At 40.9% G+C, this 144,179-nt stretch overlaps 8 protein-coding genes and 1 long non-coding RNA gene across 14 annotated transcripts in view; 3 read left to right on the top strand and 6 right to left on the bottom strand.

Moving 5' to 3' along the window:
* The window catches only part of hoxd3a (homeobox D3a), a 20,578-nt gene extending 2,722 nt beyond the window's left edge, over positions 1-17,856 (bottom strand). The window contains exons 1-3 of one of the 3 annotated variants that reach the window (XM_089002504.1): positions 17,729-17,856; positions 2,174-2,233; positions 93-710 (exon numbers count right to left, since the gene is read on the bottom strand). In XM_089002504.1, the coding sequence (XP_088858630.1) occupies positions 93-594 (502 nt within the window). In that variant the 5' untranslated portion in view covers positions 595-710; positions 2,174-2,233; positions 17,729-17,856. Of the gene's footprint in view, positions 1-92; positions 711-2,173; positions 2,234-3,462; positions 3,743-4,574; positions 5,112-17,728 lie in introns of those variants that run through there. The other 2 variants (XM_089002503.1, XM_089002505.1) reach the window with 2 other exon arrangements.
* hoxd4a (homeobox D4a) lies at positions 7,394-12,244 on the bottom strand. The gene is made up of 2 exons (XM_089002506.1): positions 9,819-12,244; positions 7,394-9,524 (listed from the first exon to the last, which is right to left on the bottom strand). Exons 1-2 carry the CDS (start codon positions 10,201-10,203, stop codon positions 9,223-9,225), a joined length of 687 nt encoding a protein of 228 aa, XP_088858632.1. The 5' UTR covers positions 10,204-12,244; the 3' UTR covers positions 7,394-9,222.
* Positions 17,857-22,304: 4,448 nt separating the features above from the next.
* hoxd9a (homeobox D9a) lies at positions 22,305-24,306 on the bottom strand. The gene is made up of 2 exons (XM_089002474.1): positions 23,238-24,306; positions 22,305-22,875 (listed from the first exon to the last, which is right to left on the bottom strand). Exons 1-2 carry the CDS (start codon positions 23,869-23,871, stop codon positions 22,631-22,633), a joined length of 879 nt encoding a protein of 292 aa, XP_088858600.1. The 5' UTR covers positions 23,872-24,306; the 3' UTR covers positions 22,305-22,630.
* Positions 24,307-25,236: 930 nt separating this feature from the next.
* On the bottom strand, positions 25,237-33,033 carry hoxd10a (homeobox D10a). Its single transcript, XM_089002961.1, is given in 3 exon segments — positions 25,237-28,090; positions 32,281-32,380; positions 32,383-33,033. Coding segments are annotated over 3 exon segments (936 nt in total). The 5' UTR covers positions 32,944-33,033; the 3' UTR covers positions 25,237-27,815.
* A 1,463-nt stretch (positions 33,034-34,496) lies between these two features.
* On the bottom strand, positions 34,497-38,631 carry hoxd11a (homeobox D11a). The gene is given in 3 exon segments (XM_089002962.1): positions 34,497-35,710; positions 35,712-35,743; positions 37,769-38,631. Coding segments are annotated over 3 exon segments (831 nt in total). The 5' UTR covers positions 38,364-38,631; the 3' UTR covers positions 34,497-35,506.
* Positions 38,632-43,177: 4,546 nt separating this feature from the next.
* On the bottom strand, positions 43,178-46,890 carry hoxd12a (homeobox D12a). The gene is made up of 2 exons (XM_089002493.1): positions 46,088-46,890; positions 43,178-44,657 (listed from the first exon to the last, which is right to left on the bottom strand). Exons 1-2 carry the CDS (start codon positions 46,725-46,727, stop codon positions 44,416-44,418), a joined length of 882 nt encoding a protein of 293 aa, XP_088858619.1. The 5' UTR covers positions 46,728-46,890; the 3' UTR covers positions 43,178-44,415.
* Positions 46,891-54,184: 7,294 nt separating this feature from the next.
* On the top strand, positions 54,185-59,562 carry evx2 (even-skipped homeobox 2). The gene is made up of 3 exons (XM_089002655.1): positions 54,185-55,219; positions 55,363-55,601; positions 56,622-59,562. The coding sequence occupies exons 1-3, from the start codon at positions 54,829-54,831 to the stop codon at positions 57,258-57,260; spliced, it is 1,269 nt and encodes a 422-aa protein (XP_088858781.1). The 5' UTR covers positions 54,185-54,828; the 3' UTR covers positions 57,261-59,562.
* A 3,599-nt stretch (positions 59,563-63,161) lies between these two features.
* Positions 63,162-73,932, top strand: lnpa (limb and neural patterns a). 2 transcript variants are annotated; one of them, XM_089003183.1, is made up of 13 exons: positions 63,162-63,291; positions 63,825-63,909; positions 64,386-64,427; positions 65,677-65,864; positions 65,956-66,014; positions 66,095-66,135; positions 67,102-67,185; positions 67,765-67,816; positions 67,916-68,125; positions 69,940-70,045; positions 70,874-70,940; positions 71,221-71,376; positions 72,414-73,932. In XM_089003183.1, exons 2-13 carry the CDS (start codon positions 63,883-63,885, stop codon positions 72,633-72,635), a joined length of 1,254 nt encoding a protein of 417 aa, XP_088859309.1. In that variant the 5' UTR covers positions 63,162-63,291; positions 63,825-63,882; the 3' UTR covers positions 72,636-73,932. The 2 variants fall into 2 exon arrangements, with proteins under 2 accessions (XP_088859309.1, XP_088859310.1); XM_089003184.1 differs by having other exon boundaries at positions 63,163-63,291; positions 70,874-70,944.
* Positions 73,933-79,769: 5,837 nt separating this feature from the next.
* Positions 79,770-140,551, top strand: LOC148894196 (uncharacterized). Of its 3 annotated transcripts, XR_016115821.1 has the most exons (5): positions 79,770-79,841; positions 79,912-79,940; positions 82,441-82,553; positions 82,836-82,861; positions 83,306-84,438. It is a non-coding gene; the product is annotated as an uncharacterized LOC148894196 (long non-coding RNA). The 3 variants fall into 3 exon arrangements; XR_016115822.1 differs by lacking the exons at positions 82,836-82,861; positions 83,306-84,438 and adding an exon at positions 140,423-140,551; XR_016115823.1 differs by lacking the exons at positions 82,836-82,861; positions 83,306-84,438 and adding an exon at positions 97,243-97,701.
* The last annotated feature ends 3,628 nt before the right edge of the window (positions 140,552-144,179 follow it).

The following is a 144,179-nucleotide window of genomic DNA, read 5'->3' as shown; positions in this document are numbered from 1 at the left end:
AATCTAGCCCCCACGCCCTGACTTGAACACCTATGGTGATGACTAGCCGAGAGTGCATCTTACATGCGCAAACATCCATCCATTGTACCTACCTGCGGCTGGGCACTGATTATTTGTCTTGTGCTTGGCGTTCTGCCGCGTCTCCTTCATCCACGGGAAGATCTGCTTGGTCAAAACCGGTGACGCGTTACTGCTTCCCGGCGGAGGCTTCTTCTTCTGGGGCGCCGTGCCGGTGGATCCCGGCGACGGCGGCAGAGGGGCTCCGGCCTGCTGCTGCTGCTGTTGTTGTTGTTGTTGTTGTTGCTCTCCGACACTCGGCGCTTGGTTGCTAGTGGGGTTATTGTCGCTCTGGCTACTACCGCCGCCGTTGCTGCTGCTGCTGCTGCTTTGCCGCATGCAGTCTCCTTGTAAATCACTCTCTTTGAGGGTCAACGGCCTGACCGCAGGGGTCTGAACGGGGCATACGGAGCTCTGGTAGTCCGCCTCGATGTTAGGCGTCGCGTAGGCTTGATGCGTGTAGTTGTACGGGTCAGCCTTGGGGTACGCGTAGCCCCCGAAGAGTCCAGAATTGTCGTAATAGGTCGCTTTCTGCATTCTTGTTGGTGGCTTTTTACACACGATCACCCAGGGAGCGTCTCTCCAATGGCATCAGTGTATTTTTTTTTTTTTTCAGGTGATGGGCCTCCCCCACTTTGGCTCCAGTCTGTCACCTGCATACCCCAAAATATGACGCATTATATTTGGAGGTTCACGTACACTGTTGTTCGAAGGTGTGTTCGATTTAGCGCCAGTTTAGCCCGTAGCCCCCCTAGACACCCCTACGCGCACAAAACGGTTAAAGTTTAACTTGAAGCTCCAAAAGAGTGACTCTCTGCATGTGGGGCTTCGTTGTGAAGCTGAATCAGCATTTGACAACCCTAACACACAAAGACCTTTTCACTTCTTAGCAGCTTTGACAAAGCGCCTTGTGCATTGTTCGTCAATGGAGGGACCCTAAAATAAGATAACTCTTCATATTGATAAATGGGAGTGAGGGGGAGCGGCAGGGGGTATACTATCTCGTTGATGTGGGCGTGGTAGGCAAAATTCGCAAATAATCTCAACACGCCAGGCATAATAATAATTATTATTATAATAATAACACGAGTTAATACTGAACAATTAAGGCACCGGGTCGTTTTATTTGAATTTTCACGTGGAGTAGTTTTTTGCACGAAAAAAATTGCTAGTGCAAACCTGGCAACGATAATAATTCTCTAATTATATATTTTTTAAAATCAGGATATTTTTTATGATTATTTTTGTTTTTACCCCATTTACGCCGATCGTATTTATACGAACACAGATCGATTCATTTTCAATGAATGTTGTTTTTTTGCCAAATGAATGATTGTTAATTATAAATCGTGATATTACTGTTAATAATATACTCCATTCGACCCTATTTGACACTCTGTTTTGATTTTTGTAAATGAATTTATCTGTGTTCATATGAACACGATGCGTCCATTTCCCTTTTTTGTATATTTTAATGACTTTACGCATATATTTCGCTTCAAAAATAAAACTAGCTGTGTGTTTACATGTATAATAGCCAAATACGATGAATAATTAATTATGCACCGCCAACTAGACTGAAATTCGCCTTGTAAATATCCGCAAAAAAACAGACTACGGTCGTGTATGTTAACGGTAGTCGTGGTAGCGCCTAGCATAACAATTGCACCTGTCACAAGTGAAAATTTATGAGCGCAAATGTGTCTTACACGCAAAACACACACACACACACTGCACTCGACTATAAGTGCAAAACAACCAAGCGTAGGTGGAAGGGAGGTGAAAAGAATTTGATATCGAGGGTGCCGAGTTGCTTTGATAAAAATGGACTCGTTCTTTGCATTGACGCGGAATTTGCAAGCGTTGTTCGGATTTGTGTCATTTTTTAAGGAAGATTTTGGTCGTTTTTTTTGTTTTGTTTGTTTGCATGCTATAATTGGACAATTTGTTGCAGTTCCTTTTTATTTTAGGGAGCTTAATAATGACATTTCCATGCATGGTGTCTGCGTGTTTAGGTCATTGAAGGTTCACTTTGTGTTGAGAGGGCTATGGGGGGGGGGGGGGAAAACAACAAAAGGCTTTGTTTGTTGTTTATGTGTGCGTGTGTGTTACTCACCAAAATCCTCGTAAATATCCTTGACGTCCTTTAAAAATCCATCCCCGTTCCAAAGTCCACCTGCAAAGAAAAACACAAATGCAATTACTCATTGCACCAATCGAGCACATATTATGCAACAATAAATCCTTCTACATTTGAGGTTTTTTTTTATTTTATTTTATTTAAATCCCCTATGGGGTCTCTAAAGCAACGTATCACGTGACGCTTGGAAGCATTCGGGGTGAAGAAATCCCCGCGTGCGCACTTTTAAAAAGACAAAAGACGATATTTAGCAAGCATAAGCTGTTTTTTGGCTTGAGCTTTTAGAATGCTAGTTTAATGAACAACGAGAGGACATTTTGGGGAGGGCAAAAGCTTTAAATAGAAGCACAAATTGCGCGTAAAGTTGCGACGTTCAGAGTGAAATTCGAGCGCGTCGTGCCTCGGATGTGGAATTATTTCTCCAAAGGGGCTCGACGTAAGGGCTTGTCGGAGTGTTTCGACCCACTCGCTGTGGGCGACTCGTAGCCGACATGAGTCGCCTATTCAAAGCTCGCTTGTTCGTCGCCTACGCGCTGCTACGGTGAGTTTGTTTCGTACAATAGACGCGACATTTATCGTCTCCGCGATGGAGTCGCGAATTATTCGCAAGGGAGGCGTATAAAGGTGAGAGAAGGGCTGGAATTGAAGAAATAATTAGTTATAAGACAGGTTGGATCACCGCCGTCGGGGCGTGTTGCGTCTTGTCGAGGAGCGATTTTGCGGCCATTTTATTTAAAAAAAAAAAAACAATCTTCATTGTGATCAAAAATCTGATTTTAATTCCTTCATGATGAAATTAAATTATAATGCCGATGTATTTTTACGTTAAAAACAATGGCAAAAAAACGGGTTGAAAATCCAAATCCTTTGTTCGTCAATCCGGAAAACATGACTTGAGCTTTTTTTAAACAAAGCCGCGAAGCTCAAACCACATAAATCACCCCCCCCCCTCACCCCACACACTCCCCGAACGCCATTGTGACGATAAGACAACAAATTAATGTGATTTACGATCCAGGAGTAAAAAAAAAAGATGAAGAAAAGTGCATTGGATTTCTCCCTATTTTTTCGAAATAACCCAAAAGCTCCAAAGATTCCGTTTTTGATCCTATTCGTCTTTTTTTTCCTCTTCTCCAAAATACCTCCGCTTCTTTTTTTATATTTCGGAAGCTCTGCATCCGTTTTTTGAAACGAGCATCCTCCATCAAATCACATGAAATGAACCTGCTTAAAAGGTCTGCTTTGCGCCGTGCAGGTTTGCTTACCTGTGCGCGTCAATTCCTCATTTACAGTGACAAAAAAATCAAATAAAAAAGAGATGGCAAGCTCGCTCCCACGCAGACTCCTTGTCGAATAAATCCTTCAGCCGCCCCCCCCCCTTTTTTTATGTGCGCCCGCTTCTTGTCCTAAAGCCAATCTTGCTCTTTTACAGACATTTCCAATCCAGCAGTTGGAGACGGTATTCCCGAAAGAGTGCCGCTACCAATAAACAGCCAACATTGGGTATCCTTATTTGTGTACAGCGAAGAAAAAAAAGGAGAGGAGAGAAGGAGATGAGGTGGGGGTGGGGTGGGGGTGGGGGGGTTGCAGGCAAATAAAAAAACCCTTACTGGCAATCAATCGGCAAGTGAAATAAGCGGGAATTCAAGTGTACATTTGAGAGCTAAACAGTAGAATATTTGCTTTACAAGAGGGTGGGGGAGGGGGGAAAGGTGGGAGCGAGTGAGTGAGGGGGAGGGGGGGGGGGTGTTATGATGACAAATAAAGGCAGTGCCCAGCAAGATGCGAGAATATTTGTCCACGTGATTTGTTTCTACATCAGCGATTTGAACACAAAGGCTTCCATCAACGTTTCATCCATTCACTCAATCTACATGATTATATCGTCAGACATTTTTTTTTATCAAAATGGGGGGGGGGGGGGCATATTATAAACCATCTGGAAAGGTAAGGCCATTGTTCTCAGTGGTGGAGGTTGGTGAGGGGGGGGGCAACAAGTCTTCCTATAGGAAAAGCATTATTTGCAATAATAATAATAATACATTTCATTTATAATGAGGAAGGTTATGCTATATAAAAAATATGTCAATGTTCATGGGTGGGGGGGGGGGTCATATAAGTGAAAGGTTTACAATTTTCGACCCCTCCCCCCCCCCCCAAAGCCCCTACTCCCCTTTCTCACACTCCTTCAGGAATGACTTGCATGAAGAATGATTTCCAAGCATGCACTCGTGTCCAAAGTTCCATTTTTTTGGTTCATATTTTGCAAATATGGATGGCAAAACGAAACGAGTTGCAACATGCACGCGCGTACGTGCGACCCCCCCCCCCCCCCCCCGCCCATAACGAAGTGATGCAGTAAATAATGAGAGCTTACCCGAGCGTCCGTCGGTTCGGATGTGTCGCTCCCCGACGTTGCTGCGATGCTTAGGGGGTATTATTGAACCACCCCCCCCCTTATTTTTGGACCCCCCCCCCTCCTTTCCTTCGGAAGATCTTTTCAGTTTTTCAAGTCAAGATAGAGTCCTCTCGATTAATGACGATGCCGCGCTTCAAGGGGGGGGGGCATTAATGATCCGGACGGTCACGTGACTCAGGTGAGTGGAGGGGGGGGGGGTTGCCAAATTTCCAACGAGATGCTGTCGGCGTGGATTTTTTTCCCCCTTGGAGAACAAAAAAGGACGACGACGACGACGCGCCGTCGTTGTCAAGAAGCGAGGAAGGCGGAGAGGGGTGAGGAGGGGGAAGGGGGAGGGGGGGAGTCAAATATGGCCGGATGGGGAGAAGCAGCAAGCGGGGGAAGAAGCAGCCTTGGCGCATGCGGCTGTCATTGCAAGTGGCAAGGCTAGCTGCAGAAGGCTCCCGAAGGCTTCCGAAGGCTCTGCCGAAGGCTGCCATTTATTGGCGCTCGCCCATCTAGGTCACCCCGACGCGTCGTAGTCCAATCACATCACATACTTTCCGAGAGATGCCAATGATATCGTGGAAGGGGGAGGGGGCGGATGGGGGCGACCCCCCCCCCCCTCCATCTACATCCATCCGATGCGTTCAAGGACATTACTTAGATTTCATTTGGAGTCAATTACAGGAGATATCGCGATGCTGTGTGTGTGTGTGTGTGTGTGTGTGTGTGTGTGTGTGTGTGTGTGTGTGTGTGTGGTGGGGGAAGGGGGGGGGGATCCACATGTCTTGTTGGAGGTCTCTCGCGTGATATTGATATGAGTGTCAACAATGTGTGTGGCCTTTCTCCGTTGGTGCCATTTGAAATCACGGTGGGGATTATTTTCATGGGATTGGTGGGGGGGGGGGGGTCATCTTGAAATCACTTTTTCGCTGCATTTTAGGATCACGTGTTTCACCCAAAAAAGTCACGTAACGTTTACACCAAAGCACAAATACATACATACACAAATACAGGGCTTGGGGTGATATTTGGTTGATGTGCGCTTGCGTGTATTTGTATTTAATTGGAGGCATGTATATACGTATGTATGTGAATATATGTGATATGTGTGTATATGAATGTGTGTATATGTATGTATGTATGTATGTATGTATGTATACGTGTGTATATATGTATATATACGTGTGTATATATGTATATATGTATATATACGTGTGTATATGTGTGTATATGTATATATGTGTATATATATATATATATATATGTGTGTGTGTGTATGTGTGTGTATGTGATGAATGTGTATAGGTATGTGTATATTTGTATATGTATGTCTACATATATGTGATGTGTGTGTGTGTATATATATATATGTATACATATGTGTGTGTGTATGTATGTATATGTATATATATATATATATATATATATATATATATATATGTATATGTATATGTATATATATGTCTACATATATGTGATGCATGTGTGTATATATATGTGTATCATGTGTGTGTATATATATACATATGTATCTATATGTATGTGTGTGTGTATATGTGATGAATGTGTATAGGTATGTGTATATATTTGTATATGTATGTCTACATATATGTGATGTATGTGTATACTGTACATATGTGATATGTATGTATGTGCTCTATGTGTATATATGCTTATATGTATGTGTGTATACGTATATGTGATATACGTATGTGTATATGTATGTGATATATATATCTGTTTTTTCTCTCTTCTTACATTTGAGATGGTATTTGTCTGTACTTTTGTGTAAGTGTCATCCAGAGTGGATGGATGCAGTCTTCAGTCTTCAGTGCTCTTTGAGCGCGTTTCAATGAAAATGGCGCTTTGCTCGGTGTATCGTCAAATCACAGCAAATCTAATTTGTCATCATTTCAACTCAACTCAAGCGGGTATACCAGCCTACATAACATTTGAAGTCGTACACTTTTACTTTTGCTCATGTGAAACTTGGATCGTTGGAGGAAATAAGCATTTATAGAACCCATTGTCCTTTGTGTGTATTTGCATAGGGGGAGATGCAAATACCTCAACATTTTTTGGAACTAAACTAGTGCTTGTTTTACGTCATTGTTGCCATTGATGTCAATAATGTATATTTTATGTACAATGTACTTATTTAAGGGGGGATTAAGTTTTTGGATGGGGGCAGTTCATATCATTTGGACCCCCCCCCCCCAAATCAGATTCATTGAAATAGGAGATTCACTTCATTTTTATCTCACTTGGCAATTTCTACATTCCAAGTCATGGCATTGTTTTTATTTTTCTACATATTTTTGTGCATGTGTGCTCACGACTTTACAAGCCCGCGTTTGTATTTCGCAACAAAGAAATAGCAAAGAAAGGAACCGTAGAGAGAAATCGAGAAAGACTTTAAGCAAAAATAAAAATGGCTCAATAGGATATCAAGTGTAGGTTTTTTTTTGTTCTTTCAAAAACTGACCCTTTCCACATGGATGTTTTTTCTTCTTCTTCCTTTTAGTCAATGTTCTTGATCCATAAGAGCAGCCAAAAGGCGCACATTTGGCCAATGTTATCCAAAAGCGCCCTTTCTTGTGGCACCTCGGGCGTCAAATATCACCCCCCCCCCAGAAGAAAAAAAAATAATATATATATATATATATAGTAAATATTTGTAAGCAACGTTGACCCATTTTTTTCAACTAAGAGTCATTTTTGTGTTTTTTCTTTTCAATTTGGACGATTGCATTGACCGAAAAATCAGACACGTTTTTCTTTCTGCCCTCATTTAAATGCATCATCAGTAAAAAATCTTGATTAGTTTATTTTCCAATATACTTCTCACATCTCGATGCACAAATACAAGGTAAAAAGCACGTACAAAAATAAAAGCAGTAAAAGACATTGCGTCTTGAACAAAGACGCATTTAATCGGAGCAGAGTCTTTTTTTCTGCATTCGCATTAGAAAGAACTCTGTTGTAGAAATGGAAGCACGTGGACTCTCTTTGAATCTTTCTTTGGGACGACCAAAAAAAAAGGGGGAGAAAATGCAGCTCGTCCAGCAGGGTCATTTTGAGGGGGTGGGGGGTGGGGGGTGTCGGGCAGGGTCATCCCTCGCGGCTTGAGCGTGTCCCCTGGATGAACCTGCAACCGATCTTGGGCTCAAATACCTCCCCGGCAAGACCCTCCGCGAGATGCATGGGAGAAGCTCTTTAGGGCCTTTTCTTGTTTTAGGACAATGACCGGGGGGGGGGGGGGGGGGGTTAAAAACAAAAACCAGTGGAGAGAGAAAGAGAAAAAAAGACTTCTTGATTTTATTTTATTTTTTGTTACTTGGCATGACGTCCCTTTTGTGAAACTAAAGACAAAAATACATTATCAGCATATTGAAACTAAGACGACGGAAAAGCCATGCACACATTTTTTTTTGTGTGTAAAAGATGATAAGAAAGGAATCGCTTTCATTTTATCGCGAGATTTGAAAAAAATGTACATCTTTTTTTTTTATTTGACGAGCAATAAATTAAAAAAAAACATTTCGCTAAATATTCGTAGTATCTTAAACAAACTCGGCGTCATGCGGAAGAGCAAAGGGCAAAATATGAACAATTAAGGAAGCATCATTATGGCTATTTGTATGCAAGGAATGATTTTTGTACAAAATAAGTTAAAACAAAGAAAAGCGAAATACACACAAAAGGTTTTCCTGCTTGCGATTTTTCTTCAAGTAAATTGCGCAATGGCGGAAGGAGATTTTTCTTTGTCATTTTTTTTTAAATATGTTTTTTTTCCTGCGCCTAATTTGGAACGAACGTTGCTAAATAAAGCTTCTTTTGAATAAAGATTTGAACCCATGCAGCGTGAATCCACTGAGATGATCCACTCGGGGCGCTTAACCCACCCACCCAAAAAATAAAATCAATAAATATATGAAATTAAAAATAACAATAAAAATGATGTTTGCTTCAGTTTGTAGCACCTCTTTGTACGAAATGTGTCGAACCTCTCTGCTGTAAAATACTGATTGGTTTATTTATTTATTTATTTATTTATTTATTTATCAACGTAAAAAGGTCAACACTGATTTTTGTTGTTCGATAAAAATAAGAGTGGAGGAAAAAAAGATTTTGTGTCCATGCAAAACTAATAAAAATAAACATGAAAATAATAAAAATAAAAATCATACAATTAATACAAATAACAAAAATAAAAGTAACTATAAAAATAACAATAAATTAAAAAAAACTTAAATAAAACTACAAATGAAAAATATAAATAAAAATAATAAAACAAACAAATAAAAATAATAAAAACAATTATAAATTATAAATAAAAAAAATACAAATAAATTTTACAAATAAAATATTAATAAAAATAATAAAAATAAAAAATACGAGATAAATATAAATTAAAATAATAAAACAAACATATAAAAATAATAAAAACAATACAAATTAAAAAAATTATAAATAACAAAATACAAATAAATTGTACAAACAAATAACAATAAAAATAACTCAAATAAAATAAATTCAAAAATACGAAATAAAAATTAGAAATAAAAAAAAGTAAAAATGCAAACTAGAAACTCTAAAATGAAAGTGAACGCGTAGTGATTTATAAGGAGGTGATTTGAGTGCTGTTGTCCTTGTTGAGGCTTTGCAGGTGGCCGTGAGTCGGCAGCGACCTGCCTTTGGTGTTGGGCAGTTTATGATCCTTCTTCCACTTCATCCTTCTGTTCTGGAACCAAATTTTAATCTGCCTTTCGGACAAACAAAGCGTATGAGCGATCTCAATCCGTCGCCTTCTGCTCAGGTAGCGATTAAAATGAAACTCCTTCTCCAGTTCCAGAACTTGTTGGCGCGTGTACGCCGTCCTCGAACGTTTGGGCTCGGCGGAGCCAGTGTAATCCGGATTGACTGCGAAAGGGATTGAAAAGAAAAGTGATGCAAAGATCCAAAGTCGCTGTAAGGGGAGCAATTGTATATGAGGGCTTTACGTACACTTAAAAAAAACCGCGATTGCAAGCACCCTTGAGCTTTTTAAACTCTCCTATTTCGCGGCCTGTTCGCCCCCCCGCCTCACTCCCCCCCATAAGCATCAAATTTACGACTCGTGTAATTGCCAAGCCCTTTCAAAAGCTCCCATAAACATCACACGGCGTGATTTTTTTTTTTTTTTTTTTTTGTCGTTCAAGTAGAAGGCGACGTTACCCGTGGTGACGTGCACTTTCTTCATCCAGGGGTAAACCACCGCAGGCTGCTTAGTTTGGACTCCGTTTGGACTCTTGGCGTCGTTCGGTTGGCCGCGGAGCGACTCCCCCGACTCCGTCCGAGCGGTGAACGGACTCGGCGCTCCGGTTCTCTCTTGGACGCGACCCCTCGCTCGCGAGGGCGATTCTCGCGCGGCGAACGCTCCATCCGGGTAGTTGGCGCGTGGGTAAATGGCCGGGTGCGGGTGTTGAAAATCAGCGTCCTGCGATGGGTTGAAGTAGTCGGAACCTTGCTCGGGGATGTAGTTATTCTGCGAATATTCCTCACAGGGAGGAAATTTCGGATCCACATATTTGGAGTTGACCATATAGGAACTCATGGCCATTAATTTGTGAAGGTAGAAAATAGTCAATTTTCTCCAGTTGTCTTTTTTTTCCTCCCTGCCTCCATAAAGCCCTCCTACTTTTGGTGTCAACTGAATAAAGTTAGCGGACCATGTGACCGTACGGGCCAATGGAGGTGACTCTGCTGCTTCTGCTGCTCGGAAGGGTAAACAGACCAGGAAAGAGCAATTTCATCCTATCCAAATATGCCCCTAATTAGAGGGGGGAGGGGGAAATCGAGGTTTAAACATCTGCTTGCGTGCATGGGAGCAGATGACAAAAAAGTGCGCCTTCTACACCTCGAATGAGCTTTCAAAATAAAACAAAACCGTGCAAAGTCGAGCATCCGTGCACCACCAAGCTCAGATGCAGCTTTGTGCTGTTCAAAGCGACAAAGAAGACCCCCCCGGCCCCCCTCCCGGTATAAAAGCAGCGTGAGGACAATTGATGGCGACTGTCTTTGTAAAAAAAAAAAAAAGGGGGGGGGGGGGGGTCCATCTAAAAGTTCCACCAATCTCATCCCGTCATCTTGCTAACAATTGGCTGCCTCTGGGAAGCATTCATTGAAAAAAAGGGACAACAACAACTTGACTGTCAAAAATAAAACGTCTATTTTTAAGGGGGTGGGGGCTACTATGGTCATTTGTGTTGGGACAGCGTCAAAAGATCGATTTTGAACATGTATGGCAACAAGGGCTAGCGAGCTAACAAAGCTAGCATGGCGTTTTCTCGTCATAGCTGACTTGTTTACATGTTGGGGTTGGCAAATGTACACACATATATGTTCTGTAAACTCTTCATTCTTAGTTTAAAATAAAGGAAAGACAAATTTCACATGGTGAAACTTGAAAATATTTTGTTGAATATGCCGAATGGAAAACTTTATTGACATTTTTTGACTTGGCATTTTGAGTCCATCTCACTTATGTATGTATGTACGTACGTACGTACGTACGTAGGTAGGTAGGTAGGTAGGAGTTTATCTATGGGTTTATTTATCTGTTTATTTCCATATTTATCTATTTATAGCTTTGTGTAATTTGTCCTAAAATGTCCATTCAAATTGGAAAAAAAAATCAGAGTAGTAAATCACAAATTTTAGTTGACGAACTTCAAAAGATCAGTTTTGAACATGTATGGCAACAACGGCAAGCTAGCTAAGAAAGCTAGCATGGCGTTTGCTTCGTAGCGAGTTGTTTACACGTCGAAGTTGGGGTGGAGGGGCGACACAAGGGACGATATGGTCTGTAAAGTGTTAATTAATATGTGTTGTTGAATGGAACCAATGTAAAACTTTATTGAAATTTTTGCCTTGACATTTTCAGTCTACTTCACTTTTTTGTTTATTTATTTATTTCTAGCTTTGTGTAGTTTGTCTGAAAATGTCCATTCAAGTTGAAAACCTCACTTAAGTTTTAAAATCACTCATTTTAGTTCACGAACTTCAAAAGATCGATTTTGAACATGTATGGCAACAACAGCAAGCTAGCTAAGAAAGCTAGCATGGCGTTTGCTTTACACGTCGAAGTTCACATGGGCGAAACTTGAAAATGTGTTGTTGAATATGCCTCGTGTCAAACTTTATTGACGTTTTTTGCCTTGACATTTTGAGTCCACATCACTTTTTTTCATTTTTATTTTTTATATCGTTGTGTAGTTTGTCCTAAAATGTCATTTCAAGTTGAAAACCTCACTTAAGTTTTCAATCACTTATTTTCGTTGGCGAAATCGAAAACAATTGACCAAGTTGTTTGTTACTTCCGGTTTGAGTGAACGCTGTTGACGCCGTCTTGGCTGCCGCTGCTCAGCCACCGAAAAAAACGTATCCCGTGACTTTAAAGTGTTCTTGAGAGTTTTGAAAGGCGATTATTAATTACATGTATTATTATTATTATTATTGTTTATATATTCGTTGTTATGAAATCGTAAATTCGTTCTTATGAAACGCGTTGGACAGCCATCTGTCACAAAAGCTGCTTTCTTCAATCCAACGAGTCAAAATGTCTTCCACTCTTGTCTCAAGGGGAACGACATCTACATCGAAGTCTTTTCATCGACCATATACTCCCCTAGAATCGAATCTGTGACTGAATTTGGATCACACAAATTCGGTTCTACAGGGTATATATAGACGACGCTAGGCCTTCTTCGGCAAATGAACACGAAAACAAGCAAAGTTCAGCGAGCTACAAACAAGTCTTGATAACTTTTTTTGGACGTGGAAATAAACACCACAATCCCCAAATACTTCCTTCCTTCCTTCCTGTGTGTGTGTGTCTGTGTGTTTGACTGCAATTTCCGCCATTTGCCTGTTGATAATGACCCAGTTATTCCGGCCTCTTTTGTGCATTCCTCTCAATTTAGAATTGTTTATTCACCTTTTCCAAGTTATATCATTTCCTGTGGGTTACATTTATTTATTTGCAAAAAAAAAAAAACAATGGTAAACCGAATAAGGCAAAAATCACTTCAACTGTCCAGCTACATAGTTAGCATTGGAGCTATTATTATGTTATTAAGTTGTATTTAATTTTTCATATGGTGTCAAAAAATGTCCTCATGATTTACCAGACCTTAATCCAACTGAGTACTGTCCAAATATTTCACCTCCAAGTCATCATGACCTTTTTAATGCAGTAGCATAATCATCTCACAGTGCAATATTTCCTTTAGAGAATAAAATAAAATAATTAAAAACAATCATACGAAATGGACACCTTGCATTTAAGCTCCCCCTAAAAAAAGATATTAATTTATTTGTATGTATCCTTGTTTAATGTATATATATATATATATATAATATATTTATGTTATTATAATTAACCTGTGTAGAACCTGAACCAATGCTTCTGTATATCTACCATATACTATATATCTACGAAATATTATATTTTTATTTTTTACTTGCAAATAAAGTGTCTATATGCACTAAATCCTGCTCATCTCCACACAGTCCAGACCCCCCCCCCCCTAAAAAATAATAATTCAAGCCCTCTGACAGCTCAAAGGGGGTATAAATTGACCAATTCCCCTTTTTAGCCATTAACTACAAGCACATTGGCAGGTACTTCCACAGCTCGGCAGCTAAGCTTTCACTCTGATTGATTAATTATTGCACATAATAAATAGCTCTAATATGTTCTTTTTAGATTTTCTACTCATTGCTCCATTGATTAAAATGATCATTTTTTTTGTAATGAGAATGCAAATTGCTCTAAAAGATAATTGTGTCTTAAGAATAAGGCAATAGCAGGTTCCTTATTTAGCTATATGCAAAATAGATACAGTGTGTATATACGTATATCAATATTTTTCTCCAAAAGAAGTTTGATAAACATTCTTAGTCATACAAATGAAAAGAAAGATAACATTTATGGCAAAAATTGGTTTCAAATGATTGAAAGGACAACGTCAATGTAAGACGATATGAGCACGTGTGTTGTCAGTGAGACAGGTTGACCTGTCTTTCACCTCTCCCAGGCCTGGCTGGCACTTGAGACGGGTCAAAGCCGAAAAGGAGCACAAAAGAATCATACAGTCAGCGGTTTCTTTTTTGGTTGTTTTTTTTTTTCTTCTTCACTAAAACGCTCCAAGCAACAAGTGTCATGGCCTCTCTCCATTCAGCAGCATTTAAGAGAGACTGTGTGTGTGTGTGTGGGGGGGGGGGCGTCAAATGAGACCAAATTATTCGATGTCATACTTTGATTTGTTGTTAAATATCACGATAAAAAATATTTAGCTAAATTCGACACGTACAACTGTTATTTTTTTTATAATTACATCACCGTCAGTCATTTATGGCGAACAACCAAAATTAGACACAACAGGCCCCAAGGCCACACGTGATCAACATTTCCATGCATTTTTTTTTATTGCAATGCAATTTTAGAAATTAGGAGCAACAGTGCACATCTGCAAATTAGCATATGTGCATTAGCATTAGCATGAACGGCGCTGGAATGTTCCAAGTCGTCACGAATCTATACGCGGGGGTGGGGGTGGGGGGTCACGATAAGAAAGTCTTGCAAGACGTCTTCTCCCGAACCCCTCCCATAATTTTCCCTCCGGCCCCATTTTTGACGTTCAGCTTGTTTGCGTGACGTCATAACGCCCATGCAGCAAACGATCAAACGCCGTCTTACCGCAGTAGAGGCGACACGCGCGCACCGCAGCATGCACGAGCGGCGTTTTTTTCGTCTTTGTAGGCGACATGAAGCCCCCCCCCCCCCAGCAAAGTTTCATGGCGTCACGTGTTTCCTGCCAGCCACTCAGAAGAGCGCGCGGATCCTTAAATAATCCCACAAAGTTAGTTGCATTTCCGCAGTCATGGCGAGGAAGGAAGGAAGGAAAAGGGGGCAATTGTTGCATCACTGAAATGGACAGCAAGCCCTAAAAACAAGAAAACCATCCATGTATTTGGATGTATTTTTCTTTCGTGTATATTATTTTCATTTGTATATGTTTTATACAGTACAATACATCCTATATATAATTGATAGAGCGATTCCACAACAGCTGCAGCTGTAACAAAACGCTTCACATCATAGTCAACACAAAGCCAAATAAGAAACACAACAGGGACATAAAAACATTCAAATAATAGTCGTCTAATAGTATATATTTTGGTTTAATTTGGAATATTTTTATATGTTTTATCATTCAAAATAATGGTAGTATAGTAGTAGTTAATCCAGGAATTTATGTTTCTGTAAAGTACCCCTCAAAATAACAGGCATACTGTATCATTGATTATGTGTGTTTTTAATTGTAGAATTTTATGTATTTATGTATTTATTACATGTATAATTTTAGTTGTGTATTTATTTATTTAGTTAGTTATTTGTGCCGTATGCATTTATTGTTGATTGTTGATTTATTTATTTGTGCATGAAAGCATTTATTTATTATTTATTTATTTATTTGTATACTGTATATGTATTTGTTTATTTATTTGTACGTCTATGCATTTATTTATTTATTTAAGCATTTCTGCATTATTTATGCATGTATTTATTTATTTGTCTATATACGCATTCATTTATTTTATGAATAACAAAAGTATTAATTGTCTAATAAAATAAATCATCGTAATAACAACATTGATGCCGATGAGTGGGAGCAGTCAATGGAAAATATGCATCATTAAATGGGCAATGTATTTCAGGATATCGAAAAATAATCATAGTGAATAATAGCCACTGATTTGAATTGTTGTTGATTTATATTCATTCGTGTTTTATTTGGCAATACTCATAGAATTGAGGGGTTTCGTATACGAGCTTTATTTCCTGTATATGATAGTTGTCCATGTTAAGAGCTTTGTCACAGCTTCAGCTGTTGTTAAAGCGCTATATAAATCAATATGGATTGAATGTATTGTATTGTATTGTATTGTATTGTATTGTATTGTCAAGGTAAATTTTATACTCCAGTGGCAGTACTAGGAAGAAGAAGGGGCAATAGTAGTGGTTCTCTCATAATAGTAACAGGAGTACCAGTAGAACTAAGAAGAAGAGAAATCGTAATACTCATTGGAATAGTATCAGAGGGACGAGTAGAAGAAGTAATAGTAGTTATTCTATTAGTAGTAGTTGTGGTAGCAGTAGGCTACTCTTAGTAGGGTAATACTGTAGTAGTATCTGTAGCATTATAGTAACAATCATAAAAGGTCCAATTGCAGTTTTTTTGTTGTATTGTATTGTATCGTATCGTATTGTATAAATAGTAGTAGCAGTACAAGTAGTAGGAAGGGCAATACTGTAGTAATGACATAAGTGGTAGAAATAGTGGGACGACTAATAAAAATGTTGAGAATTTCGGTCAGTTTAATTGAACACCTGCATGGCAACAGGTGGACACAAACGTCGATTGGACCTTCTGCCATCTTGTGTAAAAACATTACACTGTTGTGCCTGTCACTATATCTCGCTGGCACGGACAGATCAACGCTTCTTCATGTACTTCAATAATTACTTTCTGGACCAATAAATACAATTGGAACAAAAGCACATTTGATGAAAGTTCACACAGTTGATTTGGGAAACACTGATTGAGGCCATTTTCGTGCCTCTCGTCAAATGTGACGTCATACGAGCGCGTATGAACGTCAAAAAAATAACGTTAATATAATATTCTACACCTCACTCATTACAAATACACTTTATAAATCACTGTACGTTTGAAAAAATACATCGCAGCCTATTTTTAAAACTATATTCATACAATCAAATACAGAATCCTCCCCGGAACTACTTTGAGAGAAGAGGAGTCAGGTGACAGCACCTCTCAACCAATCAGAGTTCAGCACCGTCGTCAGAGCGGCTGACTGTTGGGCAACACCACCTCCTGCCGGAGGCTTGTGTATTGCACCCACCCCCCTTTTTCCCTCTCTTCAACATCCAAACGTTTGTACTGTATTGTCGTCATCTGAGAAAAGTGTTAAAAGGAGGCCCCTGTTGGAAATTTACATCAACTCTAACTTCATTTCGTTCAGTTTTTCAGTAGAGTTTTCTCTGCGGTTGCCCTGAGTCGTGTAATGACTGCTGCAGTTCACGTCTAAAGCCTTTCGAGGCCTTTCTGGGCAAAAAAATATATATATATATATTTTACGCATTAAACCAAACGTGCATGACAAATGATATAAAAAAAAGACTTGCACTGCAAATATTTTTTTTTTTTTTGCAATCAAACAGTGAACTCAAATGTCTCCATTTAATTTGAGCAAATTGAAATTTGCAAGGATATTCACAAATCCATCATGGAGCATATAAATTTAATCAAAGAATAATCCCAATCTAAAAATAAAATGCATCAAAAGATGGCACCGTTGCGTGTTTTTTTTCACAAGCTACTAGACTGCTGCTGTCTGTGTTGTGTTGTGTTGTGTTGTGTTGTGTTGTGCTGTGCAGCCTCCATTTTGCCGCATTGCAGTGAGGCTGTAAATACTTTCGCAGCTGCCTGTCAGGCCACACTGAAATACTGTCTTTGTTCACTCGGCCCCATCTCCAACAGCTCAAACCAGCGAGGAAAATGCCCCCCTAGCCCCCTCACACCCCCACAAACTTCAAAAATAAAAATAAAAGGAAAAAAGAAACAATGAAGAAGCTATTTCGATGTCAATGTAACAGCATTGGCAATAACAAGTTCGCAACAAAAAAAGACAGTGTTCTTCGTGTTTAAGCGTTATTTTTCCACTCAACACAGTTTTTAAAGACTTTTTCCACTCGATTCGCACACCAAATAATTTTAAATGCATGTCGTACCATCCGTAATGACAAGAGAAATGACTTGAAATGACAACGAAAAAAAAAAATGTCAGACAGAAGCAATCGATTGCTAAACTATCATTCAATCGAAATCACTCTAAAAAAGATGGGGTCGCCATACAACCCAAATATAGAATGATGATTATTATTAGCTTATCTCCAAACATGGCATCCAAACGACCTGGAACGCCACTGGTTTGTTTGTCATGCGCAACAGGAAGTTGTCAAAATTTCCCATGCAGTCGCGTGCACAACAACTTACACATCGATGGCGGATAATCCATATTTAATCGTCGACGTTGACGTGGACGCTGCCGGATGTGGAGTCGACCTCGATGGAGCGAGCAGGCGACTGGCAATTTTGACATCGTATCGCTTTGGAGAGCATATAGACGCAGAATGAGCTGATGAACAGAGGGAGGGGGGGACGTGGGATGGGAAGGGGGAGTGAAATAGGGTTGGGGGGCGAGGGGGGGGGGGGTTCAGCCTGCCTGCCTGCATGGCAAATGAGCACAAGAGCCGTGCAGACGTTTGCTGCCTGCCTCACGTGACCATTTTCAGCCAATGACAGGAAAGAGAAGCTCATAAAGACTTCGAGTGCCAAGCTGTAAATTGTGCTCTCTCTCTCTCACACACACACAAACACAAAAAGCAAAAAAAAAAAAGGAATTTCCACTGCAGTAAGTCTTCCTATTTTTTGGCGCATAAAGGAAAGGGGCCCAGGCAGGTTCCTTTTCGCCTTCTGCTGCTTAAAAGTCGACAAAAACATTAGCCACAAAGACCGAGAAGTTAGATGGAACCATGCATTTTCAGTTCTCAGGAACAAAAATAATACCTTAAGCGGACTATCCTATCATATTATAATTACCTTGCTTTATTCTTGAAACATTGAAATTTTTAAGCAAAAAAAAAAACATTAAAATGTCATAATTTAAATCTTTAATATAATATTTAATAATTTAAATATTTAATAAATTAACGAGTAAAATAAAATTTCATTTGACTTGATTCTTCATAGACACCCTTCTCCCCCTCTAATCTTTAATATATATATATATATATAGAGAGAGAGAGAGAGAGAGAGAGAGAGAGAGAGAGAGAGAGAGAGAGAGAGAGAGAGAGAGAGAGAGAGAGAGAGAGAGAGAGAGAGAGAGAGAGAGAGAGAGAGAGAGAGAGAGAGATTTTAACAAATTTCTGTGTATGATTTTGTGCAATATTTACATTATGCATTAATACAAAAATACCCAATTTCACCCCTCAGGCTTTTACTTTACAACGAAGCAAAATCTCACACCAGGAATTTACATATAATTAATTAAATGAATGATCCTCAACTCAAATAATTTTTCTTGTGTATAAAAGGTTTCAAGTTGTGCATTATTAATTTTACCTTGTTGGCTTTCTCTTGCTGTATATTTTGATGTATTTCTTTTTTGGACTGTAGGCCAGTTGTGTGTGTGTGTGTGTGTGTGTGTGTGTGTGTGTGTGTGTGTGTGTGTGTGTGTGTGTGTGTGTGTGTGTGTGTGTGTGTGTGTGTGTGTGTGTGTGTGTGTGTGTGTGTGTGTGTGTGTGTGTAAGAGGTAAAACAAACATTACCATTGTAATCTATTCGTTTTTTTTTTGGTCATTTCTATTGTATTGTTGATTATTTATATTTTAGTGACAGCGTCTTGTATCATAATTTGGGCCCTGATTGGCTAATAGGAAACACGTGGTCCGAGGGCCTTGTGGCGATGTAGGAAGGTACCATTTTCAGATAATGGGAGGGGGGATCTTCATTCTTAAAATGGTATTTAAAAATAAACAATACACATTTTTACATTGTCGATATACGTATACTGCTCTTTTATTCTATTTAAATGTAATTTACTGTTTTATAACCAGCCTCTATCAGTTGTGCGTGGCTTATCAGCGTTTCAAAACCAGACTCAAGCCAGGAGGCTACAAAAATGATTGGCTCGTGACAAGTCACATAATAAAACAAATAGCTTAAAAAATAGCGAGTGTTGAAAAGATAAAACACGCCTTATTAACATCACAAATTTTCACCACAAAACCTAACATTGTTTATTTATTATTTGTTTTAAATTTACCACTACCGTGTCGCTGTTTATAACACATTTTATTTCAACCAAAAATAGTTTCGTCTTTTACACCTTGCACCGCGATAAAATGACGTCACTGATTGGCGCCTCAGTTGAACGTCACATTCGTGCTTCTGTCCTGTAGAAACAAATAATGCCATAGAGGCAATCTTTCTGCCAGGAATAATAATAATAATAATAATCATAATAATAATTCATAATTAATAATGCTGCATATAGTGCAACGTGTTCTACCGAAGACAAATTACTTGTGTGTCCTAAACATTTGCCCAATAAAGATGATTCTGATTCAGAATAATCATAAACCTCATCATAATCTTTTTTAATATAAAGTAACCTAAAGGATATTATTCATAACAAATATTTTTTTGTAATCAAAGCCCTTGCGCCTTTTGTAACGTCTTCCAAGGCCTTGGAATAAAAATATGAAAACAAAAATATTCAATGTTAAAAATATCCAGTATTTTGACCTTATGCAGCACAATCACATCATTTTAGTGATGAGCTCTCCATTTTCTAAGTTGTAGTTCAGCAGCCTTCGAAAGTAGTGCGGAGGCTCCAAAATGAAAAGTGCACGAATTAATCCTCGTGATTGATCCTCGTGATTGTAATGAATGCAACTAATCACTCTGGGCCTTAATATAACACGTTTTATACTGCTCCATTAGTTTAGATTTCCTGTAACAGCCTCACATTTTTCCTCGTGGCGGGCCTCACTTTTATGGCAACCATTAAACGACTGGTGACCTGCATGGCAAAACACACACACACACACACACACACACACACACACACACACACACACACACACACACACACACACACACACACACACACACACACACACTGACTGGTTTTATCTCTGAAAGTATTTGCATAAAGAACACAAATACTTTGTCACTTGGACAATTTTTGTTTTTTAATTGATTCTGTATAATTATAGTACTAATACCAATAGTACAGTATAAGTGAATGGCATGAAAATTATAATAGAAAATGTAATAATACATTTCATTGATAAGTGCCTTTCAAAACTCTCCAGGTCACTTTACAGTCAGAGCATACGTTTTTCTGTGGGTGAGCAGCGGCAACCACACGCACCATTGTTCACTCAACCCGGAAGTAACTCAAATAAATAGAAAGCTAGCTAGCTAGCCAATAGATAGCGAATAGCGAGCCAGCTAGATAGGGAGCCAGCTTGATATCTATATAGCTAATAGACAGCTAGCTAGATAGCCGGCCAGGGAGCTACATGCACGAGCAAATAAATAACAAATAGCTAGCTAGCAAGATAGCTAGCTAGATAAATAAATCAAGCAATTTCCATGTTGACTTTTTCTATAAATTAACATGATTAATTATGAATCATAGCGCCCCACTAACGGCGCGAGGGTATGCGTACATTAGAAAATATGACATAAAGGGTACGTATTATTATTATTGGTCTTTGAGAGTTTTGAAAGGTGTTTGTAAATGAAATGTATTATTATTATTATTATTATTATTATTATTATTATTCACGGTTTTTTGTTGCTGTTTTTAACATTTTTTTTTAAATTCAAGTGTACACGATTGGTCGCTCCTTTAGTCGCCATTGTGTTTGGTTGACACCAAAAGAGCCACAGCGCCCTCTAGCGCCAAACGGCGACACTTCCCATATACAGCAATCGTGTGGGGGTAAAAAAAACATAAAGGAACACATGCTGTGACCCCCGCCACGCCTCCCAAAAAAAGTCAATGTTGCGTCTTCATTTCGCATTAGGCATAACGATCGAGGGGATATATATATTTGATATATATATATATTTATATATAATATCATAAAAAAAGGTGCACCACGTCGTCCAAATGGACTTTTTACTTCGCCATCGGTGAAGGAATGAACAGCATGAGCACAAAGATGATGTGCGCGGGGGTGATGTGATTTCCTGTGCAGGAATCCATCGGCCATGCCGACACCCTTGTGTCCACTTTTGGATTGTCAGCAACACACAAAAAAAGTGGCCGGAGAGAGGGAAAGGAGCCTTCAATGAGCCTTCAATGGGGCTCGGGGCAATTACTGACTGCGAGGACCAATAAAGTCATTTAGTCCAGACCGTCTGATGAGACGTCGTCTCGCCTGCATCTCGATGGCTTTATTTCCTCCTGTTCTAAAGTCATTAGAAGACCCCCCCCCCCCAAGCCGGACAATCATAAACACCCCCCTCCTACTGACTAGTCTCCAATCAAAAGTACTTATTTGGGATTAGAGGCCAACCACTTGGATCGTTAAAAGGCAACATTCTTTTGCAATCACGATCTTTGGATTTTACATCAAAACTATTTTTTATGTAAAAGGATATACATATAAAGTATATATATATAAAGTATATATATATATATATAAATATATATATATATATATATATATATATATATATATATATATATATATATATATATATATGTATATATGTATATACACACACACATATATATGTGTGTATATGTGTATACGTGTGTATATGTGTATATGTATATATATATATATATATATATATATATATATATATATATATCACACACACACTATATATCTTGGTATATGATGTATTTAAAAATAAACCACGCGCGATCACACACACACACACACACACACACACACACACACACACACACTCATACACACATTTTGTGTGTGTAATTCGGGCTGTTTTGCTCGAAATATGCCCCAACATAAAGTTCAGACAAAAGAACGGTGAAAAATCTTTATATACAACTAAAAGCAAATATAGACCACACGTAAACAAACACACGCACACACACACACACACACACACACACACACACACACACACACACACACACACACACACACACACACACACACACACACACACACACTCAAATAAAATCCAATTGCAAAATAAAATGATAGAAGGGAAATGATGTCTTGACCGCATGGATCGTGATCCACGGTGTCTCTTGGATGCCTTGAAATCATATCGTAGAAATAGTTTTGTTGTTGTTGTTGTTTTTTTCCCAATAAAAATCCCAAGTGGTCCTTGGTGCAGTCGATCCTAGAGCAGGTCCTTTGCACCTCTCTCTCGATTCATCTTCTTCATTTTCATCCTCCGATTCTGGAACCAGATCTTGACTTGCCTTTCGGTCAGGCTCAGAATCCGGGCCACCTCGTAGCGTCGGTCCCGACTCAGGTACATGTTATACAAGAACTCCTTCTCCAACTCCAGAGTCTGATATTTGGTGTAGGGACAACGTTTCTTCCGACTGGATCGCGCGTGGATCCAGTTCGCTGCCGGGTTGCCTGCATGCGAGCCACAAAAGAAGAACAAAAACAGAACAAAAGGTTTGTCTTTTTTGACAAGAAACAAGAGGACTTTCCATTCCTCTCCAGGTGTTTCCTTGTGAGCGTTTATTTCGGGACTTTTGTGATTGACCCCCCCACACACACAAAAAGTGCAGAATCGTCTGTAATAACTCCAAAAAAAAAACGCGGGCGAGTTCGGTCCGTACTGGGCCGCGGCGTAGCAGTGGGCCCCACGCAGGACACTTTTATGGCTCCGTAAAACATCCCGTTTTACGCAGTCAGCTCACACGGTTATAAATCAGACCAGGGGGGGTCCGCGCGGGGGCGATTTGCATGCATGCGCTTCGACTTCCACTTACTTGGCTCCACTTGTTTCTCGTCTTTGGGCTCGCCGCGGCTGGAAAGTTCACTTCCGCTCCGAGCCTTCTCCGGACCTTCGGGGACATCCTCGACCAAAGGCCGATTTCGAGGCTCCCGGCCCGGCTTGGCGTCGCGGATCCTCGGCGGCGAAACCGGCGTCGCGCCTCGCCCGGGCTGGAATCCGGCGAACCGGGGGACGGAATCCGGGACGGGGTCCGTCCGCGGTCGCGCCCCGAGGCATCTTGGGTCGGACCGGTGCGCGTACGGGTGGCGGTAGAGCCCCTGCGGGTGAACCGGAGGCCACGACGCGGGGAAGACGCTCGATTTGGGAGCGAAACTGCAAGAGGAGAAGTCGGCGAGGCGGTCGCCCGCGGCCGCTGGCCCGACGCAGGCCGCGGTGTGCGCGGGGGGCTGAAGGAAGCGGGAACCGTACGCGTCGATCGCGTCCGGACTCGCGACGGCGTCCGCGTAGCAACTGGCGAGGGCGGCGCTGAAAGACATGCTTTTTTCGGCTTGCTTTTCATGCATGCGAGCGCTCCGAATAAAAGCACTCCGCACTCTTACGGGGAAGCTGCCTGCCCTCGATGAACGATCACACGATTCGTTTTTTCTTTTTTTTTTTCTTTTTGGCATGCCTGCGTCTACACGGATTGGTTCCGACGATCACGTGATCATATTTACTAATACTGCCGTTAAATCAAGCCTACCTTCATACAAACCCTTTACATGTTGCCCATATTTTGACTCCTCTTTGATTTGAATGTAAGAAAAAAAAACATGACTCGATGACGTGTGAACAATTAATGAGCTTCAACGTACGCCAGACGTGCACGCTCGCGCGTTCACGTGGAAGTTCCTTTCCTCCAAACTACCAGAATCCGAATCGATAAAATAACACCTTGTCAAATAAAGGATTAAATACACTTTAGCCATTTGTCTTGGAAACGTTTTTTACGAGTTGATAATAAGCAGAAAATAAATATTAAGAGAGTAATTACTCACCTAATATAGATGTGTATCGATAAATGTTTGCTGGTGTGTGTGTGTGTGTGTGTGTGTATGTATTATTACGTCATCGATTAAAACCAAAAATGAGGAAATACTCAAGGAAGCACATGTTCCAATCAAAATTTAAAGTAAGTTCCAATTTTAAGTCAGTGATTATTATTAGTAGTAGTCGTAGTAGTAGCAGTACAATACAATACATGCATATTGATTTATATAGCGCTTTAACAACAAAGTTGAAGTTATTATTACTAGTATGACTACAGTAATACTATTACTATTAGTTTTGCTATTGCTATTATTATTATTGGTCCTTGAGAGTTTTGAAAAGTGCTTGTAAATGAAATTAATAATAATAATAATAATAATAATAATAATTATTATTATTATTATTATTATTATTATTATAAAGTGTCATTGAGAGTTTTGAAAAGGGCTTATAAATGAAATGCATTGTTATTTTTTTGTAATATTGTTAAATGTATTAATATTTTTATTAATAATAATATTATTATTGTTGTGGTTGTAAGGTGTCCTTGAGAGCTTTGATAGGTGCTTATAAATGAAATATTTGTAATGAAATGTAATGCATTATTATTATTATTATTATATTATTATTATTATTTGCTATAAAGTGTCCTAGAGAGTTTTGAAAGGCGTTTATAAATAAAATATATTTTATTATTATTATTATTATTATTATTATTATTATTATTATTATTATTATTATTATTATGAAATGTATCTTTATATTTAGTTTAAAACATATTTTGGACAATGAATTGCCAGATCACTTCTTGAGTCATTCCAACAAAAAAAAATGTATTAAAGACTCTAATGTATTTTAAAATTGAGCAATAAAATAAAAATTAATATTTATAATATTAATGCATCTACTGCAAAAAAAATCAAATGAAATATTAATAAATACTAAGATTTTTTTTTTTTTTGATGAATTCTTTCAATTTCAACACAGAAAACAGACAGTCACTGTTGTTGATTTTTATCGCAAGAGATTGTACATGAATGCAACACACATGCGACACATCAACTTTGTTTGGGAATCCCATTTTGTGCCGATGTCACCCAAACACGAACATACACCAAATAATAATAATAATAATAATAATAATAATAATATTTCATTTATTACCCAGAGAGTGTCAACTGATTTGCAGAAATGTACATCACACTTAGCACTTTACTCGGCACTCCACACAAAACAATCTCACAAACAACTCTTGAGTACTATTGGACGCCACGTGAAGAAGTATTGTATAACAAAGTGGTGTTCAGAATGATCCCTTGCTTTGTTGGTCCCCCCCAAAAAAACACAACAATGAAATCATTCACCGCCATTCACGAATTTATTCGGGAATTGAAAATATTTATTCAGGTTTTTTTTTTTGTTTGGGTGCCGATAAAGCGCTGGCCATGGCCTCTGGCAATGTTTTTTTTCATTCCACAAAGGGCGGCATTTCCCTTTTTTCCATCTTTGCGCTTTGTTCCAACTTGAGTGCTATATAAACAAATATGCACCCTCCGCACCCTGCCCACCACCTTTTCCAGCGACTCCCCTCAGGCAGGCACTACCATGCGATCCATGCGCACCAAATCCATTTACTCTCTAAACAGTATCCCAAATAGAAGTGTATAGTGCCTCTTTGCATTTTTTTTAATGATGATACTAGTGCAGCGTGTTCTACCATAGGCAGATTTCTTGTATGTTCCACATACTTGGCCAATAAAGATGATTCTGATTCTGATTGTGATTCTGACGTATGTATTGCATTGTGTTTGGGACAGTCACCCCCATTTCAATCTTATAACCCATATAATTTAGGAAATAACTCTTTTTCTGATAAAAGAAGAGTGTCCAGTTTCTTACGGTGCATTGAATGTTTATGTAGTCCTAAAAATCAATATTCTATGGGTCCTGGAATTCGAGTGACAATGACAAAAACCCTGGCGTTGAAGTGGACACATTTTTTCACATTGTCTGCCAGTGAATGAGTTAATGTATCTATCTATGCCAGTGACGTATCGCGACACCTTTTTCTGATATTTGTATCCTTTTTTACCGCAAATATAAAATAAGTATGCCGATGTGCTCGATGCGAGTTGTGAAATGCTGCTTTACATTGTGTGCGTTATATAGTGACCTTTGACCTTGGCATTATCATAGAGTAAGTCCCAAAGCGCATGACAAATAACACGAAGCAACGTCCACTGTCACAGTACAGCAAAAGTCAACACACAAAGTGTATGATACAAAGATGCCTTGAGATACGAGTGACCTGCTTGACCAATTATTCCTGATACATTTTTTTTTGCACCCGTGAGTGGCAAATATGATATAAAAGCTCTGAACTCAATTCACAATAAGCACCATTTTGCTAAAGATCCAACAATGAAAACAAAACAAAAAAAAAAGGTTCCAATCTGTTTTTTGCCACTGCGGTTGAAATTTACTGTCCAATGAAACAAAGAGAATTTCCAAATAAGCAAACAATATTACTTTTCGAACGACCTCAACTAGCTTCATGCTAATATAAACTAGAAAATGCCATCCGTATGCTAATCAGTCGTCATGACTCTACAAACCTTGAAGCATCTTGAAATACAGACGCTCCCCCTACTTACGAACATTCGAGTTACAAACAATGGTCCATACGAACATTTTTGTAATAACATATGTAGTATTGTCTTCGGTTGTACATTTACATACCTTTATGGAGCATATATTTTATGAAATGTTTATTTTTCAGTACATACCAATACAGGTTACTTATACAAGCCTTAAACATACTTATATAATCCTTAGATATACTTATATAAGCCTGAAACACACATTCCATATTAAATATAGCACTGAAGCAACTTCCGAACAAATTCACCTTATGAACAATTTTCCTTCGTAAGTTGGGGGGAGCGTCTGTATTAAGGAATGTATATAATCATATTCATAGACATCTATTCTACAAAATGTATAAAATATTATAGCAACTTCAATTGTTCTTCGTTTGTGTCTGTCTCATATAATGCTGCCTACCGGTGGTCAAAGCTGGCGTTTTAGAAAGCATTGATTTTCATTTTTAGATTGTGTTCGGGTGGGTCTATACCACATGTGTCAAAGTCAAGGCCTGGGGGCCAAATCTGGCCCGCCACATCATTTTATTCGGCCCACGAAAGCAAATCAAACTTGTAAAATTCCACGATGCTTGCTGAAGTCCAAACCAAAATTTCAAATAGTCCCACGTAGACCACAATAACAGTTTTTATTTTTAACTTCAGATTTGAAAAGTAGTTATTCATGAATATGGTTATTTTTGACCTAACTGTTTTTCAAGTATCCACTGTTTTATTAAGTACAATTTTATAGATTCATGTTTATTTCCGTAATGAAAACAACCCAAACAAGTTTTTTTGCAGGGTTCTGGAACAGATTAATAACATTTCTATTCATTTCAATAGAAAAAGATGATTTGAGTGGATCCTATTTCATATCTCAAGGCGCCTGTGTAATGCTAACATGATTCATCAATACTACTACAAGGAGTTGACATGACACTTCACGAGAAAGTAAGATTGCAGTTCAGTTCCCGCACTCGACCTTCGCGGTTCATCTTCTTGAGCTTCATCCTCCGGTTCTGGAACCAGATCTTGACCTGTCTGTCGCTTAGGTTGACGCTCCTGCTGATCTCTAGCCGGCGCTCTCGGCTCAGGTACATGTTGAATAGGAACTCCTTCTCAAGCTCTAAGGTCTGGTGCTTGGTGTAAGGACAGCGTTTCTTCCGGCCGCTCTTGGCTGTCAACCAGCTGCCGCTTTGGGCGTTGCCATTGTGATCTGCGGCAAACAAAACAAATCATAATTGAGACATTATGTCACGCAGACAGACCCGACAAGAAACCGTTGAACTCATTCACTGCCAGATGATGTGCAAAAATGTGTCCAATCCAGTGCCAGGGTTTTTGTCATTGGCACTCAAATTGCAGAACCCAGAGAAGATTTAGTTTTAGGACGACGTAAACATTCAATTCGGCGTAAGAAGCCTTGCAGCCTCTTCTTTCAGCAGAAAAAAAATAGTTCATTCCTAAGTTATATATGTCTGGAGTTATCTGTGCTTGAAATGGGGGCGTCTGTACACAATACAATACGATACATACATCGTGATTTATATACAATACTATACATCCTAATTCATATAGCGCTTTCACAATAGCTGCAGCTGTAACACAGCACTTCACATAATAGTCAACACAAAGCAAAATAATAAACAACAGGAACATAAAAACATGGACAGTTGTGCAATCTTCATGACTGAATGTCCATGTCTGCTACAGGCAAGTATATAAGTAGATATATATAAAATAGTGTATAGCTATTAACAACGACTAAAACTGTAACAAAGCGCTGACATGGACAAAAGGCAAATCCTGCCCCCCTCGTAGAAGGGAAAAACATTGCTAGAGGTCTGACCAGCGCTTTATCCGCACCCCCCCTGCAAGAAAAAAAAAACAAAACCCGAACAAATTCAAGAATGGCGCTCCACGTCATGCTTTTAAATTCCCGAGTAAATTCGGGAATGGCAGTGAAGGAGTTCAAAAGAACCGCAGGGTTAAAAGTAAGACAAATTGGGTGGACTAGCTGACCCAAAATATCCTGGTTTATTTACACCCAGTGCTTTGGGTTGAGCATTTGACGCCATTGGGGTCAAGATGAGTTACAAACATGGAGGCCATTTTGTCCAAAACTTGGATCGAAACTTACCCAAATTGGGATAAAATAGCGAACCTAGTCCACAGCCAGTGCTCTTATATACCACCTGATAATTTCACCTCATATATTGGGTTACTATTTTCTTATAACAAAGGGCAAAAACTGTGCATGTGTATGTGTTCATTATACTAAGAAACATTCCCTTCTTAAAACTCTAGGTCAATAAATAAATAAATAAATACAACAACAAAAATATTTTGGTCAAAAATCGGACCTGTCTTTATTTATTTTTTATTTATTTATTGCAAAAAAAAAAACAGAAAACTGGGTGAAATTATGGGATATTAAATGTGTCAGAAACATTCCAGGATCTCGGTCAAATCCAACTGACAAATTCTGGGTTTCCCCCCCCGAAACTTGGAAGTCTACAAAATACCTCCGGCGGCATTAGCTTAGTTCACTACATGAGCAAGACCACTTCCAAGTAAGTCGCAGGAATGGTTGAAGGTGTGGTTGAAAAGGCTGGAAAGCTGGAAATCCAACTTCCAAGAGTACAGGGAAGGAGCGCTTTAGAAGGCTGGAAATCTTTTGTTGAACTCTTCTGGCCCATCTCATATTTCGGGGAACAAAAAAAAAACATATCTACGTATATGTTTCCCAAAGTGTAAAAGTCAATACTTTAAGGCTAGACCACCCATAGGGATAACAATGTACTTCGTAATCCACCCGCAGTGAATGTACACGTATAAAAGTAGTTGTAACGTAAATCCAGGAAACAACTCCAATTTGGTGCCCCGTGGTCAACTCGTGAAAACTGGAGCACAAAAGTGTTCAGTCAGATCAGACCGTGTATAAAAAAAACAAGTCGTATTAATTGCCTGTCAAAATAAAAGTACAAAAAAAACTAGGCCAAAAGTGGTGAAATTCAAACCCATTTTCCCTTTAAACATTTTTTCTAACACTTGAACGGATTGGAAAAAAACTCTCAGTACTAAAATTGAGGATAGCAAGACATTAAAAGTAATCCAAAGTAACATTTTTCAATCTATTTTGAGGATTATTTATTTTGTATACCTTCCCAGACCAAAATATGGTAAAAGTCACAGTTGGGGAAAAAATGGAACCTCAATGGTACCATGATAAGCATACTAAATATAGCACTTTGAGGATTGTTTTATCCTTTGATGCCTTACAATTATGCTAATTATGTTATTCCACTTAATGACAAGTAATCCAAACTAATGACAAAAATAGTAGAATGATGTTTTGTGATAAAATGACGATAACCAAAAGTAAAACAATGTCTTCATATGAGGGTGCTCGCACTATGGTAGGTTTTGATTCGAAATTAATGTTTAAAAATAGTGAGGTTTACTGTTGGATTAAAAAAAAAAAAATTCTACCACCAAAAATTATGAAACTGAATGTTAAAAATGTGTAGAAATGAAAATGGAGCTTTAGTTTAAGAATTATTTCATTACGAGCAAACCGAAAATGATACCTGCAGTCAAAGTACGGGGCTAAAATTAAGCTCGGTCATTGTCACAATACAGCTAGCATCTAAGTCAACAAAACATGGACGTCGCGATTAATATCGTCGGCTGTTTAATACATTTCGTTCATAATTGCCTTTCAAAACTCTCAAGGACACTTTTTAGTTGTCCTTTTCAACTACAGACCGAAAAGTGTTAAGCGTCAAGGGTGGGGAGAGACTTTGGAGGGTGTTGTCAATTGCAGACTTACAGTTTCAAGTAATTGGGGCTCATTTCCTCTGGCTAATTTGCAGTAAAAGTCAAGTGTGAAGCGTTATTAAAAAATAAAAAAAAGGAAGACAGAATGAAAGTTAAAAGAAAGATCAATTTCCTGATAGTCTCGTGACATTGCACAACGTCAAATGGCTAGCTAATGTTATCATCTCGGTTTACATCAGGAAAATGTTGACTAAAATGAAAATACGCCACAGGGCAAAAAAATGGACATGGCATATAGCCACACACCCACACCCATTATTATTCAAACACTTGCGTGACCAAATGTTACGTTAATTGTTACGGTCAAAACTACGGAATCCAATAAAACGGTTTACTGTTTTATTTTCAATGACGTCACCAACACTTTGCTTCGAGTGTGTGCAAAGATCGGCACGAAATCAAATCATCGTTTTTTTTTTTTTTAATGAAAAGAACGAAATCATGTGCTTTTTTACTGATATTTTTGGAGGGAGTCAATGGAAGTTTACTTAAATATCATTTCTGAAATAAAATTGGGAGTTTCTGACGACACTGCATGGTTGAAATTGAATTCAGATCGATCGATCGATCGATCGAAAGTGATTGAATCCATTCTTCACTCCTCCGATTCATGAAAGCACAAATTCACACCACTGCTTATTCCTTTTCACAGTTCATCTCCATTTTCACCACTATTTTTGTTCATGTTTTCACACTGAATCTTAATTTCCCCCTTCTCGTGTCAAATGGAACCGTGAACATGATGTCTAACAACATTTTAGGAATATTGCAAACATTTGGGCTTCTTTTGAGGCGTCGGTGGAGGATCAATAGTTCCTTTGGGGCTAATAATGCTCATTTTACTCTGTATACACATGATTTCAAGGTGTTTATTTCACCATTTTCAAAGTGCAATTATTAAATGTATTGTTGGGAAAATATTTAAATGCTTATAAATGAAATGTATTGGATTATTATTATTAATGCATTCCTCACCCCCTTTTTTTCATTGCATGGGAGCAAAGTTCACTAAATAAAAGGTATTATTATTATTATTATTAGTAGTAGTAGTAATATAAGTGTATTTGTATTAGTATTTGTATTAGTAGTAATAGTATAAGTATTATTATTATTATTAGTAGTAGTAGTATAGTATTGGTGGTGGTATTTGTATTAGTATTATTATTATTATTATTAGCAGTAGTAGTCATAGTAGTATAAGTATTATTATTATTAGTAGTAGTAGTAGTAGTATAAGATTTGTATTTGTATTAGTGGTAGTTGTATAAGTATTATTAGTAGTAGTAGCAGTAGTAGTAATATTTGTATTTTTCTTCGTATTATTGATTAGTTCGCAAGTTCAAGATATATATAATATATTATAGTATGTATAGCCCCATGCATGCTTAAATGTTGGCAAATAAAAAGTTCCATCGGAGGTATTATTGCAAAGTATGCGAGCGCGTGCACGTATGACGAGAAGCTCGTGCACCTTAAAGCCTCTCATGAAAAACATGATGCAGACTGCATGCGGAGGCTTCTCTGCGTTTTTCTTCGCGTTTTTACGACACTGAAGGCCAAACCCACCTTTGCCATCCCGGGGCACCGTCAACTCGGGACTCGACTGTCTCTTGTCCTCCTCCTCTTCTTCTTCTTCTTCTTCTTCTTCCTCTTCTCTTCTATTTCATCATCATCTTCTTCTTCTTCTTCCTCCTCCTCGACATTGGGCGTGCAACGCTCCGCGGGGCTCGCCGCGGCCACGGGGCTGCCCGGCGGGGCGTCCTTTGTTGCGGGTCGCGGTTGAGGTTGCGCTCCCATCCGGTCCAGCCGCATCAAGGTCGGGCGGCGCTGCGTGGCGCCGCCGTACGTTTGGCCGAGTCTGAAATAGCCCGGAACTGGAACCTCGGCTCGGTTCGGTTCTGCCGTCGGGGGGTAGTACGCGCGGAGGGGGGCGTTCTCGGTGAACATACAGCAGTCGCCTTCCTCCTTGATGCCCTCCGCGTACGAGCAATTCGGACCGACGGGCGCCTCCGCCGGTCTGCGCGCCCTCCCCGCTTCGCCCCACCGGTGGGCGAAGTACGAGGGGACGCTCGGAGCCCCGCCGGGGTGACCCGGCTCGGTCCTTTTACACAAAGGCGGCACCTGCGGTCCACGCGTTTGTACCAAGTAGTCGGACGACGACGACGGCGTATAGGCGAAAGCGTCCATCGGGAAAGGGTTAGCCGCAGCGGAGTTGCTAGGGAAGGACATTTTGGACGTCCTCTGGAAGCTGACATATCTGCGTCGAGAGTCACATGACGGGCCCACCAATGAGCTTTGAAAGTGGCCTTGACACGCACCGCGGTCCTGCCCGAAGGCGCAGTCTGCAGCGACACCTAGAACCAGCACTTGAAATTGGTTCGTAGGGAAGGACTGCTGGGGTGCCTGGGATGGGGGAGGGGTTTTTTGCGCTTGGGTTGGGGGCCTGGACTTAAGCGAAGGCTACGAGTGCGACGTGGTCCTTTCACGAGGGGAGAAAAAAACACGATCACTTTAACCCTTGGCAAATTTGCTAACTCGTCTCATTGCAGTCTATTGATTTCTATAACAATCCCATAGACACATTTGGAACATCGCCTCATTGCCGTCTATTGAGATCTAGAGTTCTACAATAATTATCATCTATTAATACTACACGTGTTTTACTTCTATTATGGTCTGTTCATTGAAAACGGTCGCACCTAAACAAGTTAGACCTCTTCAAAGCACTGGTTCCGATCCAAAGATCGCACACAACATGATAAGCAGGCGATCTCATGTACAGCATGTTTTGTGGGCAACCACATACGTATACAATTACATTCCGGAATGTCGTTTTTTTTTTAATTATTCTTCATTCTCCGTTGAGTTACTTCATTTAAAATCGATTGCATGTCAGGATTTTGCCACGGTGTTTTTTTTCTTTGGTCATGATTTGCAAAACAGCCCAAATGACAGAGTAGAAAGACTTGTTAAATGCTTTTGGTCTCTTTTCCCCAGAAAATAATCGAGTACATGTACGTGGAATTGTTGTTTTTTTAATTCCTGGGGTTGTTGTTTTTTGGCAGCTTGTAAAAAAATGGCGTGAAACAAATTGTTGTGGGATCGTCCATTTTTTGGTCGTGTTAAAGTTGTTAAAGAAAAAAAAATAAGCAACCATTTTCAAATTATGTTTTGCTTTGCCGCGTTTGAAAACTAGTTGAACGCCAAGCACATTCGAAACATTGACATCTATTTTGAAAGAATACACCGTTTTTCGTCAATGACGAATAACACCGAACTGTAACGTCCATTTTATTTGTATATTACATGCGTCACCATACACACACATTATATACACAATATGTCTCAACGACAAAAAAATACGCGTAGAGTATAATTGCACACTTTTTTAAATATATCTTAAAGCAAAAAAAAAAATTACAATCGAGGTGGATGTTTTAATTTGAATGGATGTTACATTAAACGATTTCACCGAGGCGTTAATTAAATAAAAGAATCTCGACAAGGGAAATCCTCTTAAAATCCCAATCATGAGGGAAAAAATTGTGCGTTCAAGTTAAAAAGGATAAAATAAAAGGATTGTACATAGGGAGAAAATAATTATTACACTATTTAGGGATTACTGATGTGTCTTTTGTTACATATTATGAACACGCAATGGATTTCCAAAATAAAGCTAGAAAATATTGTCATGAAATAAAAATGGTGTGTGTGATACAGTTTTTGTATATATATATATATATATATATATATATATATATATATATATATATATATATATATATATATATATATATATATATATATATACTGCATGAAATACACACACCCTGCTAAAACCAACATGTGTTGATGTAATCTTAAAGCCTGTCTGTTTGGTTGTAATCCTTCCACCCAATCTACGAAATTACAAGGCTGCCCCCTGGTGGTGATTTTCCGTAACGACCTACACAGTCGCTCATGTCATTTCGCTGCTGGATTTTGATAGCAAAGCAATTAAACGCTTCGTCAAACTTATTTAAGACCCCTATTCCCTCCCCAATTCTTTTTTTTCTCTCCCCAGGCCAATTCGAATTAAAAATACATCTGATCACGTGATTGAAAGAGAATGAGGCGGTCACACTCACGTCCATCGAGAAAGCTCGAGTCCACATCCACGTTGGTTCGTGTTGAAGGTCCAACATTTGTTCCCACCAAAAAAAAAAGATGTCTCCGGCTCCTTGGACATTCTCAGTTGTACTTTGAGGTCTGCATGTGGACAAGTTGGATGAAGTGGGGTGAAGTGGGGGCTTCTAATGTCCAATAGCCCCTTATTTAGCACTTTACAGCTGCTTTTATGATTGTGTCTAGACGGTTCAAGGTTTAGTAAACAATCCAGTGTGTGAAAAGAGGTGAAATCAAGGCGTAAGGAGACACATTGCTCCCAAACCTTGTCTAAAAAACCAAAAAATCCCCTGTCAGCTGTTCTTTACTTTTACATATTTTTTTTTTTTTTTTTTGCTGGACACATAGACACCACAGGACATGCATCCTTTTTAAATGGACATACACACGAATAAATAATGCCCCCCCCCCAAAAAAAAAAAATAGTTGGTTGATCAGCCGAAGGGAAATGAATCAATAAATATCTCGTGGAGTGACGTCACACTGCTGTCATGGCGGCTGACATGTGTCGAAGGAAGCTAGTCTTTGGCGAATATATATCGTATATATATATATCCATATATATTTACATATATATTCAGATATATATATATATAAGTGAGCATTGTTAGTGTACGTGTAGTGCGTCTCAGAAGAGGGGGTTGCCAGTGAAGTACTGTAGACGGTCGCGGTTGAGTTTCTTCTCCTTCATTCGTCTGTTTTGGAACCAAATCTTGACTTGTCGGTCGGACAGGTTGAGCATCCGGGACAGCTGCAGGCGCTTCTCTTTATTAATGTAGACGTTGAAGAAGAACTCTCGTTCAAGTTCTCGGATCTGGTACTTGGAATAAGGGACATCTTTTCTTACGGGACTTGCCGGACGAGGCTGAGGGGGGACAAGAAGGGGACACTTTCAAAACAGGGAATAGTAATAAACCAAGTCTTTTTAGATGTACTTGAAATGTGTGAAAATATACGTGCGTAACGTCTAGTGGGTTTTGTGCATTGTGCTTCCATTCATTTTGGGCTTATGTTGGTGTATGACGCCAAAACAATTGTACAATCAAATACAATACAATACATATCGATTTATAGAGCGTTTTAACAACAACTACGTCTGGAAATAAGCGCTTAACACTGACAACTATTGTGTACCTAACGTGTATTTTGTTGCGCAACACCGTCAACGTCGACGTAGCATATTTTCATGTACGTATACTTCAAACGTTTACTTGTTTCAATCCCCAAAATCCAAAATACTTTTTTAACAACTCCAATTCGTTCCTCTGTAATGTCACCCCCCAATTTTAGACGAGTGAGGATTGTTTCAGAATTAGCTCAAAATGTCTTCATATTGCAAAAAAAATAAAAATTAAATTACAAATCATGAAGATACGTAGTCACGTGACGCTTCTGAACACAGGCAAAAAAATGCACGGATTTTTTTTGCATTGCTTACCAATATAATTGTGGATATAGATGTATATTATGTACACACACATATATATACACAGCATATAAAACAATAAAACATTGAGTGTGTATATATATATGTAGTATATATCTAATTTTGTGTGTATGTATATATATAGATATATATTTTAAAGAGTCATTTACAAGCAGCTTTCGCCATTATCCATTTGCATATCCGGAAACAGTGTTTTTATATCTATATTTTTTTCTATATTAATATATATATATATTTACTTGATTTAATTCTAAATATATATCTATGTGTTTTTAATGCACGTGACGCCCGTTTGCATGCAAGCATGCGCAAACTGCACCACTCAAGCAAACTACTCCCATTTTTCATCCCAGTAATGAGTTTATCTGTTCAAACTCAACTAAAAGCAATTTACGTCGTCTCAAGTTAAACTTAGATGGTGCAGGATGCACATTTAACCCTGGCACTGAAATGGGGGGGGGTCTCTCTCTCTCCTTATTTGACTGTCTTCCGCTTATCTAATTGTCGATACAGGAAATGAGGCTAAAAAGGGGAAATCCTAAATGTTTATTGGTGGTTATGCTAAAGTATTTGACGAAGAGGGTGTTTTAGATGGAATCAATTGTTAAATGTGGTCAAATAATCTGTCACGTTTCAAAATAAAAGACAGTCTGGAAATAATTCGTCCAAGGGTGTAAAGTGGTTCAATTCGTAGGCCCTATTTTTGTTTCTAGGTCCCCTTTTAAGCGTTCATGCGGCACTAGTGAGATAAACAAGTACATTTTTATCTGTCACTTTTCAAATTAAATCACGAAAAAAAGCACTTGAAAAAAAGCACGTTTTATTTGACGCAAATAAATACGAAATAAGGCCAACGTGTATGTTATTCGACCCCTATGTGGTGTGTCAAAAAAGCAACATTTGAGGTGTACATTTACACACACACACACTGTTTCCGGATATGCAAATGAGATAATGGCGAAAGCTTCTTGTAAAATGACTCTTTTAAAAATAAATACTTTAGTATTCGTGACTGGCGCGTGAGCCTATTTCCGCTTTTGGAATCAGTCTTTTAAAGTGGAAATGTGCTTCTGGGGGCGAGCTAAGGGGGGGCGGGGGGCTTCAACTTTATTTTCAAGGTGATGTTACAAGTTTATTTGGGACGCCATGGCTGGCAAGATGTAAATAAAGCTTTTTGGGGGGTATTTGTATGGCTGCTGATAGTGAATAGGCTAGCCAAAAGGGAGTACAGCAGGGCGCGCGCGTCTGCTAACAGTTTCCCATTGTAAATGCCTTTACTGCCGTCAAGAACATCTTATTGGGATATAAAACGCTTTTGCATGCTTATAAAAGGCGCACGCGAGCGAGCGCGCGCGCGGCCGAGGCGAAGGACGGACGGACACGCCATTGTCCGCGCCGGACTCTACCCGAGCTCATAAAGGGGCGCTAGACAATACAACCCACTCTGCCGGCTGCTCTTGTCGCCGCAGTTGGACGACGAGTCGTCGTCCGCGCTCGCCGTCCCGTCTCCGGTTCCCCGGTCCACTTTGGCGTCCCCGGCGGCGTCCTCGCCGCTTTTTTGTCTCGGCTGAGACGGCGGCGGCGGCGGCGGACCCGCTGTCTCGACGGCGTTCTTATCCGGGTCGGATCCGTCGAAGAACTGGTCGAAGCCTTGCGGTAGGACGCCGTTGCGTCCCACGCCGGGGAAAAGGTTGCGAGGCGAGCCGGCGCCCGCGCGGTGGCCCCCGCCGCCGCCGCCGTACAGCGGTTCGCTTTTGAAGGACGTCTGGATCAGATCCCGATGCGCGATCTCGTCCGAAGAGTAATAGGACGCGTAGTTGCCTCGGTAGTGCCATTTGGCGGGGTGTTCCAGAGCGTAATCCCGAAAGGAGACCTCGCGAACAGGTTGGCCGAGATTCGCCGAGTAGGGGAAATTCACCTGGCACGAAGTGCTTTGCGGCAAAAAGGGAGAGACCGACGCGAAATCGGGCGCGGAGACGTAGTAAGTACAGCTAGGTGCGAGATACATGTTGGACGCTCGCTCGTCGTAGTCCGTCATGTCTGCGGCGACGTTTGGAGAAGGGCGGAGGACCGAGGAGACTTTCTCCGGCCCGCTTTCTTCTCTGCCCCCTTTTTTTTCAACTTAGCCCGTCTGCTTCGCCAGACCCGGACGCGAGCGTGCAAAGAACCGCCGGCCGGCGGCTTCTCTATACATCCCGATCGATTCTCGGAGGTAATTGTGTCATGTGATCCGACGGCTAAAGAAATTACCATACGTCGATATCGGTCATTAAAAAAACAGTCCTGAGAAACTCATGTGAGGCAGTTTGAGAGACTCCATTGGTTCCCTGGATGCTAGGGGGTGGGGGGGAAGGGAGTGGTGGTGGTGGGGGGGGGGGTCGTCTCTTGCGCCATCGGGAACAAGTAGAAAGACGAAGGAGAGCTAGGGAAGTGCAATATTTTCATTCCGTCTCACTCAGCGACAACAAGTTGCGGTCCGAGTGATTTAACCCCCCCCCCCGCCCCCCTTTTCAGACCCCCCCCCCCCACTAACCACCAAAAGCATTGACGTTGACCTCCAGCCTTATTAATGAAGGGCGTAGAGGAAAAAAAGAAAAAACCAAGGCCACATGCGCGTCCATGTTAGAATGTGCACTTGAAGCCTCATTGCTCAGGTGGGTGGGAGGGAAATGGCGGCAGGGGGGGGGGGGTTGATATGACGCTTGGCGCACTTAAACATACGCACGATGGCTTCTAATTCGACATTCTTTATTGTCCTCAACGCAATAAAACAGACGCTTGGATAAATATAACACATAGCCCCCCCCCCTCACCAACCGCACAACACACACACACACACACACACACACACACACACACACACACACACACACACACACACACACACACACACACACACACACACACACACACACACACTACTGCAGTGATGGAAGTGATAAGCCATCATACAAGAAATTAACTTGAGAAATATGCACTTGAAATGCAATGAAGAGACGAGATGATGGCTCTAATGAGAATGAAGGTGATGCAAGTGAATTATTCAGCACGGCTGCCAATTTGGAGTCAATTTATCGATTGATAGAAATGATCAAACGCTTGATAGATTTTGGAAATCAACGTTTCGGTTCTGATTTCAGATGTACGCGTCGGTGTATTCATTCATTGGAGTTATCATGGATAATATCTGATTGACTATAAAAGGGAGAAGTGACGCGTAAAATGCTTTCACCCGTAAACACACACACACGCGCGCGCGCCCACACACACACACGGTCTACAGCATGTGTGTCAATAAATAGCTGCTTAAATATAAAAGACGAAATGTATGAGTTTACTTGTCTAGTGTTATTGCATTTGCCAGTCTTGTGTTGTGCTCGCGTGCATGCTGACGACTGACAGATGACATTGTACAAATAAATATACATGCTAAATACTTTAAAATCTAAATGAGCAGCAGTTTGTATAATTCCAACTTTTACATTGCTTGCATCTTTGAGTGTAATTCTATACGGGTAATATATCATTTTATTGGATTGTATAATATTTTATTGCATTCACTGTGGCGACCCCTTAATTGAAGGGAAAAGCCGAAAGGAAAAGAAGAAGATAGTATTGCATTGCATTGCATTGTGTATTGTATTGTATTCAGAATCAGAATCATCTTTATTGCCAAGTATGTAGAACACACAAGGAATTTGTGGAATTTGTATTGTATTGTATTGTATTACCAATAATAATATTAATAATAATAATAAAAATAATAACACATTTTATTTCTAAGAACCTTTCGTAACTCTCAAGGACACTTTTTAATTGTATTGTATTTTATTTTTTGTATTGTACTGTATTGTATTGTATTGTATTTTAAATACTAAGACTAATTCTAATAAATAATAATAATAATGAATTTGATTTCTAAGAACCTTTCCTAACTCTCAAGGACACTTGTTTTTTATTGTATTGTATTTTATTTTGATGTATTATATTGTATTTTATTTCATTATGCTTTATTTTATAATTTTTGTATTATATTCAGTTTTTATTTAATTTTATTTGTTTTTATTATTTTGTATTATTGTATTTTGCTTTATTTTTTAAATTTTGTTTTATTTTTTTGTCGTTGTATTGAATTGCATTGTGTTGTATTGTATGTTTTTGTGTTTTGTTTTTTTTTTAACTTTGTTTTTTAAATGTAGTTTTATTTGATTTTGTTGTTGTGTTGTATTGTATTGCATCGTATCCTATTGTATTTTTTCTTCTTGACGTTTTGTTTATTTGGGGGCAAAAGCAGTATTTGAACAATATAATTTTGGGTTTCTTTGGACCTTGGTTGCTTGAGGGGACCGCGTTTCCCTTCACCGAACCACGCGCACTTAGTGTGACAACGACCACCCACCCCCACCCCCACCCCCACACACACAATAAACACATTCTCCTGTTTTAAAGCGTTACCTTAACACATCCAAAAGTTTAAAAGCCTCGAAATAGTCGTATTGCCACCGATAAAAGTGCTCTTTTTTTCGGCTATTGTGTTATTTCCCTTTGCATCTGAAAGCCATTGGGTCCTTTCTTTCTTGTCAGGCATTTGAAGGGACGACAAAAAAAGCGAACTTGTAAAAGCATTTAGATCAGCAAACTGCTCGATCACTACATTGATATCAACTACTAAAGATTTTGACGACACAATATGACCATTGAGATGTGTTTAATAACATGGTGCATGATTTTGACATGTTTTGGATGATTAATGAGTCTTGCATATTTTTTTTTTGCTTCTCTTTGCCACCCTCGTGTCATTATATTCGCTGTAAAATTTGCCACGTGTTTTTATTTGAAACACACACATTAGTGCACACACACGCACACACATACACACGCACGAGAGAGAGATAAACAGAATCGTTCATATATGTATGATTCTGTTTATCATCCTTGCTTGCTTTCGACTAAAAGTCAAAAAAAAAAATCATAATAAAATGAGGGCAAATGAAGTGCAGTGACTTTTTCCAACAGTATCTTTTTCAATTATACTATTTCCTTTCTTGGAAAAAGTGTATCGTATGATCTGCTTTGTTTGGATCCTATTCGTCCATATTTTTTTAAGCACGGTTATACCCTAATCATCATTTTAGAAAACCCTGATCGCTAAAAAAATATATATTTGTAATATATAATTGTTTCATTTATTGCAAATCAAATGAAATCCGATTTTATTAGTGTCTGGTGACAGAATAATTACAAATTGGGTTTACTAAGAAATGCAGCATTTATTTAACAAGGGAGAAGACTGAAGTGGCTTACTGTTGATCATTTTCACATTTCATATTTCATATACTATATATACAGTGTGTATATGTGTGTGTGTGTGTGTGTGTGTGTGTGTGTGTGTGTGTGTGTGATATATATATATATATATATATATATATATATATATATATATATATATATATATATATATATATATATATATATATATATATATATATATGTGTTCACTATATATACTGTATATGGTTCACAATATATATATACACACACGTTTATGTACACAGTTACACACACACACACACACACACACACACACACACACACACATACACACACACACACACACACATATATATATATAGTGTACATTTCTTTAATTTATTTCTCAGGACAGGTAAAAAAACGAGAATGCGTGGGAAGCTGGAATGCAGTCCACTAACTTGACCTTAACTTTGTTTTGTCCCCCCCCCCCCCCCCCCCCCCCCCCCCCACTGTCTTTAGGGCCCTGAGCTAAATGACGCTGTCTGGCAGCGTTTTGCCGCAATAAAGCAATAAAGTCACAAAATGGGGGGCGGAGGAAGACGGCCATTGCAGCAGCACTAAAAAGTCCCCATGCAGGATGACAAAAAAATAAAGAAAAAGATGCCTCGTTTTGAGGTTTTAGTTGTCTTTTAGGACACGATAATACGTATTTTCTACATATACATATTATCTAAAGGCAGCATGCTGGAGAGACTTTCTTGCATTCGTTCTTCCATTCTATTGTTGAACGCTAAATAAATTATAGCGAACGTGTATCAGTCTGTAATTCGCAAAATCAATTCGAATGCACGTTTGTTTGTATTGTTACTACGCAACTTTATGAATTTCAGCCTTTTTGGCGCCCACAAATGTCTCCTATTTGGAACTCTGTCCAAATAGAGATCCGCTCGTCCACTTTATTGTCATGCGCAATGGAAAGCGCTTCAAACTAAATGCAATCGGGCTGTTTAGTTTGATTCGTTTTCAAGGAATACATTTGTTTTTCATCTGTTCAATATAAAACGCTGTAAATCCTGTCAACTGGCTTTTAACCATCTCAAGCATTTTGTCACTGCATGCCTTCCTATTAGAAAACCGCCTTACTTACCTCAATGCAGCCACCTTCAAGTGACTTTGCAACCCTGTGTGTGTGTGTGTGTGTGTGTGTGTGTGTGTGTGTGTGTGTGTGTGTGTGTGTGTGTGTGTGTGTGTGTGTGTGTGTGTGTGTGTGTGTGTGTGTGTGTGTGTTGTACAAAACAAAAGCTCTGCGTGTTTTTCTTTGAAAGTGACACGAGTTGCTCACAAGGCCGTTGTTTTGGTGAAGTTGTATAAAAAAATAGTTTAATAACAGTAACTACTGCCATGTAGTCCCCCCCCACACCAATAAAAATAAGAATAATGAGGAAATAGACTCTCAGACACTCAAAATGGAATACACGATAGCTTTATTAGAAAACAACATGACGTCATCCTGCTCTGTACAATCCGATGTTGTTAAACGCGTACATGAATGGGATAAGCTTATGTAAACATGTTGGCAAAAAGAGGTATTTCTTTAAAAAAAAACAGTACAGCGTAAATATAATAATGACTTTAAATTCGACTAAAAACGTATTTCCGTCAGAAATCGTTGTTTATTTACAACATGCGACCGTTTCCGTACCATTAGCATAACATCAAACAGTATCATTAGCATACCAGCACAACGGCCTAAATAAACTCGAAATTTGTTTCCAGGATATCATTAGCCTAATAGCAAAGTAGCTTATCAGTCATGTTTGGAAATTTTGAGAGAATTTTACAACAAAAAAAGGCAAACTTTTTGTTTTTATTGAAAATGTTACTTTAAAACCTTTAAAGCCACACTCGGTTTTTAAGTTCGGGGCCATATTTGTTAGCCCGATAGCAAAGATGGATTCAAACGGGGGGGGGGGGGGGTGTTGAAGACTTATATAACATTTTTTTTTATTTCATGGCTAAATTGCTAGCAGTGTGCTTGCTAAAACATGTTTCGCCCACTCTTTTATTACGAGGAAACGTTCCTCAACGTCATGCTAGCAAGCTAACAACATCGCTGGCCAATTGTATTTTTGGTCACTGCATTTGAAGTCGTTATGTCAACTAAGACGTTGCTTATTTATTGAATAATTCGCGTTCTCTTTGATTTCTCAAAACGTTTTCACACACACACACACACACACACACACACACACACACACACACACACACACACACACACACACACACACACACACACACACACACACACACACACACACACCCGAAGTGGAGCGGCGAAGCTATTAAGCTAACGTCCTTTCGACTTGGAAAGAATTCCCATTCCAGCAAGTGACCGCGTCATCATTCGTCACATTCCCAAAGCGTCGTTTAGGGAACAAAAGAGCGTATTTATTTACAGTTTTTAAAAAGAATGAAATAATTGACAAGCATGCATATGTGGAAGACGTCGACTGAAAAAAAAGGGCGTCAACGTGAACTTGATCTTCTCGATGACAAGACAGAGAGAGAAAGGGCCTGAAAACACGTCATAGTTGAAAGAGTTACGGCGAAAAGCCTCAAAGCGGCCACCGCCAAGTGTGAAACGTCTGCCGTGACGAGGGATTCCGAGCATTTCACGCGAGGTTTATAAATAAAAAGGCAAAACAACAACAACAACCCAGTCAGTCACGGCGTGTCGCGACGTGACGTGACGTGACGTGACTACTGCTCTTGTGGTCCACGTGACTTGGAGCGTTTCTTTCTTTCTTCTTTCTCTTCTTTTCTTTTTAAAAAGTCCGTCAATAAGGAGCAAAGAGTTGCTCTCGCATCATGAGTCTCTTTTTCTTCATCCTGCGGTTCTGGAACCAAATTTTCACCTGCTGGTCGCTCAGCTCCAATCGCTCCGACAACTCTTTCCGTTTTTGCCTGTTGATGAATTCGTTGAGCAGGAACTCGCTTTCCAGCTCGGCAAGTTGAGGCTTGGAGTAAGGCTTTCTCTTTTTTCGGCTTCTCACCTGCTGGGACGAGCACCAGGGACCACCTGCACATACCCCCAAGCACCCCCCCCCCCCAAAAAAAAAAAACACACACACGCACACAAACAGGGAAATTAGCCTCATGAAGCATGCTATATGGAAGCTATAGCTACAAAAAAAAATCTAATAACCTTTAAAGATACAAAATAGAAGTTGTAAATAAAATAATTCCACCGTGTTACAATTGTTCAAGTATGCTTTAAAGAAAGCATAAGAAGCATTTGATATTGTTCAGTCGATCTTGTCCGTTTTTGGCTCTAGCGAAATGATCCATATTCGTCTGTAGATTGTACGCTTGCGTGGCAGAAAGGGAGCTAAAATATACACCGAAATCTTGTATTTTTTATCATCAAATACCACTGAAACAATGCGGAATATTGATTTTGAAGGAAAAAAACAGATTTTTTGCCTCTTGCTCATGCCCGTTACGCGTTACATATCAATAACAAAATATTTGTAACGTTTTCCATTTGACTTTTGTATTAATATAACCTGCATAAGAAGAAAGACAACACATTTTAGATCTTAAACTACGTACTCGAGAAAATGGACGTGAGTGCCATTTTTAGGGTCTCGAACCAAAATTGTATTTACCCTTGGTGATCAATACCTGGTTAATCGATTGAGATTGATATCATGACGTCTATTGAAATTGACCGAGAACCAACGACATGACGTTCGGCGTGACGATCGTAATACACGAATGGCAAAATGTGTTAGTCGTATTCTGAATGAACACTTTTTTAAATCATTTCATTGTCTATAAAAATTGCCATGATAAAGTAAAATGATCTATCTACTTACCTACCTATCTACCTCTTTATCCATCCATCTGTATTTGTCTGTCTGTCTGTCTGTCTGTCTTTGGTAATGACAACCACATGGTGACTTTGATTTGAACTCCATAATTCCATCTATGACGTCGAATATCCCCGTCCCGTCATATGATCTGAGACACTCTATGCGTGACTACATTGGCCCAAGTGTAGACTAAAATTATTTGGGAATTATCGCACCATGTCACGAAAAAAATGTACATTTAAAATCTTTTTTGTGTGTAAAAAAATAGAGTGTCTGTTTTGGATGGTTGTATTCTGATATGAATTCTGTCAGTTGTGCACCGGAAACGAAGGAGCGAAGCTGACGTGGACCCCTCGAGTGTTTACGTCTCCGTCTATCTGCTCTCGTGTCTGTCCGTGACCTTGAAAATGCCCGAAAAAGTGCTTGAATTTGATCTCGAAAAGGATTCCCGCCGAGAACGAGCGCTCCGCTTCCTTTCTAACAATCGTTGGCAATCGACGGCGACAGATCGGCAAAAGCGGTCACGGGCGCGTTGTAAAAAGACAGAATTGCAGCCTACTTCCGACGGCGAGTTGCTAAACAATGCTACGGGGGTGTGGGGCGGCGGGGGGGTTACACAAGGGGGCTACTTGACCTTCGGCAAAACACGTGAGAGTCGACGCAGGCCGTCCGACGTCTTGCGGCTTGTTGTTTCCGTGCAGTCGTCGAGAGCATTCGCGATCGAGATGGCCGGCGAGGGAACCGCGGCCGTCCGAGTATCCTCGGAGCTCCTCGGCGTAGAGCTCGTGAGCTCCGCCCGACGGAGGCGCCCTGCGGTCCGGGCCCCGAGGGCACCGCGGCGACGCCGACGCCGACGCCGACGTCGGCGTCGGCGTCTCCTCCTCCAAAGGAGACTTGGCCGCCTCGCAGACGACGATGTTGTCGTTGATGTTGGCGGAAAGGCCCGGGACGGCGGCCGCCGCGCCGTCGTTTATTCCGGGCGCGGTCGCGTTAGGGCGAAACGTCGGGCAGTAGGTCCCGAAGGCGCGGCTCTGCGCGGGCGCCCCCGAACTTGCCCACGGGAGCGCGCACAGCTCTGCCCTCCGGTTGTAAGGGAGGTGGTGGTGATGGTGATGGTGATGGTGGTGGCGGTGGTGCAGCGGCGGCATGTGCGGCGGCATGTGCGGCGGCCCGCCGTTGGCGCCTCGCAAGTTGGACAAGTAGAGCGTCTCGGGGCTCAAGAGGGGAGCCGCGTAGCCCGGCGGGCTCAGAGGGTTCCGTTCGCACATTGCCATGGAGCTGGACGAGCCGCGCGCTGATCCCGAAAGCCCCTTAGCGAGTTCTCGAGACTAACCGGCTAGCTAATTGCTGATTTGTCCAGAGATCGTCACGTGATATGCAAAGTGCGCCGCGGCGGGCGGCCCCACCCTGCCCGCGACCGGCAAATGCAGCCAGACGGAGATCATTCCACCGTGGTGAGCAGTCTCTCTCTCTGTGTGTGTGTGTGTGTGTGTGTGTGTGTGTGTGTGTGTGTGTGTGTGTGTGTGTGTGTGTGTGTGTGTGTGTGTGTGTCTGAATTCATCCATTTTCACCTTTCGTCTGATTTATGGCCATTAAAAAAACCCGTAAAGCCTCTATGACAAGAGCTTTTACTTTGGGGTGGAGGGTGCACGCGAGTAGTCTTTCAGTATTAAGAAAAACACATCTTGTATTTTTATTTTTTGGAGGGGGGTTTAAATTCTACATTAAAAACACCTAAAGAGTAAACAAAACAAACCAAGGACATAGATTGTGACAAAACATATTTGGGAGTTGCACTAAATAGAATCACACATCACTAAGGTGGGGAGGTGGGCTGGCAAATTCTTATTTCTTTCTTCTTATGTTTTTCTTATTTCTTCTTTATTGTTATTTCTATCTGTGTGACCGATTTACATGATAGCTGTCCATGTTAAGTGCGTTGTTACAGCTTCAGCCGTTGTTTAAGCGCTATATCAATCAATCGATGTGATCAATATGTATTGTATTGTATTGTAGAAAATTCTGTAAAGGTAGTTTTTCTTGCAGCAACTTGATATTTGGTTTTCTTGCCCGATTTAAGGCTCGTCTGCAGAAAAAAAAAACTTCATCCTGTGACTATAAAGTGACCTTGAGAGTTTTGAAAGGCGTTTATGAATGAAATTGATGATGATGATGATTATTAATTGCCCCTGACTCGTGCTGACAATCAGATTGGATGGATTCCCTTATTATTTGTCTCCCTCAACAAGTTAGTTGCCTTAAAAATGTGCATTCACCCAAATTTCTTATTCTTATTTTTGACAGTGCAAACAAAAACGACAAATAATAGACTCTTAACCCTATAGCAGATCATAAACAACCTCTATTTGGGTCAAAAATGGACCAACTCATTACGATGTTCGAATTTGAGCCTATGTTTTGGGTTGTTTTGACAAAAAAAAAATATCCAATGAGGTGATATTTTTTGAACAAAAGGACCAATTTGTCACTTTTTAAATTTTGATCCTATTTTGTGTGCTGTTTCGACGAAAATCAATCCACTTAGGCGATTTTGTTTAGGTACAAATGGACCAACTCGTTACTTTTTCGAATTTGATTTTGAAAAAAATATGCAATTAATATGCAGTCAAAATATCGCACGTTTTGACTATATGTGCATTAATCAGTATATTATCTCGTTATTTGTCGTTTTGATAACAAAAAAATCTACATTTCATCATTTGTGTATAAATGCATATTCTTTGAATGAAAATATATATAAAAGCACGACTGGATATCACACATTTTCCTTCCTCCACCGAAACCACTTGAAGAACTTTGTAAAAAGTCCAAAAGAAATAAAAGTAATGGTTGAAAGATCATTTTAACGGTATCCCATAATAATCCTCCAATATATATATATATATATATATATATATATCCAAATGCCCATATATTTTGTGAGTTATCCACATCCTCGATTGTTTCTTTAAATCTTCTGGTTAAATGGACCTCGACTCTTTTTCTTCGACTCTCAGCATAACTCCAAACCTTCTGGACCACGAGAGAAAGCATATAAAACACTATGTGAGTGATATATGCCTATTTTTTTTTAAAAGAAATTGTGCATATTACATAATATAATCCATTCCCCATTCACATTTTTCCCATGAAGCCACGTTTAGGGTAATTTGTTATTGCCATTTTTTGTAGTTTTTATTCATAAAAAAATCCACTCCACACGAAACACCCATTATTCGGTTTCCGAGCACAGTTACAAAAAGCACTTTTTTCATCATAAACAACCTCAAAAAATATTTATCTATGTATATTTTTGTGCAGCAAGTTTTTTTTATGTTGATGATGCAACAATCAAGCTATTCTGCAGCAATCCTTCAGTTTGTATTTTTCACTTGGCCCTCTTGCATAACGTAAGAATTTAGTCCATGACAACAACAACAAAAAATCGTAAATAGGCAACATTGCGCAATGTGCTCCAAACATTGGACTTGATTGTTCTTTTGAAACAAAATCGAGTTTTTATGAGTCATTCTTAGGCTCTGATTTCAAATTAACAAGAATATAAAAATACGGAGATGGCGAATGTTGCCTTCAAGGTCACCGAACGTGGTGAAGTTGTAAACTCGTTTTTGTTTAATCCTCAGTATGCAAAACTAAAAAAAACACGCCCGGGTTGAAGCCATGGATTTTTATGGGGGAAAGAAAGGCACGAAAAAGTAGGTTAATATGAAAAACAGATGCAGCGTTTTTCTCCCTCTTATTTATCCACCCACAGAAAGCGTTTAGAAAAGTTCCACAACGTGGATGGAAAATAATGGACGCGTTTTATTTTATTTTATTTTTATTTTTTTTTACGGCTCTTTGTGTGAGTAGCTTCACAAGTGTGGTTTCCTGCCTGCCAAAGGGAGCTTTTCCTTGGACTATTGTCCTTGGTAATAAACTTGCTTGCTTGCTGCATGTCCATGTGCTGCTTCTCTCGTTCAAGTTCTCTGCTGCTCTGCACGTCTGTCTGCGACGCACGCGCGCGCACACACACACTCACACACACTTTCAAGTGGGCAACTCTTCACGTCTCGATTGGGGCAAAATAGCTTCAATGTTGTCTTGTGAAATAGAATTCGAACATGAAATTAAGCAAGCTAACTGTTGTTGTCAGGCTTTATAGGATTGCTTTACAGACACGTTTTACAGGCTTTAGCGTGTGTGTGTGTGTGTGTGTGTGTGTGTGTGTGTGTGTGTGTGTGTGTGTGTGGTGCTCCAAAGGTTTCCCAAAAGCCAACTTGAGACTTGTTTTAAAAGGTTATCCTTACAAGGGGTGACGCAGTTAAATCCCATTCACACCGTTAACAGACTGTAAAAGTCACAAGTATTGTTGAAATCTTCACCCCGTCGCACTTCCGGGTTACGTTCGTAGCAAAAAAAAAAAACAGCAAACTGTTACTTTTTTAAATATATAGTTAGCCGAATATATAGCAGAATTGTCATTTTTTAAAATAATGACATTACACACAATAAAAGACTCGAGTTAATAGGTAGAATTTGGACGGGTAGACACCAAAATAAAGAGGTTATATATTTTGGTGATCACGTGACAGTGTAACAGGAAGTAAAATGGAACTAATATGCTATTAAGCTAGCGATGGTATATTTTATTACGGGATATTTTATTAATTTTGTTGCCGAACGAATGGCTGAGGTGCTATAATTGGAAATCAGGTTGTTATTATTATCTCATTGGATAGTTCTGTTAAATGTTTAGAAATGCAGAAAAAAAAGAAAACATTTGTATGTGCTTGTTTCCGGCTAGGATGGGAAATGATCGTCTCTCTTTCATCAATGTAATAAATATAAAAAGACAAGATACGCTGTTATATTTTCTTTTTTTTTGGGGGGGGGGGGGGCTGTGTCGATATTTAACTTTGTTTCATTTCTAAAAGTAGATTTTTTTTCAAGTTTTTCAATTGGTTCAAATCACTTCGTCTTGTTTTAAAGGACGTCGAGTTAGCAAGGAGGAAAAATACGTGCGTAATATTCTTGGCCCCATGTTGCACAACCCCTTATTGATGCTCTTCTTTGATATATGATATGATAATAATCATCATGCATTTGATTTCTAAACGCCTTTCAAAACTCTCAAGGACACTTGACATGAATGATGAATGCAAGAACATGCATTTCGCTCCCATTGGACACACGTGTTGACACCGACATTCCACAGTATACCTCAATACGGTTCACTTTGATCCTTCTTCCAAAAAAAAATAATAAAATAAAATATTCCAAAAATATAGAATGTCTTTTTGTGTGTGTATTCGGTTGAAAATACTTGTTGAAGAAGTGCGCAATATTTGATGTGAACGTCTGCTAAATGAGTCGTGTTAATACAAATGTTATGAACGATGAACGAATGCAACCTGTGAGATGTTTACATTTTTTAAATCATAGATTCTGTTAAGTAAAACAGGTTTTCAAAACATATTACATTTATTATTCATACATCACTCTATAGGCTTAACAAATGTGAAATTTAAGAAGAGTGTTATTATTATTATTATTATTATTATTACTACTAGTAGTAGTAGTAATAGTAGTAGTAATCACTACTACTACAGTAGTCACTTTGCTGCTGTGAAATGTAAATTTCTCCACTGTGAGACTAATAAAGGCATATCCAATATCCAATATCCAATAGTAGTAGTAGCAGTAATAGTAGTTGTAGTAGTATATTGCAATTATGTTATTATTATTGTTATAATAAAAAAATAATAGTAGATGTAGTAGTAGTAGTAGTATTATATTGCAATTATGTTGTGATATTATTATTATTGTTATAATAATAATAATTTCATTTCATTTGTGGGCGCCTTTCAAAACTCAAGGTCACTTTTCAGTCACAGGATCAGTTTTTCTGTGGGTTAGCAGCGGCAGCCACATGCGCCAACGTTCACTCAACCTGGAATAACTCAAACAAATGAAAAAACTAGCTAACTCGCTAATAATAATAATAATACTTATTATTATTATTATTGATAGTAGTAATAGCAGCATATTGCAATTATGTAATAATAATAATAATTATTATTATTATTATTGGTAGTAGTACTAGTAGTGTATTGCAATTATTATTATTATTATTATTATTATTATTATTATTATTATTATTATTATTATTATTGGTAGTAGTACTATTAGTATAGTGCAATTGTATTGTTATATTATTATTATTATTTATTTATTTCATAACTTTGCTGGTGTGAAATGTAAATTTCTCCACTGCGAGACTAATAAAGGCAAATCCAATTCAATTATTATTATTATTATTATTATTATTATTATTATTATTATTATTATTATTATTGTAGTAGTGGTAGTAGTAGTGGTGGTAGTAGTATATTGCAATTACGTTGTTATATTATTATTGTTATTATTATTAGCAATAGTAGTATATTGCAATTATGTTGTTACATTATTATTGTGATTGATATTATTCTTATTCTTATTATTCTTATTATTGTTAGTAGTAGTAGGAGGAGGAGGAGTATATATATGTATATATATGTTGTTGTTATAATATTATTATTGTTGTAGTATTTTGGGGGGTTTTGAGTGCATTTGCACACGAGCCCCTTTTGCAAAGTTGCTTATTTGACGTGTGTTCCCGCTCCCATCATCACAAAGTGGCTAAATGGCTCCTTAAAGTGACCCGTCAGCATTTGTAAGACGACCAAATGGGCAAGTCCCTCGTCGCCATTCATTTGATTCAGCTTCATTCATTACCAACACTTTACTATCCCCTCAACTATATTCCATTAAAGCTGCTATACTAATTCACATTTTAATGGACAATCCCGAAGAAAGCTGAATAATAACCTTGGCAAAGTGAAATCTATCTCTCTCGCTATCAAGTTATCTATGTAGCTGGCTAGCGAGCTAGCTGTTTGTCTGTCTGTCTGTCTGTCAGCCGTCGAGGTATCTCTTATTTGTTACACACAGCCAAACATGTTTAACTCTGAATTGAGAAACAACTCAAACAAAAAGGAAGGTGTTATTTTGGAGATTAATGATCATAACCTGGAACCGTTTATTGAAAGCCGTATAACATTTTAAAGCTTCCGGTTCGATGAACGTTATGGGGGCTGGGTGTAATTGCAACGATTGCTCACTAGATGGCACGCTAACGCAAGCAAACGGTGGGCGCAGACGCCATTAGAGCGTAAAATACATAGTAAATAAAAATCCTCGGAGTGCTTTCAAAAACCATCACTGGTTTGATTTCGTGTTTTTTTTTTATGATCGCACTCTGTGGGTTTGATATTTTACACGAGGTCACACGTTTTCTCATCTTGTGAGTAGTGAAACAAGCTACGCGTTGTTCCTCGGTTTCAAGTAAACAAACCGCAATTGCAATGAAGTTGGGAGGTTGGATGAAATTTAAACAACAATAAAAAATATTTAGAGACTTCCCACTCTATATTTTGAAGTGAAAATGTTGAAATAAATCCATTCAAAGCGACGCAATGTGAATGCAGACAGCCGACGGGCGCCAAGTTCAATTTCGTGCGAGGACCGTAAAGTCACGAGAGGTTGCAGTTCGTTAAATGTCCGCTAGATGGGGACATGTACCCACTCAGCCTATTTGGCCTGCCGCTTTTACCAACTGCGCTCAACAGTCATACACGGTCAAAGTCAAAGTCAGCTTTATTGTCAAATATGCTAACACGCATGACATGAATGCTTATACCACATGTAACACTATATCAATAAATAAGTACTCACACAATTTTGTCTTAATACAAAATCGGTTTTAGGCATTTAATGTGGATGGAAACATAATCGAGTAGCGCCGTCGACGACTGTTTTCAACGTTGTGAGGTTGATGGTTCCAATCTGATTTCCTCTTTTGGAAGTCACAAATTAAGCATTTAAACCCCCCCCCCCTCCATTAAAAAAGGAACACGGACACCATCATGCATCTATTTGTTATAATTTTGTTGTTTTTACTTTATGTTACTTCCGGCTTGAGTGAACGCTGGCGCCTGTGGCTGCCACTGCTCACCCTCAGAAAAAAATATCCTGTGACTGTAACGTGTCCTTGAGAGTTTTAAAAGGCGCTTATAAATGCAATGTATCATTATTATTATTATTATTATTATTATTATTATTATTATTATTATTATTATTATTATCATCATCTACCACAAAACGTCATGCATGTATGAACACATTATTAATAAATTATCCTCGTATAATTTTGGATGAAAACAGAACAACAATCTTTCGAGGGAGTAAATGAAACGAACAAAAAGTATTTCCATTTTTTTTTGTGCATACTTCTATCAAGGCCTCTGCATGACATGCAAATGTCAAATCCTTGCAAGGTGTGTGACGACCTGCAGGGGTCGCCAAAGGACTCCCACGGAATCCAAAATGATGATGCTTTTAAAGACTTGGAGCAACAAGCAATTTCCTTGAGGCAACTTCGATGTAATCAATGCAAAATAAGACAACGTAAGGACGTTAGCACTTGTTTTATAACGACTGATGTCAAATGCTAAAAATGTGGCGTATTTTAGTTATTTTGTGGCAAAAAATACGAAATAAATAGTCACGTTGTGAGCTTATATACGTATAAAAGCGTCAAAAACGCTTGAAAAAACCCCATATAGAGAAACGAAGTTAGCATTAAAATTCCATTAAGCACACAAGAACATGGCACCGCCCCCAAAAAAAACGGAGCAAAATAAAGGAGGGCGGCGGGTGGCATTAAAGGCTCGAAAGAGGAGGGGAGGCCCGTCGTAACTGCGAGGGGAGGGAAAACAATAGCCAATGAAAGCATCATAATATTCCTAAATGAAGAGGGAAACGTCGCAGCGCTCATTTTATTCATCAGAGTGTCAAAGTGAGGCCCAAAGAAGAGGTGCGAGGAGGTGCAGAAGAAGCCCAAATCCTCTTTCGGGCTCTCCTCTTGGATGTTATTCGCGCACGTGACCGAAGGCCGCCTCCATCATCGACGTCATCTGACAGCCCTCTCCTATTTCTTTGCTGATAAAGCTCTTACAATAAATAATCATTGGAGGAGGGTCAGCTTGGAGAGAGTATTTTTTATTATTTATTTTTTTTTTGGGTGGGGGTTGACTGACATATTCCCGGCGTGCAGGGGAGGATGCCAGGCACATTTTCCGCACGCTCTCCAGCTCCATTTCTTTCATTTATCGCACGTCGCTTATAAAAAGCTTTCGAGAGCTCGCAGAGACCACTTGCGCGCTGGATTGAGCTCCCGCGTCCAGCCGGGACCACTTTTCTTCCTCTTCCTCTTCCTCTTCCTCTTCCTCTTCCTCATCCTCGTCCTCGTCATCAACCTCCCAAGGCGCCTCGATGATGGAGAGGATAAGAAAGGAGATGCTCCTGACGGACAGAGGGCCGCACAGTCCGGCGGCGGGCGTCAAGAGGCTCTCGGATCCGGCGGCCGCGAATTCCGTGCTGGAGGCCCTGGAGAACTCGCAGCGAGGAGGACGACTCAGTCCGAGAATCACGTCGGCGTCCCTGCGCGGGAGCCTCGCGGATATGCCCGCCAAAGGCACGTTTGAGATCGACGCTCTTTTCGGGAGCGAACGCAGCCCGCCGGCGGCGGACGTTTCGTCGTCTGAAAGCCGGAAGATGATCAGCCTTTACTCGGAAGCGTCCCGGGAATCGGACGTCAACAGTGACGTGGAAGTGGCTTGCCCCGCGCGTCGCTCGCCGAGTCAGCACAAGGAAAACAATAAAGGTAGCGTCAAATGGATGCTTATTATTATTAGTATTAGTATTACTATTCTGATGACATTACTATCCTCGTTTCAATGATAACAAACAAACGGAAAAAAACGTCACATAAAGGTGAACTTTCAATATGATTTTCTTTCCTGACAGGTTATTCAGACTCTGGCTCGTCCAACACGAGTTCGAGTTCCTTATCCGGTCTGAACGGAAACTCCACGGGGGGTTCCAACAACAATTCGAACGCTGATCAGGTCAGGAGGTACCGCACGGCCTTTACCAGGGAGCAAATCGGACGCTTGGAGAAGGAGTTTTATCGCGAGAATTACGTCTCCAGGCCGAGGAGATGCGAATTAGCCGCGGCTCTTAATCTACCTGAAACCACCATCAAGGTAAAGCCAATGGAGACATTCATGCAATTATTTACTATCATTATTACTTAGTATTAATTAATTATTACTCATTTATTATTATTATTATTATTATTATTATTATTATTAGTAGTAGTAGTAGTAGTAGTAGTAGTAGGTCACTATGTGTGTGTGTGTGTGTGTGTGTGTATTTTGGGGGAGAGTTTGTGTGTGTGTGTGAAAGTGTAAAGTGAAAGAGAAAGTGTATATGTTAGTGTAATTTATTAATGCACAAACTAAATATGCTCAGATTTATTCCCTGCCACTTTGCAATACTTTAGCTATAGTTGTGCAACAAAGCATAAATAGTAAAGATTAGATTAATTTACCCCCAAAAATGCATCGTCAATTTGAATAGAAGTAAAAAAAGTAATTTTGGGGGGATTGGACGTGTGCATGGTTTTGCGTATACATATTTTTCTTGTATTTATTTTTTGTGGCGATAGTCATGACGAATTTCAAAATAAGATGAAAGAGAATTGTTTTTGTTGTTTCGGTTGATATATAGTGTGGTACTGTTTGTGTGTCAAAAGTGTTACTTTAGATTGGTTTCTGGACAGTCAATTGATCATTCATTTTTAAATGTACAAACATGAGTTGGTTGTTGCTGATTATAATTGTTTTGTTGATTATAATCATTTTGTTTTTTCTAACACTAATTTTTATACCCCATCATATTTTTATTATTTTGCTGATTGGTAGTCTCCATTATAATCGTTTTGTTTTTTTCTAACAATAATTTTTATACCTCAACCCCCCAAAAAACAATTAGTTGAATCAAACAGAAATTATATTCTACATTTGATTTTATTATATATGTATATGTTTTTATTATATTACATTTATTTCGAATTCTATTTAGTTTTCCGTATTTTTTTTATATCAATGGTTTCAGTCGTTCCTACTTGAAGGCATAAAAATGATAACCAGGCAAATATTAATTAATATGTATTGTATTGTATTGCGTTGCGTAATGGCGGTTTTGTTGTTTGTCGGTGACAGGTGTGGTTCCAGAACCGTCGCATGAAGGACAAGCGTCAGCGGTTGGCCATGTCTTGGCCCCACCCGGCGGATCCGAGCTTCTACACCTACATGATGACCCACGCGGCGGCCACGGGGAGCCTGCCGTACCCGTTCCACTCCCACGTGCCCCTGCACTACTACCCGCACGTGGGGGTGACGGCGGCCGCGGCCGCCGCGGCCGCCTCGGGGGCGGCTTCGTCGCCCTTCGCCAGCTCCATCCGGCCCCTGGACACCTTCCGCGCCCTTTCGCATCCTTACTCGCGGCCCGAGCTCCTGTGCGGCTTCCGCCATCCGGGACTTTACCAGTCGCCGGCGGGGCTCAACAGCTCCGCGGCGGCGGCGGCTGCGGCTGCGGCTGCGGCGGCGGCGGCGGTCGGGGCTCCGTCGGCCGGCGGGCCGTGCTCGTGTCTCAGCTGCCATAGTAGCCAAGCGGCCGGCGCGCTGAGCTCGAGGGCCGCCGGCGTCGGCGTCGGCGTCGGCGTCGGTACCCCCGATTTCACGTGTACGGCTTCGGGCCAAAGGTCCGAAAGTGGATTTTTGCCCTACTCGGCGGCCGTGCTGAGCAAGACCTCCGTGCCGTCGCCGGACACGCGAGAGGAGACGTCACTCAACAGATAACTGGCAACCTTTTTTTTCTTTCCCGCCTAGCCAAGCTTTACTTTCGACACTTTCGACACACGGAAACATCTTTGTTTTTCTTTCTTCCTTCCTTCCTTCCTTCCTTCATTTTAATCTATATTTATTTCGTCCTTTAAAGTATCCGGTGTCGTTTAAAAACTGAAACACATACGTCATACAGTTACAATAATTTGTCTTTTAAAAAAATCGAAAATGTCCAACGCGGGTGACAGACGATCATTTGAAATTGTGAAGCAAAGCCTACAAACCACACACACACACACACACACACACACACACACACACACACACACACACACACACACACACACACACACAACATATTGGATTCAGTTATTGGCAACAAACGTCTCCATCTCAAAAAGTACAAAAAATACTCTTCAATATTTTCAAGCGAAACCGATAAAACACAACATTTTAATGGTTTTAAAGTATGATTAAACCCGGAAGTAATCACAAAACGTTTTTAATGGACCAATCACATCCACTCACGAATTTCACATTCATACGCGAACGCCAAGAAAACCTACTCGTTGTCTGAATAATTATTTAAATCGACAATATTAAAAAAAAAAACATTAGAATTAATTTAATTGTTTTATTGGCGTAAGTCATTGATTCAGGCTGGAAATCGTGATTTATTTATTTTTTGCTCAAATGGTCCTATGGTGTAGAATTACGATGTAAACCACTTCCGGGTTCAAACCTTTCAAAAATCTCTCACTCGCACACGCGATTTTTTCTCGTTTCTTCTTTTTTTCTGCAGGTGAGATTTCCGTTTATGAATTTACGTTTATCAGATCCATTTTAATTTCTGTTTTTGTCAGCCAAATGTGTCCTTAATTTGGAACGATCGTGATGCTTTCTACAATTCTGTAAAACTTGACGTCACCTTTCAGAACGTTTTAGATTTGAAAGGACACCTGAAACAGACACAAAAATGACGGCTCGATGCGTCAAACAATGTTGGTCAATTCGTAAAAAAATGATTTATATAAAATAGGTGCGAATTGGTGATTTTAGGTTAACATTGAAACAATGATGTGTCTTGAATATATTATCATTGTTGATCATTTTTTGCACTAAGATAATTCTCCAATTCTCTCAAACTGTGCTCCAATTTACATTTAAAGATCAATACAAATTAAAATGTTAAGATTCGGTTTTTAAGATCGTTTTTTTTTACTCATTATTAGTGTGTTTCCCCCAAAACTGTTAATTACCTTCCACAATATGTATTTTATGACGAAATATTTTTAGGGGGTCAGCTTCAACCATTTTCCTCAATTATTGTGCAAAAGCTGCGATTCCGATTGCATCTAAAAATCTCGATTTGAATCCTGCATTTTTTTTGTGGCGCTCATTTTTCTTAACTCGACAACAAAAAAAAAGGCATGGATGTTTGTCAGCCGACAGCATATGTTTGCTGCGGCACCTCTTGCTCTTTTCTGCTCTTCTCTGCGGGGAGCCTCCTAATCATGCAGCTCGCAGGCGTTCGTCATTTTGCATCGTCTCTTTTTCTTGTCAATTCCTCTCTTAATAATGCGAGCATGATGACAAAAATTGCCAATCATGCACCCTACATGGAGCTTCCTTTTTTTCCCTTTCTTTTCGAATAGGCGTCTGTGAGGCAACTTGCTCGTTTGGAGACTTGCTGTCAAGTCCTAACAAGCCGCGCAGGGAAGTCATTAGACACCGAAAAGAGCCGAGGCGTAGACAAAAGGAAACTACATCGATGGCTAAGAAGTCACCGGTGAAGGCTTCCAACTATGATGCCTGTAAGACAACGATGAGGGCAGTATTGATTTATCGCTTTAAAATTCCTCCACTTATGATTATGACGATGATTATTTTTCTTACCGTCAAGGTCGTCGCATCAAACACACTTTTCCATATTTGGAGATCCTCAGAACACGCAAACAATTAAGGACATATTCTGACAAATTCGTCTGTGCAGTTCTATTCGTTCCCGTTTTGGGGATATGTTAATTTTAAAAGACGTGAATTGTAAATTGTGGATTATTTTGCAATTGGTTAAGATATGAGGGGAGGTGGAATTACTTCCTAAATGTCAATGTCGTTTTTTTTAAATGTGTGACTTTCTGAATGTTGTTATTGTTGAAAACACTGGATGTGAGCCAATCCCCCAAAGTCAGCAAATTTGCGCAAAAAAAAACCTACAAAACAAAAGACTGATTCCAATTTTTCTTTTTTTTACATTCCACCCAATGATTTTTTTAAACGTCTGTTAAAACAGCACTGACGTGAATGAAAATAATATATCGACCTTTTGACCTTCAGAGGTCTCAATAACTATCGTTGTATTTAAAATGAACAATGACTGTACTGATTTGAATAATTTTAACTTGAAAAAAAGTGCAATATGAAATGTAAATCCTGTTATTTATTGATCGTGTTCGTTCTTGGGGCAAAAAAATAATAAATAGAAAATCTTCATACATCTTTCGTGACTTTATGGAGGTCAAATATTTTATTGGCAGTTATGGTTGCGTTTGCACGTCGTGCTCTTCATAAAAAATGCATGCAAAGGTAGGGATGGGGGGTGTGTATATGTGGATGGGGGTGGGCGGAGGGGGGGGGGTCCAATCAGTGGGTCACTTCAGTCCTATCATTTACCATTATTTATACATTAACTGTAAATGATACTGGCTGATCCTGTCGTTAATTGCAACGGGTTCAAATATACGTACACCGTTCACTGGAATAACCCATCCCCTTTGCCCCCCCCCCCCCATACGTTATTTTATTTCCAACGTGCCCATTAAAGAAACAGGATTAGCAGGTTCACAACATGGTCGTGATATATCGCCGCGTTTTAAAGCGAGCCTTGCATTGAGATAGATGAGATGGGGGGAAAATGGCGGCGTGGTGCATGGGGATACTCCGCCACAATAACACCATTAGTTTTGCATCCATATGTCTACGAGGAGGGGTGAGGGGCGCGTCGAGTGCTTGTCACCTTCACCGAATATTTTTCTTGGCAAGGGGGATAAATCTCTAGCTTGTTTAATATTCCGCCATATTCTCCTTTATTTAGCCGCTAATAGAAAAAGCCAAAATGACATATCGCGATAAGGATCGATGACGTGACCTCTACTGCCACTTTATTGCCTGTATTTTCAAACCAGGGGATTTTTTTTGGAAAGATATATAAGAAAGTGTGCGAAAAGTAGCTTTCCTGACATTCGTGGCGTCTTTGACATTGATTATCTGATCAGCGCCGTGTCACGCTCACCTCCAATTCTTCATTACACACTGTTTATGAGCTGTTACTGCACAAGTCGCTTGTTCCACGGTGATTGATTGCCTTATTAACGCGTGTTCTTGTAAGTGTGACCGGACTGATTACGATGCATATGTTTAGAATAATGTTTCATTTAGCTGACTGCGAGTAATGCGGGGTGACAGCTGCCGCGGGAGGACACACTCACACACACACACACACACAACATGGAGAGAAGAGGTGGGGGTGTATGGAGAAAGTGGGTAAACTACAGGGAGCAAGCGGGGCCAAAAAACAAGGAAACAAGGGGAAAAAAGGCAAGTACAGTAATCCCCTGTTTTTCCGGGTTAATGGGGACCAGAATCACCCGTGAAGTCAAAATCTGCTGGGCAATTTCGAACAACCTAAACTAAAATATCCAATTTTACTGTGGAAAAGCAAACTATTGCTTAATACTAACAAAAAAGTCCAAAGTACATAAACAGGCAAATGAGTGGCAATAGTCAAGATATTAGTGTAGTTCTGTTTTTTTTTTAATTTTTCAGTTGATTTTGAACATGTATTTTTGGACCTGTGAACTCAAATTCCAGGATCCACAGAATATTGAGTTTTTAGGATTATATAAACATTCAATGCAGCGTAAAAAATGTCATGCTTTTCAATTTCCGAATAAATTCAGGAATGGCAGTGAATGAGTTAAGCTCCCAACGTCTGCTTTTACTTCAACCGGATCAAACGTCTGATTTTCCTGTGAAGGACATAAGACAGAGGGGAAAAAATTGGACAATAAAAGGTAAAAGTTGCACAAAATGCAATGATCAGACCTTTTGCCAGGGGAGCAAAACACACAGTGGTGGATTCTTCCTCTAAATGCTATAAATGGGACTTATAAAGTACGGCGCTCGTAAATACAGCTGGCGAATGAGGAGCGATTTAGTTGTATTGTTCCTTATGATGACATCCAAAGCCAATGAAAAGCACCAGTATTTTGCTCCCATTTAGTGCACCATTTGCATCACACAGCGCAGCTGTTACACGGAGCCTCAAACCATCAGGTAGCGTCCAACACCTAGAAGATCCCATTTAAGGTTTTCAAATGTTCCCCAAACGTGCGCGGAAGACGCCTGCTTAATGAGATTTATGCCGCCATTACACTTCTAAAGTAGTTTCTGCTCTGTTTGTCTCAAATCATTGCCTCTGTTCAAATGTTACCTTCATATATTACACGGCATTAATTCAACTATAGCTCATTAAGACAGAGCGAAATGGTTAAATTAGCTTATCAAGTCATAATCATGACGAATGGGCTTTTAATTCTGATACAAGCTGGGCAAATTGCAATTTTCTGCCATTTGATGGTTGTGAAATAACATTTAATACAACGGGTCATCCCCTCAATCAATTACTGGAGGCTGAGAGCGAATCGTGTACGGCATTTTTTTTTTCATGCATATGTATTGAAACGTGTTCTCAATTATCTTTGGAAATTGCTTTTATTGGGTTAACGATTAATTCTTCGAGAGGTTCTCTGCATATGGTCATGGCGGTGCAACAAATTAGTATTCCTTACACAAGGACTACCCTTTACATTTTCATACATTAAAAAAAATCTATATATCTATATTTATCTATGTATCTATATCATATATGTATCTGTATCTCTCTTGATATATATATATATATATATATATATATATATATATATATATATATATATATATATATATATATATATATATATAAAACTGCTCTTATCACAAGCCGCTACTGATAAGAGCATATTGGCCAGGGCTAGCGCACTGCATTGGTGGCTAGCTGCATAAGCAAATATATTATGTTCATTTAATTTAATTTAATCGCTGTGTTCTCGACCCACAATGACTGAAGGAGAACAAATGGATGTGGTTACTTTATTTACTGTTAAAAAGCCATTTTCAAGATGGACTTTTCAAGAAAAATGGACATCATTAAGAAAGGTTAGTCAGTTATTTTCTGGCTAATGGTACCCTCTAGTGGATTTGTAGTAAATCACACCACACTTTTTTTCAGTCTGGATTGATTCAGGCGTAATAATAATAATAATAATAATAATAATAATAATAATAATAATAATAATAATAATAATAATAATAATTAATAATACATTTTTTGTGCGGGTGAGCAGCGGTAGCACTACTGAAGGCCGAGCGATGAAATCCACAGCTCGCCATTGTCAAAGCCTATGTTGTTGAGTTAGCGTCTTTGATACATGCAGAGAAAAATGTATTGACAAAAACTGTTTTGCACATACTGTATTTATCAATCTTTCAAATAGCATTCTTGGCATTCACCTGCTCCGGAAATGTGTGGTTTAATGTGGAGCCCCAAGAGCACAGACATTTAAACACACCATCTTTTAATGACTATTTGGAATGAACTAACACAGAATCGCCCATGGACTGAGTAATACAGTACAAGTACAAGTTATATTGTAAATGTAGGTCACGGCTTCTGATGTTGTTTGTTCCAGCAGGGGAGATCCAAGGCTCACTAAGATAAACCAAGAAGACACAGCAAGCTTTTTCCCAGCCACCCGTCCTCGAGGCACGACTTCAGAACGAAACTTTGAAGCTGGGGAGCCCAGAAAGAACACCCGTGTGTCGACTTCGTGGGTGTCGCAACGGGACACACCCCCTTAAGCGTGTCGCCATCTAAAGCAGGAGAGCTGCAGATAGTCACTAGTCTGTTCTCGACACGGGCGGCGTAAACCAGTCGGATCCACGCTAGGTATGTTCTTTTCAACTCTCAACTCAATTCGGGTGCGACATATTTGAGTGGATTCCAAGTTTCCGATGAACTAACTTTTAGGACGGAACGTTAATGCAACACGTTATGTTAGCATCGACTCGCGTGCTCGTAAAAAGTTAGCTAGTGTGGGCGACACTTGTTGGAAAAGCGATTTAAAGTCTTTAAAACAACTTTATTGATGTCTTATTTGAAGTCGGCCGTTATAATGGGGAGAGTGTGACTTCACGTCGTATGTAAATTAAGCAAAACACTCCGGCGCGTCGGTTTGTTATATTAGCCCCAGTTAGCAAGCAGTTAGCTATTGGCTCCATTTGGAAGTTAAAAAGCACTTGTCCTTGTCTCCCCCCGCCCGTCTCAGCACTCATTGGATCTTTAATAGTCGACTATTTTCAGGTGTCAAGGAGCCTGAAGCTATTCAATCCATGTCACAGGCTCACTTGAAGTGCTCTCACGTCTGTCTCGTAGCTTGGCGACTTCATGTGAAACAGACAGCTCTTTTTTTTTGTCCACAGGTGGAAGACGTCAGGGGTGAAAACGTTGACGAGGAGGCGACAATCTCCGATCACCATCATGGGGGCTGCCATCTCGCGGTGGAGGGTGTGTGCTTCTTTTAGATCCTAATAATCATCATGATTTTATTTCTAAGATGTTTATGGTTCACACTCACCGACTAAACTCGCTCGAATCGAATAACATGAGCGGTTCTCCAAATGACGGAGCGGCAATGCTTGTGTAGAATTCACAAAAAACGTTCATTTTGACCCTACAAGAGTTGGGCCGAATATTAGAAACAAAGCCAAAGTAAAAGGCTCCCAAACACAAAATGGCCATCGGCACAGCAACATTCAAAAAGCAAAACTATACTCACCATTTGATGACAATGCTCCTGAACATAACGAGGAATGTGTAACGCATTCATTTCATCTAGAACTGCTTCATGTTACAAAGAGGGTACAGCAAGTGCTCAAGAATTTAAACTCTTTCAATGTTGTATTTTATTGACTGTGCAGATGTAGTTTTGTGTGGATGATGTTTACTTAACGTTATTTATTCATTTTTTGCTCCCCATACAGGCCAAACCTTCCACTGTGGAGATTTTGGAGGGAATTGATAAGGTATGTTTCGAACGGATACTCTTAGTTTTTTAATTGTTTCATCTGGATCGCTTTATTTCCACACACTAATGGATAAAATACTTTAGGAAGTGGTGTATCGTTTAATTGGCTCGATGGGAACATTGCGCTATGAGGCAGGCCTTCAGGTGTGACAGTTTTCATGACAATTGTCAAGATGAAGGTGGTGTCAAAACAAAAGCTTAAATGAAGTCAAATTGAATCCTTGTGGATTTAAAAAAACTTCCTTGTTCGAAAAGACAGGCGGCTTTAGTGCATGGCGACAGTTAAGCTTGCATGCTATTTTTAGCCTTCTCTACTTGGAGCACTTGATACTGTTGAGGTCAAGTAGCAGTGAAATATCCGGTTAGAAAAAAAAACAATTTTATTGATTTAGCTCTGTCCATTATTGCATATCGTCATCATGTTAATACACCGAATGGGGAGGATCGCAATGCACTGATTCTGAAGTGACAGACGTCATGTTGGAAGTTGGAGAGTGGGATACATTGACCCTCAAAGATATTTTGGGGCTTTGGTAACCAATACTGCAGATGTTTCTAAAATAATGCATACCTGTCAAGCTGCCAGACACTGGGACCTTACTAACAGCTCAATTTTTCCTTACTGAGAAAAAAAAAACGCGTGTGTAATATATCATTGCGCAATTTCATGAACGACATTTCACATGTAAACATGAATACTTTGTGAAAATAGAGCATTGTGCCTTTTTTTTTTGCTGCGGACAAATTGAATTTGACCACAGCAAAAAAATAATTTGAATTTGTGTTCTTACGATGTATACTGTTTATAAAAAAAATATGAATGATATTACAGCGAGAAAAAAATGCGGTAAGATGTTTCATTTAACTGATTTCAAAATAAAATTCCACTTGACCAGAGACTTTTTGCACTGACTTTTTTTCTCGGTGGTGGACTTTGCTTTTTACGAGTAGCGATATTTGTTAGCATTAACATTACTGCTCATATTTGATGACGAAAACGGAATTGAAAATATCTCCAAATAACATTTCACAATGTTAGCGTTTCCCGTACAAACTCTTGTACGCGTACGCATCTGAAAAATGTGCAAAAACTCCGTAGAGAATATGGCAAAATACGGGTATGATAATGCATGACATCCATTAACACGCTGTTGTATAAAAAGTTAGCTTAGCTTTGGCAAGTGGAAATTCCACCTCGCTACGTTCCTTCTATTTTTGAATTGACATGCGGATTTGTTTTCTTTCAGGACATTCAGCTTTATAAGGAGCATGGCGAAAAATACCAAAGACAGCTCAAGATTTGGTTGGGCCGACTGCTTTTGTACTCTGCTGTCCTCTACCTGATCACCTGCGTGGTGGTGTATTACTGCTACCTGCCAGAACAGTTCATGGGACGATTTATTCTTGCGCTTCCCTTTCTTATATTTCCTTTCTTGTAAGTACGCCACACACACCATCTGCTCTATGTGAAATGCCGCCGCGTCCAAGCCAATGAACATTGTCCGATTTCTTCTTTTTCTTTTTAGGGTGTGGCTACTTCGAAAAATTCTGATTGTAATATTTTCCAGAAGAACACAAAAAAATAGTAGGAATTTTTTTCTTGAGTCATCGATATTCTGAAATGACGTAAAATGACACTGACGTATCTTTTTCCAACTCTTTCAGATGAAAAACTGGAGACTCTTAAGGTGCAAAAGAAGAAAATAGTAAGTTTTAGATTTCTGTGAACTCATTCAGTGCCAGACCATGTGCAAAAATGTGTCCACTGCAGTTTTTGCAAAGGTTTTTGTCATTTTCGCACAAATTGCAGCGCACGCACAGAAGATTCAGTTGTAGGACTACATAAACATTCAATGCAGCGTAAGAAACCTTCGACTCTCTTCTTTCATCAGAAAAAAATGAGTTAATTCCGAAGTTATGAGTCTGGAGTTATCTGAGCTTGAAATGGGGGCGGCTGTACAAAATACAATAAATACATATTGATTTATATACAATACAATACAAGGTAATTTATATAACGCTTTCACAACCGCTGCAGCTGTTACAACGCACTTCACATCATAGTCAACATAAAGCAAAATAATAAACATAACAGGCACATAAAAACAAGGACAGTTGTGTCGATGAAAAGGTTTCTTCAGCCGTCATCTGTACTTCTTGTCAGCACCCCTACCCGCAAGAAAAACCAAAACCCCAACAAATTCGGGAATGGCGCTCCACGGACTTCTTTTATCGGACCCTTTCATTTTTTTTTTAATCTTATCGATCCTTATAATTGTATTTTTGTTAATCAAGGTTCTGTGCAGATGTGATTGGATTGGTGTGAAGACAGTAAACGACTCCGCTAATATGGCAATAATTAATAGCACCTAGTCCCGCAAGAAGATAAATCTGAGAAATGACTTGTCATCCTCAGTCAGGTCTAATAACTTTCAATAATTAGGCCTGATGGATTTTCACCATCGGCATGATCGAAGTCGTGAATGTCATTATTCTTCATGTTACGTGTAAACACGTCGGAATGTTTGCTATTTACTGTCGATGAAGATATGCACTTTCTGTCGCCTTTAATGTCACGCTAGGTATTGTTTATTACAGCTCCATCACGAGATATGAGATGATCATTAGTTGCGCATGCAGTATTTTTCACCACGCAAAAATTCTCCTTTCAGCTCGAAGACGTTATGGAAACGGAGACGTATAAAACTGCTAAAATGATTTTGGAAAGATTTGATCTCGATTCTAAGCGGAGAATGGTGAGCAATGTCTATTAATTTATTTTTATTTTTTAATTGTTTAATTTTTAAATGTATGCATTTATTTACAGTGATACCTCGGCTTATCAACGCTTTTGCTAACGAACTTTTCGTCTTACAAACATTAAATTCGTGAGAATATAACCTTGGCATCCGAACTACTTTTCGGGAAACACACGGAGCGCCACAATGGCTGGCGGACTAGTTTTCGGTGGGAGAACACCAAACCACACGGCCGAACAGCGCCACCGTGACATAAAATAAGATATATTTTGTGTAGTTTTAAGGCTTATTTAGTAGAAAATTATGTTTTATGGGGACCTGGAAACGGATTATTCAAATTTTTAATGGTTTCCTATGGGAAATGAATGTTTGGAAGACATACTTTCCGCCTAACACACACTGTCTGGGAACCAATTATGTTTGTAAGCTGAGGTATCACTGTATTTGCTTTTTCTTTTTAGGTTTGTCAATAAAAAGGTGTTAAATGATTATTTCTTCACTCAAATTGATGGAAGAAGGATTGCTAATTGCTTAAGTTACACATTGCTAACTGACATTTTGTTTTCTTTTCCAAAGGAACTTGAATCAACTCCACTCGTACCCCAAATGACGCCAAAACCAGGCCAAGGTAGGAATGAGTCATGACCACCTCAGTTTCCGTCCGCCAAAGGTTTTTTTTTCTCCTTTCCCGCAACCTCGCCAGAAATGTCTCCCTTTTTTTTGTCAGAGGTTCGCCAACGTAACGTCATCCCCAAAACCCCGTTGGCGGTAAATCCTGCGAGCGCTGTGGCGGTCCTCCCTCCTCTTTCCGGCGGGCCCAAAAACCCTGGACGATCTTCCCACTCGGCCCCAGGAGGACCTCCAGAGAGGGGCTTGTCGACTCACGAGAGCTTGATGAGGAAGCCCGTGAGCCTTGGAACACTTGCTTCAGGATTTGGTGAGTTCAATCGCTCACAGTGGATCACACATCGCAATGGGGCTGATTCAAGCGGGATTTTTGTTATCGCGCTGGCGAGCAAACTAACATTTTTCTCAAAATGTAGTGATGGGTGTTGAAAGTGCTGCCGTTATTTAGTTATTCATTTCCCTCATTTTTTTCTCATCTATTTATTTATCTATTTAGATATCGAGCTACCGAGCTATCTACACATTTATTTATTCACACATTTATTTATTCACACTTGTATTTATTTTTTGAGGGCGCTGCCTTTTTAATTTATTTTTTATAGACTGAATTGAAAAATCTATTTATTTATTTGTAATTTTGTATTTACTTATTGTTATTTAATGTATTTATTTGTCTCTATGTACTATTTTTTTATTCACGCATTTATTATTCACACATTTAGTTGTTTATTTTCGTATTTATTCATTTATTTATTCACACATGTATTTATTAGTTTTTTGAGAGGCGCCCTTTTTAAATTAAAAAAAAGAAACGATTGTAATTTGTTATTTACTCATTTTTAAATAATTAATTTATTCATCTATCCATCTATTTTATATTTTTTATTCACACATCTATTTATTCACACATGTAGTTGTTTATTTATTTATGTATTAATTTATTTATTCACACTTATTTTTTATTTATTTAGTATTTTTTGAGGGACTGTCTTTTTTAATGTATTTTTTAAAGGTTGAGTTGAAAATCTTTTTATTTATTTTTATTTACTCATTTTTAATTAATTAATTTCGCTAATTAACTAACTACGCTATTTATTTATGTATTTAATTTTTTTAAAGGTTGAATTGAAAATCTTTATTTTTTATTTACTCATTTTTAATTAATTTAGCTATTTATTGATTTTATTTATATGTTCACACATTTAGTTGTTTATTTATGTATTTATTTATTCACACCGATTTATTTTTGCTTTTTTTGAGGACCTGCCTTTTTAATTGCTTTTTGTTAATGATTTTATTTATTTATTTGATGTTATACTTTTTTGACTCATTTTAATTAATGTATTTATTTATCTATTTATATATTTTTTATTTTTTGAGGGGCTGCGTTTTTAACGTCTTTTTCTCAAAGATCGAGTTGAAAAAAAATCAATAAATCAACAAACTGGAATAAAAACCTTGCATTGAACAGTTGTCCTGTGTCGCAGACATCTGCGTCTCCATATAGAAACGCTTGACTACTCAATCTAAATTATTTCTGGCCTATGAACGCTCAATCGACGAAGCAAACGGGTGCAAACAGTCAAGGAAATGCGCTCCAAGTCGAAGCCGCCAGCCGTAATTGCCGTGCGGAATGCCAACTGTGAGCAATGCACCAAGCCGGATTACATTAACTATGATTAATTACCCCGAGCGCCGTTTGTTCTCTGGGCAACCGTGGTGGAATCTCGCTAAAATAAAAAAAAATGCATTTGGCGTTGGCAGCGCCTCACAAATGCCTTTCGGCGACTTGATATCACCTGCTACTTGCTGAAAATTGAAAGTGAAAAGCAATTGTGGCCGCAGACTTTCCATATGTCGCCGAATTAACAAGCAGCAGGGTAAGTGAGACGGTGCCAAGCCTCGCCAAAATGACCAGTCATCTTCCTATGATTGCTCTTGATGTGAGATTATATTAATTACTACTCTCCCTTACCACATGGCGGGGGGTGATTTGCAATGGAGATATGAGTCATTAACAGCAAGGTCTTTTATGAAATGTTTGTTTTTTTTTTGCTGCCTGATCATCACGATGTGTCTGTCATGTTCACAACGGTGTAAATATTTTTCTTTTATTTTGAAAAGGGACGCACCCCCCAGGCCCGCCTTTGGCCAGACCGGTACTTCCAAGGGAAAGAGGGGCTATGGACAGAGTCATCGAATACCTTGTTGGAGATGGCCCACAAAATAGGTAAATATGAAAAGTCTAGTATGAGTTATAATCTTAAATGTAAAATTAGGATGAAAATTATCTGCTGCTATATGCTGTGAAATGTCAATTTCTCCACTGCGAGACTAATAAAGGCAAATCCGATCCAATCCAATCAGTAATGCGTAACAACCGTATTTTTCCGGTGTATAAGGCGCACCCAAAAACCTCCATTTTCTTCCAAAGATGACCCTTCACCTTATACGCAGGTGCGCCTTATATAATAATAATAATAATAATAATAATAATAATAATGATAATACATTATATTTTAAGCACCTTTCAAAGCTCTCATGGACAGTCACAGACAAGCATAGGTACTATAATAAATAAAATACAATCACAAAATAGAATACAATAAATTAAAAATAGAATCAAGAGAATTTAAACACATCCATAGTTTCAAAGTCAAATTATGTCAGTTTTCCTGTTTTTTTTAACCTTAAAAGTAGCATTTCATTAAGTCATTGACTACCAGACGATGTGTAAAAATGTGTCCACTCCAGTGCCAGTGCTTTATCGCCACCCGAGCATGAAAACACAATACCCGAACAAATTTGAGAATGGCACCTTACGTCATATTTTCAATTCCCGAATCAAGTTGAAACGCGAATGTCAACGGATTACAATCCATTTTAGGTTCATTCTAAGAATTTACCTGCAAACCGAATAACGCTTGTGAGTGATGCCATTTTGCAAAATGGTCGCCAGCCCTGTACAAATACATGTCATTGCATCACAGTCTTCCTACCGCCAACTGTTTTCTTAATCCATCGTTTACACTTTTTTTTTTCCCCATCCCTCCCTTAGATTCGCTCTGATCTGCCAGCAGTGCGTGTCCCACAACGGCATGGCCTTAAAAGAAGAATTTGAATACGTGGGTAAGACTCGGAGAAGCGCTCTTTTGTCAGTCTGGCTCAAATGCCGCGCCTCCATTTGCCCTCTAGCACTTGGCAGCCCAGTATATCACGCGGCTTTTAAACGGCACCGCCACCGCCGACCCCTGGCAGCAAATTCGCACCCAGATTGAAAATGCAAACCGATGCCCGTGCATCAATCACAAAGAGTTTATGCATCTAAAAAAAAGTGGCTCATATTCATGCATGTGTGTGTCTGTTTGCGACATGACATTTACACGCTGCTTTATTTGTTTTCAGCCTTCCGATGCGCGTATTGTTATTTCCTCAACCCTGCCAGAAAGAGCAGACCTCAAGCACCCAAGCTCCCGGAGTTTAGCGGTGAGCTCAAGATGTCTTCGGAAGCACCTTCCTCATCGTCCAGCGCTGACGAAGACTCCCCGCAACCTTGTAAAGGTGATGACGTGCCACTTGAACAAAAATATCAAGTAGAATACAATACAATATATAGCGCTTTAACAACAGCTGAAGCTGGAACAAAGCGCTGAACATGGACAACTATCATATACAGTGATACCACTGGCTCGCGAACTTTTTGGTTTACAAACGTAAAATGTATCAAAATTTTACCTTGCCATACGAACTATTTTACGGGATACACACGGAGCGCCACGAGTGATGTGTCGTTCGCGAACGAACCCGTTCTCCTAACAAGAAAATGGCAGCCGACTGTTTTTGTCCTCTATTCCCCGCCCCCCGTCCTCAGTTAAACCTATGTGATTGGTCAAGAACGCAGCAGTGACGGGGGGGGGGGGTGTTAAACATTAAAGAGACAGGCAGACGACAGCGGTAGAGTGAGAAAATGGATAGACAACACAGTGAAATTTGGACTTGTTTCAACTTTGATAGTTCAAAAGCAAAGTGTAGACTGCAAGGTTAAAATATCCCATCAATCAGGCTCCACAAATAATCCGCACAAGCCATCTGTACACACAGCCCAGCTAACCAGAACACAATTGATGAGGAACAAGGTAAAATGATGGCAGAGAAAGCACCTCCAAGGGATCATTCCTAAAGAAGGTGAAAGAAGAAGGCTACCTTCCTCATCAAGTGTTTCATGCTGATTAAAGCGGCCACTCCAGTCCATCAGCGACCATCGCAAAGGTCAATAAAACAACTTTATTATACGGTACAGTTTATTTCTTTAATTATAACACCATAGCACATTTATTATACATAAAATAAGGTATATTTTGGGTAGTTTTAAGGTTTAGAAAGTAGAAAATTCTGTTTTATGGGGACCTGCGAACGGATTATTCTCATTTTAATGGTTTCCAATAGGAAATTAATGTTTGGGATACACACTTTTCACCTTACGCACTCTGTCTGGGAACCAATTAAGTTCCTAAGCCAAGGTATTACTGTATGCTAAAAAAATCCCCTACAAAAAAAAAAACCATGCATTAAAAGTGACGTGATTCTTTCATTCCCAGGGGACACAATACACGCGACCCCCCCAACCCCTCCGAGATCCAGTCCCGAGCCGGAGCACAAAAGCACTCCCGAGTCACATGACGAACCGTCTGAGAAATCTGACGGCGAGCAAGATTTGTCCGCCATGGAGGTGGAGTAAAAAGTCCTCACCATTGATTTGTCTTTATTTTTTTCTGATATTCTCTGAGTTTGTCATTGTACATGTTTACGCCCGTATTTGACTCCACGTCTTCATAGGAAAGCGTGAATGAAACCCGTTTTTTTTTTTTTAATTATTTATAAGGTCCATTGACTCCCAATTGTTGAGTGCTGTGGAGCAAAGTGGCGCGACCAATATGTTTACACTAAAACGGTACAAAATGTACACAAAAAAGCACTTGTAATATATATTTATTTCTCCAAACAGAAATGAGAGATTAACATCGGTACTGGATGTGCCTTTTATATTTAAAATGGCTTCCTCTAGAGTGTTTTTTTTGTCTTAATCTATTTTCCGTTTTGATTATCTCGGCGAATGGATAGAAATAAAAGCAGAGCATGTAAATAAATAGCCGTGATGACTTCAACTCTTGTGTATTCCGTACTACGTGTCAGGTTTTACAAATTGCTGCCCTGATTCGACTCCTCGGCGCCAATGTTTAAAAGCTCCATTTTCATTAGCTAGCCAATTTTAGCTTGTGATCATTTGATTTTAGCTCATTGATCATTTCAGACAGCGTCACATAATGGTGCCCGAACACTCTTGATTGCTTGACCCTCTTTCATTTGCAAGCAGAAAGTCATTGCGGCGACAAAAGTTGCTCTGGTGCCACCGCCTGACCCTCTTATCAACCCCCCCCCCCCCCCCCCCCTAAACCCGCCCCTCAATGTACACTGTAAACTACAATGCGAGGTCAAGGCGCCGCATCTTCTATGGGTTTTGATCATGTATGCTTACAGAGACGTGACCTCCGGGGCCTCGCAATGCATCAATGTGACATCCACAGTAACGCCTGATTCCACCGCATGCTGTTTGGGGTTGACCTCTGACAAGGGTCGAACAAGGGGGTGGGCTAGGATGGGATGGGGGGGGGGGGGGGGGGGTGTAAAAATGGGACATCAATAGGACAACGTTTGGATCTTATTCCACTCTACGCAGGCTGCACATGTGCATGCGTGTCATCTTTAGTACCCTGTGACAGTGACTGAAATGATTTGTTTGTTTTGGACCCGGGCGTTACATTTGTCTTCTTTCCCGAATGTCTTTTCAAATAACAAAATAATATTACAGGAATGCAAAAATGTCCATTCCAATTTGTTGTTAAATGCGAAAAAAATGAAATATTGGAAGCAAGCCTGAGAATATTGTCATAATTACCCAAAATACAGATCTTAAATTCCGGATTTATTCCATCCTTTAAAAAAAGATATGCAAAGTTGAGTATTATTATGCCAGTTTCTGGCATGGATATTATGGGATAGCGATGCTAGGGGTGTGCTAAACCTAACACAAAATGAAAATTAAAATTGCTGCATTAATTACTGTTGTGTTTTATTTAAAGTATATAGTATTACATCTGTCTGGCTAGCTATCTAGCGAGATAACTATCTCGCTAGCTAGCTAGATAACTAGCTAGATAGCTAGGTAGATAACTATCTAGCTAGCTAGATAGTAAAATAGCTAGTTATCTAGCTAGATAACAATCTAGCTAGATAACTATCTAGCTACCTAGACAAAAGATTACTATCTATCTAGCTAAATAACTATCTAGCTAGCTATATAACTATCTCACCAGCTAGATCTCGCTAGCTAGATAACTGGCTATCTAGCTCGCTATATTAAAGAGTGCATTTTTTGTGAGTCTGTAACTTGTAGGTCAAGAAGGTCAGAATCCAAAATCTCTGTAAAGGCTTGTCAGTGGTCATAACGGCGAGGACTTGAAGACGTCAGACCTAATATTCAAAGAATATGTAAATAACGGGATATGATAGAAAAATCTGCACTCCAAACTTCTTTTATCAGGATTTGTGTCACGGTAGTGGGAACAGATTCTCACACTTGAAACAAAATGAGTGATGAAAATAGCAAGGCCCAGCGCCGAGGTAATTTTGTCCAAGCAATGAAAAGGCACAGCGGCTCCGTCCCAAGGTTCATGCTTCTATTTCACTGCCGCGTGCTTCGAGGCCACTTGACTCAAATTTATACTGATCTTTTATTTATACCCCGAAAAAATGGCAGATAAGAAACATAAGCGTTCTTGATATTGTGTTCTGTCATATCTCGCCGGCAAAAGATTGAAATCCCGTGAAACAATTTTCTGAAGAAATGAAAGAGCGCGCCCTCCTCAACCCCGGAGGAAAATAAGCCCGCCGCGCAAAAGCCGAAGATGAAACAGAGAGCACCCCCCCCCCCCTCGAATAAGTAAAATAGACAAGTGCTGCCAGGCTCGTCACTTTTCTATTTGCTGCCCCCGAGTGAGAACCCTCCTAACCCCCCCTCAACAGACACTTTTATCGTTATGCTCTATCTACTTCTATACTGACTTGAATAAAAAACAGCATATCAGGCAAAAGAGGCTTTTAAAGGACAACCGACACCTCCGGACAAGTTGCGTCCATCATTTGTAAAATGGCTTCAAATGACTTCTACTGAGCGCATTTGACAAAGATTCCAGCGCATATAGCTAGATTTAGATAGAAAAAAGATATATTTGACCTTTTAAGACTCGCTCTGACTATTCAGGAAGTCTTGTTTTCCAGTTGATGATGATGCCCTAAGTGATGTCACAGAGGGAACGCCCCTGACCGAGAAAGCGACACACAATGCATTTTGGGTACTTTTTTTCATCTGAAAACACCGTGTTGATGGCGAAATTGGAAGGAAAATGACATAAATAACGTGATGGTGAATCGTTATGTGTCGCAGCCAATTGCGGTAAGACGCATAAAGAAGGTGTAAGTTGACACAAATTCCCAGCGGACAAATCGGCCCATTTCCAACGGAGCTTGTGCGCCATCTTTTTCATTTTCTAAGCGCTACATTGGAGTCCAGATGGCTCGAATTGATACAAAAGGACTTCTTTCACCGATTGCAAACATTGATGCTTTCCTCTTTGGAACTATTTGGATATGCCTTTATTAATCTCACAGTTTGAATCATATTCATCAGTGGATGAGGAACAAGAAAGCATCTTCTGCGAATCTGAACTTTCTGAAGCCATTGTTTTGATTCTGGAGCAAGTCAGTTTGTGAAGGAGTATCCAGGCGTGGTGTCTCGAACAAGGAGGCGGGACATTCTCAATCTGCCCACTTCCGAGCTCATTTTGTGGCAGTTTTGGGACACTTGAAGTCATTTTTATTGGTATTTTGCATTTGACTAAAAATATCAGCCTACGTGTTTTGGCTATTTTAGATGCGATAAAACGTTTTTCTGATGTCAGTTAGGAAACAAAAAAAAATGGTGTCGGTTGTCCTTTAAACAACAAAAAAAACCAGCATATCAGGCCAAAGAGGCTTTTAGAGCTTTACCTCGATTCCCCCAATCATTTGGTAGCAAACAACAAAAGTCATGATGGAGGCGGTGTTGCTAAACGCCGCGATGAGTGTCACGGAAGCAGTTAACGCGCTTGCGATATGAGATGTAACAACGGGCTCTCGACAACAGCATCATTACACCGTAATAAGAGCAGCATCTCCTTGAAAGCGGCATTAAAATCACATTAGAGTACACCACAAAAGATGAGCACTGAAAGGGGGGCGCAGGGGGGTGGTGGTTCCGAGCGGTCGGGCCCCATTATTGCGCTGACTCGTATTCATTCGCTTCTAGATTGCCACTTGACTAAAAAAAATGGCGGCAAAAGGTCATCAGCCTCTAGCGAGAAATTAACTGGGGAAAGTCAAGCCATTTAAATGCCTCGTGCGCAGATTGGATGGGATTCATTTTTGAAGCAAAAATCTGTCAAACGACAAATGAAACAATGTTTATATCGCGGAATGACATTCAGGGATCAGAGAGCATGGTCACGGTGTGCCCTGTTTGGTGGTGGTGTCGCCGTTTGACAATTAGTACTGTCAACAATATGTCAGTGCATTGTAATGATGTAGTGAACTGTGAGGATGCTCCCGGATGACAAAGTCATCTCGTCCAATGGCGGCGTGAAATGAGCTGGCGAAGCGTGCGGCCTATTTTTTGATACACGTGACTGCCATGTTTATTTGGGGACATGTGCATGCAGGCTTGTCCAAACATGTTAAAAGATACAAAGGGACACTTTTTTTGTACACTGTTTATAAAATATGGGAAAAAAAAACAATCCATCAAGGAACATCATACTGTTTATAAACTATAATTGAAAAAAAAAACTACTGTAGATCACAACATTCTGTTAAAATTGGTCCAGAGCCCTGTGACCCACAAGAAAATGAGATTTATTAATTGATTTATTTGTGTTCCAATTTATTTATGCTCCTATTTATTTATTTTCCAATTTATTTATTTATGTTCCAACGTATTTATTTATGTTCCAATTCATTTATTTATTAATTTCTCTATATTTTTTCTCTGTTTATTTATACATTTATTTATCTATTTATTCATACATTTATTTATTTCTCTTAATTAATTAATGTATTTATCCACCTACAGTATTTATGGTGCAATTCATTCATGTATTTATTTCTTGATTTATTCATGTTCCAATTCATTTATTTTTTAATTTGTTCATTGATTTATTTTTCTATGTATTTATCCATCTATTTATTTATTTATATTCAAATGTATTTATTTATGCATTTATTTATTTCTGTATTTTTTCTTTATTTATTTATGTTACGAATGATTAATTAATTAATTATGTAATTAATTCATCCATCTATTTATCAATCTATTTATCTATTTATTTATTCCAATTCATTTATTTATTGATTAATTTCTCTATTTATACCTTTATACATGTATTCATGTATTTATTTATTGTTTCATTTATTTATTTGCCTATTAATTAATTTATGTATCCATATTTTTATTTATACAAGTATATATTTATTTCTTTATTCTTTCATTTATTTGCCTATTAATTAATTTGCGTATCCATTTATTTTTATTTATTTATTCATCTATTTATGTTTCAATATATTTTTTTAATTCATTTCTTTATTTATTTAGTTATTGTTGTCCTATGACTTCTTTTTTTTGGAAATCACATCCTAGTTGAGGTGTGGCGGCCATTTCACCTGAAGTTGAGGGTACCCATGACGGTTCCGTGTGCCATGAAGGGTTCATGTGGAAATCATACAAAGCGTCCTTACAGGCAGCAGCGGCTTGATTTTATGGCTCCATCTATTACCGCTCTGTCATTGTTAATTGTCTTCTTTTTACCTCGGCAGGATTCTCCAAATTGCTCCTATCCAATGTGACAGGAGGAAGAGCATTAAGCATCTGACAAGATGATATCTAAGTTCAATTTCCTTCTCCTCACCTGATTTATACCTGCAGCGCATCATTTTCCTTTCTGTCATAAAGACCTCGATAAATCAGCGGTGCTCATGGAAGCGCTGCACAACCGCCTCTCCTGGATTTCTATCCTGGCCATTTGCTATTAGGAAGCCATTACAAGCACATTTTGCTCCCTCAAACAAAAATGATCAAATCTAATGCAGGCGAGATTAGAGAGATAAAGAGAAAAAAGCGCAGGCGCTCGCCGTTATCTAAACAATATGTTGTCAACTCAATCTAAAACGGGGCGGGGGGAAAAAAAACATATAGCTATATACGGTGAGACCTCAACTTACGAACTTAATTGGTTCCCAGACAGAATGTGTAAGGCGAAAAGTGTGTATCTCAAAAAACAAATTCCCATAGGAAACCATTAAAATGGGAATAATCCGTTCCCGGGTTTCCATAAAATATACTTTTCAACCAAATAAGCCTTAAAACTACACACAGCATACCTTATTCTATGTATAATAAATGTGCTATTGTAATGAAAGAAATAATAATAATAATACATTTTATTTCAAGCGCCTTTCAAAACACCCAAGGACACTTTACAATAAAAACAATAAAACAAAGCAAATACACTGCATTGTATCATAAAGTCACTTTATTTACATTTGTGATGGTCATTTATGGCTTGATGGAATGGCGTTGGAGGTCGAAGGTCAAAGGGAATTGCTGTTTGGAAAGAGAGGCGCATTATATGAGGACTGCAATTAAAGAAATAAACTGTGCTGTAAAATAAAGTTTTATTGACCTTTTTGATGGTCGTTGATGGCTTATGGAAGGAGAGTCAGCATCCATAAGGACTGTTGCTAACTTAACCTCTGGTGCTGTTCGGTCGTGTGCTTCCGCCGAAGATCACTCCGCCAGCAGTGGTGGGTGTGTATCATGAAAATAGTGCTTATTATAAGGTTTAATTTTCAGAAATTTGACGTTTGTAAGTTGAGGTGTTTGTAAGTTGATGTCTCACTGTATATATTTTTTTTCTCGCCGGTGACACCATTATCCATCTGTTTGGACAAAATTGCTGTATCATGGTATAAATCTGGCATACAAGTGACATATCCTCTGAAATAAAAGGCAACATTAACTGCTCTATCTTCTAGAGGCCATGGGACGAGCGGGCCATAAGCTCAGTCAAGTGTGATGGCAGTTAGACTGTGTTTTTACTAGACTGCAGACAATTATACTTTGCTCCTCTCGCCACGAGAAGACAAAGTGGCCGGGCTTCAGCTGAAATGATTTCAAATAGATTTTCCAAAATGTCTCTTGGCGGATTGCTTCCATACATTATTTCACTTAAATGGAAAAAGGGGGAGGGAGTCTGCCACACAAATCAATCACAACACTTTAGCGCACGGAGAGATGAGAGCGCGTATAACATTTCAGATGTACACACAAGGATCCTGATGGAATGGGCCACGTTTTCTGTAAATGAGGACACGCGTTATGTTTTGAGTTGGCCCCGTTAAAAAGAGAGAAATAATGCATGTTCGGTTCACCTGCTGACTTTGGAGGACTTCTTTTTATTCTGAGGCAAACTCCACTCAGACAAGCCTGATTCAGGAAGAAAATGCAATTATTTCACAACGTTATCAACTGCAGCTCGGAAATAGCAGGACTTCATGTCAACTTTGCTTGGACAACGTCGAATCCATATGTCACAAGACGAAATACACGATAGGCGGAACATATAGATTAGTATAAATATTATTAATAAATATAATTATATAAAAATAATATGAATAAAATATAGAAACTATATGTCTTTATTTATTTATTTTGCTTAATTTTCAAATAAAGGAGGGGGGGGGGGTCGTCGTGCGTGGAAACAAACGCCAAACGTTTCCGGTTGCCGTTATCGCGATGTTACGACCTGGGAAGGAACACCAACGATGGCTCGGGGACCAAAAATAAATACATAAAATAAAATAAACGACGACTGGACAAGGTAAGAAGTGACGTTTCCTTTCCTTTCCTTTCATGGTATTTTATCTTATGTTGGATTTATGTCGTTAAAGGAATGAAGAAGACCACTACGACAGGCGATGTAAGTAGAACGAGCACAGGTGTATGCTAGCGGTGTATTATTAGCACGTGCTAATGTATATCATTAGCACGTGCTAATGTATATCATTAGCACATGCTAAATAGTACCTCCAGTCCAGACGATTTCCTGTCGATTCCAACGAATACACTTTATTTCACTAGCTCATGAATTTAATGCAAGAAAAGAACCCATCGTTTGGAAGACATTTGTGTTTTAAAACGATTGTTTTGTTGTACATAATTAAGCATTGCGCACATTTAGTGTCAAACTATTATAATTTAATCAGTTGTTGTTCAGTCTGGACAGCCCATAAAATGTAGTTGTCAAGCAGTCATAAATTGAATGTTGAAAATAAAATGAATGTTCGGTTTTAGCTTTATGATTGAAGTGGAGCAGACAATCCAGTCACCGCACTTTGTGTTTTTTAGATTTCAAGGAGAAATTCCCCCAGAAAGCACACAAATGTCAATATTGCTCGTGTCCTTGATGTTTTAACGTGCGATGCTCGTCACATAAAAGTCAAAGCGAGTGTATAGTATTGAGGATTTATAGACATATTTAGGCCGTAAGAGCTCCACTGGGCCCTCTTTCAGCCTGCAAAGTCAAAAATCTCAAGCAACACATCAGTGGAAAAACAAAAAGGGGCTGACAGTGCGAACCTCAAAAATGACCGTTTAGAAAATGTGGTACAAAATGATGGCAACAATATGGACAGGATTCACGAACGAGATGAACGCAGTTGAGTACAAAAAAAGGTTTAAAGCCTCATCTTTGTGGAGATGATTACCCCATTGGTACTGCGACTGTGTGCCAGATATTTCCTTACCGGAATATTCCCCGCTGCCAAGCATAATTAATTGCTTTACAGTCTTTGAGGCCATAATGCTCATCAGTTATTAATTAGAAATTCATTTCACTGAATAAATAATGCTTATGATTGATGACGAAAGCGGTAATTAGGTTCTTGGTGCAATTCACCGGGGAAAAGCCTTTACACTTGCTTCTCGGCTGTTAAGTAGTTGCTCATTTACGGTACCGCTGTTATATCTCTCGTCATAAACTGCCGCCATCGCGGGAGCATCTGGATTTAGGGAGCACTAACCAAAGTTGTGATTTGCTGAGGTTACATTTGGCAACCAGCTCGAGAGTCGCAACTCTTTCTTTGTCCTCCTGCTCTTTGTTGCCATAAAATGACCAAAATGAAATCATCTTATCAAGCTGAAAGACTAGCGCATGTTCAAAAACGTCAATTCGCATTAGGTTAGTGGGAATTAGGTGCACAAAAACGTACAACAATCTCACGGGTCTCTCATAGGTATCATATCGCCTATAATAGCCCCACCTGCCCCCCCTCCCCTTTTTAAACGACGATAGAAAAGTGTGAAAACTCAAGCCATCTATGGCTCACTATTGATTTTACACCCAAGACCCGTGTGATGTTGATAGCCTCTTTGATATATTTTCCAGCAAGCAGCAGTCCCCTTGGAGTTTTTGTGGAAAATAAAGCAGTCAATATACACCTATTAGGATTTCTTGATCTGAGCCCATAAAAGCTGCGCTGTACAGTGTTTCCGATGCTCATTGCATCATAATAGCGACCGAGGCAGCCGCTATTACTTTTGAGAAGATGAAACGCCGACATTTGAGCGGTCTTGTTGAAATCGCGTCGTCCGAGAACAATCGATGCAATTGACCTGCATTACGCTGGAAATACAGTCCAACCATAAAGGTCAAACGCAGTCCGTTTTGGTAAACTGGTCGAGCAGGGTTTGGATTTATTGTTTTTAGAAGAAATCATGTAAATTGAGCGAATTTGTTCTCGAGTTAAACTCTTACCAATTTTTTCTTGTTGTTGTCAACTGTTCACATGTGAAATACTGCGACTGACCCACGTTTTATATTTTCATATTCACGGTTCAGCATTTGTAAATTTGTATAACTAGCTGATTTTTTTTTTTGACGGGTTACCAACTCTGAAAATCTCAGCTACTGAGGTTTTTATTTATTTTGCTCAGGCAAGTGCATTTCTTGAGTGCCCTGTCGTGGATTCTGAATGTTCTTATTTAATTCATCAAGCATGTAGCTGGTCTTTGCATGAATCTTTCACCCAGTCAAAATTGAAAGTGAATCGTCAGTACAGACCCTCCCCAACTTACGAACGAGAGACTTTCCAAACGGTCGTTCGTAAGTTGCTTCAGTGCTATATTTTGGATGGAATGTATGTTTAAGGCTTATATAAGTATGTTTTAGGCTTGTATAAGTAACCTATATTGGTTTGTACTGAAAAATGAACATTTTATAAAATATATGCTCTATAAAGATATGTACATGTACAACTGGAGAGAATACTACATATGGTTGGATTGGATTGGATATACCTTTATTAGTCTCACAGTGGAGAAGAAGAGCGTGACACACACAGTATGTACATGAACGGAATAAGATGAATGAAATGAAGTTTAACTTACTTTATTGAACAAAAAAAATGTCTACACACTAGGCCATTGCGACGAACTGGGCACAGGAAGCCGGATGCGGGGTGGATGCTGGGCGAGCTCTCACAGCGACTCACGTCAGTATTAGCGGCGGAAAAGAAGCACTCCTCGGAAAAAGGTACGCAATGCAAAATGTAACTTGCAGGATCTCCTTCTGAACATTTTTCAACTTACCCGCAAAAATGTTTGTATGTCGCGTTGTTCGTAACTCCAATGTTCTTAAGTAGGGGCGAGTCTGTACTTAAAATTTGGTCTGCATTCCGTAAGATTTATTGTTCCATCTAAAAAAAACCAAAGGTAAGTTTAATGACTTTTGATGACATTTGTAGGAAGTACTAGCGTGCATATTTTTATGGGCCATGTGATATGTCACGTCAGTTTGTGTTGCTGTTTTTTTCAGATGAGTATGCGAGGTAATACTCTTTGGTAAGCCTCATATGAAAGTGTTTTGTTTTATGTAACATTGGTCCAATATTTTGTAGCATCTGGATGACACCTGTTTTATTATTTTTTTGGGCGGGGGGGTTCAGTTCCTTCAAAAAGTGCATAATTGACACTGGTCTTGGCAGCGTTTGAGACCCAAGAAGTAAAACACATCAACAAATCTTATCAGAATCAGAGTGTGTGTGTCTGTGTGTGTGTGTATGTATATATATATATATATATATATATATATATATATATATATATATATATATATATATATATATATATATATATATATATATATAGATTTTTTTTTTTTCTGACTAATGTCAAGAGGTGGCGGTGCCAGACCTCCGCCTTGATAGGTCCCTGCGGGGAGCAGAGGACTATTACATGAAGCTAATCTGATTACTTCTTTCACTGAAGTAATCTGATTACTTTCAGGTACAGATGACGGCTGAAGAAACCTTTTCATCGATGGACCACTCACTCCTGTACGACAGAGTATACACAGCCCTTGGATTTTAGGTCATTTTCAAAATTGCACGGTCTTGGCGTTTGTACACACCGAGATCGTCCCAAACACAAAAGACCAACAAACGGGGAGAGAAAAAAAACTAGCAAAAAAATGATAGCTTAGCCTCATCAAACAAGGATACTATTACTCGTCTCTTTCTTGTGTCATCGAGGAGAGGGCAGCGGTGAGCAATAGCAACAACCCTTTCTCGGTCCTCCCGTTCAAAGCAGTATCTGTCCTATTAGCAATTGATAATGGAGATCAGGAAGTAGTCAGTGGCGGGAGAATGAAGACCACTGTCTGCCCCCTTTCCTAATTGGCTTGATGTTCTCTCTTTCTGACGAATGGCTTGCCACTGCCGCAGACTCCTGTGGTTTTTATTGCCCCAATAGGCCTCAGTAACTGGATTTACTAACAGATAGTGGGTCAAAAAGGACAGTGAGAGCAAAAATGTTAATTAATATCAATAATGGCCAATTATTAGTTTGACAGAGGGATCCCGTAGTTGTGCGCTCTAATGACTGTGAGCCAACTTGAGGGGAAAACGCTAGCGAATTAGCATAACTGCGTCTGCGCGCTGCGCCGAGGCGCCCGGCAAACATCTGTTGTGTTAGAAATTCAAATAGAATTCCTATTAGTAACCCGGGCTGTGGTTGCATAATCAGTCATTCTTCTCTGGCCATTTCGCCGGCGCTAACAATGCCCTGGCGACTGCTGGAAACGCCTCCCATTGGGCTTTCCAATCAAACGTGGCCCCATGCGGACCTGCCTGCGCGGCCTAACAACCGACAGGCCAACGTGGACTTCTTAAAGGGGGGCGGGCATGGGGGGCTTGTGTTCTGACAAGAGCTCAATGTATCCGCCACGATGACACATGACCGCAGAAGCGAATTTTGGGATTTCAATACAGCCCGGAAACATATTTATTGTTTGCGGATGCGCCGGCGTCTTGCCGCTAAGGGAGTTGACTCTTTGTAATCAATGTTTGACTGCAAACCACATCAATGCAGCCAAAAGTCAGCGACCCGCTGTTAGTGAATGTTGGTGCTTCATGAAAACAAATAAAAACCCTTTTGTGGTCATCAATCCTGCATGGAATGTATGTTTTAGCATTTAGCATTTAGCGCATCATTATCATCGTCCTGTTGTTTAGTCTAATCAGTTCGTTAGCATTAAGGTTGCGATTTAAATTTGAGTCGAGAAGATTGGGCCCGTAAAAAGTAACATCATTCTCGCATAAAGTTGAATTTCAAAATTAAGATGAGAAAGCTATTAACTCATTCACTGCCAGACGATGAGTGCCAGGGTTTTTGTCATTTTCACTCAAATTGCAGGACCCACAGAATATTGAGTTTTAGGACAACATAAACATTCAACACAGCGTTAGAAACCTTGGACTCTTCTTTCATCAGAAAAACGTTAATTCCTAAATGATATGGGTCTGTAGTTATCTGAGCTTGAAATAATAATAATATATTTCATTCATAAGCACCTTTCAAAACTCTGAAGGTCACTTTACAGTCACAGGAGATGTTTTTCTGTGGGTGAGCAGTGGCAGCCACACGTGCCAGCGTTCACTCAACCCGGAAGTAACTCAAATAGATAGAAAGCTAGCTAGCTAATAAATAGTTACCTCGATAGCCGGCAAGCTACATAGCTAATAGATTGCGAATATTTAGCCATCTAGATGACTAATCAATAGCAAATAGATATCTAGCTAGATAGCCAGATAGCTGTCTAGCTATACAGATGCCGGGATAGCTACATACATTTTTAAAAACTGGTGTACAAAATACAATACATATTGATTTATATAGCGCCCCACAATTATGAGAATATAATTCTCCAAAATGTAAAATCAGTTAGCGCTTTTGGTTTATGCCTTTTTTGGGAACTTCCATCCATTTTTGTGCATATTATCGGCACTGTAACATCCAAACGACTTTCGGACAACAGGAAACATCTTTTTCCATTTCAACAATGCACCTTTAAGAAAGCTGCCACATTTGAATAAATATGCTTCTGCTGAATTAATTTGCAGTTGTTAATGAAAAAAAGCAACATATGTCTAGCGCACAGTGCCGCATCCAACAGATTTGAGTGCAGTATACGTGACTGGGCGACATCGTGTTTGGATGTAAAAAAAAACCAACCAAAATGCTTTGAGCTTCACGCTCCTTTCCGTTCGGGGGCCTCCGGTGTATACATTTGCTTATTTTGTTTTCCTTTTGCCTTTCTTCATTCATTGCAGTCGTATTCCTCCTTTGATGCCGTTCGCTTGTCCCTCAAACAATTGAAGTGGAGACAATGGAGGCTTAATGATAGATCCGTGTAGCCGCCATCTGTAGGAGCATCTGCTCACGTGCATCTGTACAACATGCTGCAGCGGGGGAGCCTTCGCTAATCTGCATACTAAGGAGAGGGCTTATCTCACTCCAGTTAATAATTGTAAGAAATGGATGCGCTTCGTTCCCGTTGCTCAAAAACAAACAAACAAACAAAAAAACGACATCAACATCAAGTTTTGCTTGGTTCGCTGTATCCTCCAGATAGGCAGAGGTCAGATACTTTTGATTTTTCCCAAGGCTACAGATTTAAAGGACAACCGACACCGACGGACAAGTTGCGTCCATAATTTGTAAGATCACTTCAAATGACTTCTACTGAGCGCATTTGACAAAGATTCCAGCGCATATAGCTAGATTTGACCTTTTAAGACTCGCGCTGAATATTCCGGAAGTCTTGTTTTCCAGTTGATGACGATGCCCTAAGTGACGTCACGGAGGGAACGCCCCTGACCGAGAAAGCGACACACAATGCATTTTGGGTACTTTGTTTGGTCTGAAAACACCGTGTTGATGGCGAAATTGGAAGGAAAACGACATAAATAACGCCATGGTGAATCGTGTGTCGTAGCCAATTGCGGTAACACGCATAAAGAAGGTGTAAGTTGACGCAAATTCCCAGCGGACAAATCAGCCCATTTCCAACGGAGCTTGTGTGCCATCTTGTGCATTTTCTGGGCGCTGCATTGGAGTGCAGATGGCTCCAATTGATACGGAAGGACTTCTTTAATTGATGGCAAACATTTATGCTTTCCTCTTCGGAACTATTTCAATCATATGAGGAACAAGAAAGCATCTTCTCCCAATCTTAACTCTGAAGCCATTGTTTTGTTTCTGGAGCAAGGCAGTTTGTGAAGGAGTATCCTGGCGTGGCGTCACAAACAAGGGGGCGGGACTTTCCGAATCTGCCCACTTCCGGGTTCAATTTGAAGTAGTTTTGGGACACTTGAAGTCATTTTTATTGGTGTTTTGCATTTGACTAAAAATATCAGCCTGCGTGTTTGGGGTATTTTAAATGCTATAAAACGTTTTTCTGATGTCAGTTAGGAAAGAAGAAAATGGTGTCAGTTGACCTTTAACCAGCCCTCAATTTAATCCATTCGTGAAAACCATAATTATCGAAGGACACTGGAAGCTATCAAACTGCTTCTCCCCCCCCCCCCCCCCCCCCCCCCCTTTTTGTGCTGTGATGGAATTCCATAAGACCTCGACTCAGAATTGGATGTGAGCCGCTTATTCCTTCACCAAGGTTGAAGTGTTCACAAAAAGTGGTGGGCGAAAAAAAAACTAGCCGAGGACTAATATTTGTCTTTGTTTTATCCGACTATATTCTGGCAAATATCACTCTTCGGTGACAAAAATGTAGCAATCGGGATGGCCTTCACTGAAAGGCCTTTATTTTGAAGGACCACATAAACACGGTGTCCTCCGAACAACTAGGTAAGTCCTGGCGCGACATAAAACGGTGTCATTAAAAGACAATGTCAATTGTAGGGTTGAACACGATTAGGTTTTGACTCAAATTGAGTCCTAAAATGGCTGTTAAACACCCCCCAAAAAATATATATATATATAAAAAAAATAGAAAAGGGTTTGCAAGCTTCAACCCGCGGACCCGTGAGATGAACAAGCTAAGGGCTAGCTAGGATGTGCTTTGTCATGTTTGCAGATGGATTTTAAATGGAACCTAAAAGGAAAATAATGTGTGCAGGATCAGGAAAAAAATCTATCTTACCGCCGCTAATGATTATGTCCAGATAGATTCCATTCTGGTGACTATCTGCAAAGTATTTATTATTAGTATTATTTTTGTCATGTTCTTCTGCAACTTTAACTCATTCACTGCAATTCCGTGAATGTATTCGGGAATTGAAAAGCGTGACGTGGAGCGCCATTTGCAATTTGTTCGGGTTTTGCTTTTTCTTGCGGGGGTGGTGCCGAATAAGCGCTGGTCAGACCTCTGCCAATGTTTTTTTCCTTCCGAAAGGGGACAGCATTTGCCTTTTGATCATGTTGTCATAATAGATAGCCACCTCGACAGCTAGCTAGTTAGCCAGATAGCTATATAACTAATATATAACCTGCTATATTGCTAGCTAGCCAGCCAGATAGCTAATAGATAGTCAAGTAGCTAGCCAGCAAGGTAGCTGAATCAACCAAAAATATTCTCATGCTGTTTTGCTTAAGTTGAACAAATATTGCCATGCCCAGTGGGGGAGGGAAAAGAAGTATGATTTTAATTTAAAACTTTATTTTTCGTAACAATGTCGCTAAATTAAAACAATTGTTCCACTTGCAGGTCGAAATTCAGCATCGTCGTCGGCGCTCAAATCCGTCTATTTGAATCCATGCCTTTTTAATCTGCTTTTTACGATCTCGCCAGGAGGCCGTGACATTGTTGGGTCGCGTGTTGACACATTAATTGGATAAAGGGTTTATTATATTTTTTTTTCATGACAGCTGTTGGGAAATTAAAAGGAGATTGAAAGCCCCCGCCCGGTGTCTTGTAATGACATATTTGAGATCGGGTGGCTTGCCCTCCACCAGCGGCGCCCACTGACGAATGGGCCGTAAAGGCAATGATACCGTGACCAAAACAAAGGAGGGCTTCTCGTCACGTCAAAGGCTCGCTCGGGTCAGGAGAAAGCATCGCTTACATGTTAACACGAGCGCCATTTGGATAACACCCGCCGCCGCCACCATCATAGGAATTAAGACGTCAATGCAATTTTGGCTTCGAAAAGCAAATGTTCCGCCCCCTAAAAGGGCCGTCCGCTTCCCAAACAAAACCGCTGTGCTTGATATCAGCTGGTTAATCCTCCCCTTTTAGTGGCTTTATTGGCTCATTCAATAGGGGGGGGGGGGGGTCTTTTGACATTCCCTCAGCTCTGTTCAAAAGGTGACTGCATCTCAAGTGAAATCTGGAGTGTGCTTTACAAAGCGCCGAGCCCCATGTGGCTCCCGCCTCCCAGCGGGCCTGTGATTTTCCTGCTTTAAGTGTCGACTGTCAACACTAATTTGTCCCACTCCGCCGTGGAGGAAGGGCTCTCCAAAAGTTTTCAGAAAAAATCGGCTGTTTTCTGGGAGGGAAGCGAAGGCTTTTAAAAGCGCACGCAAGGCAATAAGATGCCAGCTAATGATTACAAGGCTTGAACGGAGGCAGTTAGCCATGCCGCATGCTGTTTTACAAAGCGAGCAGCCAGTGTGGACTCGGGCGGAAACGTCATCTCCAAATGAGAGTTGCAGTCTAAGCGTTAAACGATCGCAGTGGAAAAACAAAAGCGGGACTTTTGTTTTTCCGTTTCCTTTTAGGGAGGTGGGCTGTTTATTTTCAGTGGTGGTGTTTGATTTGACTTGTTATTGCAAAGGGAAAAAAACATTCAAAAGTCAGCCTTGCCAAAATCAGATTAATATTTGTTTCCTTAAAGGACAACCGACGTTTCCGGACAAGTTGTGTCCATAATTTGTAAAATGGCTTCAAATGACTTCTACTGAGCGTATTTTACAAAGATTCCACCGCATATAGCTATATTTTACCTTTTAAGACTGGCGCTGAATATTCCGGAAGGCTTGTTTTTGAGTTAGTGACGAGTCCTCACGTTACGTCACTGAAGGAACGCCCCTGACCGAAAAAAGGACACATTGTAGCAGTCCTTCCATCACGTCAATGCATTTTGCTGTACTTGTTTGGTCTGAAAACTTGTTGCACCAAAAAGAGGCAGAAGAGGGCGACAAAGCTCCGTGTAAGTAATTAATCAGCCGGTGGAAGCGGGCTTATTAATTCCTTACACGGAGCTTTTTCGCCATTTTCTGCCTCTTTTTTGGTGCTACATTGCCCCCCCCCCATTGCCTCAAAATGGCACGGAATAAATTTAATTTAATTGATTGCAAACATGTATGCTTTCCTCTTCAGAACTATTTGAATCGTATTCATAACTGGATAAATAACAAGAAAGCATATTTTCCGAATCTGAAGCCATTGTTTTGATTGTCCAGCAAGGCAAAAGACGTCTTGCACTTCTGGGTTCATTTTTTTGCAGATTTTGGACACTTGAAGTCATTTTCATTGGTGTTTTGCATTTGACTAAAAATATCATACGGCGTGTTTTGGGTTTTTTAGATGCTATAAAGCAGTTAGGAAACAAAAAAGTGATGTCGGTTGTCCTTTAAGCGTGTCATTTGTGTCATCTTGCAATTAGTGACATTTGTTTCCCCGTTTACGTATCCATATCCATGTTCTTATACTTTTGATTTGTGTATAAAAGTTGTTAGTCAATTTTCATCGGTAATTCAACATGTGAATGCGTCACTGCCATAATACAAAGTAAAAAAAGTGACATTTCATTCATTAGATTTCCTTGGGATTCCTAAAAGCAGCATGATTGCATATAATAGTTTCCGACATGTTTTGCTTGAGCACAATTTCACCGGCCGACAAAGTCAATTGCTTCACTTCATTTATGTCCCTTTCATGTTTGAAGGGAAAATCGATGGAAAAAAAGTAATTCCTGGCCTTCCATTTCAACAAATTGCCATGTCTTTGAATGATAGCTTTAAAGGAAAGCGGTCAGGAGACTTTCTTTTCAATTATCGCTGACTTGTTTACATAGCGCTACAGCCGGACAGACAAATCTCACATGGGCTCTGCCACCGCTGGGGGAAGCCAAATACAATTTTGCTCTCAAGCTAGGCAGCAACCATGTCGGAAATTAGTCCAATTTATACGGCATTGTTTAGCCGCACAGTATATAGTAGAGTTTATGGTAATGTAATATGCATAATTCATCCACGTCACCCCCTCCTGATTTGTGATTCGGCTACCCTGCCTGTTCATCTGAAGCGGAATTAATGCTACGTTGTCCATTAGGCCAGCGTAACACTGGCCAATGCTGTCGCACACCTTTGCTGTTTGGACTGAAATTCCATTGAGGCTAATTTCCCATTTTGCCCGACGCTCGAAATCGCTTCTCAACATGCTACGTTTCTCCATTTGAATGCATACTGATGACGCTGCTACGCTTTTGTAATTGGAAGTGGCATGCGCGTGTGTGTCTTTTATATATATATATAGTGATACCTCAGCTTACCAACGCTTTAGCTAACAAACTTTTCACCTTACAAACATTACATTTGCGAGTTGCTAGTTTTCGGCGGAAGAACACCAAACCGCACGGCCAAACAGCGCCACCGTGGCTGCCGGACTACTTTTCCACACACCCTTTCTCTGAGTCCATGCGTGGTTTGTTATCGAGTGGAGTAGTTTTGACATTATGGGACCGAAAAAGACCCCACCACAGGCTAGTGTTAAGCCGAAGAGGACACAAGAGGCTACATCGACTATCACTGAGGTAAATAAAACAACTTTATTATACGGTACAGCTTATTTCTTTAATTACATTACAATAGCACATTTATTATTCATAAAATAAGGTATATTTTGTGTAGTTTTAAGGCTTATTTAGTAGAAAATTATTTTTTTTTATGGGGGGAACGCATTATTCTCATTTTTAATGGTTTCCTATGGGAAATTAATGTTTGGAAGACACATTTTTCACCTTACACATACTTTCTGGGAACAAAGTAAGTTCGTAAGCTGAGGTATCGCTGAGGGGTGGCGATGGCCGCAGTAGCACAAAGAGAGGATGTTGGATGTGGCTTGTTTTCCTCTCCAGAGATCACTTTTAGAACCCCCGAGTGCTGCAGTGGTCACCTTCATAAGACACCGAGCACATCCACTCCAGAGCCGGCACTTATTGGGTCATGATGGGCCTAAGCGGTCCCATTGAAGCACGCTCATTCGGGCTGGGATCACGTGTACTTGGCATGGACGTGGACTCCAGCCAAGAGCTGCCCTTTCTCTTGCGGGTGCTAGCAGAAAATGCACAAAATGTACATGTTTTTTGTTTGTTTGTTTACTTTAGTCTGTTTGTTCAAGCCACATTGGCAGCCCTTTCTCCTCACGATCCCATTCTTGTGATCTTTCAAGTTGCGCTCAATCTATTATAGATCCATTTTTTGGGACACGCGGCGGTCACTTTAATGATCATTATGCGGCTCAGATGGCGCAACAGGGGAATAAGGTGAATCAATGTTGGATTTTTTTGTTTGACCGAGCGACCCGATTCACGCCTTGCTCGATGATAAATGGCCGTCTCGCCGCTTTCAGAGTAAATGTTGTGAAATGAATTTCCACGTTATGTAGGAAAACTCACCAGAGGCGCCTTCTGGCTTTGCTTTCAGCGTTTTGGCTGTTGATTAGTCCTGAAAGGCCATGGCATTATTTAGTGCGCCGTGTAAACTAATCCTGACAGATGTCGAAGACTTGAAGGCAACAAGAAAACATTTCAAATATTCATCGTGCAATTATTCCGTAGCCCTTCTTGTAAAAAAAAAAAAAAAAAATCCTCCGGTGCTTGTTTTGAATGCATTTAGTCAAATGAGATGCAGAATTGACTGCGCGATGCCAGCTTCTCTCAATATCACGTAGGTGAGCTGATCTGTGTTTGAGTCTCGCTGATGGCAGGCCAAGCAAAGAATGAATGCTTTAGCAAACGGCACTGCTGCCCAAGGCGATCGCACAACGACCGGGGCTTTCCTTCCTCTTGCTCGCTGACATGACGAGTCTAGTCGGACGTAAAAAGAGCAAAATGTAAGTGACGGACAGAAAAGCATCAGCAGGTCTGCCGAGCATCCTCGTGCTGCCTCGGAGATCATTTCCAAAGATGACAAACCATCCTGTCAGCCATCAACACCGACTCACCTGGATTAGCATTCCCTTCATGAGCTAAACCGCCTTTTTTTTTAACATCCGTTGAACCATATTCTGATCCACTTTGGCCTGGAGCCTATCCCAGCTGTCTTAATCGGGGGACACCCTGAACTGGTTGCCAGCCAATCACAGTGCACACATCCAAAATTAGAGTGCGCCGTTAACCTGCAATCCGGGTTTTTTTTAATGCGGGAGTAAACCAGAGTACCCGGAGAATTGAACCGGCACTGTTTTTGATTTGGAAGGAATGTCGGTGCCATTTGACTGTCATCCATCGCTGGACAGCTATGGGTCAAGTGTGCTTTTTTGCACATGTAATGGGCAGTATTTTCACAAACCCTCTTTGTTCAGCAGAGAGGTTGGTGCTGTTGGACAGTCTGCAGCTAAATGGAGGCATGGTTTGTTGTGGAACTGTCGCGGCTTGGAATTGAAGCAGATTTACGCGGGATAGGAGATGTTTTTCGTCAATGGATGCAACGGCTTCCTGTTTGCTTTCAACATTTGGCTTGTAGTAGACGGACCGTGCTGTCCCTGATCCACTGGTGAAAAGGATGCTTTGATCCTCTCCTCTTTCATCTCGCACTTCATGCAACAAATAGGTTCTTAAGTTTGGATTACCTGTGTGTTTGACTTCATATTGGCGCCGCGAGAGCGGCTGCCTTTACAGCATCTCTTGTATTTTGTTTTTCTACTTCTTCCTTTCCTTTCCTCACGTCGCTGCTGTGAAGGCTAATCCATTCCTACTCTTTGAGTGAAAATGACCAAAACCCTGGCAGTGAACGAGTTAATATTCCCTACAAAGTCTCTCTTTCAGCACTTGTACACGTTTTCTATACTTAATCGCTGCCTTTAACGGAGTCATTTGAATACATGCAAAGAATTCTCACTTATTGTGCGTAGCTCACTCATTCTTCAGCTCAATAACAACAAAAAAAAAAAAGACACAAAAGATCGTGCTATGCAATTAAAGTAATCTTTAGGGGCCTTATTTTGAAACTTAAAAAATAGCATAGTAATGTATTTGTATTATATATTATATTAACAAGTCCCACGCAGCAAATTTATTAAGTCTCCATTCTTAAAAAAAAGCAAGTTGCATCCCATAATTGGCATCTTGTGGTTTGCTTTCCTAAGGAGAAAGTGCATTTTTATCTGCCTTGATAATAAACAGCATATTTAAGCATGCAGGAAATCACTGCGAGACATCCATCCCACATGCTTTCATTTATTTTCCAGTGTTTAATTAAAGCACGGAAACTACGCCTGTCTAATGCCCGAGACTGCTTATTAGATATTAAATTGATGCATAATTCAGCCAATTAAGAAAGTAATCACACAAAGTAATGTAATGTAAGTTAATTATTACAGCATAAGCAAATAGTTCGTCAATGCTCTTTAAATGCGGCGACTCTCTAATAGGCTCAGCGAGCATGGAAATGTCTCCACATCAGTGTTTTGATGTGCTTATTAAACATTGTGGAGGCACATTAGCGCTTTTAGCCTAGCCATCTTTCTATCCATCTCGCCCCTCCGTACATCATCGCTTCTGCCGATGTTTTTCCCAATCGCGAGGGGGCAGCGTTTGCCTTTTGTCCATGTTAGCGTTCAGCTGTTGTTAAAGCGCTATATAAATTATGTATGTATGTATTTTGAACAGATGCCCCCATTTCATGCTCACATAACTCCAGACCCATATAACTTTACCAATTAACTCATTTTTTTTTTCTGATGAAAGTAGAGAGTCAAAGGTTTTTAACGCTGTTGAATATTTCGACGTTTTCAAATATTTTTCAAGCCGCTTTTACAAAATTCACCGTGCACACTCAATTGTGGTTTCTGTACTCTGGATGACGGGGTTTCAGTTTCAGCTAAAGAGAATCAGGTCTCGCTACTGAATGTTAGACAGTAATGATCTTATGGTGTAATATAAATAAGCGCTAGCTTGCTGGCTGGCTTGCTAACTGGCTATTGGCTGGCTGAGCTAGCTATTAGGCTGGTTGGCTGGCTATTAGCTGGCTATCTGGCTGTTTGCTGGCTGGCTTAGCTATTGCCTGGCTAGCTAGCTATTGGCTATCTAGCTTTTAACCTAGTTATTTCGGGTTGAGTGAACGCTGGCGCGTGTGGCTGCCGCTGCTCACCCATAGAAAAAAACTTATCCTGTGACTGTAAAGTGGCCTTGAGAGTTTTGAAAGGCCCTTAGAAATGAAATATATTATTATTTATGTAGTCCTAAAACTCAACATTCTATGGGTCCTGGAATTGGAGTGAAAATGACAAAAACCCTGGCACTAAAGTGAGCCGAAACCTCACAATTCGCACCCTGGAGACATTCCACAAAACAAGACCTCCCTATCCCGTTTTTTTTTTTTTGCGGGGTAAACACCCGTGTCACATTTGACCTTTGTCAGGGTCATGTAGCTGTTCTATTGGCGGACATGTTTCCAACTTAATAGAACTGTTTAGCTGAGCTCCCCAGGGCCCCGCCGATATTTATTAAGCGGCAATGAGTTGCATCTGTCTGCTTGAATCAAGAAGAGCAATCATCCGGGGGGTGTTAGGGGGTCACGCCCACGTAGTAATGGAGAAATATAGACACTCTGGGACATACGAGCATACACGCGTGGCGCTTTAGCGGCAGATAAATGACCCGGTATCAAAACAACCTTACCATTTCCAACAAAGTCTACTAGCTTGCGTGCTAATCTTTAGTGATTAGCGTGACAAGGCTTTGTTGTGTGTTGTATTCTGTTTAGTACCAAGTGTGGCCTTTATTGGCAGAGCACCATGTGGTTGCGACTTCGCCTTGTTCTTTCTAAGGTGTATTGATTCAGCTTTGTACAACAACCCCCACTTGTAATGTTTCTCATTTTCTTCAACGCATTTTAAGGCCCAGTCTGGTAATCGGGGATAATTGTCAATTATCACAAAGGCCCCATCCGATCAATTACGGCACAATCAATGCAGCCACAGCGGGTGGACTTTCCTTCCTTCCTTTCACTTCATCAACTCCTGGAAATCGTTGCGTTGTGGTTTCTCCAACTTTTGTCATTTTTTTCAACCTATTATGTCTTTACAACATACTGTACTTGGCTCGTTCCATCATCATGAGAAACACGTAGCATCATCAGATTTTCACCAAACTTCACTGCCAGACGATGTGCAAAAATGTCCACTTCACTTATCTGAGCTTGAAACATATTTTAAAACGTTTTCCAGACATCAGGCGCACCGGGTTATGAGGCTCATGTTCAGCTTTTGAAAAAATATGTTCTTTTCGGTGCGCTTTATAGGGCAGAAAATATGGTCTTTATTTTTTTCTTAGTGTATTTTCAACAAACTGTGTTCTGCATTTATTTTGTCACTGTAGTATTTTGCTGGAAAATCAACACAGACTCGGCTTTGACTGTGTCTGCAATGGTTGAGGGCCTCATTTTTGATCACAGCATCATGGACGCAATCGTGGTGCTACCTGCACTTGGTTTGCCATGACTGTATGTCTTCTAGCCCCCCACCCCCTTTTCATCCGCCACCCGAGATGACTTATCGAATGAAAGTTAATGCCACGGCGTTCTTATTTTCCGTCTCATGAAGGAAACGGCGCAGTGGGCCCAGTCGTTTCCAGCGCGTATGGAAACAAATGTGCTGGCGTCATGGAAAAGCCCGCTCAGCAGCCTGATGTATGATCTCCTCCTCAGCGTATTTATTTACACTCAGCTCCTCCACAAACTGTCTTGTCATCTTAATGGCTGACAATTAATCTGTTGCCAAACAGGCCGAGGTGAATGAAAGAGAGGCACTTTATTCCACAAAAGTTTGTTTCGGGCTTTGGAGAGTTGTTTAACACTCAAATCTGCCACTGTGAGCGACGTTTACGTCCGCTTAACGTAAATCATTCATCTGAGTAAATGAAGCTCAGCATGCATTACTTTTCAATTTGTTTTCTTCCCCATTATTTATTTATTTATTTTTATTTATGTGTGTATATATGTATGTATTTAGGTATTTTACTTATCCACTCATTTATTTATTTGTAAAATTTGCAATTTTAATTTTACATTAAAATGTTAAATTGCATTTTAATGAATTTAATTTTGTTTATATAATCTTATTAATTTTTATTGATCATTTTTATTGATGTATTTTTTTATGGGTTACTATTGGTGATCTTATTTAAGGACATGTATGAATTTGTGTATGTATGTGTGTATGCATGATTGCGTATGTGTGTATTTATTTAGTTATTTTATTTATCCGTTTGTTTTTATTTTTGTAGAATTTTAAATTTTAATGTTAAAAATAACATTTACATTTATTTAATTTTGCTCATTTTATTTATAAAATCGTATTTAATTTTATTTATAATTTAATATTGATGCATTGTTTTAAATAATAATTACAATACATTTCATTTACAAGCGCCTTTCAAAGCACCCAAGGACACTTTACAATTAAAAGAACAATAAACACCAAAACAATAAAGGCATAATAAAATGATAAATAATAAAAAGGCTGATTATGCAATTATGGGTTACTATTGTGTATCTTATTCAAGGACATGGATGCAGGATTGCGTATGTGTGTATTTATTGAGGTATTTTATGTATCCATTTATTTCTGTAAAATTTCAAATGTTAATTTTAAATAAAAATGTACAATTAAATGTATATTTATTTAAATGTGTATATTTAATTCAATCTATAAAATCGTTTGTATTTAATTTAGAATTTATTATTTACGTATTTTTTTATAGGTTTCTATTGGTGATCTTATCCAAGGACAAAACTTGCCTTCAGCGCGCAGGAAAGGACAAGCTAAATCAAGACAAATGCTCGGGTCATCATTAAATCTATTGCAGCATCTGTAATGCGCGATACGCGGCCAGATATTAGTTATCGAATCCTTGTTTAAGACCGCCCGCCACCGCGCCGTCGTCCGTTTCAATCTGTGTGCAATGTACAATCATCTTTTGCAGTCAATCTAGCACAGATTGACATTCAACCAGTGTCCAAACTCCTCATATTTCATCCCCACCTGAAAAAGGCCACCGTAGACTGTAATCACACACACACACACACACACACACACCTTTCCGCATCAGACCAAGAGAAAACAGAGTGTGCACTTTGTGCACAGCTATTTATATCAATAAGTCCCGTGCTGAGAGGCACAAAATGAGCGTTTAAGCTGCAGGGCCCAGAGTGCTCGGTAGCAGGTGGGCAGGCTGCTCGCTCGGAGGTGTCTGGTTTGAGAGTAGGGGGGGGGGGGGGTGGTATCCACTCTTTATACAGGTGTTGCCCATCTTACCGCACGTCCGTGGCTTTGGCAGCGTTTGGGAAGCCAACGGGACAGCTGGAGCCCACAGCTTCCCTCCCTCCCTCCCTCGCGCGAGCTAGCAAGGGATGCTGTGGGGAATGGGGGGGTTGGACCCTCCGCAGGTCACTGCCTCCACCCCAAAGGGACGGACGGTGGAGCGAAACGCTATCAATTCCCAAACAAAGGAGCCACAAAGCAAACATATGTGATTGAGGCGAGTGGCGAGCAGCGGCTCACTTGAACGTGTCAGCCTCCGCTAATTAGCTTTGTTAAGTCCCTCTGCTGTCTGCCCAACCGAGGCCTCTCCCAGTCACACGCCGCCTTTTGTGTTTACAAGGGCAAAGGCTCCCACTTGCTCCCACGGCACACATATCATCCCTCCTCCCCCACACATTCTTGTTGTGATTGCTTTGAAAGGCTCGTTGATTTAATTCTTCCTTAAACGAGCACCAAAAACATTTGCCATATATTGACACAGAATCGATTTTGCTTAGGGAATGAACCAGAGATTTAACAACCCTTTAGTAAACGTTGAACGCATAAAGGACGTTTAAAGGACAACCGACGCCTCATGACAAGTTGTGTCCATAATTTGTAAAATGACTTCTACTGAGCGCATTTGACAAAGATTCCACCGCTTTTCGCTCTATTTTACCTTTTAAGACTGGCGCTGAATATTCAGGAAGTCTTGATTTCCAGTTGATGGCGATTGGATTGGATTGGATTGGATTTGCCTTTATTAGTCTCGCAGTGGAGAAATTTACATTTTTTGCCTGACGTGACGTGACTTTCATCACTTTGCTGCTGTGAAATGTACATTTCTCCACTGTGAGACTTAATAAAGGCATATCCAATCCAAAAAATGGTGTCGGTTGTCCTTTAAAAGAAACATTTGCCCAAATAAGGGATAGATTGACACAGTAATGTCCAATTGATTTTTGTTTAGGGAATGAACCAGAGATTTAACAAGGCTTTAGTAAGCATTGAACGCATAGTTTAACGTCCCGTTCCATCCGCGGTTGCTTGAGTGACACCTGCTTTTCCTAAATCATCGCGATGTTTGAGGAATTATGACTTAGCGGACGCGAGTGGTCCATTTACAGCGTGATACAACCTCGGCTCGAAAAATCGTGCGGACTTTCCAACTCCATCAGTTCGCGCAAGCCTCCGAAAAGGCAATTTTTGCCGCGAGACACTCGGCTATCCTTGCTGACATGCTGTAATAAAACCAAAAAGGTTCTGTTTTTTTCCCAATTGCCAGCTGTCGCTTTCTCGGTTTAGTTTCTATTATTGTTTTTTTTTTTTTTTTATTCTTTGAAATTCGTCGCCGATATTTCGTCCCGATCAAACTTCAGATAGGCTCGAGCGAAATGAAAAGAAAAAACACTGTTGGCCTTTCTGCCGGCTAACTTAGTTCCTTAGTGGCGGCCATGTCGGGTTGTTCATGAATGTGTTTATTTTTGTACCATTTATTTAATAAAGCGATTCACTCATTCATTGCCAGACAATGCGCAAAAACATGTCCTCTCCGGTGCCAGGGCTTTTGTCATTTTTGCTCAAATTGCAGGACCCACACAATAGTGTGTTTTAGGATCGCCGACGACTGACCACACGTGAGGCCGTTATCATACATACTAATACATGGCGCTAGGCTATAATAAATTAGCGAACACCCACACCTCGACTTGGTGCAATAATCAGTTCCGCTTTGATGATGCCATCGGCGATTATTCAGCTTTTTTCATTTATTTCAACCCTAGAAACGATATCCTATCAGATCCTAGCTCAACATAAGCGTTTCCTCATGACATGCAAGAGGCACTTGATGAATTCCCGCAATGCTGCCAATGTCTCCGCGGCTAGCACGGGGGATTTTTGTATCGAGCGGTGTCTGGTGGAATTCAGCCTTTGGGCCCCCGTTTGGACAGCAGACAGCGCGGCTCTCGAGAAGCCGTGTGACTGCTGCGTGTCGTGATCCCCGAGAGCTTTGCTCTTTTTTGCTTTTCTCTCTGACAATTCCCGGGTTGAAAAAGCTCGCTTGGGTGTGATGATGCGTCATGACAGACCAGCCTTTCAAGGAAGGTTCTATCCGGACACGGCGGACTTTAAAGCTACGCTATCAATAACATGTTGGACAAGGATTCATCTTTGTTTTTTGGCCATATTGGATTCACTGATGGATTCAAATATTTTAGACACGTGACCGGACATAATAGGAACGTTAATTTCAATAAAGATTGCACGGCTCTTGAAGAACGTCCCATTAGGTTGGCGAAACATCAGGAGTATATTCACCATCAATCCATTTACTACTAAAAGTACATTATGAATTGGGAATGATGATACAAGTGTTCCACACTACAAGGCCCACCGGATTTTTAGGCGCACCGTCATGGAAATATATATTATACATTTTTTTGCCGAATTTAAAGTCACGTCAAGATCAAGATTCTGCATTTTTATGAGCTCAAAAATATTGCAATGTTTGATCACAATACAATAATAAATAGGATTTTCACAGAAAATACGCTACATTATAAAAATAAACACCAAATAAACACAAACAAATAACTAAATACAGAATCAGAATAATCTTTATTGCCAAGTATGTAGAACACACAATACAATAATAAAAATGATTTTCACAGAAATTTGGTTGCGCCTTATGGTGCGGAAAATACGGTCCATTATCAATACATATAAACAAACAACAACTAAACAAATAAACACAAATATAAATAAATAAATGCATAAATACAGAAATACATAAATAAATAGAGCATATAATTAAAATTAAATTAAAATTACAAATATGCTATGATTGAAGTGACGTAACGTAGCGTAGCGTATCGTAGCGAGCCCTGCGCCAGCAACTCAATAGATTGTCCACCCCCAATCATGACAACAGTCAACGGGCTCCTTTTCGTTCCCTTTTCCTCCTCCTCCTTTTTTTTTTTTTTTTTTTTTTTTTTTTTACCTCCCAAGCGGCAAGACTAAAAATCAAAATGGTGTTGTGGCGAAGTGGCCGGGTAACATTCTGCCATTCTGCCGCCGCCCGGCCAAAAGGGATTTGTCCCTTCAATGTACACGCCGCGAGTCCGCTCTTGCCTGCCCGGCCGGCTATTTTCCATTTTGGAATCGCTCGGCTGGCCAAGCATATTTCATGCCAGTCAGGCCCCTTGAAGTGTGTCACGGTGTCATATGACCGACCGCTGCACGCTTCAGGCTCTTACCCGCGGAATTTAGCCAACAAATATGGATTATGTTAAAGCGGGCTTGTGAATTGATGAGGATATGCTAATCGGACGTGTCCCCAGATGGATACGTGAGAAGCGGAGGCGACAGCAGCAGCCGGCGGCGCAAAGCACAAGCACAAGCAGTGTTTGGCAGGTCCATCATTCCGTCATTAAAGGCCACATTATTACGTACAACAAGGCTCGCATGACAATTCCCGCAATGAATGCAGTCCCTCCGAGAGGAGCCTCGGTCGGCCGATTGGCCGGCCGCTGCGTCCTTCGCCTTCCCTTTGACTCTTTCTTTCTTTCTTTTTCTTCTTCCCGGGTGCCAAGCCGCTCTCCCGATGCCGCGCGACAGGCTTTTTTTCTCCTTACCTTACTCAGACGTCAATAACACAGCGGCCATTGCAAGCTAAAGCCATTCATTAATATAATGAGATGCTTTTTTTTTTTTTTGCTTTAATTGATAACCGATCAACGCTGATGAGACATGATGCACTTGTGGATACAAGCTATGAACTGGAAGTTGAAGCGAAGCACCTGCAAATTGCTTTGAAGGCAGGCGGGAGTCCTGTGGCGCTATTATTCTCTTGTTGCCGCCCGGGCCAAACATTGAGCTGGCCCCTTTGGATTGTTATTGAGCTAAGCTATTTGCTTTCTAGCGACATAAGCAGAAAGATAATAGTGGCTTGATGCGAAAGGGGGGGAGGGACTTTGTCAAATCAGCACCTGGATAAATGGCCACATAAAAACACGTCAAAGTGCATGTCGTTTTCACTGCTATTTATGTTATGGAAATGACAGAACATGACGTGACTTGCAACACGGCTTTTACTGAAATGACGGTAGATGGTGATTGTTTCTTCACATTTCACAATGACAATCTCAATCATCACAAATGTCAATGTCACTTATCATGCATGATCTCATTATTGAGCGAGCAATGCAAATATGGCAAAAAATATTTGATTGAACATTGAGGAAAAGTAAACAATTCTGTATTTAAAGACCCAAAAATTGAAATATTGAACCAAATGATGATTACATGCTGAATTAGTTGGATATCGAGAATTTTCCCACCAAAAAAAAAATTTCCAATTGAACTCATCTATTCTCAGGTCACACTTTATAATCAATGCCTGCTCTCATACATGATGAAAACAAATAAAAATACACGTGTCACAACTGTTTATATAATTTATAGCTGTGATGGCTCATAAAATAACTATGTACCTATCTAAGTAGCTAACTAAATAAATAACTGTATAACTGTAACCGTATAGCTGTATAACCATATAACTATATAACTAATCTATAAATGTATGTTTTTCAAATATAAGGCTGAAGTTAGGCACTACTTCCTCTACGGGGGCGAAAGGGAGTCGGTGGGTGCGAGACCTCAATGCTACTTGACATATAAGGCGTACCTGCGTATAAGGCGCAGGGTCATCTGTTGAAGAAAATCAAGGCTTTTGGACGTGCCTTATACACCGAAAATTACGGTATATAGACACACCCCTACTTACGAACATTTCAGTCACAAACAACAATATTTTATTAAATGTTTATTTTTCAGTACAGACCAATACAGGTTATTTCTCCAAGCCTGAAACATACTTACATACATCTTAAATCTACTTGTATAAGACTTCAACATACATTGCATACAAAATATAACACTGGAGCAACTTACAATTTACGAATTCACCTTACGACCGACCGTTGGGAGTGTCTGTATTAATGCTATGAGAGATAAGTTCATGCACTGGAGAAACCAGATTTGCCATTCGCCCCCGCTAAAAAAAAAAAATCATCTAAAAAAATGGACTTGAATTTTTCACCCTTGGGAACAAATTTTAGTCTACGTCCGCCCTGGATTCAGCATACCCAAAGCCGCACTTGTGTATATGGCAAACAATCCGAACATCGTCGGGGCTTATCATCACAAAAATGCCAGAATGGCAGTTGTCAAGACGGGCTTTCCGTTTCTCCCCGGAGACCCCCCTTAACCCAGTTAAAAACCACGGGAGGGGCTATAGACGGACGGGTGTTCGCATTTATCATAGACTTCTCTGCGTCGTATTTGCTGGGGGCGTTGTTAGCACATAGCGCCTCCAGCCCAGGATTTGCTTGGGCCCCCAGCAGATGTAGACCCCTTCCTTCCTTCGACACACGCGGCCCACCCCGGCGGGGGAAAAGAAAAAGATGCCTCGGGGCAATCCAGCGAGTGTGCATCAGTTCAGATGAGGCGCGTTAAGTGGCCAGTGATAAATGTGCCACGACAATTGCAAACACCGTCACTTTTGTCTGTAATTAATTCCAGCAGTGCCCGAGGCCTTCTGCGACCGGTGTGGGCCAGCAGTGCTTTGCTAACGACGACACATTACAGCCAGGATTACAGTCGTCGCGCGAGGCATTTCAGTCATGGGGGCGCTCTTCAAATATTTGTTTTCTTCCCCCAGAAAATGAGAATATTGTCTGACGATTATTTGATTTACGCTGACTTGCAACTGAAGACCTTTTGATCATGCTCGCTCGCCGCCACAGTGCTTCTTAACTCATTCAGAACCGTTTGAATCCCGTTCATAACCGGATGAGTAACAAGAAAGCATCTTCTCCCAATCTGAACTCTGTGAAACCATTGTTTTGATTCTGGAGCAAGGCAGTTTGTGAAGGAGTATCCTGGCGTGACGTCACCAACAAGGGGGCGGGACTTTCTGAATTTGTCTAAAACTATCAGCCTGCGCGTTTTGGGGATTTTAGATGCTATAAAACGTTTTTCTGCTGTCAGTTAGGAAACAAAAAAAATGGTGTCGCTTGTCCTTTAAGGTGGATAGCCAAAGTACTCAGTCAGGAGGAATGGTACTGCAGAGGGGTTGTTTTATGTCCTTGACTAACTATATCTCACTTAATGAGGGACATTAGCAGCCATAAAAGTACTCAGAAGTACAAGCTGTTAATTAATGCACCCACATTACTAGCGAATGAGAAAAACTGAGTTGTTGGACCCATTGGAGCAAATATTAAAGCTGCAATCTGCGGGACTATAATGTTCCATGCCTGGCGAATGCGGCACTAAAATTTCAAAGACGCTCAAGTGGGGCTTTGAACCTTTGTGTCATTGCTGAATAATAGACCCTGTTTCTTCGGGGTGATGTTAAGACACAAAATTGTGGGTTTGATGAGCGGAAAATCGGAATGACCGCACTGTGCTATTGTGTGGACGTCATCGAAAGATACGTGGCTGTCACTTCACTTGCACCTGCTCATTGTTCTAGAGAACCAAATAAATGCTTTTGTGAATCCGAGTATCATCTCGTTCACTGCCAGACGATGTGCAAATATGTGTCCACTTCAGTGCCAGGGTTTTTGTCATTGTCACTCGAATTCCAGGACCCACAGAATATTGACTTTTAGGACGACATCAACATTCAATGCAGCGTTAGAATGAGTTAAAAAAAAAAAAAAAAACGGTAAAAATGGACAGAGGTATTTTTCACAAAACGACAACAAAGTCTCTGCAGACAGGTTGTCGATGCATCCTTTTATCATGCAAAGTCTTGTAATTATCTCACGCCTGCTCATTTCACGCCGACATCTCGCTTTCCTAAATGTCACTAGTAGCCTACATGTCTTCGGCCGATCCACCGGAGACCCCCGCCCCCTTTGCACCTTGCACACACCTATGATGATAGCGGTGTTTTTAGCCCAGAGCGTGTAGACCCTCTTCCCCGCCCCCACCACCTTCACCGAGGGGAATAGCGTTTCGGGCATCAGCGATCGTTGACCCGGCTATTGTTGTTTGTGATACTTACTGGTAAACTTTTGCAATCAATACAACATCAGGCAAGCCGAGCCCCAGGGACTGAAAAGCCCAAACAGCGCACTTAATCTTGGCGCGGGCCCCCCGCTCCCTGCTCTGCCACTAAACTAGGTAGTTGGCCTACTTGATGCCGCATTATTGCCGCGGAGGTCAGATGTGAGCTGTCTTGCAAAGCCGCCTGATGAATGGCTGTTTTTGATAAAGCGCTTCTTCCATCGAGCCACAGACATTTAATAATGATGGACCATAACTGCTAAAAAAAAACTTGTACAAGAAAGAGGAGGGGCAGAAAAAACCCTCCTGCCTCCCCTTCCCCATCTCAGATAGCGAGTGGTGAGCTGTACCCCTCTGGCTTTTCCTACGTATAAAGGATTGGATTGGATTAGCCTTTATTAGTGGGGAAATTTACATTTCACAGAAGCAAATTTATGAAAGGAAGAAGTAGAAAAACAAAATACAGTGATACCTCAGCTTACAAACTTAATTTGTTCCCAGAAAGTGTGTGTAAGGCGAAAGGTTGGTCTTCCAAACATTTATTTCCGATAAGAAACCATTAAAATGAGAGTAATCCGTTCCCAGGTCCCCATAAAACATGATTTTCTACTAAATAAGCATTCAAACTACACAAAATATACCTTATTTTCTGTATAATAAATGTGCTCTTGTATTGTAATGAAATAAATAAACTGTACTGTATAATAAAGTCATTTTATTTGCCTTTGTTACCGGGACAGCTAAGTCACACAACACAGACAGTCTACACAATGCTGCTTTTTTAAAATTTGCTATCCAGTTCATACGTACTGTATCTTTATCCAGCATGTATTTTATTCAGTATTTATTATTCAATACAAACTAGGTGACTGATACAAGCCTTAAACGTACTTATATAAACCTTAAACATACTTTTATACGCCCTAAACATACATTCCATACAAAACGTAGCACTGAAGCAACAAATTCACCTTACGAACGACCGCTCCGAACGTATCTCGTTCGTAAGTTGGGGAGCGTCTGTACTTGATCAGTGTCAAATATTTTTGATGCGTCCTGCAAAAAGACTTGAAATCATCTTTCACCCTAACCCTCAATCAGAAAAACGTGACTAATACTCATTTCTCCAATTCCAGACGCTACTCACGGCACCAAACGTCTTTAGTTTCAAATTATAAAACAATTAATGTACCATATTTTATAAGGCGAAACCAAAAGTTTGCATACGAAATATAGCTCTTAAGCAACTTACGAACAAACTCGCCTTACGAACGACCGTTCGGAATGTATCTCGTTCGTAAGTTGGGGAGCGTTTGTTTTTATCTTAAGTGTCTGTAAATCACGATTTTCAATGACTACAGTGATGAAATGAAATGCCGTTCACGGGGAAACGCGCGGTGACAGTTTTGTCAAAGAAATAAATAAAATAAAGCTAAAAAGAGCGAGCGCCTTTAGTGACAGGAATAACAGATTAATTGGAATCCTAACACGTTCCTTAAAGGTGAAGTAAACATACCTGACTGTGTATTTTTCACCATCGTTTATATCAATTGGATGTAAAAGACATTGAGCAGTGAAATGGATGTTGACGTCTTGCCGTTTAGGTTGTCACTCGGTCGGGCTAGAAATGAATCCTAACTTTGCCCCCGTACGCGGGAATTACCAAAAGGCATTGTACGCCACGCTTTGAATTATGATGCAAGATCCAAATAAATGTGCGATGACTTTCGAAGATGCCTCGATAATTTATTGGGCGATGGTGTACTTGGAAAAAAAAAGAAAGAAAGCCTAAGTGGGCGACAGTGGCTCAGTGCCCCCCCCCCCCCCCCCCCCCCCGAATGTGTTTGAATTTTGAAATGTCAGCGTTAGATAGGCCAAGATTGGAGCCTGTTTACCCAAGCTTGGTAAATGAGGGCTTCATTTGGGATGCAGCGCTATTCAATTACATGGTTATTTATTGATCAGAAACAATGTGTGTCTGTCTGCGGGGCGTAAAGATGAATTCGGCGGTGTCGGGGAAATTGGCTGATGAAGGATTGCGTTTGATCTGAGTGGGAATTCCAAGATGGAGACGGAATAAAAAAAATAATGGAGGCGCAGAGGGGGAATTTTGCAATTAAAGCTTTCCGCAAAGAACTGTCAAGTGGGCTTCGGAATAAAAAGAGAACATGCATTACAATGCAAACTCAAGGCATTTTTTTTCTTTTTGGGGAGAAGTCACAGTTATTCAAGTTGAACTGAAAACAAATGGTTTGTAGCGTGTTGAATGGATGTTACGGGAATCAACTTTTCTGCAATCAAATCATGAGTGACTCAAACATTTTATACCAGCGACATAACCAACATTAAAAATAGACTGTCGTAATTTAATAATTACGTAATTTAACATTCAGCAAAAAGCAGGCTCAGGTTTTAGTCCCTAAAAGTATTTTTGACCTATTCCACTGAATCAATGACATTTGCATCTCCGGGAAATAAAATGTATTCATTAAAGAAGACAAAAAAGAACTATCAAGGATATTAATCATACTTGTAACAACATTGAGAAATTTGAAGATTAATTTATACTGTTTTTAACACTTGAAAAATAGACTTTCTACAGTTTGACTTTGCCATGAAATATTTTTATTCAAGTGATCGTGATGCAAAAAAGTTGAATTGAGGCAAGTGATCTCATATTGTTTGGGTTGTTATTCAAAAATTGTTACATAATAATAATAAAAAAACAATTACCATATTTTCCAGTGGCTTGATTGTCTTCAAAATTCAGACTTATCTATCCATTTATTTATTTATACATTTATTTATGTCTTTACTTTTGTATTCATGTATTTAATTATTTGTTCATTTATTTATTTGTTTCTTTGTTTTTATTTATTTTATGTAGCTTTGTATGTATGTATTTATTTATTTTACTTGCATATTTGCTCATTTTTATTGCGTAATATCTTAATCTGTATTTATTAATTTATGTTAAATTATCTATTTTTATTTATTTGTATTTCATGTACAGGTAGGTAGGTGTGTGGGATTAGGTAGACAGGCAGGTAGGTATGTATGTAGGTATGTTTTATTGATGTATTTATTTATTTCACTGGTCGCACCTTAGCCTTTGCCAACGGCAACGTACGAAGTATTATTTGCCAAAGCTTGCTAAATGACAGCCAGTGATCGTCCAAAGTTGTGTGAAAGTTTTCATCTGTCGCCCCCCACGCCGCCTGTTTGCTGATTTAACGGGCTGAGCTGAAGTGCGCTGGGCTGTGTGATGCGCCGGCGCGCCCGCTTTACATCCCTCCCGTAAACAGCGCCCATTCTATTATTCACAGAGCCGCATCCCATCCCATCCCAGCCGGCCGGCGAGCGCCTCTTGCGAATATGGAACGCCGGTCATCACGCCGTGCTTCCGGCTGGGTTCTCTTTAGCCGGGCGGCGGGGCCTTCTCCCTTGTCTCCCGCTTGTTTTGTGCCTAGTTCATAAATTGTAGATGGCCGTCACGCCGCCTGATCCCTGTCTGCGGCTGACAGCTGCATGATGCGCACTGAGTGCAGCAGATTGGGAGCTCACGCTTTCATCAATAAATATCACTCTGACCCTCGTGTCAGTGGTCAAGGTAATGGCTTTTTATGATGCCGAAGGGCAGCCCGGCGTGGGCTCGCCGTCTTAAGCTTGCTCGTCCATCTCAGCTCTGGAGACGGACGGACGTTAAAGGGAAAGGCAGGGCAAGCCGGCGAGAGATGAGATAAGATGAGAGGCGGAGCCCACCGACTTCACCTTTAAATGGACTGCCTTGTTATTATGGTGAAGCGAGACAATGTTTGACAGGGAACAGCGGGGAGCTTTTTTTTCTCTGAGTGTGTGTGTGTGTGTGTGTGCGCGCGGCGCGCTGGAAGAAACAGTGATTTTTCACAGCCGCGTTGTTGGATACAATTAACCTTATTAAAGGACAACCGACACCTCCGGACAAGTTGCGGCCATAATTTGTCAAATGACTTCAAATGACTTCTGACAAAGATTCCACGGCTTGGGAACGCCCCCGACCCAGAAAGCGACACACAATAAAAAACACCGTGTTGATGGCGAAATTAGAAGGAAAACGACATGAATAACGCAAATGTGAATGGTTGTGTGTCACAGCCAATTGCCGTAACGCGCATAAAGAAGGTGTAAGTTGACACCAATTCCCAGCAAACAAATCGGCCCATTTCCAACGGAGCTTGGGCGCCATCTTGTGCATTTTCTGGGCGCTACGTTGCCGTCCAGACGGCTCCAATTGATACGAAAGGACTCCTTTCATCGATTGCAAACATTCCTCTTCAGAACTATTTGAATCCTATTCATCACAAGAAATCTCTGAACTCTCTCAAGCCATTGTTTTGATTCTGGAGCAAGGCAGTGTGTGACCAATGGTGATGTCATGAAGTAAGGGGCGGGACTTTGTGAATCTGCCCAGTTTTGGGACACTTGAAGTCATTTTTATTGTTTAGCGTGTTTTGCATTTGACAAAAAATATCAGCCTGCATGTTTTGGCTATTTTCGATGCTACAAAACGTTTTTCTGATGTCACTTAGGAAAGAAAAATAACGGTGTGGGTTGTCCTTTAACCAGCCGTGATGAATTCTATTGAGGTTGGTCCAAGATCCGCAAAGAGATCAGCCGCTTATTTTGTTTGCTTGCTGCCAAGCGGAGCTCGAGGTTGATCGTTGGCGCTAACGGCCGACTCGCGGACGACGGGGCTTGAAATGCCATGATTGCGTACTGAAGGCCTCGGGCGGCTTGTACGTGAAGCATCATGTCTTCACACCGCAGGTTTTTAGACAAAACGATGATGAACACAGCAACGTTTTGTTGAAAGTTCAGTCATCAGAAGCGCCGCCTTTTTTTTGGAAAAGGGTAAAAGCGCCACATTGTCAGGAAGGCGGAAAGGCTATATGCTATAGATTACTTTAATCCCCTGCCAGATATAAAAAGGATAATTACATATTTGTGGTGGAGGCTGCGTGGGGGGAAAAAAATCAATACAGCCTCTTTGTATGACACTTCATTAGTGTGGAAAAAAAAATGGCGGAGCTGAGAAGAAAAACCGCGCTGCAATTAAACGGTTCTGCTAACTTGAACGCCGTAATGGCTCTATATTATTATATTATGATCCGGTTTATTTGAAATAGTGGTTGCGCTCGTGGACTAATTGGAAAGCATTGATGATGTACTTTTAATGTCGACACTCTTGCACATCATTATGGAGAGAAGCGATAGTTAGTTAGCCCCTCTAATGAAGCACTAATTGCACTAAGTAGGTTAAGATGTTAGTCAAACTGTACTCAAGTGGAGGCGCCCGTACAAAGACTTCCAATTAATTTGCATAAAGTGGGCGGCGCTCCTCTTGCCGGTTTTAGTTTGTTTGAGGGGGGAAGCGCAAATATGAATCACGTTTGGATCACTCCATTGTCTGTGTAAGCTCTCAGTCGCACACGAGTGGTCCATCGATGAAAAGGATTCTTTCGCCCTCGTTTGGACTTCTTTGAAGGTGTCGCACGTTTCGCTCCTCATCCGAAAAGTTTCGTCAGCGAACTAAAATATAAATCCATTTTAAAAAATGGATCATTTGAAAGTTAATGTCCGGCAACAACGATGAAATGGTTTCTTCGGCCGTCATCTGGACTTCGTTGAAGGTGTCGCACGTTTCGCTCCTCATCCGAAAAGCTTTGTGAGCAAACTAAAATTTTGCTGGTAGCTCTGGCCCCGTAGACGGTATGTATCCCTAATGTCCAAAGGTGGCGGTGCCAGACCTCCGCTTTAATAGGTCCCTGCTCTAAGGTTGGGGGGAGCAGAGGACTATTCCCTGAAGATAATCTGATGACTATCTTCTATGGCTGGCCCTGATTGCCCCATTCGCCCTGGTATCGCCAGGCAAAAGTCTGATTCCATCAAAAAACAAGAGAAATCCGACACTTACTGTTGGGAAGGTGAATGAGAGCATTCGGACAATTTGAAGTTCATATTGCTCAGGCTATTAAAATAGTGCTTGAAACAATTTACCTCTGGACATTAGGGATATATATATAAAGGGCCGGAGCTACCAGCAAAGTTTTTGTTCTCTGACGAAGCTTTTCGGATGAGGAGCGAAACGTCCGACACCTTCAAAGAAGTCCAGATGACGGCCGAAGAAACCTTTTCATCGCTCCATTGGTCGAAGCGGCATTTGATTGGAAAGAGGAAGAAGAAACGAGGGCGAATGTAAAGTTTCACTTGACTGCTGTTCCAAACGGAGAAACCTTTTGTCATGTCCTTTTCCTTCCTGATAATGTCAGCGCTGCAGCGCCGCCTGGTAATTGTAGCTGGCTCGGTGTCTGTTAACATTTATGCAAGAGTCCAAAGACCTTCAACTGATTTTAACCCCGCGTGCCATAACACGGGCGGCGTCCCCGCTTTGGCTGCCGTCTTAGAAATGTCTTTGAAAACAAAAAGGCTCCATTTGCCTGTTGTCCTTGTTAGCGCTGTTGTTAAAGCGCAATATAAATCAATATGTATTGTATTTTGTACAGTTGCCCCCATTTCAAGCTCAGATAACTCCAGACCCATACCATTTAGGAATTAACTTTTTTTTTTTCTAATGAAAGATGAGAGTCAAAGGTTTCTTACGCCGCATTCAACGTTTATGTAGTCCTAAAACTTAATATTTTGTGGCTGATGGATTTCAAGTGACAATGACCAAAACTGGAGACACATGATTTGAATGATTTAATATATACATATAAAAAAATAAAACACCCCAATTATTTTCTTTGTTTACCCCCACTCCAATTAGCCTTCCAAATATAGTCATTACATGCAGGAAATCATGAACCTTGTCCTTGTGTCATATCACTTACCGAAATTACCCTGAAATGCTATTGATTCCATCTTGAAAATGCCCATTAATTTTTCCACCCGTGTATTGGAAACTTAATCTGGCATCCATTTACTCAGGGCAGAATTTATTGTCTGGTAAAAAAATATAACGGATCGTCCATTTGTGCAAATGAATGACCCCCCATCTTGATATTAGCGTAACCCGTGAACCACTGAGGTCATTACGGGGAGACGTGGTAGCGTCCATCGGTGCAAGAGACCCCGTGTAGATTGCTCGTACCCCGGCATCATGATGGTCCTCGGTGGAGAGACTGATGCTGACGGTCCACTCCAGACAATCGGTCAGCTCGCCCGCCACCCACCACTATGCGGAGTGTCGGTTACAGCTTAAACCCGGCGTTGGCGGGGGGACTTGGCGCGTTTGATCTTTTCCTTTCAAAGGACTCAAACACTCCTACCGTTGTACGCTTCAGAGGCACTTCACTCTTCACTCGCCCGGATGAAACGCGTGTAAAAGGGCCCCCGAGCTTGTTCCAGACAAAGGGACCTGCTCTACTCGATAACAAATTGATATCAGAGGCCCAGTGCCTGACCATTGATCAGCTTTATTTTGTGGTGTGGATTAGCGGCGGTTTTAAATGTTACTTTTTAATGAATATAAATATACATATGGTTGTCTGGGGAGCGGGTCAAACCTTCGAAACTGTCATTGCCCGTGAGAGGATTAATGTCATCTTCTAAGAAACTAGTGCAGAAATCCGTCACAAAAAAGGGCTAATATCAAGCCTAATTTGTGGACCTCGAGATTCCTTAACATATCTCTGGAGCTCATGGCTCCTCTCGGCACAAGCCTTCTCCTACTGGGATTGCTCTTAAACCCCACCAATTTACTATCTGAGGCAGAGTGGAGATTTACATGAGTTTGTACTTGAATGGCTCCAACTCTGGCTTGGTGCCGCCAAACACCGGCTCCGTAATTACCATTCCAGGATCTCGCTCTCTGAAATCGGAGCATTCTCTCCCGTGCACCTTGGCCAATTGAAGGGTCGGAAATACTCAAATTCCCCAACGCTGATTCGTAGTGCTCCTTGTTCAGGATCCGTAATTGGATCTGTGTTTTCAACTGCTTGCTAATAAGCAGCTTACTTGAGCTCCCTCTAGACCTGACCCGCTACATTTTTTTTGTTTTATGAATTTTACAAGGGGATTTTAATAGATGCTTTAGGCAATGCAAAAACATCAACTCGAAGGGAGCCGTAATGCGGGGGCCTTGACACGTAGCGTGCCTGAGTTGCTGCTTATCATTGCGGACGGGGTCTCATAACGTCCAAGATTGATGCCGGACAAAAGGGACATGTTGGAGAAGAGGTACAAGAGCGAATCTTAACCCGTGCTCCCGTTACTAACTACAATTGTTTAGCATCCGCTCGAACCTCAGCCGGCCGCTCTCATTATCTGTACCCGAACATGACGGTGCAGGTGCAGCTACTTTTAGTAGCCGGGCTCGTTAGAGGAGATTGGAGGTCAGGGCAAATTGTAATCTGCCTTCAGTTCTTTCCTTGCTGTAATTTAAAGGCCACAGAGATGGAATGGGTGTCTTTCCGTATTGTACAAACGTTACACCTCATTTCTATGAAGTTCAAGCCACGCGTATTTAGCGTCAGATGAAAAACATTCATGAAACGTTAGCTTTTTGGCCCAAGAAGGCCAGGGAAGACCCTGGACAGTTTTTGCTTGGGTGTGCAACAGGATGTAGCTGTTTTCATTGGATATCGGGCATCATATCATTGCTTACTTCCCAAACTAACTTGACAAAGACGATCCAACTTTGGTGTACTGAAATGTTTGAAGGAAGGAGATGGTTGAGAATATCCCCATCAGTTCCAAATGTCAGTTTTTTTTTACACCCATTGTTAATAAACACAATCCAGGCTGCTATGGATAGCTTTTTTTTGTCAGTTTGCCTATCAAGTGTTTTCATGTGATGTGATTTGCACCTCATATGGACCAAGACAGTTGTCAAAATACTAACACACCTTTCAATATACCGCGCCTTCTTCTAGCAAAATTAACTTGACTGTGTGTTGAGCAGAGATGAGCCTTTCATGGAGATTTATAATGGCAGCCGTTCAAAAATAGGCTCTACGTTACGTCAAAGTAAAGTGTCTCAAATACACACACACAGGTCCCCACTAAGTTTAAATTTAAATCCGATTTCCAAGCAATATTAACATGCACTCTTGTAGCAACATTAATGTGACTCTTACTTAGTGTGTTGAGCACAGATGTGCCTTTCATGGAGATTCATAATTGCAGTCCTACAAAAATAGGCCTTACGTTACGTCAAAGTAAAGGGTGTCAACTACACACACACACACACACACGGGTCCCCACTAAGTTTCGATTTTAAATCCTATTTCCGAGCAATTTTATTTTATCTTGTCATTTGAGAAGCTGTGAAAACACGGCACGTCACCTCTCACATCTCGTGTTCATCTGTCCCTCGAATGCAAGAAGTCGCCGATGCTCCAGTGCTCATTTAGAAAGCGCCGAATGACAGTCTCGCCCATACGGGGTCGCCGAAATGAAAGGAACCGAGGGGGGGGCGGGAGAAATGTAAAGACGAGTGCTGACCCGTAGCGTTCCCTCAGCTTCTTCAATCATTAAATACCTCCATATATCCATGGATGATTCCATTATTCATAATGGGTTATAAGATCTAACTCATTTTTATCATGCCTGTCTACGTTTCCACATTAAGGCCATTCATTTGTATGAAAAAGAAAGGGGGGGGGGGTTTCGAGAACATCTCCAACGTTTCTCCAGGTGAACGAGACAGGTGCAGCCGTAGAGGTGACTATTGAAAGAAGACGAAGGCTTCTACGCAGGTACTAACTAAGACAGGGGACAGGAACACTAATGACCAACACAATCGCCTATCTTGACACGAATACCGACGATAACAAGGAGAGGTGGGAATAGTTGTAATGTTCTTTTCACTCGTCTCCCATTTTCCTCGTTCTTCCCTCACGATGGGAATCTTCTTTTCCTTCATCTCAAAGCTAACGTGACAGAGAACTTTTAATACCCAGCCCCGGTTTCTCTCATCTCACACACCGCTTCCATCTCTCTCTCTTTCTCTCTCTCTCTCGTCGTCTCTCCCTTGTGGTAATTCTCCCATCTGGAGGATGTTTGAGAGAAACAAAGAAACAATAAGAGGAAGTTGGGAGAGGGGGCGTCAGGCTGTCAGTAATCTGACAGCTATGGTAACTACCCTCTAATCCAGACGGCTCCGGCCTGACACCCGCGCCTCTGACTGACAGCTGAAGACCAGGCGCATTCCACAGGCAGAAGTGACATCCATTCTATTAAGGCAGACAAGCACAAAGCCCAGATTTGCCCCGACCGCCTGCTATTGAAGCCGACTAGGAGGGTGATTGCAGAGGTCCCGGAGAAGGTGTCAGACTCAAGCTCAGATGATAACCATATTGTAATGATGCTGCCGGACAATCAAGTGCCATGATTGCCCATGCTGACAGCCGAGGTTTATGTCTCGATGCCCCCCAGACGCCCCTCTTCTTCGCAACGGCATTCGCAGGCAGCTCACCATACGCAGCCCCTTGGTTCCGAGTGCCAGTCAAAAGGCGCACTTCATCTTCCGACACCGGCGAGCGGCGTTCTGCGATGGGCTGAACCCAGATGACAGCCAGCGGCCAATAATTGTTGTTGATCTTCGTCCTCCTTAGTAGAAAGAGGCTCCTCGGTGTCCATTTGTTGCCGACGGAATTGCCCAGCATCTTCCACTTAAGTGCAGTTCCTTTCTCAGGACGAAGCGGCCTCGGGTTGTTTTTGGCAGGAAAGCACGTAATTGCCTTCATTTGGCTTTAATTATTTGCACTGGCGGGTGGCCTCGTTGTAAGGCGTTCATTAGAGTACGCATCCAACACGGGGAGCAAATGAGAGGAGCCTGGTCGGCTTTATGCTAGTTGTGCTTGAAAAGGGTTTCGGGATTTCAACAAACCTTAATGATGCTCTTAGCAGCCTATATAATGAAACGCCTTTACATACATTTACCCACACGGCAGGCTTGGCATCGGACAGGCTCGACTGCTCATGTCTGGGCACAGAGCCTCATTAGAAGCGCTAAAAAGTCCGGCCAAAACTCTGTGCTCTGCTTTACTTTCACTTCTGTCCCTTTATTTGGGCTTTCAAGTCGAATGTTCACAAGCTGCGTGATTCACAAATGGTTCCTTTTCATTTCTTTGCTTGAAGTGTGAACGATACACTCTCCAAATCCACATTTGAAGGCGTCTTAAGACGTTTGGGAAGCGGGGCCGGCTCGCCGAGGGTGACATTTCCCCGCCTGCTCTCCGGCCAAAGCCTGCTCGTCTTCCATCTTACTTAGCTGGTCTTGATGGAGACTCAGGGTGCGCGCCTCGCTTAAGTGACAGGGAGTTAAGTATACATTCGCGCCATCCTGGGCTGCTAGTTAAGTTGACGGAGCGCCTCTGCAGCCGAGCTCATTCGCTGCCATGATTTAGAAGGAGGCGCCTTCCACTTTGGCATTTGGACAGCAAGTCTTGATTTGCCAGCGCCGCATGTGGACATGATATAAAAGGTCACTTCCAATGAATGCGGCGGCTTCTTGGGGCCGTTGAAATGGAACAATGGAAATCTGGTCGCCGCATACTTAATTCGGCACCCTTGCGCGAGCTCACGCAATTTAAAATGCCACCCTTTGAAAAAGAACAATTGTAAGGACAGCGGATGGACAACACGGTCAAGTAAGTCATCAGTGGGAGTTTCTTTGCACTGAACCGAACGTATAGAACAAAATGACTTGGACTATTTCCGATGACTACGAACGCATCGGCGTGAACCGAAAGTCCGTCCAGCAAATGCAAGCATGGGCAAACGCTCCATATTGACTTTCTGTCAATGTGTAGCTTTGCAATGCGTGAAAGATTCCCTCCCTGAATGTTTTCCACTCCCATTTTCCTTGTCAGTGTCATCTTGAGCAAAATAATGAGGCCCGAGCGTGCTCCAGTAGAACTTTGCACTCAAGTAGCCTAGGTTCGCTAACGTGTTACTCTTTTGTGTGTTGGCAAACGAGTTGCCATTGACTCAACAGCACCTCCGCTGGCCAAGTAGTGCAAAATAAATAAACAAACACATAAATAAATCGATCAATCAATTGATTGACTAAAATAAATACACAAAATAGATAGATAAAACAATTCTCAATGCGTCTAACGAGCACCTACCAGAAAGAATCAATCAAAGTAATTGCCTTTTTTTATTTATTTTAATACACCGCATATTTGATCTCATTATAGCGTGCAAATGTACCTGACGTTGTAGCCAATGAGTGTCATTAAACAGCAGGAGGCAAAATCAGCGGCATCCGCCTCGTCCGCCTCGTCCTCTTTGTGCACGACGCAGGCCAGCAAAAAGCCATCACGACACAGATAATTGCACATTTTGGGCCGGTCAATGAATCGTTAATTGCTCGGCGTCAGTGTCGCTGGGAAAGGTTACATTTCCAGTGGCATGTCACCAATTACCACCTTCAGCCGGCTTTGTTCCACCCGAAATATTCAAAGCAAGAAATTCACGCTAAAATGACGAGGGGGGAAAAACACGTGTTGCGGAAAGAGAAGATACGTGTCGTGTCGCACGCCGTCGGCGCCGTACGTCGTCGCTGCCTTGTCCCAATGCGCTCGTGCATCATCCAACGGCTATTGACAACCTTTCGTCTCCTCTTGGTTCCGCCAAAAGTGGCCAAGGATGAATGCGTTAACATCCCCCGCCGTCGCTCTGGCACACAACAAAGCTCCTTGACGCAATGTTAACACACGCCGATGAGGTCAAGTACCCCCCCCCCCCCCCCTCCGAGTTTCTCTCCTGTAAATGACGACTTTGGATGTGAAACAAGCAACATGTCAGAGCGCGTTGAAAGATGGAGGCGTTTGCCGCCATGACAGGCCCTTGAATATTTGGCCCGTTAGGGGCTTATTAGTGAAGAAAATGACCAGATGGTTCAGTGATGGACACAACTGGATGCTACTAATCAGCAGCGTCTGTAGCCGGGGTGTCGAATCATGCGACATGGTAACCCGTGGCAACGGAATAAAAGTTAACATTAGCAAGTCAATCTGCTGTAAACGGGGGATGGCGGGGGGGGTTCTCCTGGTGCTCCTTTTGCCACGGGGAGCATCCACGCAGCCGTTGAATTTCAAATGCTGTACATTTATGCTTCTCTCTTTCCAATGTTGACGACGGGATTGCGCAAATAGTTTCAGGGATATTTGAGACCTACGTACACCGAGACTCAGGCTGAGCCCACCAATTGCACTTTTTCTGCATTTCCCTCCCAAGAGGTTTAATATCAGTCCAATGTTTACTTTTAAGCTGCGTTGATTAGTTTGGATTCCCAAATGTCTCGTCTCTTCTTTACAGAAGCAGAAGTGGTCAAAGTAAAACAGCTTTTGGCATCAGGATTATTGCTGAGGGTCTTTTTTTATTTCTGTGACAGATCAGAAAAAAGGGGTAGTGCATTTCATAACTAACCATAAAAACGTAATACTAAACACAAATACATGAATCACATGATACATACATACATACATACATACATACATACATACATACATTTGCTGCTCACCCACAGAAAAAATATCCTGTGACTGTAAAGTGACCTTGAGAGTTTTGAAAGGCGCATATAAATGACATGTATTATTATTAAAATAACATTTATTATCAGATTGTCATATTAAGATTATTATTATTATATTATGTGTGCGTCACTTCCGGGTTGAGTGAACGCTGGTGCGTGTGGCTTCCACTGCTCACCTGAAGAAAAACTTATCCTGTGGCTGTAAAGTGAGAGCTTTGAAAGGCGCTTATAAATCAAATGTATTATTATTATTATCATTCTCATTCGCTTTATCATCATTATCATTATTAGTAGTAGTAGTAGTATTATTAGTAAAAGTGAGCTAGCTTAATGCTAATGTTCGCTGGAAACAATTAGCATCAATATTATAGTCCAGTCATTCTAAACCTTCAAATAACAGACGATTGGCTCTAATTAGAGCAGAGCTACAATGACTTAAAATATATGTTGATTAGCGAGCTAGCGTTATCCCGTAACTGTATTAGCCCGCCCATCCTCCATGTTGGCCATGTTAGCGCTTTGATACAGCTTCAGCTGTTATTAGCGCACTATATAAATCAATATGGATTGTATTGTATTCACATTTTGTCTGTTGTAAGCTTTCATTGACCCTTAAAAATAAATGATGAGTGTTCTTGGAACAGACTAACAAACTGGAATGCGCTAGTAGAATACTCATACCGTATTTTCAGATGAATATAATTCAACTACACTTTAGTCCCATTACGCACTTTGACGTATTTGATCGTGATGACATTTCTTGATCACCAAATAAATCTGAATAATGTATGCGCACAGCCAGCGCTGGGCTCGACGATACCTTTGAACAACGGGGTCGCGCGATAAAACAGATATCGTCAGCTTTTACGTCGGGTGGGAACAGTGGGACGCCGTGTTATGATCCGTCCCCATTACATTGAGTGCAAGTGCATTGTTATTATTTGTCATCATATGCTAATTACACATCATTAATGTTAGACCTTAATGGCCCCGGGAGTGCGTGATAGGCTGCGAGGCTGAGGTGAATATTTGAGTCAGGGGGAGGAAACGCATGCTAATGAAGCTTACAGCTTTGGCAGATTAAACTGCGGGGGGGGGACAAAAAAGAAAGATCACACCCCTTAAAATAAGCGTTTTGACACACGTAATTGGATGAGACAACAAACTTTTGTTCTATTATCAAGGGGGAAAGTGGGAGGCATCAGACGTAGTGAGCAAATCCCCCCCGCCCTGCACACCCGCTGTAAGCTTTTGCTCCCTGCGTGCCTTCACGCAGTTTAGCCAAATGAAATGTCGCCGGCGCGTTCGAGCTTTCAAGCCACGCTTTGACAGAAGACGGAACGCTGCTTTGGAAGCCGTAGCCCATTGATGCTAGCCATGGGTTAGCGCGCTCGCTAGCCTTGACGCGTTCATGGAAAGCCTTGATGATGCCAAATGGGTTGAAAGCGGCTCACCCTTCCACGTGAACTTGGAGCGCAGCCCCTGAAGTCAAGCCGACATTGGAAATGGCGAACATACGGCTACAAACTCACACACAATCACATCGGACAAATACATCATCGTAAGAATACATTTCATTTCTAAGCGCCTTTCAAAACACTTTACCGTCACAGGATATTTTTTCTACGGGTGAGCAGCAGCAGCCACACGAGCCAGTGTTCACTCAATCACCATCATCAAAATAATCATTGGAATAATATTTACAATAATAATTAGACAAATAAATAAATGAATCAACAAATAAATAAATTTGTAACTAAATATGTAAATAAATAAATAAATACATAAATAAAGGCAGATAAATAAATGAATGGATATATACAAAACAAATTAAATAAATGAATAAAAGACAGAAACATAATTAAAGGCAGACATACAAACAAATAAATAAAGTCGATAAAATAATGAAAGGCCAACAGATAAATAAACAAACAAATAAATAAACAGAGAAACAAATAAAATGTCAATTTGTACCGTTGAGTTTTCACGGCCCTTTTTGTCCCCACTTTGTCTTAATACATCCCTTCAATGAATGACGTATTTTCCAATCTTTTCCATATATAAGTCTCACTGGACTATAAGAAGCATGGTCAGACATTTAGTTGTGTCTTCTGGTGCGTAAAATACAGTGTCAGACCGGCGTCCAGCGCTACGTACGCGCTCGGAGCTTTCACACGTCCGCGACATTTCCGCCGACATTGCGGTAATCATCTTGGCAAGATGGCGCCAAAGCACTCAGGTCAGATATTGGCAGCGACTGTGCGCCTATTAGGAAGGACTAAGTATGCGCATCTGGCCCGTTCTTCCCTAGCCTGGCTGGTTCCTCGGCTAAAATGACAAAGCGACAGCTGGTCCGACACGGCTCCGTGTTTGACCCCCCCCCCAACTCCACGTGTCGTCCTGGGCGGGTCTCTAAAGACACGCGTGGACGTCGGGACACCTGGTGAGAGGCGGCCCACCTCGGAGCCTCGGGTCGAGTTGCGCTTGCACCGGGGTGAGGGATTGTGCTGAGGCGCCTTTGACCCAATAGCACATCTTGACACCTTCAATAACCCAAAAGAGTTGGAAAGTATGTGTGCGGGGGGGTCGAGGGCACGATTGCCCATTTTCAATGCCACTAGAATACAAAAACCCCTTTTTCGCTCAGCAATTTGGACACTACAGTGAAACTTTATTGACATTACAACTGATCGGTGTTATTAAAAAAAAAAAAAGTAGGTAATGGCAGACAACTCCGTTGTAAAATTAAGGAGATTAAAATCGTTTTTTTGCTCTCTGGCAAAACATTCGATTTTCTGCCACCATATTGTATTTTATTTGTGATTGTATTTTATTTATTATTGTACCTATGCTCGTCTCTAACTGCAAAGTGTCCTTGAAAGCTTTGAAAGGTGCTTAAAATGAAATGTATCATTATTATTATTATTAGAAGAAGTTGAAAAACTTTTGTTGATTTGGATTAATGAAAAGCAGCTAGCAGGCGACAGTGAGTGAGGGTATTATCGCCGAGAAAGCACAGCAACTTCACTCGCATATCATCAAGAGGCAACGACATCGACGACCATCACAAAGGTCAATAAAAGCACTTTATTATACAGCACAGTGTATTTCTTTCATTACAATACAATAGCGCATTTATTAGATGTAATGTAAAGTATACTTACCGTAGTTTAAGGCTTATTTCATAGTTAATTATAAAAAAATTATATTTTGATGTTTGTTTTTACTTCTGTCAAAGTAGGTCATTGCTGACAACTCCACGTTAAAATCAGGTGATTTTCAAAGAATAATTAATTGTGCTCATGGCATGACAAAAGACTTTGGGGGAGGGAGGTGGCTTACGAGACAAAAAAAAAAAAAAGGCTGGGAACTATCGTCCTGGTGCAGATAATATTATCATGCTCAAATTCACAATTTCACAAAAATGGTGACCGCCACTATCTGTTGTCATTACATTGTGTTCTCTCGTGTTAGCTAACATTGCATTCCACCGCGCGCTTTCAAAAGCTTCTTGTATCAACTTAGCTTCATCCTGCCCGTCTGAACTCATCAATCCCGCCCCCAACCTCATTTTATTTTCCCGGCCTCGGCCCCAGTTGAAGTATGATAATCAGCTGATTAGCCGGCGAGGTCCTTTTCCCAGAGGTTCCTTTGTGTGCAAAATCCTGCCGCTCAATTGACACGTGGACATCATCAAGCTGATGAAATGCAATTGTCATGAACGAGTGAGGCGGAGCATCTGCACTGGGACCCTGTTACCAAAAAACAAAAAAAAAACAAAAGGAGCCCTTTCCCCTCCTGACATGCTAATGCCCAAAGCTGCGCTCTCCCTACGGGTCTTTCATGGAAATGTGAAAAGATGCATATTCAAACTCTCCCCTTCTGAGGGAGCTGCGTGGACGCTAAAGAGAAGGAAAAAGGGGGAGGAACGAAGAACGAACCTGTGAGGACCAAATGCTAATTCGGAGACAGATTATATTGCATCAAGCGCGGTAATGATCTGACAGTTCATTTGTGAGGAGGGTTCAAGATCCCAGCTTTAATGCTTGGGTGGACGCAGGTGCTCAGCCCGAGCTCCTCAGAGCTGTCAGAGGGAGGCAGAGGCCTGCTGTCAAATTATACCAGTTAAATAAATAAATAAGAATACGCAGAGGCGCCAGCAAATATGAATTTAAGCAATTAATCCATTGGTATTCAACACCTATTTGCAACAGCGTTTCATGAGAGGTGCGCCGGTCATCTCAAAAGTGACATTTGACCTTTCACACGTTCCCCCCCCCCCCCCCAAAAGGTAGTTCGGGAAATATTCTCATTGCAGACATGCAAAAAAAGTCAACGAGAAGCTAATTGTGATAACTAGCCATTAATTCAAGCAACTGACATTTTAGTGAATCTTGATTTATTTTTAGTCATTCAAAACAAGTGGCACGTTTCAGGAAATAGTCATAAGAAGATTGAAAAATTCATTTGTTTCTAGTCAGAGCGAGAACCTCGGGACCCGCTTCATTCATTGAGTGCAGGAATGGTTTTTTTTTTTTTTTTTTTTGTCTTGGTTATTGTGTTGCTTTTGAATGAAATTGCCCGCCACACCTTAATAGTCGTGAGGGTCACAAGTGATCTGCTCGTCCAATTAGAAAGTCTTGCATTGTTCTTAGAGCTGATTAAAAAAAAAAGGGGAAAGGCAATCAATGTGCTGAAGGCATCTCCCCATCAGAAGACCTAATGATGTCTTTCTGGACCACAGCCTTGCACACTGCATAGTAATCTTCTGCTAATTAGCTTTCTAATGCCTCGGCATCAGCACAATTCCGGGGAGGACCGTCAACTTCTTGATTTATCTCCTCGCAGCTCATTGTTATGACTCTTATAGTCCAAGCCAAAGATTATTTTTGTTTGTTTTCTTGCTACGAGTGTTGAGCAACTTTATTTTTGTGATGTTTTGTTCATTTTTCAAATGAATTTGGGCTTGTTAGAAAAGGTTTGGAAAACCGACATTCTTACAATGCTGATCATTTGGAATTGCGCGATTCTCAGTTCGGTGTTTGGGAAAAAAAATGTCCTCGCGGGCCTTGATCTATCGATTGATCGGTGGGATTAGATTGCAAAGGTGTTTCTGAATATCAGGAAAAATATATATTAGGAATATATAAAATATATATTAGGAATATTAGGAAAAATATCAGGAAAAATGAAGAAATGAATCCAAAGGTAGCACAGGCATAATTAAAAATGAGCTATTGCTACGTTCCATTGACGTCACTAATTTGTCTGTGTTAATTTTAAATACAGTTAAATTCACCTTATGAACTTAATTGGTTCGCAGAAAATGTGTGTAAGGCGAAAAGTGTGTCTCCCAAACATTAATTCCCCATAAGAAACCATTAAAAATGAGAATAATCTGTTCCCAGGTCCCCATAAAACATAATTTTCTACGGAATAAGCCTTAAAACTACACAAAATGTACTTTCTTTTATGAATAATAAATGTGCTATTGTATTGTCATTAAAGCAATAAGCTGTACTGTATGATGAAGTCACTTTATTGACCTTTGTGATGGTCGTTGTTGTAGTTGCCTGTTGATGATATCCGAGTGAAGTTGCCACGCTTTCTCGGCGATAATACCCTCACTCACACTGTCCCCTGCTAGCTGCTTTTCGTTAATCCAAATCAACAGAAGTTTTTCAACCTCTTCTATTGCCTGAGACCGTTGCTTAGACGACACAGAAACACCCTTAGCCACACGTAGCAATGGTCGGCTTAGCATATTGGTACTGGGACGCTAAGTCACACAAATGCACACCTCGTTGGTGTTTTTTTGATGATCTCCTTCTTCTGCTTGACCGTAATTTTGTTTTGTGTCCTTTTCGGCTAAACACTAGCCTGTGGTGGGGTCTTTTTCGGTCCCATAATAGCAAAAGTATCTTTGATAACAAGCCACGTATGCACTTAGAGAACGGGTGTGTGGGATTGTAGTCCGCTAGTCATTGTGGCGCTCCGTGCGTTTGCCAAAAACTAGTTTGTATGCCAAGATTCTATTCTCGCGATTTTAATCTTCGTAAAGCGAAAAGTCCGTTAGCCAAAGCGTTCGTAAGCCGAGGTGTCACTGCATTCAGTATAGTATTGAGCACAAACGTTTTAAAGCTCCATTTTGTGCTCACGTGCGGAAGCGTCCCGAGACAAATGCCTGACAACAAAGTCCTACACTGTTAATGCAGTCGGCGTTCCCGCAGCCCGAGAATCTTATTATCGAAGATAGTTGGGCCTCATTAGCTCCTCTATGCATATTAATAAATGGGAACGTATGACAAGAGCCCATTCAAGAGGCAAAAGCGCTCAAAGTAGTCGCCGCGTGGATGTTACGGAGACATAACTCACTGTGTAAATTGCTATCATCGGGTTCCTGGCGGAAGCCTGCTGTTTTCTTTACCCAAAAGCCCCCCCGCCCGCCTTCCTCGCAGACTTTCATTAACCTGCACTCCGTTCAGACGCCATGATGGCTCTAATGATGGCCGACGTTCTTGCGAGGAAATGCGCAGGTTCCCAAAGACTTTTATGGCCAGCCGTCCTGTCGCAGAGTCCGGGCGGGCCGGGGGTCAAAGAAGATCCAGATAAAAGGAGGTGCGCTAATCTCCCGAAAGCATTGAAGCTAGCTTTGTAGATTTAGCCGGATTAATGTTGCTCGCGACTGCTTTGGGTGTCAGCCCTGAAGTTTGGTGGCGCAAGACTTGAAAGGAGAGCAAATTCAATACTTGTCATCTACTTTATCCAGGTTGCAAGAGGACAACAGAAGGAGGACAAAGTACTCAAAATTGCTACTCGATTCAAAGAAAGACCATTTTATTCTGCTTGTTCTTTTGGAATAAAAATACAAAACCGCATGTAAAAACAATTAAAAACAGAGTTGCTTTTAACTGCTATATCAACATTCAATGCAGCGTAAGAAATCTTAGACTCTCTTCTTTCATCAGGAAGAAAGAGTTAATTCCTAAGTTATATGGCCCTGGAGTTATATAAGCTTGAAATGAGGGCGGCTGTCGAAAATACAATGCAATACATACAGATTGGTTCATATAGCACTTTAACAACAGCTGGAACAAAGCGCTAACATGGAAAAAAGGGAAATACTGCCCCTTGTGGCAAAGAAAAAAACATTGCCGGAGGCCACGGCCAGGGATTTATCGGCACCCAAGCATGGAAAAACAAAACCTGAACCAATTCGGGAATGGCGCTCTGTGTCATATTTTCAATTCCTGAATAAATTCGTGAATGACGCTAGGGAAAATGAAAACCGTCGCTTGGGAATCAAATGCAACTTTTTCACCATCAAACTATCTTGTGGGCTTACTCGGAGAATGAAAGGACGAGAAGATTGTGGAAAAAGTGAAAGGCTTCTCTTAGCATTGCCGACTCGTAGCGTAGCTAATAGCCGAGGTAAGAACCTCGTTTGGCAGGTGCCGTCTGCTGTCAAAGCTGGAGGGAAGTTCTGCTACGGTATAACATCTCTGCAAATTCATCTGGACTTGTCAGTTGGCGAGCTGACAGCCAGAAGGTGGACACCTACGAAGCTCTCTGACAATCAACAAATACTTGCGAAAAGTTTGACGTTTGGAAAAGAGACCTTGCAGTTTTTTATTGACGCAAAATTGCAATGTTCGATGATAAGTGGTCCAAAAAGAAAGAAAATGACACACGCACGCTGGATGCAATTAGCTTTGCTTGTTGCTAACGGAAAGCCTAGCTTCCCCTCCTTCTATTACTGCTGGCGTTAACTCATTCACTGCCATTCCAGAATTTATTCTGGAATTGAAATTAGGACATGGAGCGCCATTCCCGAATGTGTTTAGGTTTTTGTTTTCCTTGCCGTGGGCGTCCCGATAAAGCACTAGTCAGACCTCTGGGAATGTTTTTTTTACCTTCCGCGAGGGAGCAGCATTTGTCTTCTTTTGTCCAGCTTAGCCCTTTGTAACGGCTTCTTTCAGCTGTTGTTAAAGTGCTGTATAAAACAATATTTTGGAAATCCACCCCCATTTCAAGCTCAGATAACTCTTGTTTCTGTTGAAAGAAGAGAGTCTAAGGTTTCTTATGCTGCGTTGAACGTTTATGTCTTCTAAAACTCAATATGGTGTGGGTCCTGCAATTTGAGTGAAAATGACAAAAACCCTGGCACTTTCCTTTCTCAGTCAGTGATTCTGATATTTTTAGGCTTATACATACAGCCCATCTTTTAGTGGTCAGAATGGAAGCATTCAATACATCCTTGGTGTACTGAGTGAGATGTCGGCACTGTGACGTTATTCGGTGTAACTAAAAATAGAAGCAAGTATCACTTCCTCCAGGAGGCAGAAAAAACTCTGATTTTTGCCCTCTTGCTTTTACCACTTGTATTTTATTTTTGCTTCTGCATTGGCATTATTAGCATTGTCTGCTCTCGGGGAAAATAATGTGCCCTCATTCAGTCACAGTGAAGAAGAAGAAGAAGAAGAGCATTTGACTACAATGCTCTATTATTGGCTATAATAGGGCTGAAAGCGACTCTCAGGAGAGACTTTGTTGAACTGGAAATGTCTGCTTTTCATCACAGCGCCGGAGCAGCTAGCTAGCACCAGCGCCCCGGGATAACGTGCACTCACGCACCTCTTCATTGCTGCACGGAATGCCGTTTTTTTGCTGCCGTGAAGTGTTGCGCAAAGTACGCCGAGCTGCTCAACAGAGAGGAAAGTTGACGATCTGAAAAGGACATTTCATGGAATTTATAACCATCCCGTATGAGGGGAAATTGTGGCTATGGCGGCCAACCAATGCTCATTAGGGTTTCCTATGACTGCAGTATTTTCAGCATAGTAGCCAAATTATACAAAATACAATTCACCATCACGCTGAATGTTCGTTGTGATCCGACATTTGTTTCTGCTCAACCGGCCCAAAAATTCCCATCTTGGGCCCCTGGAACAAAATGAGACCCAAAGTGTGTTGCTTCCATGTCGTCGTCTTGGTTTTCAAGCCGAGTGTTGTGTTGAAATGACTTTGGTGGCACACGGTATTACGTAACTGAGATGAGTGGTTTGAATTGTGTACAAACATCTTATTCCCCCCACCACTTACAAACAAACAGCAAAAAATACATACATACAGTGACACCTTGGCTTACGAACTTAATTGTTTCACAGACAGTGTCTAAGGCCAAAAGTGTGTATCCCAAAAATTAATTTCCCATAGGAAACCATTCAAATGAGAATAATCCGTTCCCAAGTCCCCGTAAAACATCATTTTCTACTAAATAAGCCTTAAAAGTATACAAAATAGACCTTATTGTATGTATAATAACGTGCTATGGTATTATAATGTAAGCAATAAATTGGCCGTAGGTCTAAACGGGAGTGTGTATGTTGACCCAATCAGCGACGTTTTGGCTGGTCATGTTGGCATCGCTGCCGTTCTTTTCTTCATCCAGCCTCGCTTTGACAAGAACATCATTGTCTACCAACATCCCCGATGCCCTCTTTGGACACGAACCCCACCTCCCCTTGGCCAAACCACGCTGAGCCTCCACTTTGCACCCCCCTGCCAGGACCCCTCTCGCCGCTCGGTCCAGGGCCCGGCTGTCAGGCCGCTGCGATTTCCTCCGGGCCATCAGGTGGGCTGCTGCTAACTAGCCAAGCCTGAGACAGGGTGACCTCAAACCTCAACATGATGGCTCTGAATCAACAATGCCGAAACAGGGAGGGAGAGAAAACAAACAACAACCACCGTCTGCGACAAAACTGCATCTCAAAGTGGATTTTGTTGTTGTTCCGGGGGTGAGTCTTTCACTCATTCACTGCCAGACGTGCACACACGTGTGTGTTTTTGTCATTGTCACTCAAATTCCAGGACCCACAGAATATCGACTTTTATAAACAGTCAGTGCAGTGTTAGAAACCTTAAACACTCTTATTTCATCAGAAACCTAGAGTTAATTCCCAAGTTATATGAGTCTGGAGTTATATGAGCTTGAAATGAGGGCGTCTGTATGCAATAGGTACAAATTGGTTTATATAGCGCAGCTAAAGCTGGAACAAAGCGCTAACATTGAGCGCAAAGGAGATTCTGTTTTTTGATTTGATTAATCTCCATTAGTCATGCTTTTAAATGTATTTTGATATATTATTGATATATTATCCTTCTACATTGCACCGTCAAATCAGATTAATCACGATTAGTGTGATTAATCATGCGACCCTATTGGAAGGGCTAATTCTCCTTGCCTATTGGTCCTAACGTGATGATGACTTTCAGGGTGCGACTCTGTTGCTTCAGGGAACCTTGTCACAAAATATTGATCAGCTAACCACTGCGCTGCGGCTCTATTTTGTTAGCGCTGAGCTAGTGACCAAACCTATATATCTTCGGCTATCTCTTTCCTCTCTTTCCGTCTGTTTCAAACTTTTCCTCTCCCGCTATTCCCCCGCCCCCCCTTGGCCCCGCTGGCCTCCATCATATCTGAAATGCGCTTACAGCAGTGGGCGTCTTTTGCTTGAGAGCTCTTTGCCTGATGCTTCCATCAGAGGAGAGCGAGTCTCACAGATGCACTGCTTAACAATGGCATCCCTTGCTCCCATCAGAGGGTGGGGGGGGGGGGGGTTGCGGAGCTGCACCCCGCAGAATCAGGGAGGGGCAGGTCCCCTGTGATTGGCGAGAAGTGAACACGGATGCCAGCTTCCATCTGCCACGATAGCCTATCTCTGAACCTTCAATCTGTTAAAAGCCTTGGTGGCGACTTGAAGGCTCCAGGAGATTTGGCGCGCTGAACACATTTGACAACAGGCATTATCACTGCGAAAAACACCATCAATGTGTTAATTGTGGCTGGAGATGTAAGCTGTCACTTCTCATCTCATTTAACACTTGCCTCGCCAAATTGTTTGCCCGCCTTTCGGAAAAGCATATGGGAATGTTTGGGCCTGCAGGCCAATCCTCCAATGAAGCCAAACATGCCCCCGCTGCACTTGTCACTGAGGGGACGAGCCCACGCTAAAAAAAGTCAACAAATCGTCATTACAATGAGCATTTAGCATCAAACGACACAAGGAACATAAATATATAAATAAAGACGTTTCTTGATACAGACAGACACCCCCCTACTGACAAAAATGGTACATACAAACATTTTTGCTCTCTCTAACATATGTAGTATTGTCTCCTGTTGTACATGTACATCTCTTTATAGAGCATTTATTTTACTCAATGTTTATTTAGCATACTTATATACATTTTAAACATACTTACATAAGCCTTAAACATACATTCAACTTAAGAACAAATTCACCTTACGAACGACCGCTCTCGTTCGTAAGTTGGGGAACATCTTTACTTGAAAAGTACAAAATATTTTTGATGCGTCCTGCAAAAATACTTGAAATCATCTTCCGCCCTAACCCTAAAACAAAAAAAATGTGCCTTATACTCATCTCTACAATTCCATACGTGACACCATACGTCTTTAGTTTCAAATTTTGCCGATATTATTAAGTTATAAAACAATGAATATAGCATATTTTCCAGTGTATAAAACGCAACCTTGATTTTCTTCCAGAGATGACCCTGCGCCTTATACGCAGATGCGCCTTATATGTGAAGTCGTTTTGAGCCACAACAGATCTCGCAAGTACTGTCAGTACCACCGACTCCTTTCGAAGTTGTGCAGCCTCTACTGTGGCGCGCCTTATATTTGGAAAACCTTTTATAGATTGATATATTATATTTGGATTTTTTTTTCTTATTGTCTGGTGCGCTGGTGCGCTTCATATATGTAAAAATGTGCAAATACACCATTGATTGTGCGCCTCGTACACTGGTCTGCCTTATACTCCGGAAAAGATGTTATTTTCAAATATATGATCTGAATCACCTTCACCCAGTAAGAATGTATAAAAACACACAAGGGATTTTTCTGTGGCACTATGGGCTCCGTGATTTTTGCAATAAAACAGTCATTTGGGAATCGAAATATATATATATATATATATATACACAACCTCGGCGTGGAAACATCAGAAAAGAAGTAGAATTGTATTAGTTCCTACACCCTCATTTCATTGTCCATATATCCAATAATATTGAAGACTATTTCTAGCCAAGTCTGAACAAAATATTGGACACATTTCCAAATCCAACTTGACATTGCCTGAAAAGCATGTAAAAAGCCCATCCTCCTTAACGAAATGGACTTAGCGCTATTATTCATGTAGCATTTGTTAACGCCCCCTAAGCGTAGCCCTCCTGGAAATGTCAAGGTTCTTATTTGAACTAATTGATTATCTTCTATCAAAGCACCTTATTATTTGTGAGTTGTAGCAATCAGCCCTATTATTTGCAGCCTTTCCCTTGACGGGCCTTTTAATGGTGATGCTTGCTTTAACCCCCAGGCCTTGCTAATAGGATTTAGCAGCAGGTGACTGCTAACGCACACACATCCCCCCCCCCCCCCCCCCTCAATAACCCCGTCAAGGCCCGAGGGAATATCCGGCCCTCCCACTGCCTGCTTGGAGGAAAAGCCACACAAATGCAGCTCCCTTCTGAGCGATCTGGAAAGAAGTGCAGCCTCGCCGACGGTGCTTCCGTATTGGTCGGATTTGGTGGCGTTAGATTACACGCAGCAACAGCGCTAGCGTATGCAAATACCGCCAAAACACACACACGGCGCCATCTTGGGCATGACAGACGACGGCCAGACGAAAAGGCCGTGGCCTCTTTACTCGGTCTTGCCTGGTGACAGGAACGGCGTTCGTTACTCGCCGTACGCTTTGTAAATGTTTCCAAGTGTCTGTTTTAGAGGTTTACTTCACTGAAATACACGTGCCTCGAGTTTATACTTGATCCATGAACATAAAATCGTAAAGGTGAGAAAAAATGTCTATCTCAAATCATCCATCCCCACTGAAATCAATGGAAAGGCCATTAATCCGTTCTAACGTCTCTACCAAAATCTCCCAAGAATGGGATGCTGTCTCTTAAGATGATTTAAAACTCTTTTTTGAAATTGGAGAGAAATTAGAATGTCCAGTGCCAGACATGTGCAAAAATGTGTCCACTCCAGTGTCAGTGCGCCCCCATTTCAAACTCAGATAACTCCAGACCCACATAACTTATGAATTAACTCTTTTTACCTGGTGAAAGAAGAGAGTCTAAGGTTTCTTACGCTGCATTGAATGTTTATGTAGTCCTAAATGTCAATATTCTGTGGGTCCTGGCAATTTGAGTGAAAATGACAAAAACCCTGGCACTTGAGCAGACACATTTTTGGACATCGTCTGGCAGTGAATGAGTTAATTGTTGAGCCCGAACATACGTAGCCTTATTTGCTATGGTGCGATTGCCTACGAGAAGGTGTGTTGCGCTGGTTCCAAAGGACTAATTGTCAGATTTCCTCGGTAATGGCATCATTTGCTGCTCCGACGGTGGTCGGGGGGGCCAACCTGGAGTGCGTGTGGCTGTCAGGTGAGGCCTGCGTTTCATTAAAGCAGACCCTGTCCATCAAGATGAGAGCCATTAACCGAGGCAGGGCCATTCTCGGGGCTTTTAGCACTTTATTTGCTGTCCATCGTTCCACTGTCTGCAGACAGCGGCGGTAGGGGCCATCCATTTCCCCCCCATCGCCGACATTGATGGGGAGGGAGGAGCTCGGCAAGACCGGGCGGCGGGCGGCGGCATTGCCTGGGAGGGAAAGTCAGAGCCGATACCAGAAGAGCAGGGGAGGGGAGCGAATGTGTTTGTTAGCCTGGTAATTAAGGATGGAGTGGCTTCCATGCGGCGTGGGCAGGCAGGATCAAGCAAATTACTCTTTGTGAGTCTTTGTGAGGAAATGCTCTTTCTCTTTCTCTTTTTGTTCATTCTCAAGGGAGCTCATCATCTTCTCTAAGAGTCAGGGTGGGATTTTGGAGCCTCTCTTCCCTGCACTTTCTCCTTGCTCCTTTCTGTCTTGGCTCTCATACCCCCTCCAGCCACCTTTTTGACACCTCTCCTTAAAGGCATCTCATAATTGACCACTTTTTGGAAATGTAGTACTTTTGAATATTAGCTCCGGTATTAACGTTGTTTGTTGTTAAGTGGATAAGAACAGATTGATTGCATTTCCATTCATTTAAATGGGAAAAGACGATTTGAAAGCAGTCTGTTCCGAGGGGGAGGGCTCGGCGACGCGCAGTCCCTCTGAACGTCACGGCCAAAGGCAGCACGAGAACACGAAAAGTACCCAAAGCACGCTGGGTAATTAGCCGTTACGCTGCTTGTCGATACAGAGATAATTTGGCCAATGGTGAACGACGGCGCCGTCCACGTCCGGGCTTTGGGGATGAGCAAGGAGAGATCCGGCTGCGGCGGGCGTCTGGCGGGCCCATGAATCACTCGGCAGGGCGAGTCGAGCACCGAGAGCCAATGTGCGAGCGCACAAATAAACACCTTGTCTCCCCTCGCCGCAGCGGGCGGGAAATGGCTATTAAAGGGCTGCCGTTACGGAGCCGCCAGTGGAAAAAGCCTCGTTACCTTCACCGGCAAATGAATGACATTGGGAATGAGCTGAGGAAGAAAAGTCACAGCGACGGAAAAGGGAAGAGGGGGAGGGGCTTTGTCACTCTCGCCCCAATTTGGCTCATTTGCAATTTCGTGTGTGGCAACAAACCGCGAAAAGCTTTCTTCAGCCGTCACCTGTACTTCTTTAAATGTGTCGGACGTTTCGCTGCTCATCCGAAAAGCTTCGTCGGCCAAATCACATTTTGCTGGTAGCTCTGGCCCTATATACCCTGCTTAGCTAGGTCCCTGCTCTAAGGTTGGGGGGGAGCAGAGGACCATTCCCTGAAGCTAACCTGATTACTACTTTTGTCCTGACTGATTATGTTCTATGACTGGCCCTGATTGCCCCATAAGCAAAGGTCTTGTGGAAGGGGAAAAATTGCCAGATGTCTGACCCATGCTTTATTGGCACCCAAGCATGAAAAAAAACAACAAAACCCAAACAAATTCGGGAATAGTGCTCTTCATCATATTTTCAATTCCCGAATAAATTTGTGAATGTCAGTGAATGAGTGACGAAAGCTAACGGAAATTTCCACTCGATAACAACTAGAAGAAGTGCCTTTGTTTCTCCGCACCGGCAATGAACAATTCACCTCATCATCTTTCTTCTTCAAACATGTTTACACAATCAAATCAAGCGACCTGTTATCATATTGACCTGAATTTTCAGTCGCAGCTTGGCTCTCTCTCTCTCGTGGCGAGAAGACGTTTTGAGTATTCCTCCGGGCTCCGTTTCCTCATCCGCCATCTAGAAAGGGAATTTGAACACGTTATGTCGGCCGTTTTCCCTGCAAGGATTTTTTTTCTTTTCCCCCCGTGCTTTAAATGTCCCATTTCTCCTCTTCTCTCTCTCTTCACAGAGAAGCATCCAAATGCCCTTTTAATTAGTTTGTCCTTGCTAGCCTATCGATAGGCCACTGGTAATCACTCAAGAGGACTAATGACTCCTAATTGAATCGCTTTACAGTCAAACGCAGGTGATCTTTTTACCGCTAACCAGACGCGAACAGTTTTGGAAGAAAAACAAAAAATCCGAAAATATTTATCTCTAGCGGCTCTTCTAATTCAGCAAAAGGCCTGGAGTAGCAGTACACGCCGCTGTCAGATCATGCTCTTTCAAATCGCACAACGAATGGATGGCGGATCATTAAAATCTCAGTAGCTATTGATTTGCTCTTTTCAGATTGTCAAGGAGAAATCTAATCATAATAGAGCAACGGAGCGCCATATCTGCCTCAAACGCAGATCATTATTCACACCACTAAAACGAGGCGTTTCGTGATGAGTTGCTAGCCATTAGCCAAGAACGCTAGTAACAGTTGTCTAGCTGCTAGCCATTAGCCAAAAACGCTAGTAACAGGCAACGTATTATCCAACGTCAACGTTGATTAATTTGAGTTTCATTAACATCCATAAATGGTGATTAAACACAATTTTATGGTGATGTTGTTGTCTAGCCGCTAGCCATTAGCCCAGAATGCTAGTCATAGTTGTCTATCTGCTAGCCATTAGCCAAAAATGCTAGTAACAGGCAACGTATTATCCAATGTCAACGTTGATTAATTTGAGTTTAATTAACATCCATAAATGGTGATTAAACACAATTTTATGGTGATGTTGTTGTCTAGCCATTAGCCCGGAATGCTAGTAATAGTTGTCTAGCTGCTAGTCATTAGCTACAAACGCTATGTATCAGGCAACGTATTATCCAATGCCAACGTTGATGAATGTGGTTTTGTTTTAGCGTCCAATGCAGAGATGATGAGCGCAGGTGGCTTGTTAGTCTTCTAATGGCCGTCATGAACAAGTCCGCAGTGGAGCACCTCGAAAAGGAGGCGTCTGATTCTTCATTTGCATGACGATAATATCAAACAAAAAGGGATGGAGTGCTGCGAAAGGCTCGCCCAGTGTGCAGCAGGCCTTTTCTCCAATTCATTATGTGCCTTAAGCTTGAGTTATCCTCTCCTTGGTGCGGCGGATGAATGTTATTAAAAGCATAGCTGTCTGACATAACTCGAATGAAAAATAGGATTTTTCTGAAGGTTATGTTGCCAGCTAGCTTCATTGCTTCCCCCCCCTACCCCAGTACAGGCCAATGTAATTCCCCATCTCTTGATAGATCTTTTTTTGTTCTTCATGCGTGTGGCTTTGTGTGGTGGAGCCTCATCATAAAGAGACCTTTATTATCCGTCTTTCGAGATACTCAACAAAAGGGCGAGAGTGGACTTTTTGGCACTTGTGAAAAACTGCATCGACGCCGCCATGCCGCTTTAATTGGCGTTGCGGTGATACTGGCGTAGTTATGTTTTAAAGGACAACCGACACCATTTATTTGTTTCCGAACTGACATCAGAAAAACGTTTTATAGCATCTAAAATATCCAAAACACGCAGGCTGATATTTTTAGTCAACGGCAAAACCACCACCAAGAAAAATGACTTAAGGTGTCCCAAAACTGCCACGAAATGAGCTCGGATGGCGAGATTCAGAGAGTGCCGCCCCCTTGTGCGTGACGTCACGCCAGAATACTCATTCACACACTGCCTTGCTCCAGAATCAAAACAATGGCTTCCGAGAGTTCAGAGATTTCTTGTGATGAATATGATTCAAATAGTTCTGAAGAGGAAAGCATCAATGTTTGATTCAAATCGATGAAAGAAGTCCTTCCGTATCAATTGGAGCCGTCTGGACGGCAACGTAGCGCCCAGAAAATGCACAAGATGGCGCACAAGCTCCGTTGGAAAGGGGCTGATTTGTCCGCTGGGAATTTGTGTTTGTGTCAATTGGCTGTGACACACAACGATTCACATTTGCGTTATTCATGTCGTTTTCCTTCTAATTTCGCCATCAACACGCCGTTTTCAGACGGAAAAAAAGTACCCAAAATGCATTGTGTGTTGCTTTTTCGGTCAGGGGCATTCCCTCCGTGACGTCACTTAGGGCATCGTCATCAACTCGAAAACAAGACTTCATGAATATTCAGCACGAGTCTTAAAAGGTCAAATGTCGCGACGTGCGCTGGAATCTTTGTCAAATGCGCTCAGTAGAAGTAAGTCATTTGAAGTGATTTTACCAATTCTGGACGGAACTTGTCCGGAGGGAGGCGTCGGTTGTCCTTTAAACCAAAGCAACGTCGACAGCGTGATGGTGACGGTGAGGGACGACTGCTCCTCGTGAGGGTCAGATTGCACTTTTCAGATCTGTGTCAGAGGTGGCAGGTCACGCCAACCCCTCCTGACGCTTTCCAGCTCTGGTCAGCCTTGCCTCCGTCCCCCCACCTCGCCCGCCTCGCCCGTTTGGCCCCTTCAGTCCCTAACAGCCCGATCAGAGCCGCATGGGAGCTTTGTGACAGCCGCGCTAGATCGCAGCTCAACTTTTTTTTCCACTTGTATTCAAGCGCGCGCTTGTCGGCAAAGTCGCCACGTCAACATCTTTTTAGAGGTTCATGACTGGTTTCATCAGCGGGGAGGGCAAGGCACGCACGTATTAGCCATGCTGCAAATTCTAAACTTCAGCAAAATACGTGCCGGGTCCTCGTGGTGACAATTTATTACCCTCACCGCCCTCCTCTACTTTCTCTTTCACTGAACACCAACGTGCCACAAGACTGTTTTGATCAGACTATCCGCCCATCTGATCTGATCGTTGCAAAACGTTTTTTTGAACGGCAATTATGAATGCAGATTGGCTTTAATTTTCAAGCGACATCATAACCACTGGAGCAAAACCGCTAGCTAAAACATCACATTTGAGTTAGCCTGCTTTGTTAGAAAATTATCAGTCGGAATTACATCTGTGTTCGTTTTCACCGATCATATTTTTCAAGTAGTCCGACACTTGCTAGCTAATTAATCTTGGCCTCTCGCTTAGCGCCTAGCTGCTAGCCATTAGCCAAGAACGCTAGTACCAGGCAACGTATTATCCAATTTCAACGTTGATTAATTTCAATTTGTTTTTGCGTCTTTAAATGGCGATTTAACACGATTTCATGATGACATCGTTGTCTAGCTGCTAGCCATTAGCCAAGAATGCTAGTAATAGGCAACATATTATCCAATGTGAACTTTGCATTTTTTTAGCGTCCTTAAATGGCGATTAAACAGGATTTCATGATGACGTTGTTGTCTAGTTGCTAGCTATTAGCCAAGAACGCTACTCACAGTAGCCCCTCAGGCTAACTACGGGGACGTCATAATAAATAATTTTTAGAAAAGACAAAACAACTTTGCAAACTTCCCTTCGGAATGGATGACCAACTCATTGAGTAGAATAGCAATGCATTTCAATTACAATGCATTTTTTTTTAATATCACAGATAGTTCTACGTAACATGTACTTGCAGATAGTTCTTTAAAAACCACATTTTGAAAAATAAAGACAACAATAATCTGCTGGCGGTGTTCTGACGCTGACTGCTTTGTTGAAATTTTGGCATCCGAACTCTGGCACGCAATGCTGAAGGGCCGCGTTCAGAAAATATATACTTATGCTCCCAACACTTTTTTTTTGGGTGGGGGCAAATGGCCACTTTTTTTCATTTTCTGACTGGTAAGTGTTTGATAGCTGTTAAAAAAAAGAATTTGGGGTGCGGGGTAGACGTGTACCTATCGTCTTTGTTGTGCGGCAACGCGGGTTTGTTAGCGGCGAATCTCCGTGTCAGATTATGCCACAGCATCCATTTGACTTTCATGAAGTGTTTACGCTTCACAAATTGTGGCTGGCAGTGGCTTCTCTCCTGTTCAAAGGCTTTTACATATGTTGTGGATTTCAGAATTGCTGCCCCAGTTATTGCGATCATTTTAACAAAAAGAAGAAGAAAAAAAACAACAACGTCAGACGTGGGGGCTTGTGATTTCACATTTTGTTCTATTTATGTCTTTTTTGCTCTTACAGTCCAGCATATTTTTTTTCTGGGACAAAATCACTCAATAGTTTATGTTCACTGAAGTATTTTACTCTTTTTATTTCTAGTATTTGTAAAATTGATTGATTTATGTATTTATTATTTGTTTTCTTTTTTTTTGGTCTGCTCGTTTATTAATTTTTTGACGATTCCAGTGAAGCGCGCGGCGTCCATTTTCAACATGCAATTCATGGAACAAATTCCACAATGAAGATTTCTCTGTATTTTTCCTAACTCGCCATCTCGGCAAGCACATTTAAGTCTAATGATGTACACAAAGCCCCGTCGTGATGTGTTTGATGTGAACAAAATGACTTAACACCTGGGCTCTCGTTAGTGAGGGAACGTCTGATGTCGGGATCACCAACAGTATCCTTGAGGGATGAAGCAAGTACGTGCGCAGGGGAAAAAAAAAGTCCTGTTCAAAGATGACCCATGACTGGCTTAACGTTTATTGACAATTGTTCAAGCTTTAGTCCCTCCCACATCCCCTTTTTTTGTCTTCCTCAACATCACCGGCATTGCAACAAAAGCCTCCCTAATAGGGCTTTCATGAAGGATTACAAAGTCTCCATTACAAAACAAATTAAGCGTGCGCTTATCTTAACATAACGGTGGAACGGCGTTACAAGCAAAGTTTGAGCCGTTAGATGGCTGAAAAACGTATTACAGCTTAGCGCTGAGGTAGCACTTTGCTATTGATTTTACGATAGCTAGGTATGATGATTTATGGAGTGCTTGTGTCAGTATAACAAGCTGAAGGACACACAATATCATCTCCAACATCATTAAAATTCAGAGGTCTCCAGAGCTAGTTCATCAAGTACTGTTCACCACCTTGGAATTTCATGCACGCGCGCTCTCGCGCACACACAGACACAAAGCGTCAGAAATAACCAGATATAGCATGTAGCATGAATTGTCTGCTTGATCAGTTCATCAATGCGCGCCTTCGCTTTATTGAGGATTTTTAAAGCGCTCATTTGTATTGGGTTTTATAATATTCAGCCGTTTACTTGGAGACTGGTTGGCATGTTTTTCTTTCATTCTTTTCTGTTGTGATGTATTTGTTTTTTTCTGTCCATTTATTTATTTGTTTATTTATATAGGTAGGTCGGGGGCCTTGAAAGTGCTTGCTTCAAGCTGTTTATTTTTTTTATTTGTGGTTGAAGTTGAAACAAAACAGAGAAAGCTCCACTAAAGAATATTGCAAGCTTAATGCTAACACCCAGTACAAAATCCCAAAGCTAAGCTAACGAAATTAGCATTGATGTTACACCAGTCACAACCTAAAAATGGGAAGTCAAGTCCCACGTTTTATATTATATATTATTTGAAATGTGAATATTTTGAGTTACAAGACTGTCACAGATAAAAATACTGTACAAACACATTTGAATTTAGCATTGTGGGACTTCATTTTGGTCCTACTTTGTGACACAATATGCCAGGTGGCTGTACTGGAAAAGATTCCGTGTTAGCGCCAGGAGAGGATATTGATATATGCCTTTGAGTAATTTGGTGTGTTGATGCTTCGACAAGTTTGATAAAGCAGCTGTTTGAAGATTTATAATTACCACAATAGCAACAGCATGATATTTTATGCTAACTCTGTCAATGGCGTTTGGCGTTGTTAGCATTAAGCTAGCTAGCAACCCGGTTTGGTTGTCCATTTTTGATGTTAAAATATAGAATGTTTATTTTTCTTGCGTTTCAAGTGTCAGTTTTTCAGGAAATGTCAACTGGGGGTGGAATTGAGGTTGGCCGCGGTGCCTCTTGGAGAACTGAGAGAACAGGTGTTGAGGAATACTTTTCAATGTGAAGCAAGCGTGTGGGAGGGATGCAACGATTGGCAAAATGTTTGCACGTTGAAGCTATTTTTTTCTCATTTGACGTGCTTTCCTACAGCATGCTTATGTTGTGATTTGCGTCTAAGTCCGGTTAATGCGTGTATCAATGGCACAGCAGTTCAGTTCAAAAGGTCTCTCGATAACACCGCCAAGTGCTTCTCTGCGTGAAGTAGCAGAGCAGCAGATTTGCTTGAAATCAAAATCGGTGGTACACTAGAGCCCCCTTTGGACAAGCTTCGGTATCGCCCACTGCTGCTTAACGAGCCCCGCTTGGATGATTTGGCCAAATGCTTGTCATTATCTGACTGCTCTTCCCATTGTTTCTTAGCCATTTTACAATTAACGCTCTGCTCATCTTCAGTGTGCGTATTTAGTTGTCGGGTGAAATGACATGTGACTGGTTTTCCAAATGTTGGCCAAATTTCACATCCTTTCTATAATGTTGCAATAAATGAACAAGCCTTTTTAAGAAATCTATTTGTTGTATTCATGAAGATTGCAGCTTTTTCCAACTGAACTCCTGTTCACGCAATTTTCAGTCTTCCATGAAAATCGTGTATTTTTCAAGAATGCGTGAAGTGACATGACAGAGTTGAAATTGCATTGTGAACATTTCATATCAAGCAAAAACAACCATGCGCATTTGAATACATTTTTTGGTTGGTTTGTTTGTTTGTTTTGCTTACCGCATTTTAGCCAGTAGGACGCATGTAAACTTCCGGACCTTGTTTTGCAGATTCCTCTGGATCTCCCCCTCCTCTTCTTCCTCTTCAAGGATGCCAGATTCTCTCCATCGTCTCCTCCAGGCATGACGTCTCACCCGGCAGGGCAGGGGTGTGTGCACGGACATGCTGGGGCGCTGGCGACGTACTCCATCTGCTTGTGAGTAATGCAAAGTACATGTACAGGCAACATACACAGCCATCCAAAACACACACACACACACGTAGGAAGGAGAAGATGGGTTGGAGATGACGCGAGGCGAGGCGAGGCGAGGCGAGGGGGGCACTCCCGCTGTGACTTGGCGCACCCCGCTGGACAGCTGGAGACTGAGGGAGAGGAGCTTCTGCCAAAACGGCCTGACAGAGGATGGGGGGGGGGATTAGGGGGTGCACGGCAGGTGCAAGGCTGAGCCAGGCCTGAGGTGGCTCCCATACCTGCAGCTGATCAGCGGCCCATCATCTGTAATTATCACCAGCAGCCACGTGGAGGGGAAGCGTCTGGACATAAACCTTTCAAAGCGCGTCAGGGTCCGTGTGGAGGTCATCACTCGCTTATGTTGCGTTGGAACTGAAAAGGTGGTTGAGGTCAATTCCCATTCGGATCATAAATAATGCCATTTGTTGTGTTTTATCAAATGGCGCCAGCATCGGGAATATTTTCAGCTTTTTGGCTTCCCTCTGTGAAATATAATTTATTAATATTCGCTTGAAATTCATCATGACCACCTAAAAAATATGTTAGCCCCCAAACATGTGTTAAAAGCATCCAACTCGTTCACTGCCATTCTCGTATTTATTTGGGAATTGAAAAGCATGACGTGGAGCGCCTTCCCGAATTTCTTTGGATTTGGATTTTTTCTTTTTGCGGAGGGTGCGAATAAAGCACTGGTCAGACCTCTGGCAACGTTTTTCTCTCCCACGAGGGGCCAGCATTTGCCTTTTGTACAGCCACCCCCATTTCTAGCTCAGATAACCTTCAGCCCCATGTGCCAGACATGTGCAAAAATGTGGCCACTTCAGTGCCAGGGTTTTTGTCATTTTCACTGGAATTCCAGGACCCACACAATATCGATTTTTAGGACATCAAACATTCGATACAGAGTGAATGGTTGGTTGTGTGTCGCAGCCAATTGCAGTAACACGCATAAAGAATGTGTAAGTTGACACCAATTCCCAGCGGACAAATCAGCCCATTTCAACTGCGCTTGTGCGCCATCTTGTGCATTTTCCGGGCGCTACAGTGAAGTCCAGACGGCTCGGAAATGATTCAGAATGACTTCTTGAATCGATTGCAAACATGTATGCTTTCCTCTTCAGAACTATTTGAATCATATTCATAACTGGATGAGGAACAAGAAATCTCTGACCTCTCTGAAGCCATTGTTTTGATTCTGGGGCAAGGCAGTTTGTGAAGGAGTATCCTGGCGTGACGTCACCAACAAGGGGGCGGGTCTTTGTGAAGCTCATTTTGTGGCAGTTTTAGGACACTTGAAGTCATTTTTATTGGTGTTTTGCATTTGACTCAAAATATCAGTCTGTGTTTTGGCTATTTTAGATGCTAGGAAACAAAAAGGGTGGTGTCGGTTGTCCTTTAATGTTATGAATACCAAGCTAGCCCCTCACCTCCACGCCTTCTCCCTCGTTCTCCATCAATTTGCTTAATCTTGATTCATCAGTTGCTGAGGCTTATTATGGAGCCTTGACAGCCCGCTCGGGCTCTTGATGAATGAACGCTTGCTCACGCCGGATTTCAAGAAAGCGTGAGGCTCAAGTGCCAATTATCTGGGCAGACCTGGTTAATAAGGGGATGGCTTGTTAACTATCTGATCTCAGCAGCGCCAGCCATCATTTGTCATTGACGGCCCCGTCCGTGTTTACCTCCGAGACGCTGGCTCGCCACACCCACCCACCCCTTCCCCTAACGTATGTAAAACCTGGATCTCTGTTCCTTTAATAACCTTTTATTAACAGCCTGACATCATGATTAAGTCGAGGTCCAAATACGCACGCAATGAAGTACACGAGAAAAGCCATGGCAGTCAGAGTGGAGAATAATGAATATTGAGCCGCCGCCGGCTTTGATCCAATTTGCTGCAGCACCACCGCTTGGAGTTTTTTGAGCCCGTCACGGATACTCATGGGAGTTTATTTCCACCGACGCTTTTTCCACTCATTTTTTTGGTAAAGATGATAAGTGCTTTGACCTTAACTCATCATTACAGCTCATTTATAATTGTATTTTATTTATTATTGTATCTATGCATGTCTGTGACTGTAAAGTGTCCTTGAGAGCACTTTATTTGCTAGCTATTAGCTATGTAGCTGGCTCGCCAGCTATCTAGCATGCTATCTATTAGATATCTGGCTGGCTAGCAAGCTAGCTAGCTATGTAGCTGGCTCGCTAGCGGTCTAGCGAGCTATCAGATATATGGCTGGCTAACAGGCAGGCTGCTTGGCCTTAATATGTGTTTTCTTCACCGGGAAAGTATCAAATAAAAATAGTTGTTAGGTTTGTCTTCTATCATCAAACACCTCCACTTCGTAAGCGCAAAAGTTGTCAAGTATTTCCAGACAGCGCTTGGAACATTCCTTTTACCCTTCGTTGTCCGGGTGATATAGCGAAAAAACACACACAACGTCACGGTTGTGCCACAAAGTTTCCGAGAGTACGAGGCATCGATCGGCTTGAGATACCAGGACTGGATGTGAACCAATTCAGGTTCACGAGAAGCAGAACAAATCATAAAAAAATGGCTTCAAGATGTTTTTTGCCACTCACAGTTGAAGTATACTGTCAAAGTAAACATCAAAGAAAGAGTTCCAAGCTGTGTTTTTAAAACCATCATAGTTTTGCTTTGAGAGAGTCCACTTAGCCTCATACTAACATAATGACCTGCTGAAATAGGCAATCACAGGTTTAGAAGCCATTTACATTTGCTTTATAATGTACATATACATAATTCTCACAAGTATACAGACACTACTTATGAACATTCGAGTTACAAACAACGGTACATCCAAACATTTTTATAGAGCATATATTTTATTTAATGTTTATTTTTCAGTGCAAACCAATACGGGGTACTTATACAAGTCTTAAACATACATTCCATACAAAATAAAGCACTGAAGCAACTTACGAACAACTGTTCAGAACGTATCTTGCTTGTAAATTGGGGAGCGTCTGTATATTCTTTGCCCTTGATTAAAAAAAAAAAACCTTATTGTCACCGAATTTTACCAGGATACTTACAGCAGCAGCAGCAGTAGTAGTTGTAGTAGTAGTAGTAGTAGTCGTGTCATATTATATTGCGTCTTCGTGGCTTAGGCAGGCACTCCAGAAGGAGCAACACAATTAACTGGATTGCGGCATTAAATCAGCATCTTTTCCAAGCCGTGTAATTGTTATGACCTTGCGTGTTTTGAATGACTTAAAATGTTCTGGAGTAATATTGTTGATGATCTAAAAACAAACCACTTTTGCTTGTAGATCAGCAGATTTATCGCATTGGCAGAAAGATGAATGAAAATATGACAGTTATGACCATATGATATTTGGAATCAATCGATGATTTGTTTGAGATGATTGCCTGGATGAGGAGGCCGTAGGAGGCCAGGTAGAGTGAAGGGAATCTTCACTTCCTGTTAACCCCCCAAGGCCGACCCCTGCGCCCCCCCCCCACGACCCTCCCGACCAAATGCATGACTGTCTACTAAGCAGCATCTAAAATAAAAGCTCATTTTCCTTCACATGTAGTGAGGATCATTTGC

Source organism: Hippocampus bargibanti, linkage group LG08 (assembly GCF_051943395.1).
Source record: "Hippocampus bargibanti isolate YZ-2025 linkage group LG08, ASM5194339v1, whole genome shotgun sequence".
NCBI classification, from domain to species: domain Eukaryota; kingdom Metazoa; phylum Chordata; class Actinopteri; order Syngnathiformes; family Syngnathidae; genus Hippocampus; species Hippocampus bargibanti.
The sequence above is the reverse complement of the archived record's forward strand: the minus strand, read 5'-3'. Positions and strand labels throughout refer to the sequence as shown.

Coding starts and splice junctions, on each gene's coding strand:
- lnpa (XM_089003183.1), top strand. CDS start 63,883: ATGGGGGCTGCCATCTCGCGGTGGAGG. Junction 65,865..65,955: donor TTTCTTATATTTCCTTTCTT/GTAAGTACGCCA, acceptor TTTTCTTTTTAG/GGTGTGGCTACTTCGAAAAA. Junction 70,941..71,220: donor TAAAAGAAGAATTTGAATAC/GTGGGTAAGACT, acceptor ATTTGTTTTCAG/CCTTCCGATGCGCGTATTGT.
- evx2 (XM_089002655.1), top strand. CDS start 54,829: ATGATGGAGAGGATAAGAAAGGAGATGCTCCTGACGGACAGAGGGCCG. Junction 55,220..55,362: donor GCACAAGGAAAACAATAAAG/GTAGCGTCAAAT, acceptor CTTTCCTGACAG/GTTATTCAGACTCTGGCTCG. Junction 55,602..56,621: donor TACCTGAAACCACCATCAAG/GTAAAGCCAATG, acceptor TGTCGGTGACAG/GTGTGGTTCCAGAACCGTCG.
- hoxd9a (XM_089002474.1), bottom strand. CDS start 23,871: ATGCCAAAAAGAAAAAAAAAAAGAAAAAACGAATCGTGTGATCGTTCA. Junction 22,876..23,237: donor CGAGAAACAAGTGGAGCCAA/GTAAGTGGAAGT, acceptor GCTCGCATGCAG/GCAACCCGGCAGCGAACTGG.
- hoxd4a (XM_089002506.1), bottom strand. CDS start 10,203: ATGGCCATGAGTTCCTATATGGTCAACTCCAAATATGTGGATCCGAAA. Junction 9,525..9,818: donor GAAAGTGCACGTCACCACGG/GTAACGTCGCCT, acceptor TCCCTTTCGCAG/TCAATCCGGATTACACTGGC.
- hoxd12a (XM_089002493.1), bottom strand. CDS start 46,727: ATGGCAATGTGCGAACGGAACCCTCTGAGCCCGCCGGGCTACGCGGCT. Junction 44,658..46,087: donor TCTCACGTGTTTTGCCGAAG/GTCAAGTAGCCC, acceptor GGGTATGTGCAG/GTGGTCCCTGGTGCTCGTCC.